General features: G+C 42.1%; 1 protein-coding gene across 2 annotated transcripts; it reads left to right on the top strand.

Annotated features, from left to right (window-relative positions):
- The first annotated feature begins 35,478 nt into the window (after positions 1-35,478).
- LAPTM4B (lysosomal protein transmembrane 4 beta) lies at positions 35,479-110,232 on the top strand. Of its 2 annotated transcripts, none has more exons than XM_061171310.1 (7): positions 35,479-35,822; positions 61,669-61,780; positions 73,987-74,060; positions 74,424-74,546; positions 79,056-79,154; positions 91,500-91,595; positions 94,351-94,698. In XM_061171310.1, exons 1-7 carry the CDS (start codon positions 35,724-35,726, stop codon positions 94,450-94,452), a joined length of 705 nt encoding a protein of 234 aa, XP_061027293.1. In that variant the 5' UTR covers positions 35,479-35,723; the 3' UTR covers positions 94,453-94,698. The 2 variants fall into 2 exon arrangements, with proteins under 2 accessions (XP_061027293.1, XP_061027294.1); XM_061171311.1 differs by lacking the exon at positions 94,351-94,698 and adding an exon at positions 109,757-110,232 and having other exon boundaries at positions 35,482-35,822.
- Positions 110,233-115,976: the final 5,744 nt, after the last annotated feature.

Here is a 115,976-nt window from a genome sequence, read left to right on the forward strand (position 1 = left end):
TGCTCAAAAAATTTAATTGAACTCTCTCAACTCTACCTCACCATTTCTTTATCTTAGAATTGTGTTGGCTATGTCGAATGTCGGACTTTATTTCTCCAGCTTAGTATCTCTCATTCAACCACCAACACCAGGTGTTAGAAACACCATCTTTTGAGGGGAGATTCGGTGAGGAGACGGAGAAGTGCACTGCTAAATTGGGGTGGATCCAGGATGGAGATACCTGTCCCTTCTCTCTGGCTCAAGAACTAGGGCATGGATTTTTATGTTTTAAGAGATGGCAGCTATGAGTGATAAAATTAATAAGTTCATTCTCTTACACATGCATGAGATGCAAACTCTTGCACAAAGTATCATTGTTCATCGCTCTTGTTCCATAAAGTTGTTTATGTGACACGAAAGCAGTTTGTGGCGTCTGAACAGAGGAACTGTTTTCCAACATAAACTCAGGAGGCAATAAAATCAAGGTAGTGATTCAGGGGAGAGAGGAGAGAGGGGAGCCTGTTGTCCTTTGGAGGCTTGGATTAGATGCTCCCCAAACCACTAGTAGGGAGATAAGTGATCCCTTCAGGCTTTGTCAGGCCTGGAGGGGACCCTTGTTCTGATCAGCAAAGAAAGCCTCCTAGAGAAACTACTGAAAACTCTCCCTCATCCTGACCTGTCTCCCCATACTTAACTGAATGAAAATCCTTCCCTGTTCTGGAGCAAGGAGCAGTGGGTTAGGACTTCCCCAGACTGGAATCCTACCTCTCTGTATCCTGAATTGAGCAAAACAGTAGTTGAGAGAGTCCAAAAAACAAGTATTGAAATAAAATGTCATTAATGTAATTGACCGTGTTTACTTTGTGCATGCATTTTATTAGGCGGGCAGTGGGAATGACTCCTCTGAATCTAATGGTATTATTTCATAGGCTAATCCAGTTTGTACTTGGGTTAAAGATATTGAAGGGCAATATTTAACTACAGAGTTTAGTTTTTCTTAATTACAAACAGTCCTCTATTAATAGAGTGTGAAATATCTTTCAAAATTTAGAATTTAAGATGTCTAACAGATGTCTTAAGACTTTCCTATAAACTCATTGCACAAACTGGAATTACTTTCCGAAAGACTTAGGGAATGCAAATATGTTATTTGTAAAATGCATTGAGTATTGTAAATAAAACAAACCATTTTTGATTTAAGTTGCTCCTTACGGTTCTCTTATGGGAGGGCACTTCGCATCCTAAGCTAGTCTAAAGGCAGTGACTTTTTGATGTTCTTGATGTTTCTAAACTATAGGTTCTAAATGTTTCAAATGTTCTTGATGCTCTGAAACCGTAGGTGTACTTGCAGGCTTTACCACCGGCAAGTCAAGTATTTGGAGTGAAGCATCTCGTGAAATGTCCCTGTTCGTGACACACTGTTCTCTATGGGAAACAGCTTCCATCTTATAGCAGTAGATGTAACTGCCACCAGCTGTAGTGTATCACTTGTATCAACCTTTGAAATTAAGGAAATTAAACTCAAATTTGGCATTAGGTATTAGTATGGCTGTGTCGTAAACAATAGTGACTTAATATAGAAGTTTATTTCTCTTGCATGTAAAAAAAAAAAAAGAGAGAAAGCAGGCCAGGGCTACTCTGACACTCTGCAGGGCCAGGCATCCAAGGTCCTTCTGTGTTGCCCTTCCACATTCTCAACCTGTGGCTTTCATGTCACGGCTGCAGACAGCTGCACCAGCTAGAAACCTCCTCTGAGCATTTCTGCTCCCTTCCTTTAAGAACACTTCTTACAAGTTATTCACACCACACAGGCTTATCCACCCAAACTCAATCACTTGATCCTACTAGCTACAGAGGGGGATGGGAAGTAATAGTGTTTATCCTGGGCTGTCATTGGCCAAATTAACATTTCAGGATTCATTACTGAGGAAGCAGCAGAGAAGTGGATATCAGGAACAGCTAGCAGTCTTCTGTCACAGGGTTGACTACGTTGTGTATATCCTGCAGCCAAGTGTCACTTTTAAGGTCAGGTTTTAGCTTTTCCAATTGAGCAGAAATTTTAAAATCTCTTGGATGCTGCTCAGAGTAGCAGCTGATAGTGTTTCAACTTATATGTAATAGATTGTGGAAGAAATTTCTGCCACTCAGTGACTGCTTGAAATTCTAGAGACCTAGAGGCTTAAAAAAACTTAGCAGCCTGCTCTCACACCTACACTGCAAGTATAGATTATAACAATTTTCAGTAGAAGTTACCCTGGTGTGTAATGTAATCTTTAAAAAATTAAAAGGCACTGTTACTATTCTAAATACCTTAACAGAATGATTTCTAATCCTAGCATCAAGAAAGGTATATGAGGTGCATTGTAAGAAGTTTGCTACCTACCTAATTAACAATACTGAGGTTCATGAATAGGCTAATCTGAAGAAAATTTTAAGCAGATTCAAGGTCATCCCCGTGATAATGGCATTCTTTTTTGTATGTGTGCTTTCCTTTTTTATTTATTGTATCAAAGCATTCAAAATGAATATATGTAACATGTACATAAATTATAAAGCATAATAAAATGAACACCTCTGAAACCACCATTCTGCTTAAGAAATAGAACATTACCAGTAGGGGGATCCTGGGGGTGAGCTTGCTGTTTGTTGTTGCCAGGTAACAGGACCAAGGCGGGGTGTAGGGGCGGGCTGAGGAGGCATGGATGAAACTAGCTGCTCTCAGGCGCCCAGCTGGGCACAGCTCCTTTTCGGGGCCACAACTGAGTAGGGGTCCCAGGTAACACATAGCCTGGTCTTGGAAGGGTGTCATGACAGCCTCGCTGCTACTGCTTCCTCGAGTCACTCCACTGACATCTGTTGGGAAATTGTTGTAATAAATATGCATACGCACAGTGAATCTGAACATGAATAGTGCCCTCGGAGTTGCGTAGTGCATGCTTTACATGGCAGCCTTTCCCCAGGGAAAGAGGGTAGCGAGGCTCTTTTCTAGACAGGAGCTTCCCCCAGGGTTCAGAAGAGTAGCGTGTGTCCTTAGGGCAAGGGTTCCTTGCAAAGTTGGCTGAGGGGGCTGCAGACATTCTGAAAAACACCACAAGGGTGTTTATTGGCAGGATAACCAGAGCTGTTAGCTACTTAAGACCCTGGAATTATGAATGATTTCTTTCTCATCTAAACTGTCTTCAATAATTTAAAAAATATATTGCCGGGAAAATTTGGAGCTATTTCCCATTTCTTATCAAAACTGAAATGACCACAATAATGAACAATGGAAGAAAACCTTCCTTAGCACTGGAACTAGGAAAGGCGCATCCAAATGCCAGAAACCGGGGGGCATTTCTGTTATTAGCAATCAAAATCCAGAAATTTATGGAAAGAATAAAACAGGTATAATATCAAGAAATCTAACATTTCATTTAATCGCAAGATTAAAGCAGAAAAAGTACATGATCATGACACTAAGCTGAAGTATTATAATCCAACAGCTATTCCAATTAAGATTTTAAAAACTTGAAGTAGGTGAAATACTAAAGTCATATCCATTAAAGTCAGAGCAAGGCAGGGTTACTTGCTAGTCAACATTGTCTTAGGTATGAACAGTTAAAAAAATGCTTGAATTGGGACTTTCCTGGTGGTCCAGTGGTTAAGACTCCATGCTCCCAATGCAGGAGGCACGGGTTCAATCCCTGGTCAGGGAACTAGATCCTGCAGGCCGCAACAAAAGATCCCGCGTGCTTCAACCGAGACCCTGCGCAGCCAAATAAATAAATATTAAAAAAAAAAAAAAACATAGAGACCATCTGTGTTTTTTTTAAATGTTTAAATTGGTACAACATCAAAGAAGAGAGAAATCACTTTTTCCTGTTTTCATACCTAGAAAACCCAAGAGATTCTAATAAAAAGCTTATGAGTGCTAGGAAGAGAATACACTAAAGTGGCAGATATACGAAACCAATAGAATTTTATGTACTAGAATAAGCACCTAGAAAAGGAAATGGGAAAAAAAAATCCAATTACATCACAACTAAAACTATGATTTTTTCTTTTTGCCTGCGCCTCACGGCTTGTGGGATATTAGTTCCCTGACCAGGGATCAAACCCAGGGCACCGGCAGTGAAAGTGCCGAGCCCTAACCACTGGACCACCAGGGAATTTCCATAACTACCATATCTAGAAATAAATGTTTCAAGAAAGATACAAGACCAAATGAAAACTGTAGTCTTTTTGAAGGACAGAATAACGATCTAACAAATGAAATACTATCATTCTTTATTTGGAAAACAAAAATATCAATATTTCCCAAATATATAAATTCAGTTCAATTCCAGTTAGACTGAAACAGATTTTTCAAGTACCTCAAAGACTCTGGAAACAAATAATTTGAAAAAAATGAAGTAAGAAAAAGCAAGCAGCTGCAAGAGAGGGCAGGGGGACCCACCTCATGAATACCAGTTATGAGAATAAAATTTAAAATGACTTGTATCCATCAGGGTTCTTAGTGGTAAAACCCAGAATCCCTGTCTTCCTCAGCCGGCTCCTTTGCATTCTTTGAGACCTTCTCTGTCCATCATCTTTCTGTGCCTCCACCGTGCCATGCTCACAGTGAAAATGGGAGAGCCATTCGTTGGATAGACACTTTTCAAGTGTGACCAGAATAACTGTTAATGTCTAAACACAGAAATTTGCTCATGTGCAAATCTGCAGTTTGAACCTGCATCAGTAGAGAGCCCAATTCTGAGCTCAAAGAATAACAAAGGTGATTAAAATCTCATTTTTAGAATTTATTGAGAATTTATCTAGGTTACTCTCATTTTATGCTGCTCTTATCCTCGCATTGACTTCCAGAGGATACTGACACCAAATTGCTTTCTCAATAACACAAGTGATTTATAACTTTCCTGAGGCCTACAGTTCTATTTTGCAATGTGTGCCGTTCCTCAGTAGAAACCGATAAGAACTTTCTTTGCTCTGTAATAGTCTTTCGAATGAAAGAATTGCTTGCTCGGCAATATATTATTCAACTTTATAAGCAAAGCCTTTTATTTAATTAAACGTTTTTTATTTTGAGATAATTGTAGATTCATATGCAATTGTAAGAAATAATACAGACCCCTTCACCAGTTTCCCTCAAAGGCAATATCTTGCAAAACTCCACCACAACGTGGCAAGCAGGAAATTGACATTGGTATGACTCAACATCTGATTCAGATTTCCTCAGTTTTAGATGCCCTTCCGTGTGTGTATTTAACACTATGCAATCTAATCACACGTAGATTTGTGTAATCAGCACCAGTTAAGCTACACAACAGCCCCATCTCACAATGTTCCCCTTCTACAATCACACACACTTTCCCAGCCCCACCCCTGTCCATAACCCATGGCAACACATACTCTGTTCTTTATCTGTATAATTTTTTCATCTCAAGAATGTTATATAAATGAAATCATACAGTGTGTATCTTTGGGGATTGGCTTTTTCACTAAGCATAATTCCCTTCAGATCCATCCAAACTATTGTACTAATAGTTTATTCCTGTTGTTGTTTTTGTTGTGTGGCACCCCATGGCATATTTGTATACAACTTATTTAATCATCCATCCATTGAGGACATTTGGATTATTTCCAGATTTGCACTGTTATGAAGAAAGCTGCAGTGAACATTCATGTACATGTTTTTAGTTTTCATTAATCTGTGATAAATGCTCAGGAGTGAAATGACTGCATTGTATGGTGATTGCTTGTTACATTTTGTAAGAAACTGCTAAACTATTTTCCAGAGTGGCTATATACCATTCCCCAAAAGCAAAGCTTTTATTTATTTATTTATTTATTTTATTTATTTATTTTTGGCTGCGTTGGGTCTTCACTGCCACGCGTGGGCTTTCTCTAGTTGCGGCCAGCGGGGCTACTCTTCGTTGCAGTGTGCGGGCTTCTCATTGCGGTGGCTTCTCTTGTTGCAGAGCACGGGCTCTAGGAGCATGGGCTTCAGTAGCTGTGGCTTGCGGGCTCAGTAGATGCGGCTCACAGGCTCTAAAGCGCAGGCTCAGTACTTGTGGCGCACGGGCATAGTTGCTCCGCGGCATGTGGGATCTTCCTGGACCAGGGATCAAACCCGTGTCCCCTGCATTGGCAGGCGGATTCTTAACCACTGCGCCACCAGGGAAGTCCCAAAGCTTTTAAAATAAGGGCCAATTTGGAAATAAGTTCAAATTCTGTTGAAAACCAGGTGTTTTATTAAAATAAATTTGCTTTAACCCAGGTAAGCTCTGGTCTCCCCATTAGATCCTGCTGCTGCATACTAGACCAGAAAATGCACTTGAGGACGGTTGATTTGGTTTGTTATCACCTAGAGCTTGATCCTGTTAGAAATAACTGAAGTGAACGTAAAGTTCTGAATAGTCATCTCCTCTGCACCCTATGGGTAGCTGATAAAAAATGTGGTAAGGCTGGTGAGTTCTGAGTTGAGAGTGGTCATTAGGGATATTAGAAAAAGTAACAAAGATTTTTTTCCTTGTGAAATGTTAAGCACAGTTGAATCAAAAAAAAAAAATTTATAAACTTGTCACAGAAGGACAAATACTGCATGATTCCACTCACATGAGAAATCTAAACTAGTCAAACTCAGAGAAACAGAGAGCAGAATGGTGGGTGCCAGGGGCTGAGAGAGGGGGAGATGGGGAGTTGCTGCTCAATGGGTATAAAGTTTCAGTTTTGCAAGACGAGTAAATTCCAGAGACGTGCTGTACAACACTGTGCCTATGGTCAGCAAAACTCTATAGTGCACTTAAAATTTTGTTAAGAGGGTAAATGTCAGGACTTCCCTGGTGGTGCAGTGGTTAAGAATCCGACTGCCAATGCAGGGGACACGGGTTTGAGCCTTGGCCGGGAAAGATCCCACATGTCGCAGAGCACCTAAGCCCATGCACCACAACTACTGCCCTCTAGAGCCCATGTGCCACAACTACTGAAGCCAGTGCACCTAGAGCCCATGCTCCGCAACAAGAGAAGCCACTGCAATGAGAAGCCTGCGCACCACAACAGAAGGTAGCCCCTGCTCACCGCAACTAGAGAAAGCCCGGGCGCAGCAACGACGACCCAATGCAGCCAAAAAACAAATAATAGATTAATCAATTTAAAACAAAAGTAGAGGGTAGATTTCATGTTGTGTTAATTTTTTTGTGGGGGGGCCACACCACATGGCATGTGGGATTTTAGTTCCCCCATCAGGGACAGAACCCCTGCCCCCTGCAGTGGAAGCACAGAGTCTCAACCACTGGACGGCCAGGGAAGTCCTCATGTTGTGTTCTTATCACAGAAATTAATAAGTAAATAAATAATAAAGCTCTTTCTTTGACAGAGCCTTGAAAATCAAGAACACAAGAACTTCCCTGGCGGTCCAGTGGTTAAGACTCCGAGCTTCCACTGCAGGGGGCACGGGTTCGATCCCTGATCCAGGAAATTCCGCATGCTGCACGGTGCGGGGATGGGTGACCTATAAAAAATCAAGAAAACACACTTCTAACAGCAACATCCTTGAGAGACTGAGAATCTCTGAGGCCTGATGTTAGGTGTGCAAAGAGAAAGCACCGACACCCTACCCTTCTATTATTCACGTGAGGACAAAGGGCTGGAGAATATTACAAGTCAGAGAGCTTGAAGTCATCAACAATATAAACAGTGGTCAGTTCCAGGTAAACGACCTTCTTGGAAAGTGTATACACACTCTCTCTATTATCATCATAAATTTAAATAGTTTATTGGCCAGAAGCTCTCTGAGAATTTGAACTCTGATGAATAAGTATTGTATAGCTTTCAACATCAATGCTGTGTAAGGCAGTAAACAACTGGCCATAATGTAGGGATGGAGCCCAAAATATTTCATCACGTAAACCACATAAAATCTAAGGTGTTTTTGCAAAATAATGAAAAACACTATTTTTTTCAGCCAATCTATACTGTCTCATAAGGCATAAAAGTAAAGATAAAGGGACTTTATCACATCTGGCCAAACCCTGGTCTGAGTAGGTGTTGAATGATCATCACAAGGCAGTTTCTTTTCAACCTCCCCCAGAAGAAGGAAACAATTCCCCTTCACTATTCCCCTCTTGCCAAATGAGAATGGGGCCTGGGCAGAGGAGGGAAGCAATCTAACTAGATTTCAGTCCCTCTTATCTCAGGGCTTGTCAGGTCTGGGCTTTCCTTGTTTGTTTGTTCTAGGAAATTGTGTTTACTCATTGCATGTTTGTAATAGGAAATTGAGTTTTCTACTATTTAACTCACTCTCTGTGCCTTCACCAATCTCTCTTTTTTTTAAATTAATTAATTTATTTATTTAGTTATTTTTGGCTGTGTTGTGTCTTCGTTGCTGCACGCGGGCCCTCTCCAGCTGCGGAGAGTGGGGGGCCACTCTTCACCCCGGTGCACGGACCTCTCACTGGGGTGGCCTCTCTCCTAGCAAAGCACGGGCTCCAGGCACACAGGCTTCAGCAGTTGTGGCATGCGGGCTCAGTAGTTGTGGCTTGAGGGTTCTAGGAGCAAGCACAGGCTCAGTAGTTGTGGCATACGAGCTCAGCTGCTTCATGGCACGTGGGATCCTCCCGGACCAGGGCCCGAACCCACATCCCCTGCATTGGCAGGTGAACTCTTAACCACTGCGCCAACAGGGAAGTCCTGCCTTCACCAATCTCTTTAAAGTCGATTTGGCCAGTAGAAAAGCTATTCAGATCTTCTTGGAGTTAGGGAAATTGCACCAGATTTCATCCACATACCAATTTTGAAACATGGAAAGATAAAGAGTGATTATAATTTTATTATTTATTTATTTATTTGGGTGTGCCGGGTCTTAGTTGCAGCATGTGGGCTCCTTAGTTGTGGCTCACTGGCTCCTTAGTTGTGGCATGCGAACTCTTAGTTGCGGCATGCATGTGGGATCTAGTTCCCTGACCAGGGATTGAACCCTGGCCCCCTGCCTTGGGAGTATGGAGTCTTAACCAATGCACCACCAGGGAAGTCCCAGTAAAGAATGATTATAGCAGAAAGGTTTTTAAAACACAGTTTAGAATTTGGACTTAAAAGCACATCACACATTTGATTGTTCTTACCACAAAAACACCATCAGTAAAATATACTTACTGATGGTAGGATGGAGTATGAGTTGATTCCAAGTCCACAAATCTCAGATCTTACTCTTAGTCATAGCTGTCATGTATGCAACATCTATTTCATAGCAGGGGCTTTATGTTTGCTATCTCAGATGCTCACAAAAGCTAACTTAAGGAACTTTAAGTAATAGTCTCAAATCTCAGAGAGTCTGTGCAGCTGTGAGGGCTCAAAGAATCGAACCGGCATCTCAGGCATCTTGCTAACTCAGTATTTTTCAAGCCAGTGTTGTGTGACCACTGTATGGGAGTTACTAGCTGGATCTCAAAATTGTGTTCCAGAGTCAAAGTTTAGGAATTCCAGTATACTGTATTCTCCCTTTGTAGTCTGCCATTCATATCAGCATATTAGAGTTTCAGAGAAACGTTGCATTTAAAAAAAGTGTTTAAAACTCTGTTTCACTTAGTTGTCCCCAAATATGTTTGGACTTGGAACTCTTTTTTTTTTTTTTTTTTCAAGGAATTCCTGGTCACATCCTGGAAACTTACTGTAATTGCTGTTGAGTTGACTTCTACTGAGGAATCGACTACTGAGGCCTCCAGCTGAGGACCAAAGGGCATTAAGTACCACGCGTTCTAAAGGGAATGGCCATCACCAGGGCACTGTTCTGGTCCCTGCCCTCCCATCAAGTCAATCCCCAAAGCCCACCCAAGAAGACTGGGGAGGGGAGTTGGGAAGAGCCACAAGAGAAGAAGGCTGTTGGCTCAGAGCAGGCTTTCCCTGCCCTCTTTGTGAGGTGGATGGTGGAGGTCCTTTACCACCACCCCAGCCAAACGAAGAGGGGCTCCCAGAGAAATTCTTCTGAAGATTTGGGTGTCTGTACTGCACCAGGAGGCCATTGACACAAGTCAGTGATGGCAGAGAAAGCAGAGAAAACCCCTTGTCAGGGTTCTCTAGAGAAACAGAACCAGCAGAGTATGTGTGTGTGTAATTGTGTGGGAGGGCCTCATCCAATCGGTTGACGGCCTTAAGGGAAAATATATATATGAGCCTTCTAAAATAATTTTTTAAATTAAGACTTCATGTTTTAGGGACTCCCCTGGTGGTCCAGTGGGTAAGAGTCCGAGCTCCCAATGCAGGGGTCCCCGGTTCGATCCCTGGTTGGGCAACTAGATCCCCCATGCATGCTGCAACCAAGAGAGTCCATGTGCTGCAACTAAGACCTGGCCCAGCCAAAATAAATAATACATAAATAAATAAATACTTTTTTAAAAAGACTTCATTTTTTAGAGACATTTTAAGTTTACGGCAAAATTGAGCAGAAAGTACAGAGATTTCCCATATACACCCTGCCCCCCATATACTCCCTGCCCCCCTATTATCAACATATTATATATTTCCCATATACTCCCTGCCCCCTATTATCAACATCTCCCACCAGAGTGGCACATTTACTCGGGGAGGACAAGGGATATTTAATTATCACCCAAAGTCCACAGTTTCCCTTTAGGTTCACTCTGGTGTTATACATTATACAGGTTTGGAGACACATATGACATTTCTCCACCATGACAGCATCATACAGAGTATTCTCACTGCCCTAAAAATCCTCTGTGCTCTGCCTAGTCATCCCCCACCCCCAAACCCTGGCAACTACTGATCTTTTTACTGTCCCCATAGTTTTGCCTTTTCCAGATATCATAGAGTTAGAATCATACAGTAGGTAGCCTTTTCTGATTGGTTTCTTTCAATTAGGAATATACATTTAAGTTCCTCCGTATCTCTTCATGGCTTGATAGCTCATTTCTGAGAGAGAGAGAAATTTATTTTAAGGAATTGGCTCATGCAGTTGTGGGAGGTGGCAAGTCTGAAATTGGCAGTGCATGCTGGCAGGCTGGAAATCCTGCAGAAGTCAGTTTGCAGTCTTGAGTCCAAAGGCAGTCGCGAAGCAGAATCCTTCCTCTTGAGAGGACCTCAGTCTTTGCTCTTAAGACCTTCAAATGATTGGATGAAGCCCATCCACATTATGGAGGGTAATCTGCTTTACTCAAAGTACACTGATTTAAATGTTAATCACAACTAAAAGTTGCCTTCACAGCAACATCTATACTTGTGTTTGACCAAATAACTGGCACCATAGCCTAGCCGAGGTGACACATAAAATTAACCATCACAACCCCCAGGAGAGGATCAGCAGTCAGAAAAAGACTCAGAACCTGTCTCTCTCGCAGCTGGCTACCCTCACATATTGTGGAAATTGGAGTAGGGAAGGGCGCGGAATCCCCAAGGTAGATCGCAAGCCCCCTCCTCCACTCCAGGTGGGAGAGGAAAGAAGTGAAAGCACAGAGCAAGCTCCATCCACCTCCACACCCGCAAGCCATAAGCCTGGTGGGTGCTTGGGGGTGGGGAGAGGAAGTGGAGGGAACAAGGGATAAAGTCTATCATCATCATCATCATTATCTTCATCATTATTATTGCCATGCCTCGCGGCATGCGGGATCTTAGTTCCCTGACCAGGGATTGAACCCAGGCCCTCTTCAGTGAAAGGGCGGAGTCCTAACCACTGGACCACCAGGGAATTCCCAAGTAAAGTTTAAACAGGAGCTATAAATGAGACTGGACTTTTATTTCTGAAAGTGAGTGTGAAATGATGGAACCTTCCAGGGACGTCTCTAAAGGACAGGAAAGGAAGAGTCAACAGAAAATGGATGAAGGAAGTCATGGATGGAGCAAAAGAAACCATTCTGTGTCTAGACCCCACTGCTCTGACACTAATCCATAAAAATGACGGTATCATGTTTGAGAGACTCAATTTCATGTTTTTTGTTTGTTTGTTTCTTGGTCGCACAGTGCGGCACACGGGAAACTTAGTTTCCCAACCAGGGATCGAACCCGTGACCCCTTCGGTGGAAGCTCGGAGCCCTAACCACTGGACCGCCAGGGAAGTCCTTCAATTCCATGTTTATACTCTATTTGCATTGACACCATTAAACTGGTAATATATTGTCTGAGAGACCCCCAAGTTAGGACACACTGCTTTAATTCACTTCTGTCACCATTACCATAAGAAAGGCAGGTGAGGGCTTCTCTGGTGGTGCAGTGGTTAAGAATCTGCCTGCTAATGCAGGAGACACGGGTTCGAGCCCTGGTCCGGGAAGATCCCACATGCCGTGGAGCAGCGAAGACCGAGCTCCACAACTACTGAGCCTGCACTCTAGAGCCCGAGAGCCACAACTACTGAAGCCGGTGCGCCTAGAGCCCATGCTCCGCAACAAAGAGAAGCCACCACAATGAGACGCCCACACACCACAACAAAGAGTAGCCCCCCCTTGCCGCAACTAGAGAAAGCCCACGCACAGCAAAGAAGACCCAATGCAGCCAAAAATTAATTAATTAATTAATTAATTTAAAAAAAAGAATTTATATCCAGCCCTTATTATCCAATTGTTCATTTCCTTAGGGCTGTAAAACTTAAAAGGGAAGCATGACCAAGTAACATTTTAAAGAGGAAACTGGGATGATAATGAGGACATTTAAAATCTCCCACTTTATCCTTCTCGTTTCAACCAGCGGCTCGATTGAGATTTATTGAATACTTACTGTAAAAGGCATAGAATTAAACTCTGAAGGAAAGAGGAAGGTGAGCCCAGCAAGGCTCAGATCTGCTGCCAGGAATTTATTCTAAACATAGTACTGAATAAACAGCCATGTCTGTTTAGCTCAGTGCTGTATCTCTGGCACCTAGAACTAGTAATTAGCCTAATTCAGGTGCTCAAAATATTTTTTTTCAGTGACTACATATATAAAGGGATCCATGTCACATGTGTTGCCCATGTTATAAAGAAGGTATGCTTAAGCTAACGATGCAGACCTGTGTCGCCTCTGTTCCTAACTTAACAGTCAACAGCTCCACTTTCCTTCTGCAGTGCTGAGCACCTCCAATGTTCAAGGTGCTATGTTAGGTGCAGGGATACAGCAGGCAACAAGGTACCATCACAAATCAATCCCTCATCTTACCATCACAGAAGTAAGCAGGTAATGGTGGGACAAGAAGATAAATGTGAGCTCAGGCCAGGAGAGCACACGTCACCATGACAGAGCCTGATTTCTTTGGGACAGCACTGCGCCCTCCCAGCCTCCTCTGGAGCTAGTTGTGGGGAGCAGACTAGTTAGTACCCTGCAGTGGTATGTAGGCCAGGGAAGGCTGCTGGAAGGGATCTGACTTACTTTGTGATTTGTGTCTGGGTCTTAGTTTATAAAGGATACTGAGTGATGACGTGGAGAGGCTAATGCCATTGGAAGAAGAACTTACTACTCACAACTCCCAAGAGGCGGGGGCACAACGTGCCACCAGGGCCATGTGGAGAAGTACCAGGATCAGTCAGGATGCAGAAGCAGGAGCAAGGGGAAAGCACAGGCCACAGCCTTTGTTGTGTTTTCCGAGGGAAAGGCAAGCTTAATGTTGGCTCCTTGAATAATTCCAGTGGGCTTTGGGGCATAAGGGCTGTCCTTAGTTGTCTGGCACCTGGCCCCGGGTTGATTAGGGCAGGGGAAATGTTGGCTTGGTGTGTGAGAGTGAGATAAAGGAAATGGTTCAGAGTGGATCACAGGGGCGATGCAAACAACCTCGGCCGTTAGTTTTGTCTTGTGATTAATGGATGCCAGTTAGACAAATACAAAATCTAAAATGCTTCACCTGCAATGTGGACACGATGGCTGGCGCAGTCAGCCTGGACCATGAGGTGATCCATGCTAGCACAGGGGGTACAGAAAGGAGCCTGGGTCCCCAGTGACTGCAAAGCTGCCAAACCGCCCTGGACCATCTATCTCCACATTCGTGTCACATGAGAGAGAAATCGAACTTCTACCCTGTTAAGCCACAGTAGTCAGGCCTCTGTAATGAGTAGCCACAAATCATCCTAAGGATAAAGGCGCCTAACTCAAATAGGGTAAATCAGAGAAGACTTGCCTGAGGAGGTAACATCAAAGGCAAGACACTGGCAGACAAGTCAGAGAGGTGGGGAAGAGTGTTGGTTAGGGGGACCAGCGAGAGTAAAGAAGGCCCGGGGAGGGAAGGTGTGCCTCATGCAGGGGCGAAGGAAGCGTGTGCGGCTGAGCGGACAGTGCAGCTCACTGGAGCCCAGAGGGCAGGGCGGGGATGCGAGCAGCGAAGAGCGAGGAAGCCAGGGAGAGAGCAGGGCAGAATCATAAAGAAGACCTCAGATGCCGGGTTAAAGGGCCGAGCTTTAATGATGCTAGGAGGCCATCAAAGGCTTTCCAGCATGGGAGTGACATGACCAGATTTGCTGATCTTTCTGGCTGTTCCGTGGAAAACAGATCAGAGAGGGGAGCTAGCTGAATGCAAGGAGAGGTAGGTAGGAGGCTGCTCAGGGGAACCCACTCATCCTGGTTTGCCAAGGACTTTCCCAATTTTAGCACTGGGAGTTCTGTATTCCAGGAACCTCTCTCTCCACCCGCTATCCCGGGCCAACAGGGACAGCTGGTCACCCTAAGGCTGCTGCATGAGCCCAGGTGAGATCTACGGCGGTAGGGACGAGGATGCAGGGAAGGTTCCAGGTTACTGCACAGTGAAACGAACGCCACCTATCTGCTCTCGCTCAGACAGAGCTCCCGCACTCAAAAATCACATCTTATTTCAGACATAAAAAAGCACGAAATAATGCCATTTGCAGCAACCTGGATGGATTTAGAGATGATCATACTAAGTGAAGTAAGTAGCACAGAGAAAGACAAATACCATAGGATATCACTTATACGTGGAATCTAAAAAATGATACAAATGGACTTATTTACAAAACAGAAACAGACTCACAGACATAGAAAACAAACTTATGGTTACTAAAGGGGAAGGGGGGAGATAAATTAGTTTGGGATTAACAGACACATACAAGTGTATATAAAATGGATAAACAACAAGGTCCTACTGTATAGCCAGGGAACTATAGTCAATATCTTGTAATAACCTATAATGGAAAAGAATCTGAAAAAGAATAGACATATGTATAAATGAATCACCTTGCTGTGTACCTGAAACTAATACAACATGGTAAACCCACTATACTTCAATTAAAAAAAAAAAAAAGAAAGAAATCACACTAGGGAACGCTTTGTGAGCAGAAGTCTGGGTAGACCAGAACTACAAGGCCACCAAACTCCAGGAGGAGGACAAATCATGATGGTCAATGTCTAAAGCAATTCCTTTTGATTGACAAAAAAAGACCAAAAAATAACATTTTGCTCTGGATGCAAACAATCTTATTCTACGTCTCTTAATCTTGCCTTCTCGTTACAATTATCTTCATCTGATGGTTGACATCATTCGACCTGTTCACGGCCAGGACACTGAGAACTGAATATAGCACAGAGGGATTCTGACCTTCTGTCCTAACACCACAGTGATGGACCATCTTTTAAATAAGATCGATGTGGATACATAGCCTTCCAAACACTTAGGAATTCTGTCTGACTTCAGCTGCTGTCTGTCCAGCTCTCATCTCATATTTATTTTATAACCCTTCCCTTGAAATGTGCGGACTTCTTGAAGAAAGCTGTATCAAGATGAACAGTGTTTATTATTTTTATTACAAGCTTTATACATTCCCTGAAATCCAAAAGAAAAGTAACTGCAATAACTGATCTGAGAATTACAGCATCAGGGAAAAAAATGGCATAAGGTCACAGAATCTAGAAGGTTTTGCTATGTAGCAAAATGTTTTATGGGGATAACAATGCTTTGCTGTCCAGTAACCAAGTATATTACTCGTAACACGGAAGAAATGTTTGAAATAAGATTGGACTAAGACTTCAATATAAACTGTTTTAGAATTGTGTTTATAAAAATGGAATAAATAATGGAAGGAGTAGTTGACTTAATAGGAGACAGATGATATTTAGGTATTTGTTGGGAAAATTAATAAAGTAGTCTTGTGCAAGCTTCAGAGGCAGACGCAGGCCTCTGCCCGACCTGTGACCCTGCCTGGACCGCGTGCCTGCTTGCACACCTAACAATTGCCGCTAGCAACTCAAACAGCGCTTATGGTAAAAAGGGGGATGGGTCTTGGAATTTCTTGAGCCCTGGGGACCTGGCCAGTCCCCCGGGTCTAGAAAATCTTGTGACTCACATGGTGAAAGCAACAGCATTGTTAAAGTGAATCCAGAGCTGCATTTTTGCACGCAAACTGATGATATCAGTTTGCGGCCTGGAATTATAAACGAAAGCCCCCAGAACTGTAAACTGAAGTCTCACCCATGGGGTGGACGCACTGCCCGGGACCCTTCCCAACTGGAGCTCCAGATTGCTGTCCCTTGGGACTACCCAGCTGCTGTTTGGATCTGGAAGTAAGTGTCGGCCCAATTCGGTGATGTATACCCTGTTATGTTTCCCTAATAATCTTATTCTTTTCCTTCTAATGATTGTATATTAGAATTCAGTTAAATCACCTTTCATTAAAGAATTCATTAAAGTTGTTTCTTCGTGTGAGACAAGTGCTTATTTTGCCAGCGAATCCAACGAACCTTAAAACCAAAAGCAGGATTTCGGCAAAACGGTATTTTATTTCAATCATCACTCAGTTAGCCAAACAAACTCTAAAAATGTGTTTGGAGGGAATTCAGTATAAAAAGTGCTAAATCAGTTTTAATTGTCTCAGCAACACCTAACCAACAGATCTCTTCCAAGTGCTAGCGTTGGAAATCACAGAGTTAAGTGCATGAACCACCAAGTATTTGTCTAAAATCTGCTATTTATGTGTAAAACAGATAGCTAGTGGGAACGTGCTGTATAGAACAGGGAGCTCAGCTGGGTGCTCTGGGACGTCCTAGATGGGTGGGATGGGGGGTGGTGGGAGGGAGGTCCAAGAGGGAGGGGATATATGTAAACATATAGCTGATTCACTTCATTGTACGGCAGAAACTAACACAACGTTGTAAAGCAATTTTACTCCAATTAAAAAAAAAATCTAGGGCTTCCCTGGTGGCGCAGTGGTTGAGAATCTGCCTGCCAATGCAGAGGACACGGGTTCGAGCCCTGGTCTGGGAAGATCCCACATGCCGCGGAGCAACTAGGCCTGTGAGCCACAACTGCTGAGCCTGCGCGTCTGGAGCCTGTGCTCCGCAACAAGAGAGGCCGCGATAGTGAGAGGCCCGCGCACCGCGATGAAGAGTGGCCCCCGCTTGCCACAACTGGAGAAAGCCCTCGCACAGAAACGAAGACCCAACACAGCCATAAATAAATAAATAAATAAATAAAATTAAAAATCTTTTAAAAAAAAAAAAAAACAATCCCACGGTATGTAAAATAAAATTTGTTCACCCTCTCACAGAGAGATGGCCCTAACACAAAGCTAACAACTGTAGAAACCATATCAGGGATTCACAAATACTGTTAAAAAAAAAAAACCTAATATGCTCCACTAGCAGGAATTTCTAACTTAAAATTTGGCGGGGGGATGGTTCAGAGAAGAGAGAACGTGGAGGCTTATATGAGGGCTGTTTAAGGGTGGGGCCTGAAAGAAGCATACATCACTTCCACCCATATTTCATGGCCCAAATTCAAGCATAAGGCTTCACTCAACTGCAAGGAAACCTGGGAAATACGGTCTACACATGTGTGCAGAGGGGAGGGACTGGGTTTGGTGAATTCCTATTCATCTACGTCCAGTAGAGTACCTGGCACGTGCTACACACTCAATAACTGTTGAATGTGTGTTTGGTCTGAGGTTTCAGAACCAAGGGCTACAGCTGGAATTTCAGTTTCCTCCCCACAGGCCATGCTGTCGGCTGCCCCATCAACCTGCACATATACTGCTCAAGTGTTTAAAGAATTAGAGGAAGGGGCTCAATGGCAAACTTTTACATCAGCAAAACCAATTAGACAACACTACAGGCTATATAGTTAGTGCTAATCCTGTAATGAAGGCAAGATGCAGAAGGTAGAGCAGGCTGCAATCTGAGCCCTACAGGGGGGCTGTGTAAGGAGGAGAGGGGAACGTAAGGTAGGAAGGAGGCAAAGGGCCAAGTGAGCAAAGCTGGAGGATGAGAGAAACACAGTCAACTGAGGCCTTCTCTGTCTTGAAAGAAATAAAGTTTAGTTTTGGATTCCCATCTGCATTTTTAAACTAGAGTTGATTTAAATTGGGATCAACATTTGTCAATCTGGAGGATAGAAAACAAGTTTTGTGAGCTGTTTCTGGAGGAAAGCAGACCTTATGTGTTAGTATCATGGGTAGGGGGGCAAACTCTGGAGTCAAGACAGTTGGGGGTTGATTCCTACCTACTTGAGCTGGAGCAAGTAACCCGATCTCTGTGCCTTGGTTTCCCCAATGTGAAATTGAGCTAATGATTGTAACTACCTCAGAAGGTTGTTGTGAGGATTAACTGAGCTTCTATATAAAGTAGTTAGCACAGTGCCTGGAATACAGTAAGCTGTGGACATGTTGGCCATTATTATTATTTTTATTATTATTATTATTATTATTATTATTATTAACCAGAAGAATCTAGTGTCACAGGGCCAGAAGGCAGGGGCGTTCTCCTCCCTTCTTTCTGGTACTCCGCCCTATTTCTCCTCTGCCTTCTCGTAAAAAGCCCCCCATTCTTTGAGGTCCGTGCCATCCCACTATGCCTCTGACCCTGCCTCATCGTGGTCATCTACCCAGGGCTGCACTAGGGTGCCTTCCCTCTGGCTAAACACAGCCCCATGCCAGGGCGCCTGGCCCTTCCAGTGGAGTGTGGGCTGGGTTTCAGCCCCAGGTTGCCCAGGTGGGCAGAGCACACCCACCCAGGTACAAGGCATCCTGCATCTACCAAGTTCCAGGTCTCTCTCCATGTGGAATTGAAGGCTCCAGTCCCTGGCTCAGTTTCCCCCTTTAACCCGTTTGCCATCACTGTAGATGACCACCCATCCATGTGGACAGCTCATACAAGTCCCTGCCTCTCAGTCCCTTGGCTCCCCTTGGGACCTTCTGCCCCATGCCTCTGTGCCCACGTTCAACGCTGCTTCTACGCGAGCAATCTCTCACCCATCTCCCCACCTGCAGCTGCCCGCAGACCCTCGGACCTTCCATCTTCCCTCAGTCTCTCAGTCATCCTCCTGGACGATGCTTCTTTCAGGCTGATGACTGAAGCACTCCCTTGAGCCTCTGTTCTTCCACAGCCTCTCTGGCCCAGTGCCACCCTCTATGTATCAAGTCCACCATCCACGTGGGCTACTGAGCAGACTGGCCACCCACAGAGACCCGACAGGCCATCTCAGGAGGCCCCTCAGTCCCACCTGAGAGAAGACGCCACACCTACACACCGATGCTTGTGCTTCTGGAGATCTCTGGGTTTTTCCTGGAGCAGTCGTCTCTAGAGGATGAGGGAGTTGTTCTTCTGAGATACTAGTGATCCACTAGCCAAGGAAGCTCTCCTGCTGGGGCCCAAGACCACAGGGCAGCCCAGTTAAGAGGGAACAGCTCCCCCAGCTCTGGACAGAGTCCAGCCTTGCTCTGTTCCCTCCAGACAAATGGGGTTTGGAAGCAACGGCAGCACCGCCCTGGGACTAGATGTAAGTGAGGCTCCTCTGAGCTGCTTTGTAACCAGTGAGCATCATGGGAGCAAGAGGAAGGGTGTGGGAATGGGAGGGATGCGAGAAGCCTGAAGCTGACAGGCTAGTTGTCAGCAAGGAGAGGCTCCTCCTTCCTTCAGGTTGATGGGTGGGGCCTTGAAAGAGGGAGGAGGTCCCCATAGAAGCGAGGGCAGAAGCTTGGGACTAGTGCTACCGATGTGACTCAGGGCCTGGTGACTTTGGGTCTCGCAGTGAGAGCAGCCTTGGATATGACTTTCCCTGACTGGTTCCCACACTCAGGGAAAGGGGAGCACCTGTGTCTTAATCAACTTGGGTCCCAGGGATGTGGTGCAAAGTAGTTACCAATAAATGCTGTGGAAATGGACTGAAAGACCTCCACCGGCTGATCCAAAGGGCGCCCTCGCCATTCACACGAGGAAGTCCTACCGGCCCAATCTCAGCCCAACCCAAGCACCATACTGGAGTTTTTAACGCTAGAGTTGAGGGTTTTTTCCCATGTTTCAGTGAGCCCATCTCCTGATCTCTGGCAGAGTACTAGGGAGCTCTCCTCCTGCTCTGCTCACCCCTGTCTCTAAACCTGAAAGAAACACGAAATGGTCTCAGCTGCTTATCCAAATAGCAACGTGACTGCTACTGGCTGCTTAAAAGTGGACGTGTTTTTCTTCTCAAACACTACAAAACAAATATTTATTGAATTCTCAATTTCTGAAATAGTTCATGATAACCTCCAATCTTGCACATGAAGTGTCAAATCTTGAGAGATCACAATGAAGAATGTATTGATGTTACATTTTTTTTAAAAAGAGGGGAGTGGCAAGGGAACTGTTACCAAAAAACAATTCCTAGAAAACTGTAAAGGTGAGTGAACTGTAAAATAAAAGCTGTCACACAATGAGCATTTTTATTAGAATAATAAAGGCTTTTTAAAAAAATATTTATTTATTTGGTTGCACCAGGTCTAAGTTGTGGCAGGTGGGCTCCTTAGTTGCAGCTCGCCGGCTCCTTAGTTGTGGCATGCGTGTGGGATTTAGTTCCCTGAGCAGGGATCAAACCCAGGCCCCCTGCATTGGGAGCTCAGAGTCTTAACCACTGCACCACCAGGGAAGTCCCCATTGGAATAATAAGGCTTAATGAAAAGGCAGCAAAGAGCTGAGTTAAATGAGAAAGATATTTGAAGTTGAAAATGGCATATTTCTTTGCTTTAAGTCCTTTAGCCAATAAAAAAATATTTATATAAATTTACCAGGGATTTAAAGGGGGCATTTGCAGCATGATAAGCAAAAGACACTTTGAGGAGTATCATGGATTCATTACATTTATTAAAATGTGTATTTATCATATTTTCATCCACTCACAAAACATCCTTTTCTCTCTGTAAAGACGATGATGCTAAATTACTTGGCGTAGGTGATGCTAAAGTAAATTGAGTTCTTCAAATGTTTTGTTTTAATGATTACCTGAGTATTTAAAAAAATTTCTCTGATATTGTTTTAAAATAATTCCCTCTCTCACTACAGCACAGTTCACTTTTTTATTTTTGTTTTTAATGAACTTTATTTTTTAGAACAGTTTAGATGTACAGAAGGATTATGAATATAATACAGAGGGCTCCTACATACCCCACACTCAGTGTCCCCTATTAGTAACACCTTACAGTAGTCTGGTACGTTTGTCACAATTAGAGAACCAATACTGATACACTATTGTTAACTAAAGTACACACTTTACTCAGATATTCTTAGTTTTTCCCTAATGTCCTTTTGCTGTTCCAAGATCCCATCCAGGTACCACATCATATTTACTTTAATCTCCTTAGGCTCCTCTTAGCTGTGACAGTTTCTCATTTTCCTTGTTTTTGATGACCTTGACAGTTGTGAGGGGTACTGGTTAGATATTTTGTAGAATGAATCTCATTTGGGATTTGTTGACGCTTTTCTCATAATGAGACTGGGGTCATGGGTTTGGGGGGATGGCAAGCACAGAGGTAAAGTGCCCTTCTCATTACATCATTCAAGGGTAGGTACAGGCCATCAATAAGACTTATCACTATTGGGGGCTTCCCTTCCCTGGTGGCGCAGTGGTTGAGAATCCGCCTGCAAATGCAGGGGACACGGGTTCGAGCCCTGGTCTGGGAAGATCCCACATGCCGCGGAGCAACTAGACCCATGAGCCACAATTGCTGAGCCTGCGCGTCTGGAGCCTGTGCTCTGCAACAAGAGAGGCCGCGATAATGAGAGGCCCGCGCACCGCGATGAAGAGTGGCCCCCACTTGCTGCAACTAGAGAAAGCCCTCGCACAGAAACGAAGACCCAACACAGCCATAAATAAATAAATAAATAAATAAATAAAAATTAAAAAAAAAAAAAAAGACTTAGCACTGTTGATGTTGACCTTGACCACCTGGCTGGGGTAGTGTTTGTCAGGTTTCTCCAGGTCACACTCTTCCCCCACTTTCTATGCTGTGCTCTTTTCTATGCTGTCACTCTGCACAGCCCACACTTAACGGAGTGAGAGCTATGCTCCATTTCCCTGTGGGCGAAACATCCACATAAATTATTTGGAATTTTCTGCACCAGGGGATTTATCTCTTCTCCCTCATTTATTTATTTATTCAATCATTTATTTACATCAGTATGGACTCATGGATATTAGCGCAGTTCATTTTTTAAAGTGCAAATTTTTTCCCCATGGGGAAAACAGGAGACGCTGCCAAACATTTCCATAAACAAAGTGCCCTCAGACTTTTCTCAAGCACATCTCGGGAATGTGTTAAATCCTCTGTGTAGCCAGGGACTTGGCATAGATAAGGAGGGATTGCTTGATGTGATCAAAATGGTTGACTCACTAAATGAAAACACCCTCGTGAAAACTTCCCTAGTATTTGCTTAATCTAAATCCCTCATTTCAAGAAAATGAAATTTAAATGCATTCTTTGTTTCTAAGTATTATTTAAACCACAGCAAAATATAAACAAATCAATGTTAAAAAAAAAAAAGACAGAAAATCTCCCTCAGACTATAAAAGCAAAACTAAAACACACCTATGAAGATGAAAGTGTGTGCTAAAATTCCTAAATAAATAAATAAATTAAATTAAATTAAATACCACCACCAACAATGCCCAGGGATGATTTGGTCAGAGAGACAGGGAGGAGAAGCAGCGACCTCCCTGTCCCACAGCTTTCCTGGGGCCCTCAGAATCCCGAGGCCCTAAGAACTCATTTTCACAGTAAGTCTTTCCAAGTCCTAAGACCACCCAGCCTTCCGGTGAAGCTCCTGATTGTCAGAGTGACGCCAGCAGGCAACACTGCCTTCCGACAACCACAGGCTGTGGGTCTGGGGCACACGCACTGGGCCTCTCCTGATTTCCGATGGCCTCTGGGCCCCCGGAAGACCGGCTCTTTCCACGTGGCGGCCCCTCCCTCCCTTTTCACTGCGCTGCCTCCAGAACCTCAGGATTCCTCTTCTCACACCTCCTAAAGCCCCCCTGTACCCTGCACCGACTGAGAGCTGGCCCTCCCCTCCCAGTCTCCCTTCCTCACCAGTTTTGGAAGGTAATGCTATGCAGAGACAAAGTTCTAGCTCTGACACAGATTATCTGTGTGACCCTGGGCAAGTTGCTTCACCTCTCTGGGCCAATTTCTCAAGTGTAACATGAAGACACTGGTTTCAAGTCAGCTCCAAACGCTTTCACTCTGAAATGTCATGATCCTGTTAAATCCTTAAAGGCCAGGATAATACTGTTTCCCAGTTGTGTGGACAACTAGATAAACAGCAATGTAGTCATTAAATATTGTCTTATCTTTCCCTCAGTTCCCTCTTCTGGCCGGGGCATTTTTAATGATTATCTGGTATTTATACCCAGATATAATAAATTGTGTTTCATTGTTTTTATTTATTTATTTATTTATTTTTAATTATTATTTATTTATTTATTTGGCTGTGTTGGGTCTTCGTTTCTGTGCGAGGGCTTCCTCTAGTTGCAGCAAGCGGGGGCCACTCTTCATCGCGGTGCGCGGGCCTCTCACTATCGCGGCCTCTCTTGTTGTGGAGCACAGGCTCCAGACGCGCAGTCTCAGTAATTGTGGCTCACGGGCCCAGTTGCTCCGCGGCATGTGGGATCCTCCCAGACCAGGGCTCGAACCCGCGTCCCCTGCATTAGCAGGCAGATTCTCAACCACTGCGCCACCAGGGAAGCCCTCATTGTTTTTAGATGTATGCTTCTCAATTTTGCCATCAAAAAGGTGTATTTGGGACTTCCCTGGTGGCGCAGTGGTTAAGAATCCGCCTGCCAATGCAGGGGACATGGGTTTGAGCCCTGGTCCGGGAAGATCCCACATGCTGTGGAGCAACTAAGCCCGTGCGCCACAACTACTGAGCCTGCACTCTAGAGCCCGCGAGCCACAACTACTGAGCCCGAGTACCACAACTACTGAAGCCTGCGCGCCTAGAGCCCGTGCTCTGCAACAAGAGAAGCTACCGCAATGAGAAGGCTGCTCGCCACAACTAGAGAAAGCCCATGTGCAGCAATGAAGACCCAACGCAGCCAAAAATAAACAAATAAATTTTTAAGTGTATTTTTTTCTAAGTGGGATTTTTATTTTGATGGTTTCTAGCTTTTTAAGATGACTAATTTACTGAGTTGTAGGCTTTTTTTTTTTAAAGCTTTTTATTGAAATCATTTTCAGCTTGTTAGGAGGAGACAGCTTAGTTTCAGACAGAAGCGGTCCACACAATTGCAATCTTTTACCTTAAACTCTTTCAGACAGGAACTTTTTAATTTATTTAATTTATTTATTTTTGGCTGCTTTGGGTCTTCGTTGCTGGGCTTGAACCCGTGTCCCCTGCATTGGCAGGTGGATTCTTAACCACTGCAGCACCAGGGAAGTCCCAAGTTGTAGGCTTTTTAAAGGAGAAAAATAGGATCAGGTAGGTGTATGCAGGAAGCTTGAATCTGTATCTGTAATACTTCATTTTATTTAAAAAAATTTTTTTATTAATTTTTTTTAATGGAGTATAGTTGATTTACAATGTTGTGTTAGTTTCTGCTGTACAGCAAAGTGAATCAGCCATAAATATACATATATCTACTCTCTTCTAGACTCCATTGCCATATAGGTCATTACAGAGCACTGAATAGAGTTCTCTGTGCTGTAATATTTTATTTCTTTAGAAAAAACAAGAAGCACAGACGGCAAAATCTTAGAATGTGATGAAATCTGAGTGACAGATACAAAAATTGTTATATGATTGTGAATATTTCTCACTTTCCTCGAATCACTCGACTCATTTTCTTAAGAGTAAAAACTTCTCATATCCTTCTTTTTCCTTTCGTTGGCCTTTTGATTATCTGCTATTTGAAAACGCATAGCCAGTCAATTAAAATAGGACAGAGAAGAGGTGAAGCACCCCCTTGTCTAAGTTCTCCTTTCCCTTTACAGCTCATATTAGGTCCCACCTCCTCTACAAAGCCTTTCAGTTTGCCTCAGTCTCCTACGGAAACTTTCAGCCCATTGCCTGGTGCCTTTGTTGTAAGGTGCCACTTCTGGGCACTTAATCCACTACTTTTTAATACTCTGCTTGTGCAACAACCCACATTTTCATCTGTGGTACACTGATACCCTGTATTATCAGGATGGGCAAGGTCACTGTGCTAACAACACTGCAAGTCATTTCTTGCCCACACAACATGTCCACGGTGGATTGACTGTGGGTCTGATCCATGTCATCTTCACTCTGGGACTGCTGATGCATCAGTCTTAACCTGTCACATTGCCTGTTTCCAGGTAGAAGAAGAATAACCTTGTAACCATCATCTAACTCTGAAAACTTCCACCCACCTGGCTTCTAACCATATTTTATTGGCCAAAGCAAGTCACGTGGGGACTCCTGAGTTTAAGAGGGCAGGGATGGCTAATCTTCCTGGTGGGAGGGGCACCACGGAGAGGGAATCAGGCTGTTGGGTGAACAGGTCAGTAACACAATCTACCATTCCCTTAGGAAACATTTCTTCTGCTGAATTTGAACTTTCAACTCTCAGCTGACAAACAACCTTTCTGTGATCTCACCTGCTGATGCGGCCAATTTCAGCAGTGTTGCCCTCTTAAGGAACTCTTTGTACAAGAATTTAAATATTTTATTGCATTTTAGCCCTTATTAATTTATAACCATGGATGGAAAATGGAAAATTAAAGTGCCGATATGAGTCATAAGGAGCACAGGTCTCATAATTTAAAACACTGGAGAGGATCCTCAGGCATGCCAGAGCTGTGAATGTCTCAGTCAGAGGTTCCCCGGACAATCTAAGCTAATTGACTCTGCTCATTTGTGAAGGAAACAAATTAATAAACTTGTAAAGAGCTAGAGCAATATCAACAAAACTTGTGTTTAAAAGCTGTGATTCAAGACTTCCCTGGTGGTGCAGTGGTTAAGAATCTGCCTGCCAATGCAGGGGACATGGGTTCGAGCCCTGGTCCAGGAAGATACCACATGCCATGGAGCAGCTAAGCCTGTGTGCCCCAACTACTGAGCCTGCGCTCTAGAGCCCGTGAGCCACAACTACTGAGCCCACGAGCTACAACTACTGAAGCCCACGCGCCTAGAGCCCGTGCTGCACAACAAGAGAAGCCACCGCAGTGAGAAGCCCACGCACCGCAACCAAGAGTAGCCCCCGCTCGCCGCAACTAGAGAAAGCCTGCGCGCAGCAATGAAGACCCAACACAGCAAAAAATAAATTAATTAATTAAAAAAAAAAAGTTGTGATTCAAAAGATTTTTAACTCTCCGGGAACAGAAACTATTGCATCAACTTTTGGACATTCTAGTTTCATATGTATATTTTCAGGAACATATTACGTAGGGGCTCCCTGTGTTGGCTGATGTTTTTATTTAGTGCTTTGTACATGTGCTCTGTTTCCTCAGATTATAAATCCCTGAGGATAGTATCTAAGGGGCACCACGGAGAGCATAGTGCGCTCAAGTTCTGCAGTGAGACCATCCTGGATCCAACCGCCTGGCAGCAAGACACTGGGCAAGTGACTTAAAGCCTTGGGCCCTCCGTTTTCTCATCTGAAAAAAAGGGGATTTTAATACTTAGCTCATGGTTTGTTGTGAGCTTTACCTAATACATGTGAAACACTAGCAGGTGCTACATAATGTTAATTTTGTCTAATCTACCGTTTAGTACGCTTACTGTGTGCCAGGCTTGTAACATGCTTTATTCTGTAACAACCTCCTAACAACCATAAAAGTAGGATTATCATTCACATTTTGTAAAGATCAGAGAGATTAAGTGACTCTTCCAAAGACACAGCCATTGGCAAATCATGTCTTGAACTCATGCCCTTTTATTACAAAATTCTACAAACTGAAAAACAGATTAACTGGTCTTCCTACTTCAAGACCTAAGGCATTGCAAGATTCTGCCTTTCTAGATCGTGGAAGAAGATAAATTATACTTAAAAACATTTCAGGGTTAGATGTCGCATTGCTCTCAATCCATTCCATTCCCCTTCCCTGCTCTTTTGCGTGTGTGGTAAAATATACATAACATAAAATTTAGCCTTTTAACCCTTTTTAGTGTACAATTCAGTGGGATTAAATACATTCACAATGTTGTATAACTGTTATGACTGTTTGTTTGCAGAACTTTTTCATCATCCCAAACAGAAAGTCTGTACCCATTAAACACTAGCTCCCCATCTCCCTGTAACCTCTGGTAACCTCTATTCTACTCTCCATCTCTAAGAATTTGCCTACTCTTAATACCTCACTTAAGTGGAATCATACAACATTTGTCCTTTTAAGACAGGTTTATTTCACTTAGCCTAACATTTTCCAGGTTCATCCATGCTGTGGCAGGTATCAGAATTTCATTCCTTGAAAAAATGTTTTTTATTATGGGCAAAAACACGTTAACACAAAATCTACTATCTTAACCATTGTTAAGTGTATAGTACAGCAGTGTTAAGTCTATTCACATTATTGTGAAACGGATCTCCCGAACTTTTTCATCTTGCAAATCTGAAATTCTCTACCCGTGAAAAACATCTCCCCATTTCCTTCTCCCCCCAGCCACCATTTTACATCTGTTTCTATGAGTTTGACAGTGTTTGCCTTTTTTTGTGACTGGCCTATTTTGCTTAGCATAAGGTCTTCAAGTTTCACCCGTGTTGTAGCACATAACATGATTTCCTTCCTTTTTTTTTTTTTTTTAAAGGTTTATTTATTATTTATTTTATTTATTTTTGGCTGCATCGGGTCTTGGTTGCAGCACAGTCTCTTCGTTGCAGCACGCAGGCTTCTCTCTAGTTGTGGCGTGCGGGTTTTCTCTCTCTAGTTGTGGTGCGCCAGCTCCAGGGCGCGTGGGCTCTGTAGTTTGTGGCAGGCAGGCTCTCTAGTTGAGGCGCGCGAGCTCAGTAGTTGTGGCGCGCGGGCTTAGCTGCCCCACAGCATGCGGGATCTAGTTCCCTGACCAGGGATGGAACCCGGGCCCCCTGCATTGTAAAGCGGATTCTTTACCACTGGACCACCAGGGAAGTCCCTTCCTTCCTTTTTAAGGCTGAATAATATTCCATTATACATATGTAATGGAATATATATGTATATATATATATCTCCCATTCTGTTTATCCATTCATCTCAATGGACACCACTTGGGTTGCTTCCCCCTTTTGTGAATAATGCTGCTGTGAACACGGAGTACACCCTGCTGTTTTCATAAGCAGGAAAGTATGTCTCCCAGACTCCTTGTCAGCTGGTTTCCGGGAGTTCAGCCAATGGAAAGCTCTGGCAGAAGCCTGGAGGATGGCAGGAGGGGAGAAGCCAAGGCAGTCCTCTTCTCTCTCTGCTTTGGGAGGCATTTCCACCAGCAGCAGCCCGGCTAAAGGCATCTGTGCCACCTGTGTCACTCCACCCTTCCCACCATGGGCACAGCTCTAGCCAGGAGGTGATGGCAGCTTCCTTCCTATTTTTGCCAATATCTGTGTTGCCTCACTGTCTTTTGTCTGCCTTCTCATCTGTGTGCAACTGTGATATAAGATGTAAGGTTTCTTTCACTGGTGGGACATAACACAATGACCCTCAGAGAGATGATAGGCAGAATTCTGTTTCATAAAGCTCCAGAGGAGAGAAGCCATCCAGGCGGGACCACCTGGGGACAGGGTAGCAGCAAGCTGAGCTGTAGGAGGTGGCTTATGTATGGCAGGCAGGGTGAGGTTAGCAAGGTTTCGAGGGCTTCCTGGGGATTGGGTATTTTGAATAACTCTGTGGACCTAAGGAAGAAAGCACCACCCTGGGTGTTAGGTATCTGGGGCCTCTGGCCTTGGGTAAGTGCGTATTGTAACACAGGCATGTTAGAGCCTGATAAGGCAAGTAGTTTGGGTGGGGGCTTAGCAATTGAGAGAAGATGAATTGAGAGTTTTCAGCCATGTCTTCAAAACTGGGTCAAGATGGCACTTGTGAAATATATTATTACGGCAACCAATTCCCTGACTACTTTCCCTCTGTGTAAAATGTCTAGAATGGCTTCTGTTTTCCTGACTGAGCTCTGATGGATACAGATGCATTCGATTGCACTCCAAATCTTTAAACATTGATAAACTGTATGACGTGCCATGTTAATATCACTATTGATCAGAATACTGTGCTCTGTTGTTAGCCATACTACCCACTGCTAATGTATCCCTCTGTCCGCCTTGTCTCTCTCATTACTTTATGAGTTTCTTGGAGGCAAGGATTGTGTCTTAGTCTCTCTTTCTCCCAACCCCCAGTCCAGAAGCTGATCAAACCCCAAATGTGTGCTTTAATAAATGTATGATTCATTACATGGATCTCAGAGCATGTCAATCACGATTTTTGACTTCCACCTTGGCTACAGTTCAGGGCTGGAGCCAGCTTCACATTCTGACCTTCAGAGTCCTGACCCCTGACTGGGACAAGATCCAGATTCTTTAATGAATCATCTGGCATCCACATTTGCTTCCATACACTCCTATAAAATTGGCATCGATCACAGCCTCCATGAAGCACTTCTTTGTCATTTGACAGAAACAAGAGACAGCTCTCACCGTTTTTTTTTTGCTGTTGTTTAGTTTGGTTTTTAATTTCTGAGAGAAATATGGGACCTAGCTCTAGGGCCAGCTTCATGGGTGCGTGACCTGGGCAGTAGCACAGGATCCCACACTTTAAAGGGCCCACACTTGGTTTAAGGTTCCACTGTTGCCATCTTGAAATTCTTAATACCTTTTAAACAAGAGGCACCACATTTTCAGTTTGCACTGGACCCACAAGTTAGGTAGAGGGTCCTGTCTATCTCATTTGTATGTACCTTAAGCTCGTGACATCAATTTTTCAAGTCATATGGGTTTAGTATTTATGAAACCCTCAGTGGTTCAGAAGTTCCCTAAGGAAATATACTCCAAACCTCAGTGGAACACGGCATGAAAAGCTTTTCATCTTCTGTTACCTCCCCTACCTAAATTGACACCCCTAAAACTTCCTTAGCCCCATCTCTCTTCTTCCTCCTTTCCCTCCAAATGCTAAGCCCCAGCTATTGTACTAATTGCTGCTTCTAAACTTGGGAGCTCGCCAGCCACTAGGCGCTTGCATATCCTGCTCCCATCCTGCCCAGGGTGGTCCTCTGTCTCTCTCCCTGGCTAACTCCAACTTATCTTATAATTCTGAATTTAGCTGTCACTACCTCTGGGAAGTCCTCCCTGACCTTCCCAAAGCTGAGATCTGGGGTTCTCATAGCGCTCCGTGCTACACATATCTTAGCACTTATCTTGCTATTACGTTTTTCTATTTATTTCTCTGTCTCCCTCATTAAACTGTGAGCTCCTTATAGACAGAGACTATTTCATTTTCTGAGGTGGCAGCCACGCTTAGCTCCAAGAAGGTACTCGATAAGTTCCCTCTCATGAAATGAGTGAATGAATGAATGAATGAATGGGTCCCTGGTTTATGTGGAGAGTGCACGAGGAGACCTATGAGGTTTTCTTTGGTCTCACCTAGGAGAGCAGTACTTTCATTATTATTATTATTATTTTTTTTTTTTTAGTCATTTTATCTTTATTTATTTATTTATTTATTTTGGCTGTGTTGGGTCTTCGTTTCTGTGCGAGGGCTTTCTCCAGTTGTGGCAAGCGGGGGCCACTCTTCATCGCGGAGAGCTGGCCTCTCACTATCGCGGCCTCTCTTGTTGCGGAGCACAGGCTCCAGACGCGCAGGCTCAGTAATTGCGGCTCACGGGCCCAGTTGCTCCGCGGCATGTGCGATCGTCCCAGACCAGGGCTCGAACCCGTGTCCCCTGCATTGGCAGGCAGATTCTCAACCACTGTGCCACCAGGGAAGCCCAGTACTTTCATTATTGAAGAAGACATTCCACAGCTCCCTCTGGCATAGGCATGTGGATTCCCCTTCCAACGCGTTGAGGGAAGGTGTCGAGCCCCCTTTTTCCTTTCCAGGAGAGTTAAATAGTAGCTCTTTGAAGTTCTCAGCTTTAAGAGGGGTACTGAGGTCTCTCCTGAGACAGCTGCTTGCTGAGGTCATGGAGGTAGTTCAAGTGAGACCTTCCCTCCCCCAAAGGACTGTCTGGCTCTATACAACTTCCAGATCAAGTGTCTCTTGCAAACTATCATATGTAGAATGGATAAACAACAAGGCCCTACTGTATAGCACAGGGAACTATATTCAATATCCTGTGATGAACCATAATGGAAAAGAATATGAAAAAGAATGTATATATAAGTATCACTGACTCACTTTGCTGTACAGCAGACATTAACACAACATCGTAAATCAACTATACTTCAATAAAATAATTTTTTTTAAAAAGTATCTCTTCCTTCACCTTTCCTGGTCTACGTTCTATTCACCCTTTACAAGGCCCAATCGAAACGCTAACTCCCCACAGTTTTAATGTAATCAATCCCTCCGTTTTCCCATTGTATTTTGTTTGTACCTGTAAGGATACTTGGCATGCTTCTGACTAACATCACAGTGACTTGTGCAATAAGCTAGACAATAGCTCTGGGAGAGGGAGCAGAATTTTCTAATGTTTGTAGCCTTTATGTCTGTATGTCTTACAAACACTCACCACTCAAAGGAACATTGGGGGGCTTCCCTGGTGGCGCAGTGGTTAAGAATCCGCCTGCCAAGGCAGAGGACACGGGTTCGAGACCTGGGCCGGGAAGATCCCACATGCCGCGGAGCAATGAAGCCCATGCGCCACAGCTACTGAGCCTGCGCTCTAGAGCCCGCGAGCCACAACTACTGAGCCCACGTGCCACAACTACTGAAGCCCGCGTGCCTAGAGTCTGTGCTCCGCATAAGAGAAGCCACCGCATGAGAAGCCCGTGCACCGCAACGAAGAGTAGCCCCCGCTCGCTGCAACCAGAGGAAAGCCCACGTGCAGCAACGAAGACCCAATGCAGCCAAAAATAAAATAAATAAAAATTAAAAAAAAAAAAGTAACATTGGGTAATTTGGATCTCTAACAGATGGATTGAAATACAATTTGTCCTAGAAAAGAAGAGATCTGAGAAGCCCTCAAGTTAAGATTATTATAGAGTAATTGTCAAAGTTTCATTTCAGATTTGGAGCAAGAGAAAAACTGGTTGGATCTAAATTTCTTAAAGACAGGTTATATAGGAAGGAAGAGGAATGTGAGAGCCTGCTTAAGTGCAAGACTGGTTAGCTTTACAAGCCTGTAAAGCTGTAACATTCTTATTGTGTAGCTTAAACATGGATCTCAAGGGACCCCAGAGTCGTCCCCAGAGATGTCAGGCATGGGCCCTTAATCAGAAATAATAATGAACACCGAAACTGAGTAGGACCCTGTGAGGCCCTCCCGTGTACAAAAACCCCTCCGTGTCCCTCGTTTCTTGAAAGGTTTTAGTCTCCTAGGCCTTCCCTGAGTTCCAAAGAGCAGGCATAAGCACTTACCAATTAGGGAAGTGAGGGAATGCAGAAACAAGGGAAAAGTAGTTCAGCAAGAAAAGTAATAATAGTTCAGTGATAAAACAGAATCCCAGTTCCCCCTCAAGGGATATCCATAACAATCTGACACATATCTTTGAGTTGTTATGCAGAAACTAAGACACACCTCCCCACCCCAGGTGGAGGATGGTGATTAAGTAGACCCCAGATGATTAATATTCCTGAAACATCACCCTCTTACCTCACCGCCAACCAATCAGAAGAAGGTCATGCTCCCTCCACCCTTCATCCCAAATGTTGCCTTTAAAAACCCTTCCCTGAAAGCCATTGGGGAGTTTGGGACTTTTGAACATGAGCTGCCTATACTCTTTGCTTGGTGCCTGCAATAAATGCTGTACTTTCCTTCACCACCATCCAGTGTCGGTACATTGGCTTTGCTGTGCAGCAGGTAAGCTGACCCAAAATTCAGTCCAGTAACAACATCATTGTGGGAGTTAATCAGAAATACCAAACAAGAAAATCTCACGGTTTTTTTTGTTTTGTTTTGTCTTCTCACTACAACGTTCTGTTTTCTTCCACATTAGAGATAATTTTCTGTTTGGGATCTTCCATTTAATCTTTAATCATGCTCATAGCCACTTCGAACCAGCTCTAAGACAAGCATTAGTGCTTGAGAAGGAATGGAAATAGAGAATCAGGACGGGGAGTACTACATTCCAAGTTCCAACTCCCAGCAAGTTCCCATAGTTACCTCCCACTTCGCCTTCCCCACCGGAATTGCAGATTCATTAGGCAAATGACTCAATGATTCAAGGGAATCTTGTATTTCAGAGAGCTTACGGGGGCTTCCCTGGTGGCACAGTGGCTAAGAATCTGCCTGCCAATGCAGGGGACATGGGTTCGAGCCCTGGTCTGGGAAGATCCCACATGCCATGGAGCAACTAAGCCTGTGCGCCACAACTACTGAGCCTGTGCTCTAGAGCCCACGAGACACAACTACTGAGCCCACGAGACACAACTACTGAGCCCACGTGCCACAACTACTGAAGCCTGCGTGCCTAGAGCCCGTGCTCTGCAACAAGAGAAGCCACCACAATGAGAAGCCCGCACACTGCAACGAAGAGTAGCCCCCGCTTGCCGCAACCAGAGAAAAGCCCGCGCACAGCAACAAAGACCCAAGGCAGCCCAAATAAATAAATAAATAAAATAATTTATTTAAAAAAAATCTTGAGTGCTTAACTGAGGTGCTTGGCTTACACAGTGATTACTAGAGGCTAACCTAGGACAAGGGCTCTTCCAGACCAAACACTAAATGGGAGGAAATAACCCCAAACTGGAGTCCTATCTCTCAGTATCTCTTAACACTCTGTGTTGGGTCTTGCAGATGTTACCCAAAAAACTGGGTTTGCCTCTTGGTGGGTGTGGAGCCAAAAGACACAACCAAAACAAAGATCAGGAAAAGGAAGGATTTATTATTTGCAGCAAGTAAGGAGAGCACTGGGGAATCTTCCCCAAAGTAGTATCTCCCCAATAGCAAAATTGGGGAAATTTTAAGCTAAGGGTATATGCATAGTCATGAAGTGGCTTGGCGGTCACAGAGTCCAAGCTTTAGTTGATTGAAGTCCTGAAGGTCAGAAAAGGTCGACATCATCATCCCTTATAGGGTGGTTGAGTGCTCGAGGGGGGTTTTAAATTCTGTGAAACAGCTGAAGAAAGTGCTTCAGGTTAATCTTTACCATTGAAACAGAACTGGGAGTCTTTACAACTGATTTATCTTCTTTTTGTTAGAAATTTATTTTTATTATTTATTTATTTGTTTATTTATTTATTTTTGGCTGTGTTGGGTCTTTGTTGCTGCGCGCAGGCTTTCTCTAGTTGCCGCAAGCGGGGCCTAGTCTTCGTTGCGGTGTGCAGGCTTCTCATTGTGGTGGCTTCTCTTGTGGAGCACCGGCTCTAGGCGCGTGGGCTTCAGTAGTTGCGGCACGTGGGTTCAGTAGTTGTGGCTCACGGGCTCTAGAGCGCAGGCTCAGTAGTTGTGGTGCACGGGCTTAGTTGCTCCGTGGCATGTGGGATCTTCCCAAACCCGTGTTCCCTGCATTGGCAGGCAGATTCTTAACCACTGTGCCACCAGGGAAGTCCTACAACTGATTTATCTTTGCTATTGTTACTGCTCTTGCCTGATAACAATTTGTTCGTGTGTTCCCTTAAGATCATTATTGCTGAGGCCTGTTCAAGGACAAGCACTGTGGTCAGTCTTAGATCACAAAATGTCTTAGGCCAAAAATGGCTTCTCTTATGTCAAGAAAGCCACTCCTGGTTCTCTTTTTCCCGGGACTCCTTACCTTATTCACTTACACAGAGACCGTGTGGCAGTAATTGGCTTGATGATTGTTTAGAGCTGTAGTTATGATTAAAAATGCTACTTGAAGCACAGCAAGGATGTCCTTGACACGCAGCCTATTTTCTGGGAAAAGATTACTACCACAGTAATTGAGCTGGGAAGCAGAGACAAATTGCTCTTGGCAGCTTCAGCAGTGTTTCAAAGCACTGCAGTTGACTGGAATCACCCCTACCGTTTTCCCCCCCTCCATCCAGTCTACAAGGTAACAGTGATGGCTCCTACAGATTATCTGCAAGATACAAGTGGAAGGAGAAAAAAAACCCCACAACCAACTAGACTGTAAAAGAATCTCGAATCCATGACAGAGTTACACAGATGACCAAATGAAAGAGGAACTCCACTGGGGGCCGACTCCGGGACTGGCCGAGAGTGCAAGATGATTTATCTATTTACAATGGGCCGGCGGCGCCAGCAGCTGGCCGGAGCCTGCGGTGACATCACGGGGCCCGGGCGCCCATCACGTGGTCCGCGAGCCGCTCCGCCCCCTCCTGCTCCTCCTCCTTCTCCCGCAGCCTTCCGAGCGCGGGGTCCGGCCGACGCAGCCGCTCCGAACTCTCGGGGGAGGCGCGGAGCGAGGGCCCGCGGGCGGCGAGCGGGGTTGGAAGCGCGAGCGGGAGTGGCAGAGGAGCCGGCAGTAGCCGCGCGGCGGGCCCGGACCAACGCGGCCGAAGCTCCTGCAAAGTTGGGCGCGCGCTCGCGCCACTGCGCCGGCGGTCCGAGCGATGAAGATGGTGGCCCCCTGGACGCGGTTCTACTCCAACAGCTGCTGCCTGTGCTGCCATGTCCGCACCGGCACCATCCTGCTCGGCGTCTGGTACCTGGTGAGCGCGGCGGGCCTTGGCGAGCCCCGGGGCGCACCTGCCAGGGAGGAGGGCGGGCGCCCCGCACCTCGCCGGGACCCCGGCCCGGGCCCCCGCCTCGCTTTTCACGCCCTCTGGTTGGTTCCTGGTGCGGCTTCGGGGTTGGGTGATGCCAGCGCTAATCCGCCTAAAGTTATATTATTAGAAACTTAATTCTCCGGGCGAGCGGGTCAGCGATGCCCCGGGCTCAGCCAAACTGTGGCGAGAGGTGCAATCAGGGCCGGGAGTTCGGGGCGTTTCGGGGGTGCGGGAAGGCAGGGGGCGCCGGAAAGACAGCTGGGAGCCGGCTCGGCCGCGGGGAGCTCCGCGGTTTCCGGTGAAAGTGCACTCGGTGGTCAGAGAACTCCGATCCGGTCTGCGGAGCACGTGCTTTCCTTTCCTTTCTTCTTAGCAGCACCCGCTGGGCTTTGTGTTTCGATGGGTCCCGACAAACGTCGAGGCGGTGACCGGGCACCTCGTGCTACCCCCAGTTGTCGGCCCGGGTTGCGGGCCCGCGTGCCTATTCTCCCTGCCCGCATCTGGCCTCGGGTTTGCTGTCCAGTCTTCTGCGCACCTTCACATCCCGAGTGGAAATGGCTGGGGGCTCTTGACCCACACGTTTGTTGTAAAGCCCTTACTCTAGGAAGGGACTTGCTTGTGATTTATTGCGTTTCAGTCTGCCCGGGGCAGCCATTTTACACCCACTTGCTTTCCTGCCCCTTTACAGATGATCCCTGTACCTTCTTAGCCGACACCGGAGGAGGCAAATCTGGTTTGTCTTTAGGTTGGAGCTTTTAAGATCTTATTTGTATGGGGCGCAGTGATTATCAGGGGCAGTGAGGACACCTGATGGAGTCTTGCCCTGTGCCAGCTCCAGGTTGGTTGTTGGTCCCCAGAAGACTGCACTAACACTGCGTCGGATTCCACTGCATTTCAGTTTTGGTCACATTATGATGGAGAGTTAGACCCGAGCCTTTTTGCAGTGAATATCTCTGCATCATGAGGAAACACCTTAAAAGTGGTAGTAAGATGGCATATAGAACTTTTTGGTGGGAATAAATTCTTTTCTTCTTAGTCATCATAGTTTTTTGGTCGGTTCATAATTCAGTTTTTTGATATATATGGACATTATGTCGAATTGTGAACTCGTTTGTTGTGTCGTTTTAAGCAAAACATCCCCCCGTCCCACATGGTGTTCTCTGTGCTATTTATAGTTTCAAGTTTCCTTTAGTCTGTGCCTATGGCAAGCCACACAATAGAAATATTTGGCCTTGAAAGCTTTCAAACAGATATTTGGTATGTGTGGGTTCTTACTGTGCGGTGTGAATGCAGATAGAACATCTGCGTATTGGCTCAACCCTGATTTTGCCAAAAGCAAAGAAATCTTTACAGAAATTTAAAATTACAGCGGAAGGATAGTGGGTGGCCTCGAAATAGTGCTTTTATTGATGATCAAGACAGACAATTTTATACACATGTCTTGTGTCCTCCTTGAAAATGTTTAAATCTGCAGACTTGCAAGTACATCAGTGAATGTAATTTGTAAAATCTAGGGCACTGCATTAGGCAAATGGACTACATGATCTACAGGAAAGATAAATCTACTGTGAGCCCTGCTGTTGGCTGTAAACCAACTAAACAGTATTGGTGTGATAAAAGGAGAGTAGTATTCACATGCTCTGTTTATGGCTTGGGCATGCTCTTTGGGGAAAGTAGTTATTGGTATGCATGTTTTAGCATTTGGAAATATATGGCTTTTTGAAAGATAGGTAGAAAGCTTTCCAGCAAATGTGAATAAGAATGCCACTTTAGGTAAACCTAATATATGGGAAACCTGCTGCTGGTCATCTTTATAAGTCTTTTGCATTTCACAAAACAATTTAAACTTTTTTAAAAAAAATAGAGAGTTTCCCTCATACCTTTAAATATAATTTGGTTATCCAAAACATTGATTAACATGAACGTTTTTAAGATGAAGGAGCCAAAGAATGAGGCATCTCTTCCTCCTTACCTTACCCCCTCACCCCACCAGCCATCTGGATGGGATGGGGTTACTTAACAGAAAGGGGGAGAGTTTTCAGGAAAAAAAAAAGGGGTAGGAGTATAGGTAGATATTCAAAAAAGAGTCCACTCGAAAGGATAGGTAAAGTGGATCTGTTTTTACGCATTTTCTAATTGTTTCCTACCATGACCATTTACTAAGGTCCTGTGTTCCAGGGACTATACTAGATATATATATATATATATATATATATATATATATTTTTTTTTTTTTTTTTTTTGGCTGCATCCCACGGCTTGTGGGATCTTAGTTCCCCGGCCAGGGGTCAAACCTGCACCCTCGGCAGTGAAAGCGCAGAGTCCTAACCACTGGACTGCCAGGGAATTCCCTAGATATCTTGACTTGAAAAAAACCAAAACGAACAACGTAAGAGCTGTGAGTTGAGTTTATTCAGTGTCTTACTGTGTAAGATAACCCGGAAGACAGCCTCTCAGCTCTGAGAAACTGTTCTGAAGAGGTAAGGGAGGAGCCAGGATATATGAATTTTTTACTGTGAAAAAACCTGTAGTCGAAATCAAAAGGTGACTTTTAATCACAAAGAACAGGCATCTCAGGTTGATGATTTTAGTGCTTTTCTATGTATGGGAAGATGCAAGAATCTGGGGTCATTGAAATTTTTCCTTAGATATGTATCTTCACTATCTTGGGGCAGGCATCCAAAGCACAGACTGCTTCCTGTTTGTCTCCATCCTGAATTCCCCTCAGGCCCACAGTCAGTGGGTGACTGCAGCGGCTAATGGCTTGATCCTTGTAGAACTGGAATAGCAGGCAACATTTTTCTCTACAATGCTTTTTTTTAATTTTGTTTTTAAAAACTTTTTAAAATTTTTGGCCGCGTGGCGCCGCATGTGGGATCTTGGTTCCCCGACCAGGGATCAAACCCACGCCCCCTGCAGTGGAAGTGCAGACGGAGTCTTAACCATTGGACTGCCAGGAAGTCCCCTCTCTGCAGTGCTTTGCATAAGCTTAATTTTTATGTCTTGATGAGGTAGATTTTTTTATTCCCGTTTCATAGATGAAAACTGAGGCTAAGAGAGCTTAGGTGATTTACTTAAGATTGGCTTGTGGTTTGAGTGATGTTTTGGTCTGTGCTGTTTCCACAGTTTAACCTCTTAAAAGTTGAGTGTGTGTTTTGTTTTTGCCTTGGAATTATAAAGGTTTCCTTCAGTCCAGGAAAAAAAAAAAAGCATATTGATTTCAGGTATTTGTATTAGAGATCTGTTTGTTTTGCTTTGTTTTAATTTTTCCTTTTTTAAATTGAGGCATAATTTACATATGGTGAAAATCACAGATATTAGGTGTACAGTTCATTGACATGACCAATGCATGCACCTTTGTAACCCACACCCTTAGAGAACATTTCCAAAACCCCAGAAAGTTCCCTTGTGCCTCTTCCAGTATACCCCTCCACTGACACCCCGACCCCATAGGTGAGTTTTGCCTATTCATATAAATGGAATTATACTGTATGTATTCTTTTGTATTGGGTTTTTTTAACTTAGCATAATGTCTTTTAGATTCATTCGTGGTTTTGGGGTGTATCAACAGATTGTACCTTTTTATTGCTGAGTATTTTTTTGTTGTATGAATATACCACAGTCTGTTTATTCATTTGCCAGATGATGGACGTTTGGGTTATTTCCATTTTGGGGCTATTATGGATAAATCTGCTCTGAACATTCTCGCAAAAAAGACTTTGTGGACATCTGTTTTTATTTCTCTTGAATAAATACCTAGCAGTGGAATTCCTGGTCGTTGTGTGTTTTAACTTTGGAAGAAACTGCCAAGGGGTTTTCCAAGTTGCCATTTTACACTCCAGCCATCAGTGTATGAAGTTCAGTGGGCGTGTAGTGGTAGCTCCTGGTGGCTTTAGTTTGAGTTTCCCTCATGACTAATGAGGTGGAACACTTTATCTTTGCTTCTTGACTAATTGTGTATCTTCCTTTGTGAAGTGCTATTGATTGCCCATTTTTTTTATTGGGTTTTGTCTTTTTTTTCCTACTGATTTGTAAGAACTCTCTATACTTTGGATACCAGTCCTTTGTTAAACATATACCTTGTGAATATTTTCTCTCAGTGTGTGGCTTGCCCACTCATTTTCTTAACGGTATATTTTGATGAACTGGAGTTTTTAATTTCAGTTAAGTTCAACTTGTCATTTTTTTCTTTTATGGTCAGTACTTTCTGCGTTCTAAGAATCTTTGCCTACCCTGAAGTTGTAAAGATATTCTCTTATATTTTCTTCAGAAGCCTTATGGCTTTAGCTTTTATATTTATATCTGTGGTCTATCTCTAAGTTTTGTGTTACGATGTGAGGTAGAGGTTTGTGTTTATTTTAAAAGGCAGTTTAATCATTAAACCTAAAAAAAAAGTTGATTTATCACATAACCTTTAATAGCTACAAATGTTTTTAGAAAGACAAGTAAGATGCTTATCCATCTTCACAGAGAATGAGGACTGACTTGTCCTGGTTTCCAGAGGGATCATGATATGAAAGAAATACTTAAAGCAGAATGATTGCTATGCAGGCTTCTGGAGTTTCCTTTCTTCAACAAAACTTAATATTCGAAGCCTGAATCCATTAACTTTCTCCCCAGATTTGCACATACTCGAGTCTCTCTTGTCATGGTCCAAACGCGGGTTGGAAAAGAATTTCCAGACACAAGGCAGAATGTAAAGAAGATAGAATTTATTAGAGGGAAGGGTCGCTGCCAGAAGAGCGGGCCGACTTCCTAATAGTCTGGGAGAGTCAAGCCCGAACATGTGCTGTTGATCAGTTTTTATAGCCAGAAAGCAAAGGAATGGTCCGAGGTGAAAATTTTGTTTACTGATTGGTCAAGTAACATATACCTTCCTTCTGTAGGGTGGGAGTGGGACAGGGCATATACCTTTCCTTATTTGGGACAGGTCCCATTGCCCAGGTGGGCTCAGGAATTTCATAACCATCGCAACGTGGTGGCGAGGGAGATTAAGAGTCCGGTAGGGGGTGTAACGCTAGGGGGTGTAACGCTGAAACTTTTTCAGGCAGGGTGGTCCTTTGTCCTTGGAGCACCATTGTCCTTAGAGCATCACATCTCTTTCACCCTCTATCTAGATTTCCCAGTTTAGCTGCCTCTGTTCCCTTTGCCATCTGAATCTCTTCCTTTATTCCATCTCCATGTCCTATTGATTTTTGCTCAACCTCCTGATTACCTTATTCTGTCCTGTTCTTATTCTTGCTACCATTTCCCTTGTTTAGGCTCTCATTAGCACTCACTTGGCTATTATAATAGAATCATAACTGGTCTCCCTGCTTCTAGCCTTGCCATCAATAATCCATTTTTTTCAGTCCATTACAAATGCAGTTTCCAGAGGTATTTTTCTCAAACACAAATATGAGCTTGTTATCTTACTCCTAAAAAATGTTGGCTTGGGCTTCCCTGGTGGCACAGTAGTTAAGAACCCGCCTGCCAATGCAGGGGACACGGGTTCAAGCCCTGGTCCGGGAAGATCCCACATGCGTGGAGCAACTAAGCCCGTGCGCCACAACTACTGAGCCCACGTGCCACAACTACTGAAGCCTGCACACCTAGAGCCCGTGCTCTGCAACAAGAGAAGTCACGGCAATGAGAAGCCCACGCACCACAACGAAGAGTAGCCCCCGCTCGCGGCAACTAGAGAAAGCCCGCGCGCAGCAAGGAAGACCAAACATAGCCAATAAATTAATGAATAAATTTTTTAAAAAATGTTGGCTTACAATCAGGGAGATGTGTGTATTTCATGACCTGTGTGTTTCAAGTCAACTTAAATTGGCTTACACAATTAACAAGTGCAGTGGTTTCCACCACACCCCTTTCCCCCTTTCTCCCATCCCTTCCCCTTTCAGGTTATCTTCCTTTAGGATACAAATGGCCAGCCAGTACTTATTAAGCCCTGGGTCCTGAGATTCATTCAGATTTGATAAACGTAAGTTATCTGTCCACCCCTGAGCCAAATAGGCCAGGGTTATGTGACTAGAGTATACTGAATTTAGGTCTGGGATATGCTTCCCTTGAACTATTTATTGACTAGGAGAGATGTGAGCCAGAGGTAGGGTTAACTTAAAACACCAGCTTGAGAGTGGAGGGATGAGGCATCAGATGCTGTTACTGGGAGGAGGAGGAAAGAATGTTTGGAGAATAATACAATAAAAAATCCCTGCTATACTCTTTATGCTAAAGACGGCATTTCTTGTGGAATATGTTTTGCCATCAGGACCTGAGTTTCTCCCTACACAACCAAGCATGCTTTTTCCTTTGTAGTTTCTTTCATCATTTTATCAGGTAATTTTCTTATTGTGTTTTTAAAAGTGGTCCTGGTAGTTGGAAAAATCTGTCATTGACACCTGGGATAGGTCCCCCTTTGTGCATATCATCCTTTTTATTATAATCCAGGTGTGTTTTAGGAGGTTAGTTATTCAGCAAATACATACTGAATGCTTCTTTGTGCCGGGCATTATTCATAATGGAGTTGGCCATATATCAGATTATAAAGGATGAAAGAGCTCAGGGTCTCATTGGCTGGTCTCATTGGCTGTTCTCATTGGCTTTATGACCTGGCCTGTCAAATAATCAACTAGTTCACTTTGAAAGTCACAGCTTGCTTGTGTACCCAAGCCTGGTGGGTTCTTTTTGTATCCTTAGAAGTCCTGGTGCAACAACTATTGATTTTTGTCTGTATAGTAATACTGGATAGTAAAACTGACATCTTGCACTTGTAGAGTGATTGATAGTTTTCAGTGGACTTCACAATTGTTCTTATTTAGACCTCAAAGCAGCCCTGAGGTCAGGCACGATAGGTGGTGATACACTCCTTTAAGATTAATAGTTTCTTTCCAGCTGTCAGATTCTTTAACTTGGTCTGTAAGTCCAGGGCAAAACAGGGGCTAATTCATAATATTTGTGTAATCCTGATTACCTAATGTTTTCCCTACTATATTAGATTGTAAAAGACTGAAATCATAAGCTAAAGAGTATGGATTTTATTCTGTAGGCAGTGGGGAGGCACCGAAGAATTATGAACAGGTGTGATAGGGTGAAAGCAGTTTTTAAGGAAGATTGGAAGGACAGGCTCTTTTATAGATGGCTGGGAAGCCAGGCAGGGTGTGGTACAGCCTTCCAGATAGGAGATGTAGCAATGTCAGTTCTTCCCAGCACAGGTCTCTCATTTGCTAATGATGCAAATAATATGGATGGGAACTTTGATCAGTTAGTCAGTGATACCATTGCCATCCAGATTTTCTACGTCTGAATTCAGGAATCGAACAGATTTGGACAGAGAGGGATACTGGATTTTTGAGAGATGTCTAATGAGCCCCTTTTTAAAAGTATAGGCCTCCCTACCCCCAAATGTAAAGGATCAAGGGAAGTTCTATGAAATATTGTCTGGTGAAGATTTCAGTGGTATTTAATACCTTTTTTAACTTTTATCTCATGTTATCAGATGTTCATCAGAACCATTTACTTTTTTTTTTTGGCCATGCCGCGCGGCTTGGGAGATCTTAGTTACTCAACCAGAGATCGAACCCAGGCCCTCGGCAGTGAGAGTGCCGAGTCCTAACCAGTGGACTGCCAGGGAATTCCCTCATCAGAACATTTTAAAGACCAAGAAATAAAGATTGCCATCATAGTGTTTATTAATATCAATCTCTCTGGGTCCCACTTTAGATACGTCTAACGAACTAACAAAGCATCAAGTGTTAAAGTGGTTAACATGAGTTTTTCACCGTGATGTGTATATTAACTAAATGTGTGATCTATTTGTTTTGTCAACTTACGTTGAATCTTTGTCATGAAGGAAGAGGTCTCATTTTTCCCTTCCCACTGTACCCCCTTTGTGGCAGATATATTGTTGTTCATAAAGGGATGCTAGTGGAAATAATGGGTGAGCCCTAGCAGCATAACTCACTGCTTTCTCCACTTCCTCCCGGCTCCCTTGGCTCTTTTAATAGAGCTTCTGGAGCCTTGATGAGAGTTCTTAAACAGCTGTAAACTGGTTTTTTACTTGAAGCAAAATAAAAATTAAGCAAAGATCACACTTCTTCATTTGGTCCTAACAAACTCCCCCCCACCGCCCCCCACCACCAGGGATTTCAACCTGTGCCCCCTGCAGTGGAGGTGCAGAGTCCTAACCGTTGGACCACTAGGGAGTTCCCAGTTCTAACAAACTTTTAAAGGTTTAGAGTTGCCTCTTTGCAGCTGCAGCTTCCAAGGGAAAATGATTTCTCAGGGACATATGTAGGGGCCAAAAATTGCTTGAGGAAATATAATTTCAAATTATTATTAAAAGTAAGCTTGAGTGTTTTTATTAACCTTTGAGCTGCTAAAATTACATAGCTAGTTGATTCCATGGTGAGGGATGGTGAAGCAATAACGCTTGGTACAAGTAGCTGCTGACGTCTTTGTTGACTAACAGTAGAGGGCTTAGGGCTGCTGAAGTGGAGGTGTTATTGGTTGGAAGAAACGAATCACTTAGGGGGTTACCTGGGTAAGGCCAGATGGGACACATCAGAGTTTGGCCTTTCTTCAACCTTGTTGGACCAGAGATTGGATCTTGTCAATGCCCTAAAGTTGAATGGCTGATTCACACTGACTAAACTTATAGTAGACTGACACATAGAATGCCAATTTATTAATATTTGATGGGGAAATATAATCCTCATGGAAATGAATACTGCTATCCTTAGGCCTATGTATTCTTTTCCTGCAGAGGACACTAAATTATGATTGTCAGTGATTTGAGTACTTAATAGCTTTTCTTAAAGACAGCCTGGTGAGGCCAGCTTCACAAAAGAGATAGCATTCAGGACTGAAAGGAACAAGTCTCCAGGCCGCGACAGTGTGTCTTCTTCCAGCTGTGCTGAAAGAGGGGTCTGCTTCTTGGATAGTACTTTTTGTTGTCTCAATTTTGATCTAGCATGAGTGTCCCCCTTGCCCCCCTTTTAAGGTGGCATAGGATTCTCTGATAATCTGGTCTTTTCTCTTTTGTGTTAATATTTAACCTCTGTATTTGCTATGGTATAGATAAAGTGTTGTGAACAGAGGTGCAAAAATGCAGTTTATTTCTCGCTTGCGTTAACAGTTAGGGAGGATTGGCAAGCTTTGTTCCGTGAGGCCATCCAGAGACGACCCAGGCTGGTGGGGCAGTTGTGCCATCCTAAATGTGCTGACTCCTCTGGATCTAGGGGGCTGCTTCCTTTATCCTTGTCTGCATGGTTGGAGACATCTCATCAGCACCATGTTTGTGTTCTGGCCTGCTAGAAAGGAGAAAAGGCACCTGGAGGACAAGCAGCTTCATTTTTTTAAGGATGTGAAGTGGAAATTGTACGCATTGCTGTCACTCATATCCCAGTAGCCAGAAACAAGACATACGACCTAGCTGCAAGGGAAGCTAGGAGATATTATCTTTAGCTGGGCATTGATATATCCAGATAAGCCTATTACTGTGAAAGAAGGGGAGAACGGATTCCAGGGGCATCTACTAATCTGACGTGACACCTAACGGCAGCCTTATTGCTGAGATCCTGTTGCCCAGTGGGCACCCAGTACTAATTATAGGAGGCTTTAATTCCAGTCTACAAAACAGTACTTGTTGGTTCTCAGTACTTCAGTTTTCCTAAATTGGAGTTAATAATTCTAACAATAAACAATTGCAAATAATTATTAAAAAGTATCACAAAACAATTTAAGCAAGTCATAAAATAGTTGCAAATATGGATAAAACTAAGTAGTATTCAAACACAAATGCATTTCTCCCAAGGTGTGCTGCATTAGTGGAGTTTTTGATTGTTAAAAATTATTTTAAAGATAAAATGAGGGTACATGGATAGCATTTTCAGTATGGAAACACATAGTCATCTATGTAAGAAATCAAATGCAGCTAGCTTATGGATCAGAAACTATAACTGTGCTTATGGATAAGGACTTCCCATCTCAAAGGAAAATCATTGTAGAACATTTATGCCTAGAAGGAATGGCAATGTGTATCCAGTTTCTTTCTTCCCTCCTTCCTTATTTCCTCCTCTTTTAACAGATTTGAGAACTTCCTGGGTGTTAGGAACTGTGTGAGGTGCTGGCAATGCAATGGTGATTCAAAATAGACTCAATCCTTGCCAACATGGAATCTATGGTCTAGTAAGAAGAAATTACCAGTAATTAATATATATTAATTAGTAATCACACAAATAAATATTGGAACGTAATTGTGGTAAGTGCTGTGAAGGAGAATGTAAGGCATGTGAGAGAGTTTGGGGATGAGTGGCCTTGTTGGGGAGCCTGGCAATCTTTGTCTTTAACTGGAGAAATTAGCCCATTTATGTTAATAGTGGTTAATATATTAGGACTTATATTACTCCTTGTTTCTGTTTTTCTATCTGTTGTTGCCATCTTTCATATTACCTGAATTTTTTCTTACCCATTTTTTTGCCTATCTGCTATTTTTTATTTCTATTATTTAGTGGTTCACTCAAGAAATTTTAACATATGTACTTATCAGAGTCTAGACTTAATAATATCTTTGCCTTTCTTTTGAAGAAGTCCTTTAACTCTGGTCATTTCTTGTATGTTAGTGTCTTTTTTTTTAAACTCCCCCAAGACACTGATCTATACAATCAATGTTTGCTTAGAGTTACCCACATATTTACACCTCTGTCCATCATCTTCTCTTTTTTTGCAATCACTCTAATTTTTATTTTAAAAATGGATATTTTAATACCCTAAATGTGGAAAGTACGTGATCCATCATTTTCTTTTGCACCTCAGACCTGCTGTCTAGGATCACTATCCTTCTGTCTGATGTACATATTAAAAATTTTCCTTTAGTGAAATCTGTTGGTGGCAAACTCTGACAGTTGTTCTTTGAAAATATCTTTATTTGACTCGAGTTTTTGAAAGATATTTCAATCCTTGGTTGAGAGTTATTGTCTCAACACATTGAAGCTCCTTCCACGTCTCTTGACTTCTGCTTTGCTGCTGAGAGGTCAGTTGTCAGTCTTGCTGACATTTACTTCTGATTCATTAGGTCTGGAGTTGGTCTTGTGGGTCTGCATTAGTAACACACTGGGGATGATGCTGAAGCTGCAGGTCTACCACACTTTTGGTAGCAACGGTTTGTGGACTCATACATTTCGGATGCTAATTTCCTTTTCCTAGAATCTTGCCTATGTAGTTAAAACGTTGACTATTTTTATTCTTTCAAAAGGTATTGAACAAAACAAGTAACTGAAGGCTTGGTGATAAGAGTCAAAGTATAGTTACAAGGAACAAACTTAATTAAAAAAAATTTTTTTTATTTTACATTGGAGTATAGTTGATTAACAATGTTGTGATAGTCTCAGGTGTACAGCAGTGTGATTCAGTTATACATATACATGTATCTATTCTTTTTCAAGTTCTTTTCCCATTTAGGTTGTTACATATAATACTGAGCAGAGTTCCCTGTGCTATATAGTAGGTCCTTGTTGGTTATCCATTTAAAATATAGCAGTGTGTACATGTCAATCCCAAACTCCCTAACTATCCCTTCCCCTCACCCTTCCCCCCCCCCACCCCGTTAACCATAAGTTCGTTCTCTAAGTCTGTGAGTCTGTTTCTGTTTTGTAAATAAGTTCATTTGTATCATTTCGTTTTACATTCCACATATAAGTGATATACTTCTCTTTCTCTGTCTGACTTACTTCACTCAGTATGACAATCTCTAGGTTCATGAATGATGCTGCAAATGGCATTACTTCATTCTTTTTAATGGATGAGTAACATTCCATTGTATATATGTACCACATCTTCTTTATCCATTCCTCTGTTGATGGACATTTAGGTTGCTTCCATGTCTTGGCTATTGTAAACAGTGCTGCAGTGAACACTGGGGTGCATGTATCCTTTTGGACCATGTTTTTATCCGGATATATGCCCAGGAGTGGGCTTGCAGGATCATATGGTAGCTCTATTTTTAGTTTTTTTAAGGAACCTCAATACTGTTCTCCATAGTGGCTGTACCAATTTACATTCCCACCAACAGTGTAAGAGAGGTAGGAGCGGTGCCTTCTCTCCACACCCTCTCCAGCATTTATTGTTTATGGATTTTTTTTTAATTTTACATTTTATTTTTATTTATTTATTTATTTATTTTTGGCTGCTTTGGGTCTTCGTTGCTGCGTGCGGGCTTTTTCTAGTTGCTGCGAGCAGGGGCTACTCTTCCTTGTGGTGCACGGGCTTCTCATTGTGGTGGCTTTTCTTGTTGCGGAGCACGGGCTCTAGGCGCACAGGCTTCAGTAGTTGTGGCATGCAGGCTCAGTAATTGCGGCTCACGGGCTCAGTAGTTGTGGTGCACAGGCTTAGTTGCTCCGCGGCATGTGGGATCTTACCGGCCCAGGGATTGAACCCATGTCACCTGCATTGGCAGATGGATTCTTAACCACTGTGCCACCAGGGAAGTCCCTGTTTATGGATATTTTGATGATAACCATTTTGACTGGTCTGAGGTGATATCTTGTAGTTTTGATTTGCATTTCTCTAATAATTAGTGATGTTGAACATCTTTTCATGTGCCTCTTGGCCATCTGTATGTCTTCTTTGGAGAAATGTCTATTTAGGTCTTCTGCCCGTGTTTTGATTGGGTTGTTTGTTTTGATGATATTAAGCCACATGAGCTGTTTGTACATTTTGGAGACTAATCCCTTGTTGGTCACATCATTTGCAAAATTTTCTCTCAATCTGAGGGTTGTCTTTTTGTTTTGTTTATGGTTTCCTTTGCTGTGCAAAAGCTTTTGAGTTTATTTAGGTCCCATTTGTTTGTTTTTATTTCCATTACTCTGGGAGACGGATTGAAAAAGATAATTGCTGTGATTTTTGTCAGAGAGTGTTCTGCCTATATTTTTCTCTAAGAATTTTATAGTGTCCGGTCTCACATTTAGGTCTTTAATACAGTTTGAGCTTATTTTTGTGTATGGTGTTAAAGAATGTTCTAATTTTATTTTTTTACATGTAGTTGTCCAGTTTTCCCAGGACCATTTATTGAAGAGACTGTCTTTCCTCTATTGTACAGTCTTGCCTCCTTTGTTGTAGATTAATTGACCGTAGGTGTGTGTTTATATCTGGGCTTTCTATCCTGTTCCATTGATCTATTTCTGTTTTTGTGCCAGTACCATACTGTTTTGATGACTGTAGCTTTGTAGTATAGTGTGAAGTCAGGCAGCCTGATTTCTCCAGCTCCATTTTTCTTTCTCTAGATTACTTTGACTATTTGGGGTCTTTTGTGTCTCCATACAAATTTTAAGATTTTTTTATTCTAGTTCTATGAAAAATGCCATTGGTAATTTGATAGGGATTGCATTGAATCTACAGCTCTGTAGATTGCCTTGGGTAGTATAGTCATTTTGACAATATGGATTCTTCCAGTTCAGGAACATGGTATATCTTCCCATCTGATTGTGTCATCTTCAGTTTCTTTCATCAGCATCTTATAGTTTTCAGAGTACAGGTCTTTTGTCTTCTTAGGTAGGTTTATTCCTAGGTATTTTCTTTTTGATGCAATGGTAAATGGGATTGTTTCTTGAATTTCTCTGTATGATCTTTCGTTGTTAGTGTGTAGAAATGCAACAGATTTCTGTGTTTTAATTTTGTAACCTGCAACTTTACCAAATTCATTGATGAGCTCTAGAAGTTTTCTGGTAGCATCTTTAGGGTTTTCTATGTATACTATTATGTCATCTGCCAACAGTGACAGTTTAACTTCTTCTTTTCCAATTTGGAATCCTTTTATTTCTTTTTCTTCTCTGATTGCCGTAGCTAGGACTTACAAAACTATGTTGGATAAAAGTGGCAAGAGTGAATATTCTTGTCTTGAGGAACAAACTTTAAATTAATAACAGAAACACCAGAGAGCTTTTGTGAAAATGTTTAAAAAATTAAGTTAGTAAAATTTCAAAAGGTGCTTTCTTTGATTCTTTCGTTATTTACCTGAGAATATTTCTTTGCCTAGTTTTTTTCCCCCTACCAGCTGTTTAGAAACTAAATGAAAGTTTCTCAGATAATCTTTTTTTTTTTTTTTTAATATTTATTTATTTACTTTTGGCTGCGTTGGGTCTTCATTGTTGCATGTGGGCTTTCTCTAGTTGGGGCAAGTGGGGGCTACTCTTCGTTGCGGTACGCAGGCTTCTCATTGCCGTGGCTTCTCTTGTTGCGGAGCACGGGCTCTAGGTGTGTGGGCTTCAGTAGTTGTAGCACACAGGCTCAGTAGTTGCAGCTCGCAGGCTCTAGAGCGCAGGCTCAGTAGTTGTGGCGCACAGGCTTAGTTGCTCTACAGCATGTGGGATCTTCCTGGACCAGGGCTTGAACCCGTGTCCCCTGCATTGGCAGGCAGATTCTTAACCACTGTGCCATCAGGGAAGTCCCTCTCAGGTAATCTTAATATTTGTTCTAAAGAAAGTATGCAAACAGGAATAGAATCTTAAAGATATTTTTGTATTTACATTAGCGACAGTTAATAATTTACTAGATAATCTTTTCATTAGTTTACTTTGAGAATAGCTTAAGAACAATGATCTTCAGAGGCTGTTTACTTTTGAAGTAATCTAATACTGTTTTCTTTAGCTAAAAGTAACAATATCAGACATTAATGTCACCTTCAAGAATGTTCCATTACCTAGATTCATAGTAATGAATATTTATGGCATACACTTTATGTGTGGAAAGGAGAAATCATTAACAATTCAGCATTATGATTACAAAACATTCGTCTAAGAGTACTTAGATTATATCATTGCATTTTATTTTACTTTGACAAGATTTTTTTAAAACTTAGCTATCAAGTTATACTTTAGCTCCTTTTTATTCTAAACTGCAAGCCATGTGTGCAAACTTAAAGTGTATGTTTTTTGTCTTAATTTCAAAAGTTGTTGTTTTGGGGTGTATTGAATGTATTGCTATTTCATAAGAAAAAATGTAACTCTAAAGTACAATATAGCAACACTGTTCCTGAATAGAATGCAAAATTTATATTCTAATGGTTAAGTCTGTTACTGCCTCTTCACTTTCATTAGTAAAGACATTCTGTTTTATGAGTTTCAATTTTGTCTTTGGTGAACAGCTATAGGAATAAAGTATTCTTTTATGTATTGAAGCTAAACAGGGAATGTTTTAAACAGTCTTCCAAAGCATATTCTTAATGATTATCCAAGTTGTTGGAATAGGATGGTTACAAATAGGGACTAATAGACCTAATGAATAGAGCATATCAGAACACAAAGAGCACCATGTTTGTTGCACTAAAAAATTAATTTAGCCATTTTGCAGTTTATATTTTCTTCTCTTTTTTGGATGCTGGCCTTCTAACCCGCTAGTGCTTGATTCTTCCTTATGTACAGAGTTTAGGTCCCCATAGCCCATTCTAAATTAGGCTCTGGGCTAGGCCTGTCTCTTTATATTCAGAGATCCAGAATGTTCTTTAGGGCATAAAAGGGAACACAGTTGTTCTCCCTGTCCACCCCCCACCCCCCACCAAGTCTCCTAGTGGCTCTTTGAATGGCCTTCTTTCTGGCCTCTGCTAGAGGACCATCCTTTGCCTTCTGTTCACTGACCAGACATCTTTCTCATCATTCTGAGAGAATACATATAGTGGTGTCTCAGCCTGAGAGTGAACATCAGAGCCTGACCAAGTCCATTCAGGGAAATTGAGGATGCTTCTGCTGGGGTCGCAAGCCGGTTTCACTCTGCTTGCCAGCCTCCTGTTGCCTTGAGAGTGGCTGTCTGGAACACTCCCTTGAAAAGAATTCTGAGCCTGCTGCCAGGGGACTGGTGAGCAGAGTCGCCAGGGCTTGTGAACTGGGTGTGGTGGCTTTTTGGGCGGAACCTGGGTTACTGGAAAGAGCACGTGTGGCATTTGTAATCAAAGGACCCATGATTGAGCATCAGCTGAAAATGTCATGACCTTGTGCAGGTTTCCCCAAAGTCTGAGAGTCCTCATCTGTAGAGTGGCGTAACAATAATCACACCACATAGGGCAGGCAAAACGGCTTCAGTGATATAAGACAGAATGTGTAGTGGTGGTGGTTTCTTGATTTAATCTATCACCCATGAGGAAGACATGCCAAAAGGATGGCACTGTGGCCTGCAAGGTGAATCAGAAGGACCTCATTGAATTTGGGGGGGGGGGGGAATCTTTATAATACATTTAAAAAATCTGCCTACTGAAATGGGGCTCTAAGGAAGGATACAACTTCATTTTGCTGCTTAAACTTTCTCCTGCACACTGTATAACTTAGAGGATTTATAGCTTCTATTATTGGAAACAGTGGCTGTAATTATAATCCAAGTCAAAGGACTGTCAAGGGTCGCTCATTCTAATATTTTTGTTTCCTTGAACTTTCTCTTAATAGTTAATTCTTAGTCACTTAGTCTGAGTCCCTAAAAATTATTTGTGCTGTAATCTTTGTCCCTCAAGATTTCCAAAAGTGTCTTACTTTCTGGTGTTAAGAAAGTCCTCTTCCTGTGGAGGCTTTCAACTGCCACCCCCTTCTCCCCAGCCACTAGTATAGCAGAATTCCTTTTCATCTAAATGGAACAGCTAATTTGACTGTCTTCCCCATTAGACAATAGACTACCTCGTGGGGGGGAGGAATAATGTATATTGATGTTAGCATAGTGCCTGGCATATATTTGTTGCCTAATAGATAATTTTTGAACAATTCAGTGGATGAATTAATGAATGTTATAACGTTTATTCTACATTTTACTTGGTTGCTGATGTTTGTTTACCCCCTGGACTACTAATTCTTGAGGGCAGGGACCATGCCTTATTCATCTTTGTATAATCCAGCTTTAAGCAGAGTGTCAGGCACATAGTAGATGAGCTAATTTAGTCAATTTCTTAAGCAGGTAGGGTTTTTTTTTTTTAACATCTTTATTGGAGTATAATTGCTTTACAATGGTGTGTTAGTTTCTGCTTTATAACAAAGTGAATCAGTTATACATATACATATGTTCCCATATCTCTTCCCTCTTGCATCTCCCTCCCTCCCACCCTCCCTATCCCACCCCTCTAGGTGGTCACAAAGCACCGAGCTGATCTCCCTGTGCTATGCGGCTGCTTCCCACTAGCTATCTGTTTTACGTTTGGTAGTGTATATATGTCCATGCCACTCTCTCACTTTGTCACAGCTTACCCTTAGCAGGTAGGATTTTATGGTAAATCTAATTTTCCCCAGAATATATTTACCACAATTGTTTGAAATGAAATAGCAAGTGTCGGAAATTTATTTTAATATCAGAACCAGGACCATGTAGACAGGGGCTTATTTGAATAAAAAGCACATTTGGATCAGAATTCTAAAATTTGATTTAAATAAATTTTAATTAAAAAGTCCAAGCTTAATTTCATTTTGATTTGCCCATTGAAATTGTACCCAAGTGAAAGGCACATCTGCCATTAATAGTTTTTAGAAAATATTTCCAAATATCGGAGTATAAAAATTAGCCAGCTATCTGAAAAGATTATATTAGTTTAAAATTTATACTTATTTTTAAATTTTTAGCCATTTTACTGTGAATATTGCATACATACAGAAAGTACGCAAGATATAAACACCTCAGTTATCACTAAGCAAACACTTGGTGTATCTGCCACCCAACTGTGACTTCTCTAAAAGGTTACCCTAGAGATTACAACGTATATTGTTGACTTTTAAAAATCTCATATTAAGTGGTACTTTAATTCTCTTCCTGGACAATGCAAGGACCTATGATCAGTTCAGTTCCAATTATCCTCTCTTGAGCTATATGCCATTATTGTGTATTTATATTCTATTTGTATTTTGTATTAATAATTTGTTATTTGTTATCAATATTCACAATTAACATAATTATCATTTTTGTTGTTCTTAACTTCTTTGTCCATCTTCAGCCTTCCATCTGGTATCATTTTTCTTTTGGCCAAAGAGCATCCTTTAATGCTTTCTTTACTGCTTAGCTGCTAGTGACCAATTCCCTTGTTTTTTTCTGAAAGTATCTTTGTTTCATTTTCATCCTTGAAGGATTGGTTTTGTTTTTGTTTTTTTTCTTGTAAACTTGTAGGTGGTCCTTTCCTCCCTAGCATTTTGGAGATGTACCTCCATTGTCTTCTGACTGCTTTTGTTTTTATTAAAGCCAGCTGTCTGAATATTTTCTTCTGTCTTATCCAACTCAGTTTTCTTATAACTCTGTCTTAGTGGGTTAAACCCATCCACTAAGTTCTTGATTTGGCTACTGTATATTCTATTCTTTAAAAAATCTCTCATATCCCTTTTTTTTTGTGATTTAAGTTCCCTGGCAAAATACTCATTTTTTAAAAATCTCTTTGACTATTGCAAGTGTAGTCACTTTAAAGGGGGAGCCCATTAACTTCAGTATCTAGAGCAGCGCCTGTGGTCTATTTCTGCTGTCTATTGTTTCTGCTGGTCCTTGTTCTTAGCATCCTGTCTTCTCCTGTTTCTTGTATTCTGGACATTGTATTTGAAAAACTGAAGAAATAATTTGAAGCGTGGGATGGTATCTTTTCTCCACTAAGGATTTTGATAGCTTCTTACAGGGACCTAGCAACTGGCAATTCCCTCAGTTCAGTTTCAGGATTCAGATGATGCAAAGCTGGGCCCTGTCACTCTAAAGACTTGTCTTTGCTGGTTCACCTTACTCCAATGGTGAAGCCCCTTCAGGGTCTTATGGCAAAACCCTGGGGATTTCTGCCCTCCATCCCCACCCAGCACGTCCTGTACTCCCGCTCTTAACTCTGGCTCAGCAAGGCTGTCAAGGTGCTCTCAAGCTTTTAGCTCTCATCGTCCTTTCTGGAATCAGCAATTGCCCTCAGCGGTATTTCTGTCTTCTCCTGGATCTTGGCCCCATAATTCCTCACTGCCTTGCTAGCTAATACCTTCTCACAATGTTGTTTTTATTTTGTCCAAAATTTCTAGTTGTCCTCAGTGAGAAGATTGGTTTGTATAACCTAGTTCACCATTACTGGAAGTGGCAGATCTCTTAATTGTTATTATTTTACAGTAAGTCCCCTACATATGAACGAGTTCCCTTCCGAGAGCGCATTTGCAAGTCCAATTTGTTCGTAAGTCCACCAGAGTTAGCCTAGGTACCCAACTAACACAATCGGCTATATAGTATTGTACTGTAATAGGTTTATAATACTTTTCACACAAATAATACATAAAAAACAAAAAAAACACAAAAAATAAAACATTTTAAATCTTCAGTACAGTACCTTGAAAAGTACAGTAGTACAAATACAACAGCTGGCATACAGGGGCTGGCAACAAGTGAACAGGCAAGAAGAGTTACTGACTGGAGGAGGGAGAGGAGGTGGGAGATGGTAGAGCTGAAGGATCCTCAGCAATGGGAGACGGAGGGCAAGCTGCAATTTCAGTCACACCTGATGTTGATGGAACACATGTTTGCATTGTTGAAAGTTCGTAATTTGAAGGTTTGTATGTAGGGGACTTACTATATTTTACTGTGACTTTTTTCTCCTCTGATATACCTATTTCCAGGGTTTTTTTTGTTTTGTTTCGGTTTTGTTTTTTTTGTTTGTTTTTTTTATGTGCTGCGTGGCTTGCAAGATCTTAGTTCTCTGACCAGGGATCGAACCCAGGCCCCCAGCAGTGAAAGCCCAGAATCCGAACCACAGGACCGCCAGGGAATTCCCTATTTCCAAGTTTTAACTTGAATGCCTGGCCATCTTCTTACTAGTAATTTTTTCTCTTTAGAGAATGAGGTGTAATAATAATATTCTATAACATATTTCATATTAAGAATATTTTTGAAGCTTGAAATAATTTTTCCTGACTATAAAAGCAACTATGCTCATGTTAGACACTCTGGAAAATACAAAAAAAGGTACAATGATAATGAAAGGTACAAGGCACCTCCAGACCCACCACATGGTTTATAACATTGTATGTTTTGGTGTTTTTAGTCTGTGATATATGCATGTGAACATAATAATAAATTGGAATCAAAAATTTTTATACTACAGTTATCAATTAACATTATAATGTGAACATTTTCTTGTCATTAATATTTTTTAATATGATTTTTAATGCTTATGTAGCATTCTCTTATTTGGTTGTAATTTAGTCATTCTACTTCTGTTTCAAATTTTCATTACTACAAATAAGTCTGCAGTGATCATTTTTGGACACAACTTTCTGTGTAAAATTCTGATGGTTGTGTAATTATTATCTCAGTGGGTTTGAGTGTTCTTAAGTTTCATTTATTGAGGCTTTTAAAAAGAGCTGATAATTACATTTTACATTTTCAGTTGTTTAGATTCAAGCTGCAAGTCTCACTGTTCATTTAGGGTCTGAAATATGATTTAAGGGTGAAGAGCACCTTAGATCCCCAGAGAATATACAGGGACCTGGCACCACTTAAGTAACGGGACAGACGTTGAATTTATTTACGTGTGGAAGTAATCATTGTCAGGAACAAGGAAAAAATATGCAACACCACAGGAACACTTCATAAATAGAACAGGAACGGTTGTACATGACCTACCAAAACAGACAAAGCCCAAATGTTATTGAGCATTAACTGAACAAGAACATAAATATGCCCTGTCTTTCCTTTACATTTAGATGAGCTGTGGTCATTACATAATCTGCTCCTGGCAAGTCTTAACTGTCTTCTTGGTTCTCATTTGTGGTGACATTTCATTCTTGGTCAGAATTGATGATTGGGTGATTTCCATTTTCTCTTTTTCGGGAAGTACTTCTTACCCACTGTTGTTGGGGGCTCTCACTTGTATTTGACCTTTTCCATCCAACCATGTTTAATGTCTACCATGGCTAGTTCACCGCCCACCCTCCACCCCTTTGCACAGACCTAGGTCTTCATGGGTCACCCTGTCACCCTACTGTATCCACATCCTCCGTGGAGTGCCACATTCCCATCCAACAATTGAGGTTTCATAGGATAACACAGTAAATATGTGTCAACACGCAGACCTTCTATTATGAAGATTTCACTCTGTGATTAAAAGAGCACAGTGGTGAGTCATTTGTGATGGGTCATGACCTTGCCGTCACATCTTTGCATTATCTGTCTCGTTCCTCTGGACTCTCGAAGAACAAGGGCAAGTGGAAGGGAACTTGGCCCCAGGACTGTGGTCTCTGCTTGTGGGCACAGAGAGAAGGGCCACAGGGCCAGAGGGACAGGGGAGAGGATGACAGTGACCGGAGCAACTAGAGCACAGCCCAGCGTAGGACCCAGGACCCGCTGTGGAGCGAGAACACACGGAACCAGGAGCCAGAACTCTGACTTTGGCAACGATGTGACACGTTCAGAGACTGAGCAGGAGAGAGCGCGAAAGCACACGGGACTAGGCATGAGGCCGTCAGAAGTGGGATAGGCAAACACACACGGAGGGCAGGCCTGAGCACCAAAGGCTGAATAAAAAAAGGAGGCCGAGAGGCCAGACGGACAAGCCAACACGTGATTATTCGGATAGCCTGCAAGTACTTTTCCTACCTAAAATCAACCTTGTCATGGTCCTCATTTCTGATAATGACAAGATTTTGTCACCCAGGCTTGAAATTTCAGAGTCTCCTTTGCTTCTTTTTTATCCTTGCAGCTCGTCACTTCCTGTGTGTCTAATAATTCCATCTCCACCTGGAAAGGCCTTGAGATTCAAACCTTGGCTCTTCCACACGTAGGACCTAAGTAACCTCTCAAACTAATGCCTAAGATGACAATCTGACAGGGTTGTCATGAGAATTAGAGATGAAGTGGACCCCAGACCCTCATTACTGCTCAGCCAGACTATTGCAGTACTTTCCAGAATGCTTTCCTGCCTCCGTTTTAGCCTCCCAGCCTTTTCTAGCTTGATCTTCCTAACGACGGCTCTGATCACGTCATATCCTGCCTCAAAAACCTTCATTAACTTTTTGGATAAAGCCCCAAATTCCTCGCCTGGCTTTGAGGACTCGCTGCCATCTGGCCCCAGCCTGCATTTCTGGTCTCATCCCCTAGCACTTTCCTTTGTCTACTGTGTTTTAACCAAATCGAACTGCTTGCTGTTTTCAGCGCAGGCCCCTGTCCCAGTGGCTTTACTCATACTTGAAATTGTTCTTCTCTCTTATTTATTTGTTTGTTTGTTTTGGGGGCGGGGGGCACGCCGTGTGGCTTGCAGGATCTTAGTTTCCCAACCAGGGATTGAACCCAGGCCCCAGCAGTGAAAGCGCCAAGTCCTAACCACTGAACCGCCAGGGAATCCCGAAATTGTTCTTTTCTACACCTCTTGGGTTCCAAAACCTTCTCACCTTTCCAGCCCCTGTCCAAACGCTCCCATGTCCACTGCACCTCCCTGCGAACCCCGGTCTCGGCGTCAGGCTTCAGTAGTATCTTTCTCTGACTCTCCATTATTCTTTCTTTGAAGTCTTGTTGTGCTTATGGCTTCATGCTTTGTGATACTTGGGTGCATGATTTATTTAACCTATCGTGAATCCTGGGAGGCTCTTTCCTAAGCACTTAACAAAGCACCTACTCTAGGAGGCAGCTAGTGGAAGTGTTATGATAAGTAAAGCAGGCAAGGGGGTAATAACAAGTTGACCCAAGACTTGACAGGCCCACTGGAACTGAAAAGACAGGAAAGCAGCTGCATAGCACCGTCTCGGGAGATCTGGGACCAGGTAACTTTCTGATGCCAGCCAAGAGCTTTTATATGGTTCTTGTTAAGGTTTGAAGAGGTAAGGCAACTAATTTGAGTCACTATTATACGCCAGCTACCCTTCTAGGTGTTTTATGTAATTTACTCATGTGAACCCCAAACAGATCACATTCTTTCCTTCCGTAATATTCTCCATTGGCTTCTTGTTGCACTTAGAATAAAACCCAAACTCTAACTAGCCCTAAAGGATCCCTAAGTCTGGCTTGTATTTCCTAACTGGGTTCACTGCCCTGCCTCACCTAGCCATTTTTCTCTCTTACCCTCTGTACCCCACCCCTTCCTTCATTAAAGCTTCACCCATGAATCCCAAATTGATGTGTTGGTTTTTTTTGTTTGTTTGTTTGTTTTCAAACCTTAAAAAACCAACCCCATTATGATAACATCAGTAAACACATTGCCCTTGTCTGGTGCTTAACTTTTCAAAACACATTCTTAGGTTATTTTATCTGATCTTATTTCAGTCCATAATCTTTGGTCTGCCTTTTCGAAAGATAAGAATATAGAGGGAATAAAATGCGAAGAAAACTTGATGATTTGTCAAAGAACATCTTTGCTAAGTCGTCCGCCCGTTGTGGAACTAACTCATACTTTCCTTTAAGCTTCAGATATATTCTGAAAGATTTTCTTCAACTCCAGTTTTGCTAATCATACTCTCTTTAAAATGTGCTGGGAAGTTTCTTGGCTTTTTGGAGAGAAACAAGAAACTGGCAGTTCTAGTAGCCACTGTGAGGAGGGTGACGGTCAGATAGGAATAGGAGAGAGACTCAGTTTTCACTATATACCTTTCTGAACGTAAAAAAAGTTTTAGGGCTTCCCTGGTGGCGCAGTGGTTGAGAGTCCGCCTGCCAATGCAGGGGACACGGGTTCGAGCCCTGGTCTGGGAGGATCCCACATGCCGCGGAGCAGCTGGGCCCATGAGCCACAACTACTGAGCCTGTGCGTCTGGAGCCTGTGCACCGCAACAGGAGAGGCCGCGGCAGTGAGAGGCCCGCGCACCGCGATGAAGAGTGGCCCCCGCTTGCCGCAACTGGTGAAAGCCCTTGCACAGAAACGAAGACCCAACACAGCCAAAAATAAATAAATTAATTAATCAAAAAAAAGTTTTAACCACAAGCTTGTGGTATGTATTTAAATTAGTAATATATGTGTATGCTCTGGAAAATTGCCATTCTCATTATTATAACTTCAAAAAGCAATCAGACCATATTAGACAGTTTGGAAAATAGAGGAAGAAAAAAAGGTCATTCCAAATTCTACCACAATCAAAAAAAAACCACCACTTGGGATTGCCATTTCAAAATGGATTCTAGAGTGGGTATTTTGTAAAAGGAATAACCTGACTCCCCATTTGAACCTCTTCTGTAAGTAAGGTATTTCCGAATATGATTTTTATAGTAGGAAATGCCTTTAGTTACTGTTGTTAGTAAAAGAATTTTCTCTATATAAAAGATGAAGGTTATTCATCTTTCTCTCAGTTTTGACAAGAGTGAAACATAGAGCTCTATCACAAGTTTCTCAGCTTAGAACAAAGGAGAAATAACAATGCAGTCTCAGCCGAGCCTCACCAAACTCTAGAAAACCTGCCCCCCACACCTCTAGCCCCGTCACAGTTGGTCCATGTGTCTATAAGCAGCACGGGCAGTTAGGAAGAGTAAAGGAAATAGAAATGCAGCAGTGGAATTGTCAGAATCTCGCACTTGGTTGGATGTAAGGGAAAAGGAAGATGGGAAGCCCGAAGATAATCAGGTTTTGAGGAAGAACAGGAGACTTTAAGAGATTAGGTTTTGGAATTGATATTCCTGGATCCCAATCCCGTTTCTACAGTTTGTTATTTGCCTGATCTTGGGCCGCATTCTTAACCCCTGAGCCTCAGTTTTCTCATTTACAAAACAGGGATAATTTTGCACCTACTTCATTAGGTAATTGGAGAGCTTAAGAGAGAAATTCCACATAAAGCACTTAGGCAGTGCCTGCGTGTTTTCCACTTTTAATTATTAATGGTGATGCTGTTTTGTAAGATAGAGAACAGGAAAGGAGGAGCAGAGGTGGGAGGTGTTAAGGAAGATGGTTTCCGCTTTGACGGGCTGAGTTTGAAGTTCCCGAGAGAAATATATTCAGCCGCTTCTAGGAGACAGAAATGGGGGCCTGGGATAGGAAGCGGCTCGCCTGTGCTCCTGCAGAAGTAAGGGTCTGCCACTAAGTAGCTTTGCACTCATTCTCTGACACTGCTTCCTGGATGGGCTCAAAGTTCTTATTGTTTGAACCTGTGAAAAATGTTTGGTCGCCTGAACAAACTCGTTCGCATGTGCGTGGCTAGCTGGGGAGTTTTTCCAACCACTGGCGTCAGCGCTGCTGCATGTTTGTTCACTGCTCTAGGGTGCCCGGCCCAGGGGACAGTGAGGTGAAAGCCAACTGCACACCAAGCCATGTGCCCTTGGCTGCATGAATGGGCTGGCAGTGTCTCTGCCTCAGAAACGTTTGCCTGGGGCTTCCCTGGTGGCGCAGTGGTTAAGAATCCGCCTGCCAACGCAGGGGACACGGGTTCGAGCCCTGGTCCGGGAAGATCCCACATGCTGCGGAGCAACTAAGCCCGTGCACCACAACTACTGAGCCTGTGCTCTAGAGCCTGTGAGCCACAACTACTGAGCCCGTGTGCCACAACTACTGAGCCTGCGCTCTAGAGCCCATGAGCCACAACCACTGAGCCCACGAGCCACAACTACTGAGCCCACGCTCCTAGAGCTCATACTCCACAACAAGAGAAGCCACCGCAATGAGAAGCCCGCGCACCGCAACGAAGAGTAGCCCCCGCTCACCGCAGCTAGAGAAAGCCTGTGCGCAGCAACGAAGACCCAAAGCAGCCATAAATAAATAAATAAATAAATAAATAAATTTCTTTTTAAAAAAGGAAATGTTTGCCTGCTCCCTCAGTGGGTGTGGCTTCGTGTTGAAAGGCCACCAGCTGTTGAAGTTAAACTCCATGTGGTCAATGTAACGTTCTATTATATGGACCATATACTGGGGTTACTTAGATTTTTTTCTTTCTTGCAGATCATCAATGCCGTGGTACTGCTGATTCTGTTGAGTGCCCTGGCTGATCCAGATCAGTATCACTTTTCAAGTTCTGAACTCGGAGGTGACTTTGAGTTCATGGATGATGCCAGTAAGTACATCAGACAACTGTTGTAGATATTTTGGTATTTTCAAGGGCAGGGAATCCAGCTGCCAGTTCTTCCTATTAAATTACAAATATTGATTCATGGGCCCATTTGAACTGATACTTAACTCTCTTCCCATCATTACAAGTCAGAACAACAAATATTTATGTGCTACATGTATTCTGCCTCTGTTCTAAGTGTAAGAGTCTCATTAAAATTTCTTTTGTCTTTCTTTTTTTCATCTTAATGTTAACTTAGCCATTTTTTAAAATTGTTTCTTTGTCATAATCTTTTTACGCTGGGCCTTTTGGCCTTTTTGGGAAGAGAGGGAGTCAACGGCAGGAAGGAAGGGTCAAACGATATTACATATCTTATTGTGTCTTCTATTATGTTTCAGTATTTACCATTCTTCTAGGAGGTGATCATTCTCCATTCTAGAAATCCTTTTGATGATTATTTTGTTGCTTTTTCCAGATAAATAGAAATATACACAGGGATGTGGATGTGGGGTATGCAGAAAGGAGGCTAGGCCCCCAGCTCTAAGATCATGGAAACCTAAACATCATATAACTGAAGTCAGGCTGTGTCCATGCTAACTGAAAGGGGCAGTGCTGTGCACAATCCCAAACAAAAGGTCATGCAAATTTATTTTACATTGGCTTCGTAGAACTTTCAGAGCATTTAAAAAAAAAAAAAAGTGTCTGGAGCAAAGTGAGTAAGGTAGAGAGGGGCTGAAGATGCAGTTTTAGGGAATGACTAGGAGCATTCAACAGACATGGTGAGACTTGTGAAATTTATTCTCAGAGTGAGAAAACCATTCAGTGGTTTTTAGTAATTCCGTGGTTATGAACTGATATGTGTTTTCAGAAGATCCCTTTTGTTGCTGAGTAGAGGATGCATTTAGGGGACTGGGTGTGTGAGTACAAAGGCCTGGAGACTGGTTTGGGGGGTGTTTCTCTGCGATCCAGGCTACACTGGGGATGGGGAAGAGGGTGGGTTTGAAGGTGGGATTGACAGAACTTCCTGGTATGGGCAGTGAGGGAAAGGGAGGAATCAAAGATGACTCCTACTTTTCAACTTGAGTATATATGGTCTGCATCCTTACTGGGGTGTGCGACGGTCCAGCCACCGCAGGGGGTCTTCCAGGTCCCGACGGAGATGGGTAAGGGACTGAATAGCACCGCCAGTATGGGGTCAGAAGGACCAAGACACCTGATGGTTGCAAGGCGCTTTATTTAGAATTTACTGAATCTTATATAGACAGAAGAGGAAGTCATTATTAGACAATAATCCCATGGAATTGCTTATCCTCTCAGTTCAGTCACCACCATGGACGTCAGCAAGTTTACAACGACCATCCTTGAACATTATCTTCCCTTAACCAGGGACACACAGCCCCCAGCCATAAGGAACAACCAGGACACTTCAGTTCCCTGAGGTCTCCTGGCTTGAGATAGCTTTGCTAATCTCTTTTACATTCCTCAGGCCTGGAACAAAGAGTGCATTCCAAGTCAAGGGTAAAGGCTTTGCTTTCTGTGAGAGACATACTGTCTCCTCCAGGAGTTACCTCCGGCTAAGACTGCATGCCTCCCACAGGGTGAGAGAGTCTAGGGTCAGGAGATGGGAACACACCTTGGAGAAAACTCGACTGATTTAAGTGGCTTAGCATAGTTGTTAGGAGTGTGGCTCTGAAGCCGGAGACCGTAGTTTGAAACCTGACCCTGCCATGTGTGAAATGTGATAACATTGGGCTAGTTACTGATGTTTGTGTGGCTTAGTTTCCCCCTCTGAATATAGGGGTGATCGTAGTATCTACCTCGTGGGATTGTTGTGATTAAATATGTTAGTGTATGAAAAATGTTTCGAATGGGGTGTGGCCCATAATAAGGGCTCAATGTATTTCACTGTTTTACTAACTGTTCTTACTTAGATATATTAAAGTGGAGAGATTAAAAAGGTAGTTTGATATGTGAACCAGACATCTGGGCCGAGGTAAATTTGAGGACATAAGCTTCAAAATGGTATTTACGTTAGGGAGATAGTAAAGAGACTTTTCCTGAAGGAGCCCTGACATTAGAGGTCAGGAGGAGGAGCCTGAGAAAAGCTGGAAGTGAAGTAAATGCAAAGCCAGGAGATGCTTTATGTCCATCATCTCCTACCACCATTGCTTCTAGTAGATACCAAGGCATTATATCATCCTGGGGTTTGGGACCTTGTCAGACTGAGACGTGACTTCTGCTGTAACATTGCTTGTTCTCTCTGTTCTGAATAACCCTGTTACCCTGATGGATTCCTCCAGAAAGATAATGAATTCCATTAATATTAAATTAATATCTCTCTGCCTGCCTTCCCCTGAGTTAAAAGACTATATAATCTATAAATACAATGTTTGATTGACATTTAAAAATAAGTTATCTTTCACTGTTTCCAGTAGCAGGATTCCCTTTCTAAGTAATTGAGGTTAGCAAAGAAGTTTTAAATGATTCAGATACAGTTGTATCTGAATCAAATAGTCACACTGCCTGCCTTTTTCTAATTGCCGGAGATTAAGCTGGGTGGTGACCTGTCTGACAGTATAGGCTTAATTTACCTGACTTCAAAGGCTTGCTGGTACTCAAGACTTTACAATAGTAATTGTTTTGTAATGACCTGGATATTAATTCCAGTGCATTTGCAGTTTCTCTGATATTTCATATATTTGAAAGAAGTGAATGAATAGTTTGTAATTACTTTTAGGACTATCTATTGATCATTTAAATTGCATGGTTAAAAAGATACAGAAGGATGAATATTCATTCACGTGAGTGAATCTTTTTTTAACTTTCCTCTTACATTTTCCTTTCGTATGTTTTGATCTCTTTTTAAAAAGAACTTTGTAGGTCAAAGATCATCATGGCTGACAAACCTTTCTATATTTAACATACATGAGGATACAACTAAATAGTCCTTGAAATGGGTACAGTCAATTGCTGTGAATTGTGCTTGAAAATTATGGTATATAACAATTTTTTTGTTTTGTTTTGTTTTTTGCGGCTTGCGGGATTTTAGTTCCCTGACCAGGGATAGAACCCGCGCCCTCGGCAGTGAAAGCACAGAGCCCTAACCATTGGACCTCCAGGGAATTCCCGGTATATAGAAGTTTTAAGTTGATATCTTTTTGGAATGGTGGTAGTCATCTCAAGATTTTATCCAGAAGGACAGAGCAGGAGTGTATCTCACTTTTCCATGTGATCTTTTCCTAAAATGATCTGGTAGAAGAAAGTCAGATCCCTATGATTTATACTAAAATGGGGCATATAGGAGAATCCACTGGGATAAAGAAAAAAATATAAAGAGTTCTCTTTAAAAACACCTATCTCTTCAACATTTGTATTTGTACATATTTTATATACAAAAATTTGTAATATATATTTATAATTTACAAATAAACATATTTATGTAATCAAAAATTGACTATGCTAGGAAAGACTGGGAACTGTCATAGATTGGAGGAAACAAAGGAGATACAACTACATGCAGTACAAGACCCTGGATTAGATTCTGGAACGGAAAAAGGATGTGAGGGGGCAAAGAGAAACAGGTAAAATTCAAATAAGTAGACTTCATGAAATTTTATTTGTGAAATTTTAATGGGCTGGCAAGGAACTGTCACAGGAAGTGTCAGAGCCAAACATAATGCCAAACAGATCATCCAAATTAATTTCTGATTCATTTTGCAGCAAAATTGTCTTTCAAGCCAAACTTACTTTATTCACCTGCCCTGGGGAGGAAATGGCCATAAAAATAATGAAGAATTTGTTTACTGTATATAGGAACCTGGTTTAGGATAAAAACACTAATACATTTATTGGAGAAAGGATGGTCTTTATAGTCATTGGTTCTGGGTGAAATCAAGAAGAGAAAAACAGATACTTCATCAAAGAAGGTATCCATATGACCAATAAGCACATGAAAGTATTCTCCACATTATTAGTTGTAAAAGAAATGCAAATTACAAGCACAGCAGTGAATCACTCCACCCCTTCAAAATGGCAACATGAACAGAACTGACAATGCCACCTGTTGATATGGCTTTGGAACCACTGGATTTCTCAAGCTACAGCTGGGAGTGTAAATCGTTCAACCACTTTGGGAAAACTAAAGCTATATATACATCCACCCTATGACCCGGCAGTTTCACTCCTAGGTGTGTACCCTACAGTAATGAATGCTTGTGTCCATCATTAGCCATGTATAAAAATGGCCACGGTCGCTTTATTCATAATAGCCAAAAACTGGAAACAATCCAGATTTCCACCAGTGGTAGAATGGACAGAAGTGAAGAGATGAAACAATCCAAACAAAATGGGTGCTGGAGATTCATTATACTTCTGTGTATGTTTGAAAGTTTTGGTAATACAAACTAAGAAATAGAAGGGAAAAGAAGATCGGCTGAGGCTTTCCACATGGCTCTTGGCACCACATTGGGAAAGGCCCAGGCTGCCTACCTGCTGTCTGTTCACATACCCTCAAACCAGCAGGGCACTTGGTCTGCAGAGCTTGTCTACTTGTGCGTGACATGCCAGCGTCTTGAGGAAATAGACATACATATGCGACAGCCGGGAGAGCGGAGCCACAGGACCATCCTGGCCCTTTATTTTCATCCCTCTACCCTCCCATCCGTCCATCCTGTCATCTCTTTAGCTTTTTTCCTTTTTTCTTTTTTCAAAAAATATTTATTTATTTATTTATTTGGCTGCGCCAGGTCTTTGTCATGGCATGTGGGCTCTTTTAGTTGCGGCAGGCGGGATCTAGTTCCCTGACTAGGGATCGAACCCGGGCCCCCTGCATTGGGAGCACAGAGTCTTAATCACTGGACCACCAGGGAAGTCCCATCTCTTTATCTTTTAAGTCACATGGCTCAAAAGGTTACATATTCTACACCTTGACTACATCTTATTTTTTTACAAGGATAATTCAATGAATATTTATTGTCAAGATCTTTTTACAAAGATGTAGGTGTAAGAAGACCACTAGGGATGGTGAAGTAATTTGCTTAATCAGGACCAGCTGTTACCATCCCTAGATCTGAAGGAGAGATGGGAGGCAGTGGTTACTAGAGCTGGGAATGAGAGTCATACAGAGTTGAACTCCTTATAAGGAGCAATGCTACCTTTTTGGTGCAGGGCCACCCCGAGGCAGCCTCACAGCAGGGGGCAGCCTCTTCCTCTCTCTGTCCCTTGTCTGGACTCCTCATTGAGTGAACTCAACTAACGCCACAGGGTAAGGGAGCCCTGTTGATGGCCCATACCGGTGTGCCTGCTAGGGCAGATAACTGGATGGTGAGAGTGGGTTTGGAAAGACAAACGGAAGACATCTGGTAGAATCATTCACCTCCTTATCCGGATGTTCCACTTAACCAAACTTGGTGGACATTTCCCCGCTTTGCCTATAAGAAAACCGTTTAAAAAAAAAACACTCTACTAAATGTCTTTTTTAAAATTAGATACGTGTTAAGCCTGTAGAATTCCTTATTTGTTTGAGTTTGCCAACGACTGAGCAGGAACTAAACTAGCACAGGTGTCCAGTGCTGCTTCTCTGATGATGCATTTTGTTGTTGTTTGCATTTCAGTGGTTTTGAAATTAGGATGTGATTTACAATTTAACATAGATTTAGTATTAGGATCATTTTTTTTTTTTTACTTCAAATCTTTATTTTGAAAAAATTCAAACCTTTCAGAAAAGTTTCCTATACAGTGAACACCTATCTTGCTTTTTTCATTAACAATAATTTGGAGTTCCTCATTCTTTATAGGGTTACCTCTTATTAAATATTGAATAAGTGTAAAACAGTGTTTATAAAATAAGCTGAGTAATTGTACTGTAAGTACTTGTGCAGCCACAACTTGATTTGAGGAATTGAATTTTACCATAACTTTCGAAAGAGCCCCTCTGATCTTGGAGATAGCTGCCACTCTTCTGAACTGTTTATCATTCCTTTGCTTTTCTGTGTAAACTTACCACGTATATTTGTATCACTGAGTGATCTATCGTTTAAGTTTCACGTGCTTGAACTTTATATTGTGGATTCACACAGTACGCCTTCTTCTGAGACTGGCTTTTTCAACTTTACTGTGTTAATGAAAAAATTATTGCTTGATAAAGATGGTAAGGAAGACTTTATTCAAGATTGGCTACTGTAGTGGGGGCCTTGCAGTAGGGGAGAAAAATCGAGCTCAATTCCCCCTCCAAAAAGGACAAGTGGGGATTATAGCCAAGGAGCAGGGTGGAGGTCAGCGAATGGAAAATCACTAAGAGGAAACATCAAGGCTAGGGGGGTTCTTGCTAGATAACTCAACAGGATTCTTGCTAAAGGCAGACCAGGGTGATATGCTATTGAGGGTGAAAAATAAGGAATTTGACCAGATATCAGAGTGATTGGATACCAAGAGTGAGGTATACTAACTCCGTAGGATTCTTGCCAAAACTTGACTTAAATGGGCCAAGGATAGAGCCTAAGGTGTTTGGTGAGAAGAGAGAGTCTTTGTTATGTGTCTGCGTCTAATTGGGAAAACCTGTATGCATCCAGCACCCAGTTGCAAGGGAATCTGGGAAATTTAGATTTTAGCTTTCTAGCCTCTGCAGAATAGGAAGGCACATTAGAAGGTGGGAATGAAAGCTTGGTGCCAATTCACCACCTCTCCTGCCAATATGTGTAGTATATGGTAGGGCTAACCCTACCTTCTTTGTCAGAAATCTTCTAATTATTCTTGCTTATTTTTTTCTTCTGTGCTTGAGCACCACATGTCCAGTGGTCAGGAAATACTGCTGTATATCTCTGACTGTTAAATTTGTTGATTAGCTTAGGGAGAAGCAACATCTTTACATGTTGTATTTTGTACATCTTTTTTTTTTTTAAACGACTTTATTGCGCTATACTTTGTATGCTGTAAAACTTACCCATTTTAAATGTACAACTTCATGATTTTTAGTAAGTTTATAGAGGTGTGAAATCTTTAAAAAGTCTAATTAAAACTTACGCCTTTCCAGTTGTGCAAGTCTTCTTTAGTGTCCATCAGTAATGTTTCCAAAATTGTTCCAAATAGATCATGCATTTTTTTAATTAAATTTATTTTATTTCCTTCTCTTAAGGTCTAGTCACACATCTTGGTTCCCCAGTGACCATAATTACAAAAAATGTAAATGCTCCTTATTGGTTTTCCTATTTTTAAAAAAAAATTATTTATTTATTTATTTATGTACGTATGTATGTATGTTTGGCTGCGTTGGGTCTTCGTTGCTGCACGCGGGCTTTCTCTAGCTGCGGCGAGCGGGGGCTACTCTTCGTTGCGGTGCGCGGGCTTCTCATTGCAGTGTCTTCTCTCGTTGCAGAGCACGGGCTCTAGGTGCGTGGGCTTCAGTAGATTTGGCACGCGGGCTCAGTTGTGGCTTCAGTTGTGGCTCGCGGGTTCTAGAGCACAGGCTCAGAAGTTGTGGCGCACGGGCTTAGTTGCTCCGTGGCATGTGGGATCTTCCCGGACCAGGGCTTGAACACGTGTCCCCTGCATTGGCAGGTGGATTCTTAACCACTGCGCCACCAGGGAAGTCCAGGTTTCTCTGTTTTTATATAAGCAACCTTTATGAGACTTAATTATGTCAGTATAAATTTCTCAATATGAGAATAGCTGGCAGGAGCTAATTTCCTTATCTTAGAAAGTGAGGAGTTAACAGAGAGTCTCTGAACTTGACATTTTCCGTATATTACTTAACTAACTAATGCTTTGTAACTTATAGTTTAAATCTTAACACCTGACAACATGTATGAACCTTGAAAATGTTATTCTAAATGAGATAAGCCACACACAGAAGGCCGCATATTGTGTGATTCCATTTATATGAAATGTACAGGATAGGCAAATCTAAAGAGATGGAAAGTACGTTAATGGTTGCCAGGGGCTGGAGGGCGGGGGGAGGTGTGGGGGAGTGACTTCTAAGGATATAGAGGGGGTTATTTTGTGAGAAAGAAAATATTCTGGAATTAGTGGTGATGGCTGTGCAACTTTGTGACTAAAAAACCCACTGAATTATATATATGCTTTTTTAAAGGGTGCATTTTATAGAATGTGAATTATATCTTAATACAAAAAATTTATGAGGGGAAAAAAAGACCCAGCCCAAATAACCACATCCTCCCATAAATTCTTTTTTGTTCCTCTTGGCTGAAAATATTGTCCCCTCTGAACTCCCCTAGCTTGTCATCTGTTGTCTGCTATTGAATTCTTCCATCCCTTCCTAGTAGATGCTAAGCATCTGAGAGCAAAGATTATGTCCTCTTAATCTCTACAGCCTTACATTTTTATCCCATGTTACACACCTATTTAGTATTCATGAAATAAATTTTGGGTTTAAGAATAAAGTTGTAAATTAGCAAGTTACAAGAAACCCCTCTTCTATCTGAATTTACTTCAATAAAAAGTTATAAACAATTGCCACACAAATAACAGAAAGTATATTAGAGCTTTGCTTCTGTTTTAGGGGAATAAAATTAGTGCCTTATGCTTATTCTTCCCCAAGCTTTCAACCTCAGAACGTGAGGCCCCATAGGAGGGACTTACCTGGGTTTTGTGTTTACCCCCGCAGGGGTTGAGGGCTTTTGTATTTTGCTCTCAGTAGCTCATATTGTTGCTGTGAATTCATCTGAAAATAGTTCTCTTCTAGACTTAATGGTGAAACTATACCCCAAATACTGTTGGCTTCATGAGCCAAAAATATGGCCGAAAATTGAGCCATAAGAATGACTTATGACTAGGCAAGTATGATGTGGGAACACAAACCAGGTGCTAGTTATCTATCTAGCTACCAGTTTTATGGGAAGGACACAAACCCAAGAAATGTTAAGGAAGAGTAGAATTAGAAATAGATTATTTTAACAAAGGCATTTCAGGGAACTCCTTTATATGCCTATTCTGTTTCAATGATTAATTGACTAAGTATCAGGAAATACTTTCTAATTATGCCTTTGTGGCCTGTGGTATAGCTTTTCTTTGGAACCTTTTCAAATTAGAACTGAGTCATTAAGCCAGGAATTTAATTTAGGAAACAACTTGCCGGCTGTGTGCTCTGACTTTGGTTGGAGCTACGGTGCAAAGAATAAGTAAAGGATATTCCTGTCACTGACCAGTACTTTACTGATTGTAAAAATCCCTATATTGTTAGTAGGACCAGTTACTCATTTGCCTGTTGACATAATTATAAAAGAAATGAATTTTAATTCCTTAGAGTAACTCTCATGTTCACCATGGTACGCTACACACTACTTCAGAGGAGCTGACTTGTGCTCTAGACTGCTAGGAGGTACAAGGTTCATTGACCTGTTTTATCTTTTCTGCTCTGTGTTTTTATTTGATTTACGCTTTGATCCTACCTAAGCTATTTGACATGCTTGTGATATATTCAGTCTGTTCAGTGTGGTTGGTGTAGTCATTTATAGGAATAGAATTTTGAAAATTTCCTCATCAAATTAACAGTTTTTCTGTGGTATCTCATTGTGAGTGGTGATAAGATACTTTATGACTTTCATTTTACTTGTGCCTTTTAAATTTCTCGTGAGTTTTATATTCTTTGAAAAAGATGGAAATTTTAAAAATTTTAATGATTATGTGAGATTTAGTTCTGGAGTGGTTTTCTTTTTTTTCCAGAATAGGACATAAAATTATTCAAGATTTTAGTTTTTTTCTGTATTAATATTTTATATTAATAAAGGTTTTATTGATGTGCCTAATATTAATATAAAAGATAATTTATATAAATTTTATTATAACATAAATATTAATATAACCATTGTATTTTTATTTTTAAATAAAGCCTTGGCTTTGTTTATTTGCTTGTTTATCTATCTGTCTGTCTCTCTATTTCTCTTAAGATCTATGAGGGAGTCAAAGAGTATCCTGTAATGGGCTAGCTCTTATAAAACTAATTTTTTCTCATTATGAAATAGACTTGTACAGAATTTGGAAACCGTCAAAGTAAGACAAAGAAGAAAATAATAAACTTCTGCCTGAGTTCAAGTTTTAGAGATTACTACAAGTTCTGATAGGCTTTGCACATAATAAAGGATGTCCAGCTCCTTTTAGGGAGGCTCTCTGGTTTCCCAGGACTTTGAGCTCCACTACTGCATTTGCTTTACCTCCTTCACAGCTGGGTAGCATGGTGGCTAAGAACATTGCCTCTGGAGTTAGACTTCTGGGGTAGAATAGCTCATCCACCACCTGCTAGCTGGGCAACCTTGGGCAGGTTACTTGCCTGGCAAAAATACTATGAGGCATACATGAAATGTCCTTGTTGGTACCTCTTCCCTCATAATAAGGGAAGGTGAGTTCATTTAGCATTAAAATTATAAAGTAAACTATAAAATATATATGTATCCTGAGAGAAATCATGCTCTTTTAAGTGCTGACTAGTATTAATTATCTCTTGATTCTCTTCTAACCTTCTTTTTTTTTGAGAATCAAATTTTTACTCCTTTAGTAAAAGTCATCAGCTTTATTATAAATGTACTGCATTAAATCTAGAGACCATTTTAAGGAAGCTTCATTTTTTTTAAGGTGGCAGATGGTCTTTATTGATATATATACATCTGACACAGAAAGTACTTTGACCTTATGATTCTGTTTGTAAACCTGCTTAAAATATCCTCTCATCTCTGAAGCTGAGGATATAATGCTTTCCTTTGGAGAAATACCTGTAGCAAGTGGCAGCCTCGGTTGGTTCATTTGGTCAGTATTTAAAGCTTAAGTAGAAGCAGCATAGTATAGTAGAGAGAGCCAAAGATTTGAGTCATAAGAGCTGGATTAGTCATAGTTTAGCCTTTTGATGCAGATGCTATCTCAGCAAGTTACATAACCTCTGAGCCCTGGTTTCATAATCCATTCACCGGGCACAGTAACATCTACCTCAGAGTAATGAAGACTCAATGAGGTATCTATGAAAATGCCTTGGAAACTGTCAGCACTATACAGATACTTCACTGCAAGGGTTTTTGTACTCTCTTAGCCTGATTATAACCCTACACGTTACCTTCAGAAACCCAGATATACTGTACTTCTAATCAGAATCTCCTAAAGATATGGTAACATGACCTCTTGAATAAGTCTTCAGTTTGTACCTACTGTGAAACAGGCTTTGTACTAGAGCTGCTCTGTTCAACAAAGATATGATGCAACCACACAAGTAATTTTAAATTTCTTAGTAGCCTCATTTAAAAAGGTAACAACAAACAGGTGATTAACTTTAATAATGTATTTAACTCAGTATATCCCAAATATTATTTCAGCTTCTAATCAGTATAAAAATCATTAATGGGATTTTTTTTTTTTTTGATACTAAGTCCTTGAAATGTGGAGTACATTTCAGTCTTACGGCACATCTCAATGCAGATTGACCACAGTACAAGTGCTCAGCGCCCACTTGTGGCATCTGTCACCTTCTCAGTGTTGAGGTTGCAGTTGTGAACGAGACACAACAGCTCCTTTTCCTCAGGAAGGTTCCTCTAGCAGAGACAGACAGTACCCGAATAAGCAAGATAATAGTGAAACATGCTGTAAAGAAAATACAGCAGTCACGTGGGCATGACCGGGAGGGTCACATTAGCTAGGATGGCCAGGGAAGATCTTGGAGGTGTTGAGCTGAATGATTAAAAAGGCGGAGCCAATCATGTGAAAATATGAGCGACATTACTTCTGTTCAGTGGGAACTGCAAATGTGAGGCCCTGGCATGGGATGATTTGGCTGTGTTTAGTGAACTAAATGGTATGGCTGGATTACAGTGAGTAAGAAAGTGTGGGATGAGATGAGAGGAGATTGGAGAGGTTGGCAGGCTCTAGACTAAACAAGAGACATAAAGGTCCTGATAAGAAAAAGAATACCTCATTTGTTATATATATAATTCAGTGGACCAGAAGACCAAACTTTTAAATACATATACATAGATATATTTATAGATATATTTAGTATAGACCTATGTGTGATTTAGGGAGAAAATCTTTTAGGCACTTTGCGTCCATTAACAATCATCGACTCAGACTCCAAAGGAACTCTGGTGGTTAACTTAGTATAAAGTTCTTGTCTATAATTGGTTTATAAACAAAATGCCTTTGAGGAGCGACTTTAGAAAATGTTAAAACAGTGGAGCTACTACTGATTTTCTTTCTTTTTTTAAAAAACTATTTTGCAGACATGTGCATTGCTATCGCAATTTCTCTTCTCATGATCCTGATCTGTGCAATGGCTACTTATGGAGCATACAAGGTAAGCAGCTTAGAAATAAGGTCCTGGGCCTTTTCCTTGGTCCCTTACACTTGTAATCTGTGCAGCTATCTGTAAGAAGTAAGGAATGATTGTTCTCAGTTTCCTGTAAGAATCTTTAAAAGTTTAAATCTCTTGCTAATGTTACGTGGAAAACCAATGTTACAGTCTCAGAAGTGTTCACTGAGGCTTGTTGGTTGACTGCTTTTGTTTGGTTTAGCAAGTGGCCATCATGACCTGCTTTAATGAATTTCTACTCCTCCGTTTCCCTTCAGATTAAGAAAAGATTTCTCTGAATTCAAAAACATAATGTTTTGTAATAGTGAACATATTAAATATTAACATCCTGTCCTGTCTTATGTTTAGCAACACGCGGCCTGGATCATCCCATTCTTCTGTTACCAGATCTTTGATTTTGCCCTGAACACCTTGGTTGCAGTCACTGTGCTTGTTTATCCAAACTCCATCCAGGAATACATACGACAGCTGGTACGTGACCTTTATAATTACTATGTCTCGGGACTTCCTTGGTGGCACAGTGGTTAAGAGTCTGCCTGCCAATGCAGGGGACACGGGTTCGAGCCCTGGTCTGGGAAGATCCTACATGCTGCGGAGCAACTAGGCCCGTGAGCCACAAGTACTGAGCCTGTGCTCTAGAGTTGTGAGCCACAGCTGCTGAGACCGCGTGCCATGGCTGCTGAGACCGCGTGCCACGGCTGCTGAAGCCCACGCGCCTGGAGCCCATGCTCCGCAACAAGAGAGGCCACCGCGATGAGAGGCCCGCGCACCGCAGCGAAGAGTAGCCCCCGCTCACAACGAAAGAAAAGCCCGTGCACAGCAATGGAGACCCAATGCAGCCAAAAAATAAAATAAATAAATTTATAAAAAAAAAAAATAATGATAATTACTATGTCTCTTCGTGAGGGAGACCTGGTTAAGATAGAAATATAAAAGATGTAGAGATAAACATACACATATTTGTGGTGTTTTAACTTGCATCTGAGTTACTGATTAGAGATTTTTGAATACAGATAAGATTTTTTATCTCTTAGAATGCTTTTTGGGAAAACATAACCCCCTGAGGTAGATAAGTTGGTGATGATGGTATTAGAGGTGCCTACCTAATTTACAAGCTACTTAACTAATTGTTATTTTTGTAAAATGCAATTTGCTCAATTATCAGCAGAGGATAGCCTTTTGCCTCTGCTGTGTATGGGAAAAGTGGAACTCTACTATGTACTGTTTCCCAAACTTATTTGATCATAGAACCCCTTTCTTCAAACTTCTTTTTTTAAAAAATTAATTTATTTATTTATTTATTTTTGGCTGAGTTGGGTCTTTGTTGCTGCATGCGGGCTTTCTCTTGTTGCATCGAGCGGGGGCTACTCTTCGTTGCGGTGCACGGGCTTCTCATTGCGGTGGCTTCTCTTGTTGTGGAGCACGGGCTCTAAGCATGTGGGCTTCAGTAGTTGTGGCTCGCGTGCTCTAGAGCGCAGGCTCAGTAGTTGTGGCGCACGGGCTTAGTTGCTCCGCGGCATGTGGGATCTTCTCAGACCAGGGCTCGAACCTGTGTCCCCTGCATTAGCAGGCGGATTCTTAACCACTGCGCCACCAGGGAAGCCCCAAACTTCTTTCTGGGGCTGGTTTTCTACAATATTAAATGTCCTTTGTGACCATATGAGTGAATATTGGTGGCTGGCTATTAAGAAGCTCATGGAGGGTGTGAGATGAGAATACTTCTGTGCCTTCACATTTTTTAATCTTTGTGTTTTAAATTATGTACCTTAAAATGTAATTTCTTCAAAATCTTAGAATGCTTTAAATGGAGAGAATAGAATGTTCAGTCTTTGGTTTTCATAGTAGTTTCTGAGGACTTCCCTGGTGGCGCAGTGGTTAAGAATCCGCCTGCCAATGCAGGAGACACGGGTTCGAGCCCTGGTCCGGGACGAGTCCACATGCCGCGGGGCAACTAAGCCCGTGCGCCACAACTACTGAAGCTGGTGCGCCTAGAACCCGTGCTCCGCAACAAATGAAACCACCACAATAAGAAGCCCACGTACCGCAACAAAGAGTAGCCCCCGCTCACCACAACTAGAGAAAGCCCCCGCGCAGCAACGAAGACCCAATGCAGTCAAAAATAAATAAATAAATTAATTAATTAAAAAACCATTTCCTTTAAAAAAAAATAGTAGTTTCTGAGCATGGGGGAAGGAACAGGGTTTTTCTGGGATGGAGATACAGACTGGGGGTTTGATGTGATAATGGAGGTCAAGAAGTTCAGTGGAAAAGAGGGATGGAGGGGATGGAGGGGATGGAGCCGAAAAGAGGTATGGAGGGATTGGAGCCAGGTAGGAAGTGTGGCCACAGGAGTTTGTGATCTTTTGGCAGTCTGCCCAGGTCACGTGACTAGTACTCAACAGACCTAGTATGAAAAGCCTCCAGTGTGTTGCTCCTCAAAAGTATTAGGTTGTCATTGTTGTAAGAAATAGCTTCTTTTTGTTTTAGAAACAGATATCTGTTTTCGTAGAGTGTAGTGTCAAGAAAATTTTGGTGTTATTTCCCATGTGCTAATTTTATGTATTATCTCTTGTGATAACAGCTAAGTGTTTCTGCATGAGGGGGTTTATATGTGATGAACAGGTTGTAGAATTACCTCTGTCTTTAAGGACTTGAATTTTACTCTGTAATAATGATCTGGCACTGAGCTCCTAAAATCATCCAGGAATTGTGGAGGAAACATGATCTCGACAGAGCCCGTCACGTGAGGGGGCTGGGAGAGGGTGGTATGGAGTAAGGGGACACCAAGGCAAGTCACATGACAGTCCTGACTACTTGAAGAGTATATTGTGTGCTGCATCCCATGTATTTGGAGACTGATAAGGAAGAGAAAAGCTTATGTGCAGGCCAGCGTTTAGTACACTCAGGATACTATACCAAGACTTCCTGTTCCACCCGCATTGTTCAGTCACTCTGTACCCAGTTGTAAAGTCATAATATTGGTGGTGCTCACAATAATCCTCATATCAGTTTAAAAACTCACTATCTACTTTTATTTATAATTATAAACCACATAATACAAGTAGGCATCTTCTGCATGTTCGACTTGAAGATCAGTCTGGGCTGGAAGAGCGAGGCCTGCGGGTTATCACAGCGCCTAAGAGATGGCACTGAAAGGGGACATTAAATTTCCACTGATACTGCCCCTCCTGTTGACAAGTTGAGATACACAGTGAATCTGGGGAGGCTTGTCTGAGAAGGCTGCTAGAGAGCGCCACTTAATCCTAGTGCCATTTCTTTTTATGTGGAGTCTTGTAAAACACAGTTAAAATAAGTTACGTGTGTGTTTTTATAGGTCTTAACTGGATGTAGAAACCACGTTCACTTTTCTGGGGGAAAGAGTGTAAAGATCTTTGTGGAAAGGCTCATATATTTCCACTGTAATAGTGGTTTTTTTTTTTTTCCATATTCCTGGAAACAATATGATTTTGTGTTGGTCTTGTAAATAACATCAGTTTGTTTTATTTTTGCCCTTTGAGATCAGTACTACAGACAGCCTTTTTAGGCTCCAGGGGCAGGGGCCAGTTTGATGTGCTGATCACAAAAAGTGACTTAGATTTTATTACTTAGGTATTTTGCCAGAGTGAAAGGAGACTCTGAAAACCACTAGGTGAGGCTCAACCTGGGGAGGCGGAGCCAAGCACACGAGTCATGAGTTTTCTCCTTTGTTATGTCTGGGAACACTGCTCATGTGGGATCCAAACACATAGTAGTGGATGATGAGGAGAGGTGAAGGGTGACCGCACACGGGGCTGCCTTCTATGCACACTGTGGAAGCCGTTTACAATGAGAGCTTCGATCATTGCTGAGCACGAGATTCACGGTGACATCCTGTCATTCCCGTGAACCATAGTAGCAGATTTCAGTCCTCCTAAAAGGGTTTCTTTTGACCCGGTAGTTAATCATTATGGTCAGATGGTAGGACTTGTGTTTTTTGGTTTTTGTTTTTTTTTTTTAATTCAAGTACAGTTGATTTACAATGTTGTGTTCATTTCTGCTGTACAGCAAAGTGTTTGGTATACATGTATATACATATTCTTTTTCATACTCTTTTTCGATTATTATCACAGGATATTGAATATAGTTCCCTGTGCTATACAGTAGGACCTTGTTTATCCATTCTGTATAATAGTTTTGATTTTTTAAAAATGCTGTAAATACCTACTAATATAAAGGTTCTGCTCTTTGAGGAGAAGTCGCATCAGAAAAAATGCTCTATATTAAGAAGGCACTATTTTAATAGGGTTCTCCCCCTTGCCCTACACAAGCCCATTAGAATGGTCCAGAATTTGCAGAAAATCCAAATTTTGAGGTGTTGTAAAGACCATTGACTTCTAACTTTCTATGTGGTTGGAGGGCAGAATTAGGTCTTTACGTCTCATGAATCTTGCACTGAATTTTCTTTTTTTTTTTTTTTTTAATTATTATTTATTTATTTATTTATTTTTGGCTGTGTTGGGTCTTCGTTTCTGTGCGAGGGCTTTCTCCAGTTGCGGCAAGCGGGGGCCACTCTTCATCGCGGTGCGCGGGCCTCTCACTATCGCGGCCTCTCTTGTTGCAGCACAGGCTCCAGACGCGCAGGCTCAGTCGTTGTGGCTCACGGGCCTAGTTGCTCCGCGGCATGTGGGATCTTCCCAGACCAGGGCTCGAACCCGTGTCCCCTGCATCGGCAGGCAGATTCTCAACCACTGCGCCACCAGGGAAGCCCTGAATTTTCTTTTTTAGAGTTATTGCCTGAATTAAGAACAGGCTAGCCTCTCCCCATCACACTGTGTATAGCTTTTTCATTAGTAGAGGTAGACTAGAAATGTTGTAGTGTCCTTAAATAATAACTATCTGCTTTAAATAATTGCTTTCTGTTAAGCACATCTGGTTACTGCTTATGGAATAGAATCCTGGATCATCAATGAGATTTGCTAATGAGGTACTTTTCTTTTGTAGCCTCCTGATTTTCCTTACAAAGATGATATCATGTCAGTGAATCCTACCTGTTTGGTCCTTATTATTCTTCTGTTTATCAGCATTATCTTGACTTTTAAGGTAAGCATGAAGATTTTACTTATGGTCTAAATATTATTAAATGTATTCATGAATGCTAAAGAAGTAAGCAAACTTTCGTTAGTTTGTTATCTTGTTTTAGATTTCTGAACTGCTTTTTGAATTCCTCACAATTCTGTTCCTTCTCTTATCTATATGAGAGAGATAAACACTAACCAAACTTCCACAGGCCAACCCAGGGTTCTTCTAAAATCTATTTGGATGGAAATAAATTAATATAATGGTGTACATTTATGTGGTGTGTATTAAGTACCATAGCATCCATTACAAGTCTCTGTATACATTCTTTTGTAATTTGTGGGGGTTTTTCCTAAATGTTTATTTATTTATTTATTATATTTGGTTGCAACAGGCAGGCTCCTTAGTTGCGGCTCACCTGGCTCCTTAGTTGCAACAGGCAGGCTCCTTAGTTGTGGCTCGCCTGGCTCCTTAGTTGTGGCATGCGAACTCTTAGTTGCGGCATGCATGTGGGATCTAGTGTCCTGACCAGGGATCAAACCCGGGCCCCCTGCATTGGGAGCGTGGAGTCTTAACCACTGGACCACCAGGGAAGTCCCTGTAATTTGTTTTTAAAAATGTAATAGATTTTGAACATTATTCTGTAACAGTCTATTATGAATTTATCATTTTTATAAATTAGTTATTGTTGGACATTGAGATAGTTCCTACCTTTTCACTTATAAATAGTACGGCAATGCATATATTAAATTAAATACATCTTTTGTATACTTATACATTTATTTCCTCAAGATCTATTTCTTGAAATTAGAGGGTATGCATATTTGAAGGTTTTTCATAGTTTGTCAAATTGATCTCCCCTAAAGTTGAATGCCTTAACACTCCCATCCGCCACGTTTCCCTCACCCTCATCCGTCAAGTGCTATTTTTCATCTTTGTAAACCTAATAATAAAAACATCATTATAATTTGTGCTTGTGTGCTAGTAATAAGTAGAAAATTCTCAAGTTAGACCTTGAACTTTTAATTCTTAACATCTTTCATTGTCTTTATTTTGGCATAAAATTACCGAATTCTTTAAAAACCAAGCCTTGGTGAGTTTTGAAGAAGCTGCATTTAGGGAGAAAAGTCATTTTAAATGGTAATGTGTTGAAGAGGAGTAGAAAGAAAATGATTCATTGAAAGTCACTGAGGTCTGCATTGCCCTCCATACAACATACTCTGCATGGCTTGTTACTGCATGTGTGGCTTAGTGGTCAAGGATTTGGGTGAATTTTATACACGGATGTTGAGGCTTCCTGCCCCTGCAGCTCCCACCTCAACACCCCAACTTCCTGGCTTCTCAGTCAGACCGCCAGCTGTGTGGAGAGTGGGCAGAGCCACTGGCAAAAGGCTTCAGACCCTCAAATCCCACTCACCGCAGTTTGCCACTCAAGGGTAGACTCCCCTTTAGCTTCTGCCTGTTTTGGGCCCTTCAGCCCTGCCTTCAAATAGAGTCTGTGTGTCTGTGTGTGTCTATTCCAGATTTTATCATTTTTACCCGGAAAGAAGGTTAGTCTGACCAAGCTACCCTGTGCCATTACCCAGAAGCTGGAACCTGCCACTGCTCTCAAAAAAGGCATTTTAACTGTGTAGGCATTTACATCTTTATTGGAAATGCGTACTTGAGATTTTGAGTCAGAGGACCTAGATCTACCTTGTGTCACTGCCGTATAGCTATGTGACCAGAGCCTTGGTTTCTTCATTTACTAAATAGCAGTAATAGCTAAGAAAACATTGTGTAGGGTGACTGTGAGGTTAATTGAGCTAATGGATGGGAAGATGCATCATTCATTTATTTATTCAGTAAATATTTACTGATGGTCTCCTGTGTGCCGGGCCGTGTTGTAGCTGCTAGGGTTTGGTGGTGAATAAGAAAAATCCCTGCCCTGTCTGTGGTGCTTTTATCAACTGCAAACTATATTATTTATCATAATGATCTAATAAAAGGCATCATGTAGATTGTTCACAGCACTGTCTCCAACCTGTGCGTAATGTGTTAATATTTCATTATTTATGTATCTGTCTCTACTAACCAGATTGCATTTCCTTGAGAACATAGACCCTGCCTTCATTTTTCTATCCCTTGTGGAGACTCAGTAATTATTAGTTTAAACAAATATGAACACATACATGTGTTGCAGTTTCACATACCAGTTTACCTGATTAGTAGCTCTCACAACCTAAATTCACTGTTACTCTTTAATAAGTTTTATCACTAGTGGTTCCCCGGGAACCCAGATCACAACATGTGCCAGTTTTGCTCTGTCCTTAGTTGGTAAAGGGAACAACGCTTACCACCTAGCTCTTCAAGTAGATGACGGATGTACTCTTGTCAGTGCAAGTCTATTTGGGAAATATACCAAATATTTAATTTATTCAAGATTACAGAAATGTCAAATAGGAAATAAGGTCATTGAAATAAGTTATTGGTCATTGAAATAAGTTTAGAGACAACAGGCCAGGTTTTTCTCCCATCAGAGTGTTTAGTGAGTGAACGCTCCTGGCGTTGCAGGGGGCATTCAAGAATGCTGACTGGGCGTACGGGGCCCCAGACACTGGGTATTTCCCCTCCGCAGTTTAACCTTCAGTTATAGATTTGTCATTTTGGAGGCCTCACATCGGAAAGAGTTCTTGTCTTAAAAGAACCTTCTGTTCACTGCTAAAATAATGGATGACTAGTTAGTCTTCTTACATAGTACACAACGAATATGTCCAAGCATTCCTTTTTTATTTGTATTAAAATTCTCAATGAGTCCAGCGTTTTTTTTGTTTGTTTTTTTTAATAGAGAAGCAAGAGCGTTGTTGAGTAAACTGAAGATTTGAGTAAATTCAACATATTGCTCAAGAAAAATGCCCTTTCCATCTCTTTCTCATTGTTGATCTCTGGTTTCAGATTATTGCCATTCAGAAAACAGTTTACTAAAATAGCATTATGCGTTTTCGTATTAACATTATCACAGAAGGTCTCACTGTAGGAAATAATCACCAAGTATGAATGCAGCTAAAGACAGCATTCTGAGTACACAACAGAGCATTTACCTCACTCTTCTGAAAAGTGTTGACAAGCACTCCTTTTGTTGTTAAATGTCTTCTTTTTTTATAAAACAACTTTGAGATATAATTCGCATATCATAAAGTTCTCCCATTTAAGTGTACAATCTAGTGGTTTTTAGTATATTCATGGAGTTGTATAAACACAGCTCTGTGGTTAAACAATGTAATTTTAGAACACTTTTACCATATGACATTTGCCCTTACCCCCATCCCCTGGTAACCACTAATCTATTTTCTGTCTCTATGGATTTGCCCCTTCTGGACATTTCATATAAATGGAATCATATAATATGTGGTCCTTTGTGACTGGTTTCTTTGACATTTCCAAGGTTCATCCATGCCGTAGCATGTTATCAGAACTTCCTTTTTATTGCTGAATTATATTCCATTGTATGAATATACCATACAATGGAATATTTTGTTTGTCTATCCAGTCCTAAGTTGACAGACATTTGGATTGTTTTTACTCTTTTGCTATTACAAATAATGTTGCTGTGAACATTTGTGCACAAGTTTTTGTGTGGACATATGTTTTCATTTCTCTTGGGTATATACCTTGGAGTGGAGTCACCGGGTCACATTTTACTGTTTATTTATTTGTTTGTTTGCTTATTTATGGCTGCGTTGGGTCTTCATTTGTGGTGCAGTGGCTTCTCTTGTTGCGGAGCACGGGCTCTAGGCGCATGGGCTCTAGAGCGCAGGCTCAGTAGTTGTGGCGCACGGGCTTAGTTGCTCCGCAGCATGTGGGATCTTCCTGGACCAGGGATCAAACCCGTGTCCCCTGCATTGGCAGGCGAATTCTTAGCCACTGCGCCACCAAGGAAGTCCCCACATTTAACTGTTTAACCTTTTGAGGGACTTCCAGACTGTTTTGTAAAGCAACACCGTTTTACATTCCCACCAGCAATGTAGGAGGGCTCCGTTTTTTCCACATCTTTAACCTTTTAATCAAAGAATTTCAAAGCTAGAAAGGGGATTTTTAGCGAGGGAGGGGCAAGATGGCGGAAGAGTAAGACGCGGAGATCACCTTCCTCCCCACAGATACATGAGAAATACATCTACACGTGGAACTGCTCCTACAGAACACCCACTGAACGCTGGCAGAAGACGTCAGACCTCCCAAAAGGCAAGAAAATCCCCACGTACTTGGGTAGGGCAAAAGAAAAAAGAAATAACAGAGACAAAAGAATAGGGACGGGACCTGCACCAGTGGGAGGGAGCTGTGAAGGAGGAAAGGTTTCCACACACTAGGAAGCCCCTTCGTGGGCAGAGACTGCGGGTAGCAGAGGGGGGAAGCTTCGGAGCCACGGAGGAGAGCGCAGCCACATTGGTGCGGAGGGCAAAGCGGAGATTCCCGCACAGAGGAGCGGTGCCGACCAGCACTCACCAGCCCGAGAGGCTTGTCTGCTCAGCCGCCGGGGCGGGCGGGGCCTGGGAGCTGGGGCTCGGGCTTCGGTGCTAGCCGGGAGGGAGTCCGGGAAAAAGACTGCAGCTGCCAAAGAGGCAAGAGAATTTTTCTTGCCTCTTTGTTTCGCGGCGCGCAAGGAGAGGGGATTCAGAGCGCCGCCTAAACGAGCTCCAGAGACGGGCGCGAGCCGCGGCTATCAGCGCGGATCCCACAGCAACAGGGACGCAGAAGGAAAAACGGAGAGATTCCCGCACAGAGGCTCGGCGCCGAGCAGCACTCACCAGCCCGAGAGGCTTGTCTGCTCACCCGCCGGGGCGGGCGGGGGCTGGGAGCTGAGGCGCGGGCTTCGGTCGGATCCCAGGGAGAGGACTGGGGTTGGCTGCGTGAACACAGCCTGAAGGGTCTAGCGCACCACAACTAGCTGGGAGGGTGCACGAGAAAAAGTCTGCAGCTGCCGAAGAGGCAGGAGACTTTTTCTTGCCTCTTTGTTTCGCGGCGTGCAAGGAGAGGGGATTCAGAGCGCCACTTAAACGAACTCCAGAGACGGGCGCGAGCCGCGGCTATCAGCGCGGACCCCAGAGACGGGCATGAGACGCTGAGGCTGCTGCTGCCGCCACCAAACAGCCTGTGGGCGAGCACAGGTCATTCTCCACACCGCCCCTCCCGGGAGCCTGTGCAGCCCGCCACGGCCAGGCTCCCGTAATCCGGGGACAACTTCCCCGGGAGAGCGCACGGCGCGCCTCAGGCTGCTGCAACGTCACGCCGGCTTCTGCCGCCGCAGGCTCGCCCCGCCTCCTCCGTACCGCTCCCTCCCCCCGGCCTGACTGAGCCAGAGCCCCCGAATCAGCTGCTCCTTTAACCCCGTTCTGTCTGGGCGGGGAACAGACGCCCTCAGGGGACCTACATGCAGAGGCGGGTCCAAATCCAAAGCTGAACCCCGGGAGCTGTACGAACAAAGAAGAGAAAGGGAAATCTCTCCCAGCAGCCTCAGAAGCAGCGGATTAAAGCTCCACAAACAACTTGATGTGCCTGCATCTGTTGAATACCTGAATAGACAACGAATCATCCCAAATTTAGGAGATGGACTTTGGGAGCAGGATATATTAACTTTTCCCCTTTTCCTTTTTTTTTGTGAGCGTAGATGTGTATGCTTCTGGGTGAGATTTTGTCTGTATAGCTTTGCTCTCACCGTTAGTCCTAGGGTTAGGTCCGTCCGTTTTTTTTTTTTTTTTTTTTTTTTTCCCCTAATAAATGTTTTCTTAATAATTTTTTCCTTATTTTCTATTTTTAAAAAAATTTTTAATAAGTTTTTTCATATTTTTTATTTTAAAAAATTAAAAAATTTTTTTCTTAATAAATTTTTTCTAAATAATTTTTTTCTTATTTTTAGTATAAAAAATTAATAAATCTATTTTTAAAAATTAAAAAAATTTTTTTTCTTAATAAATTTACTCTTAATAATTTTTTTTTCTTATTTTTTATTATAATTGCTTTATTTTATTTTATTTTATCCTCTTTTTTTCTTTCTTTCCATTTTTTCTCCCTTTTATTCTGAGCCGTGTGGATGAAAGGCTCTTGGTGCTCCAGCCAGGCATCAGGGCTGTGCCTCTGAGGTGGGAGAGCCAACTTCAGGACACTGGTCCACAAGAGACCTCCCAGCTCCACGTAATACCAAACGGCGAAAATCTCTCACAGATCTCCATCTCAACATCAAGACCCAGCTTCACTCAACGACCAGCAAGCTACAGTGCTGGACACCCTATGCCAAACAACTAGCAAGACAGGAACACAGCCCCATCCATTAACAGAGAGGCTGCCTAAAATCATAATAAGGCCACAGACACCCCAAAACACACCACCAGACGTGGACGAACCCACCAGAAAGACAACATCCAGCCTCATCCACCAGAACACAGGCACTAGTTCCCTCCACCAGGAAACCTACACAACCCACTGAACCAACCTTAGCCACTGGGGACAGATACCAAAAACAACGGGAACTACGAACCTGCAGCCTGTGAAAAGGAGACCCCAAACACAGTAAGATAAGCAAAGTGAGAAGACAGAAAAACACACAGCAGATGAAGGAGCAGGGTCAAAACACACCAGACCTAACAAATGAAGAGGAAATAGGTAGTCTACCTGAAAAAGAATTCAGAATAATGATAGTAAGGATGATCCAAAGTCTTGGAAATAGAATAGACAAAATGCAAGAAACATTTAACAAGGACGTAGAAGAACTAAAGAGGAACCAAGAAACGATGACAAGCACAATAAATGAAATTAAAAATACTCTAGATGGGATCAATAGCAGAATAACTGAGGCAGAAGAACGGATAAGTGACCTGGAAGATAAAATGGTGGAAATAACTACTGCAGACCAGAATAAAGAAAAAAGAATGAAAAGAACTGAGGACAGTCTCAGAGACCTCTGGGACAACATTAAACGCACCAACATTCGAATTATAGGGGTCCCAGAAGAAGAAGAGAAAAAGAAAGGGACTGAGAAAATATTTGAAGAGATTATAGTTGAAAACTTCCCTAATATGGGAAAGGAAATAGTTAATCAAGTCCTGGAAGCACAGAGAGTCCCATACAGGATAAATCCAAGGAGAAACACACCAAGACACATATTAATCAAACTATCAAAAATTAAATATAAAGAAAACATATTAAAAGCAGCAAGGGAAAAACAACAGATAACACACAAGGGCATCCCCATAAGGTTAACAGCTGATCTTTCAGCAGAAACGCTGCAAGCCAGAAGGGAGTGGCAGGATATACTTAAAGTGATGAAGGAGAAAAACCTACAACCAAGATTACTCTACCCAGCAAGGATCTCATTCAGATTTGATGGAGAAATTGAAACCTTTACAGACAAGCAAAAGCTGAGAGAGTTCAGCACCACCAAACCAGCTTTACAACAAATGCTAAAGGAACTTCTCTAGGCAAGAAACACAAGAGAAGGAAAACACCTACAATAACAAACCCAAAACATTTAAGAAAATGGGAATAGGAACATACATATCGATAATTACCTTAAATGTAAATGGATTAAATGCTCCCACCAAAAGACACAGACTGGCTGAATGGATACAAAAACAAGACCCATATATATGCTGTCTACAAGAGACCCACTTCAGACCTAGAGACACATACAGACTGAAAGTGAGGGGATGGAAAAAGATATTCCATGCAAATGGAAATCAAAAGAAAGCTGGAGTAGCAATTCTCATATCAGACAAAATAGACCTTAAAATAAAGACAATTACAAGAGACAAAGACGGACACTATATAATGATCAAGGGATCGATCCAAGAGGAAGGTATAACAATTGTAAATATTTATGCACCCAACATAGGAGCACCTCAATACATAAGGCAAATACTAACAGCCATAAAAGGGGAAATCGACAGTAACACAATCATAGTAGGGGACTTTAACACCCCACTTTCACCAATGGACAGATCATCCAAAATGAAAATAAATAAGGAAACACAAGCTTTAAATGATACATTAAACAAGATGGACTTAATTGATATTTATAGGACATTCCACCCAAAAACAACAGAATACACATTTTTCTCAAGTGCTCATGGAACATTCTCCAGGATAGATCATATCTTGGGTCACAAATCAAGCCTTGGTAAATTTAAAAAAATTGAAATCGTATCAAGTATCTTTTCCGACCACAACGCTATGAGACTGGATATCAATTACAGGAAAAGATCTGTAAAAAATACAAACACATGGAGGCTACACAATACACTACTTAATAACGAAGTGATCACTGAAGAAATCAAAGGGGAAATCAAAAAATACCTAGAAACAAATGACAATGGAGACACGACGATCCAAAACCTATGGGATGCAGCAAAAGCAGTTCTAAGAGGGAAGTTTATAGCAATACAAGCCTACATCAAGAAACAGGAAACATCTCGAATAAACAACCTAACCTTGCACCTAAAGCAATTAGAGAAAGAAGAACAAAAAAACCCCAAAGCTAGCAGAAGGAAAGAAATCATAAAGATCAGATCAGAAATAAATGAAAAAGAAATGAAGGAAACAATAGCAAAAATCAATGAAACTAAAAGCTGGTTCTTTGAGAAGATAAACAAAATTGATAAACCATTAGCCAGACTCATCAAGAGAAAAAAGGAGAAGACTCAAATTAATAGAATTAGAAATGAAAAAGGAGAAGTAACCACTGACACTGCAGAAATACAAACGATCATAAGAGATTACTACAAGCAACTCTATGCTAATAATATGGACAACCTGGAAGAAATGGACAGATTCTTAGAAATGCACAACCTGCCGAGACTGAACCAGGAAGAAATAGAAAATATGAACAGACCAATCACAAGCACTGAAATTGAAACTGTGATTAAAAATCTTCCAACACACAAAAGCCCAGGACCAGATGGCTTCACAGGCGAATTCTATCAAACATTTAGAGAAGAGCTAACACCTATCCTTCTCAAACTCTTCCAAAATATTGCAGAGGGAGGAACACTCCCCAACTCATTCTACAAGGCCACCATCACCCTGATACCAAAACCAGGCAAAGACGTCACAAAGAAAGAAAACTACAGGCCAATATCACTGATGAACATAGATGCAAAAATCCTCAACAAAATACTAGCAAACAGAATCCAACAGCACATTAAAAGGATCATACACCATGATCAAGTGGGGTTTATTCCAGGAATGCAAGGATTCTTCAATATACGCAAATCAATCAACGTGATACATCATATTAACAAATTGAAGGAGAAAAACCATATGATCATCTCAATAGATGCAGAGAAAGCTTTCGACAAAATTCAACACCCATTTATGATAAAAGTCCTGCAGAAAGTAGGCATAGAGGGAACTTTCCTCAACATAATAAAGGCCGTATATGACAAACCCACAGCCAACATTGTCCTCAATGGTGAAAAACTGAAACCATTTCCACTAAGATCAGGAACAAGACAAGGTTGCCCACTCTCACCACTATTATTCAACATAGTTTTGGAAGTGTTAGCCACAGCAATCAGAGACGAAAAAGAAATAAAAGGAATCCAAATCGGAAAAGAAGAAGTAAAGCTGTCACTGTTTGCAGATGACATGATACTATACATAGAGAATCCAAAAGATGCTACCAGAAAACTACTAGAGCTAATCAATGAATTTGGTAAAGTAGCAGGATACAAAATTAATGCACAGAAATCTCTTGCATTCCTGTATACTAATGATGAAAAATCTGAAAGTGAAATTAAGAAAACACTCCCGTTTACCATTGCAACAAAAAGAATAAAATACCTAGGAATAAACCTACCTAAGGAGACAAAAGACCTGTATGCAGAAAATTATAGGACACTGATGAAAGAAATTAAAGATGATACAAATAGATGGAGAGATATACCATGTTCTTGGATTGGAAGAATAAACATTGTGAAAATGACTCTGCTACCCAAAGCAATCTACAGATTCAATGCAATCCCTATCAAACTACCACTGGCATTTTTCACAGAACTAGAACAAAAAATTTCACAATTTGTATGGAAACACAAAAGACCCCGAATAGCCAAAGCAATCTTGAGAACGAAAAATGGAGCTGGAGGAATCAGGCTCCCTGACTTCAGACTATATTACAAAGCTACAGTAATCAAGACAGTTTGGTACTGGCACAAAAACAGAAATATAGATCAATGGAACAGGATAGAAAGCCCAAGATAAGCCCACGCACATATGGTCACCTTATCTTTGATAAAGGAGGCAAGCATATACAGTGGAGAAAAGACAGCCTCTTCAATAAGTGGTGCTGGGAAAATTGGACAGGTACATGTAAAAGTATGAAATTAGAACACTCCCTAACACCATACACAAAAATAAACTCAAAATGGATTAAAGACCTAAGTGTAAGGCCAGACACTATCAAACTCTTAGAGGAAAACATAGGCAGAACACTGTATGACATAAGTCACAGCAAGATCCTTTTTGACGCAGGTCCTAGAGAAATGGAAATAAAAACACAAATAAACAAATGGGACCTAATGAAACTTAAAAGCTTTTGCACAGCAAAGGAAACCATAAACAAGACCAAAATACAACCCTCAGAATGGGAGAAAATATTTGCAAATGAAGCAACGGACAAAGGATTAATCTCCAAGATTTACAAGCAGCTCATGCAGCTCAATAACAAAAAAACAAACAACCCAATCCAAAAATGGGCAGAAGACCTAAATAGACATTTCTCCAAAGAAGAGATACAGATTGCCAACAGACACATGAAAGAATGCTCAACATCATTAATCATTAGAGAAATGCAAATCAAAACTACAATGAGGTATCATCTCACACCGGTCAGAATGGCCATCATCAAAAAATCTAGAAACAATAAATGCTGGAGAGGGTGTGGAGAAAAGGGAACACTCTTGCACTGTTGGTGGGAATGTAAATTGATACAGCCACTATGGAGAACAGTATGGAGGTTCCTTAAAAAACTAAAAATAGAACTACCATATGACCCAGCAATCCCACTGCTGGGCATATTCCCTGAGAAAACCATAATTCAGAAAGAGTCATGTACCAAAATATTCATTGCAGCTCTGTTTACAATAGCCAGGACATGGAAGCAACCTAGGTGTCCATCATCGGATGAATGGATAAAGAAGATGTGGCACATATATACAATGGAATATTACTCAGCCATAAAAAGAAATGAAATGGAGGTGTTTGTAATGAGGTGGATGGAGTTAGAGTCTGTCATACAGAGTGAAGTAAGTCAGAAAGAGAAAAACAAATACAGTATGCTAACACATATATATGGAATCTAAGGGAAAAAAAAAAAAAAAAAGAGGTCATGAAGAACCTAGTGGCAAGATGGGAATAAAGACACAGACCTACTAGAGAATGGACTTGAGGATATGGGGAGGGGGAGGGGTGAGATGTGACAGGGTGAGAGAGTGTCATGGACATATATACACTACCAAATGTAAAATAGATAACTAGTGGGAAGCAGCCGCATAGCACAGGGAGATCAGCTCGGTGCTTTGTGACCACCTAGAGGGGTGGGATAGGGAGGGTGGGAGGGAGGGAGATGCAAGAGGGAAGAGATATGGCAACATATGTATATGTGTAACTGATTCACTTTGTTGTAAAGCAGAAGCTAGCACACCATTGTAAAGCAATTATACTTCAATAAAGATGTTTAAAAAAAAAAAAAAAAGCTAGAAAGGGGCTTTGAAATCATTTTGTTTTAATCTGATTACACATGATTGGAGTGAAAGTACAAAGACTTCGTATTTTAAACATCTCCCATGAGCTCATGCTTTATTTCCAGCATGTCTTTAGTCTGGACCTTAATTTTAATTATCTTCTGTGGATATTTCATTGTGAAAATGGAAATGTTTTAGTGAATTGTACTGATCACAGAGCAAATTAATGTGCTGTGAACCTTTTTTTAAAAAAAAAGTTGACTTGTATTATAAAATCATATATAATGATATAGAATAACGATCTGAAAGATCCAGAGTTAAAGTGTGATGAGAATCGGCTAACGAATTGATTGTTCTTTGGGGGCAGTAAATGTTTGCGGTGATTGCTCCTTTCAACTTCCTTTTCTTGGAAATTCTCTTTCTCCTTTCAGCCCCACCCTTCCCCATCACCTTCTGCGTAGTAAGGCTACAGTATCACCCTTGGCCAGAAAGCTACTATATCCAACATTTGTAATTTTAAAGGCTTTTTGGTTTAGTAGAGTTAATGTGTGTTTAAAATTTGTATAAATGAACATTTTGCAATATGGCTTTATCCATGATGATATTGTAAATTGTTTGAACTTTGAAAATTAAATCTCTAACAATCACTACTTACTTACAGGGTTACTTGATTAGCTGTGTTTGGAACTGCTACCGATACATCAATGGCAGGAACTCCTCCGACGTCCTGGTTTATGTTACCAGCAATGACACTACGGTAAGTGTGATGTCACTTCACGTGGAGATCTCCACACATCCACTATATGATGGCTTCTAAATACTTCTAGTGTTTGCTGCTTTTTCACTGTTGTTGAAACATATTCATGAGCTGCTGAGTCATCAAAGGATTCATAGTTGAATGAAATGTTTTGTTTTCCTTACAGGACATTAAAATCTAGTTGGCTCAACTCTGGTTCATTTAAAAAAATATTACAAATAGATAATATATGTGCCTCTCCACATTTATGTATCTTTTTTTTTTGGCTGAGTGGCATGTGGGATCTTAGTTCCCCGACCAGGGATTGAACCCATGCCCCCTGCATTGGAAGCACGGAGTCTTAACCACTGGACCACCAGGGAAGCCCCAACATTTACGTATCTTAAACCTGCATTATTAAAAAAACCATGGTAGGGCCTCCCTGGTGGCGCAGTGGTTAAGAATCCGCCTGCCAATGTAGGGGACACGGCTTTGAGCCCTGGTCCGGGAAGATCCCACATGCCGTGGAACAGCTAAGCCCGTGCGCCACAACTACTGAGCCTATGCTCTAGAGCCCGCGAGCCGCAACTACTGAAGCCCGCGTGCCTAGAGCCTATGGTCCGCAACAAGAGAAGCCACCACAATGAGAAGACCGTGTACTACAAAGAAGCGTAGCCCCTGCTTACCACAACTAGAGAAAGCCCGCACTCAGCAACGAAGACCCAGTGCAGCCAAAAATAAATAAATAAATTTATTTTTTTAAAAAAAACATGGTAGGTAATTCGAGGTATCAATTCTGCATAGTTTGACTATACTATCTCACTTGACATGTGAAATTAAACTTAAAAATATGATTTTATAGGTAGAGAGATAAGAATGGCAGAGATTACTGTATCTTTAAAACTTGTCCCGCATATGAAAACCTTAGTAAAAGAATTTAGATGATCTGTGTTCTGCCACTAGTTGTTCATACTTAAATTTTTTAAACCTATCAATCAAATATGATTTTGAGAAACATGCCTTCACTGGAAGAGTCCTCAAAATCATTTGTCCTTTATGTAATTATCTTGCCTGGCTCGTGGTAAAAGTACAAGTCCTCTAGGTACTCACCTCCCTGTGTCTCCATCACCATGTGTGACGCTCAGTACAAGTAAGTGCTCGAGGAGTGGTTAATGGAAAGGATGGGTGACATGAGCCTGTGGGATGGGTCCAGGTGGATAGGATTGGAGGGGACAGAATGGACAGGGCAGATGAAAGGATAAATATAAATGGTGTGTCTATTCTAAACGAGGATGGAGTTTTATATTTGGTTTTGTTTTTTAAATTGTGCTGACTTGCTTACTCTGTGGCCTTACTGAAATAATTTAGTCTGCCCCTGACTTGACTTCCCTGTGTATAAAATGGGGATAAAACAACTTCAGACTTTATACTAAATACACAGGTGCAAGCTGATATCACTGAGATCTCTGTGGGATTTCTGAGAGAAAGCGTGTTATACGTGAACAGTTTTCCTAAGTCCTCAGCAAGGAATCATTGGTTTGAATCAGCAGTGGTTTAAGAGGAGGCTCTGCCACGATCAGATGCACAAACCCAGCGTGCCCAGATGCTGAGGGGGCCCTTTGGAGGACCTGCAGAATCCTTTGCACTGATCACAGTAGACACATCCTGCCTACTAACCCTTTAGAGAATTCCTCTTGGGTCAGTACATCTCTTTAAAGAAATAACTGTTCACAATTACTATAATTTTGATAAAATTACTGGCGTAAAGAATTTTTTCCTTCTCTCTGAGTTTCTGAGTATTAGTTATCTATCAGTATCTTTCTGTTTTTTCTTTAAAAAGACATCTCAGAGTACTTTTATTGTCCTGCTGAACTAATGAAAAGTCTAAAAAGTTTGAGATTCTTAGTTTTGAGGAACGGTAAAACTGCTAAACAAGCAAGGTATGTTAGAGCCCCATCCTAAATATTATGAATGTGTGGGACTTACAAAACTACCATCTTTGAAAAGTATCTCAGAGAAGATAATGCCCATATTGCACGTGTTTGTTTGGATATACTTCGGGTGGTTGTTTTTTCATTGCTTTCTGAAGGGTTATGTGTATTTTTAGTAGAAGCAAGGTGGAAGGGCTGGGTACACGTTGTATAAATACACCTGAAATCAAAGGATATCCTGAAATTGTAGAAATTGGGGTGCTTAGAGAATTTAAGAATCATGAGTGAGTCCCTAAAATGCATCCAACTAGCCTTTTAGAGGAAGTTTTATTTTCCGCCCTTTGAAAGATTCAAAATTAGGTATGGATAGCAGGTAAGCTGTATTTAGGCTAACTTACACTCAAAAATAGTTGTACTTTCCAGCTGGACATCCTAGCTCGTCTAATAATAGACCTTTCTTCAGAAAGGCTTCCAGCTTGGCAGTAGTTTGAAGTAACTAGGGTTTGGGACCCTGGACTAGTGCCAACTGTGATTGTTTCCTTGTGTGTTGACAGAAGGTCCTGGGGAATTGCTTGATGATCATTATTATTGGTCATTATCTTCTCAGTCATTCTGTATCAACTTGCCATTTTTAAGATAAGGAAACTGATGATACGTTTCTACTTTCTAAAAGTTCACAGTGAACCTTTTTTTCCTTTTTAAAACAAAGAATGGTATTCCTGGCGAAGGGAGTTTTATCATTTCTCATAGCTTGCACGGATAGTCCACTTCAAAATAGGGATAGATCACCACCTGAAGTCTCTGCTTTCTGGCAGCATTTTTAAAGATTGTTTTTTTAAAAATAGGGCTTCCCCGGTGGCGCAGTGGTTAAGAATCCGCCTGCCAATGCAGGGGACACGGGTTCGATCCCTGGTCCAGGAAGATCCCACATGCCACGGAGCAACTAAGCCCATGCGCCACAACTACTGAGCCTGCGCTCTAGAGCCTGTGAGCCCTGGCTGCTGAGCCCACGCGCCACCACTACTGAAGCCTGAGCGCGAGTCGGTGCTCCACAACAAGAGAAGCCACCGCAATGAGAAGCCTGCGCACCACAATGAAGAGTAGCCCCCACCTGACACAACTAGAGAAAACCCGCACGCAACACCGAAGACCCAACGCGGCCAAAAATAAATAAATAAATATTTAAAAAATAATGGTATTGTGGATATTTTCCTAAAGAGTACTTACTATATCTAAAATAATAATTCCTTAATATAAAACATCCAATGAGTGTTTAGATTTTCAGTTGACTCATGTTAATTTTCCTAGCAGTTTATTTGAAACAGGATCTGTGGGTCAGTATGCATTTTAAGACTTTGTAATTTTTTTAAAGAAACAACTTGCCCACAAACTAGATTTTACTGATAGCATACCTATAATATAGATCTCTGTATTTCCAGTAAATTAGTAGTTGGATCTAAACGCTTCCTATATTTATATTCCCATTTTCCTTTTTTTGTAAGATTGCTTTATAGTTGATAATTTTTCTTCCATCAGGAGGCAGGTGATGTCTGGTTGATTCTGTCTTTCTGGGATGTCAGCAACCATTGATATCATCAATTCATTAGGAATTGCAATATGATGACATGCTATCATTTTTCATTTATTAGCTGGAATATTTCTATAAAGAGAAACCTTCCCTCGTGTAGTATTTAGTTACCCAGTGGTACTTGGGACAATGATAAATATATATGCTTTTGTTCTCTTTATCAGTTTTCAAAATGACAAGTTGGTCCATCATTCTCTAGTGATGACCAGTGAGCGTTTTTGTTTGTTTGTTTGTTTAAGTAATAAATGAACTAATGAAAAGAGGCCTATTATTAGAAGAGCTGGGGATGTTCCGTTGAAAAGTACAGCTTTTTTTTTTTTTTTTAATTTTTAAAATTTATTTATTTATATATTTTTGGCTGTGTTGGGTCTTCGTTTCTGTGCGAGGGCTTTCTCTAGTTGCGGCGAGCGGGGGCCACTCTTCATCGCGGTGCACGGGCCTCTCACTGTTGCGGCCTCTCTTGTTGCGGAGCACAGGCTCCAGACGCGCAGGCTCAGCAGCTGCGGCTCACGGGCCTAGTTGCTCCGCGGCATGTGGGATCTTCCCAGACCAGGGCTCGAACCCGTGTCCCCTGCATTGGCAGGTGGATTCTCAACCACTGCGCCACCAGGGAAACCCAGTACAGCTATTTTGATTAATTTTATCAGTAAGCCTAAATAAAATTTACCTACTATTCCATGCCTATTTTAAGACTTTCTAAGGGGAAAAACAAAATCTTCCTCTAAACAGCTACAACATAGCTAACATCCTTATGAGTGTCCTAATTATGCCGTCTTTGCCCAGTTGGAGCCTCTTCAAGTTGGCGTCTGCGTCTTTTTACACAACTCTGGTAGTGTGATTGCTTCCTTGCTGTTCTGGGCTCATCTTGTTCATATCCTGTTCCACACCTGGAATCAGCTATTTCTCCAAGGACCCCTGCTTCCTTTCAGTAGAGACCATAATCTGTATTTCTAGGGTTGGAGAACAGATTTTTTTTTAAAGAAGGCTCTGCATATTTAAAGGTTGTTTTGACTAGTACTAAAGGAGTTCAAGAACTAAAGGAGTTCTAATTAAAAAAAAAAAAAAAATACTGGAGCCTCACTCTGAGATCCTAAGTGGGGGCTGGAATGATCTAGTTCTGTCATTTTCCCTGGTCTCCGTAGCTATATTAAGATCCTCATAGTGTGTCATCATGTATGTTTCTCTTTTGTCCATGTCTTTATTGGGAATCCACACGGACACGTTGTGTCTTTCACTTCCTATCAAGTATTAAGCCAGATGACTTTTCTCCCAGGCTGAAGAGCCTCAGGGTGACCTCTGTGGAAAGATACTGGGGCTCTTGTTGGTAGAAAATAAATGTGCTGCTTTTTTCTTCTGTAAAACAGTACACATATTATTAGCCAGGTATCTACTTTTCCAAATGCTACTCAGGGAGAATAGATAGCGTTATTATATATTGGAGATCATTCTATGGATTAATTGCTCCAGTTTCCTAACTAAACCAAAGCAAAAACCTTTGAAAGAAATGCCTTAAGACAGAGAGGTCACAAACTCTGTTAGTTCATAATGCCTCTTAGGGTCTTGGTATTTTTTTCATGATGCCCTTAGGCCAGAAGACATACCTAAGCTGTTCATTTCATTAAGTAGTCAGGTCCAGACAACTTAAGAGCAGTAGTACCTAACAGGCTTTGTAGTGTTTTCCTTGAAAATTTAAAATATCCCAAGGTGTCCCTTTGAGTCACTGCCATACACGGTTAGGTACCCTAGAGAGATGCAACCTTCCCTTTAGAACATTGTATTCAATAGAAATCACATTCTGGATATATATTACATAATACCACATTCTCTCCCCTACCTTCATCAAAATCTGGCCTTAAGAGGAAAAATGTATTAAAATACTAACTAGTAGAAACAGATTTCTTTCACCTTAAAATTTACGCAAATCGAGATTTAAAAAGCCCTTTTAATCTGCTCACACCAGTGTAGACTTGAGTCATGGCAGTACCCAGTGTTGGGTTAAATCCATGAGGAGGGAATCAATTGGGGCACTTTAAAAGCAGTGAGGTGAATGTTTATCCAAAATAGTGTCCGAAATCCTGATTTCCGATAAGAGGATCATCGTCTTGGGCAATGTAGGAAAATGGCTATTAAGGGATAAACAGGAAAATTTTAAACTTCATGGAGTCCGTTATGCCATATCATATTGCAGGTGCTAATCTTGGTGAACACTACGTACAGGTTTATCGTTCTGACTTCAAAAAGTGTTTTGCCGGGAGTTCCCTGGCGGTCCAGTGGGTAGGACTTTAACTGCCTGAGACCGGGTTCAGCCCCTGGTCGGGGAACTAAGGTCCCACAAGCCATGTGGCATGGCAAAAAAAAAAAAAAAAAAAAAAGTGTTTTGTCGTGTGGGGCTGCCTTTTGAGCCTGACTGCTTGAAAAACACAGTTAAGAAAAAAGTCAGTGACCTGGTGAAGGCCAGATTATCTCCCCAGCAGTCATTTCCCTGTAGATATCCCTGAGAGGCTGAGATTAATTAAGGCTGACCTTGGGCTGTCAGAAAGCCACAAAACACTCTCAGTTGACTGAGAAGGGTTGGAGGTGGGGTGGATTTATTTAGTAGTCGTCTCAATGACTTTCAAAAATTGTGCATAAAAAATTCCATTGTTTTTTTTCCCTCCTGTTGCTTTTAAAAATTAGTTTGTTCATTACTTCCTAGGCATAGATTACATGTGATTAGAAACAAGTTCTTGACTAGGTGACATGAGTTGTGTTTATTCTTTTCCCACATCCCACCCCCAGAGACAGAAGGGGAGGGAATGAACTAAATTGATAGCAGGAGAGATTTTTTAGACTTCAGAAGTTCCTTCGTACCTGAGAAACTAGACTGTTACCAAGATGAATGTATAGTCATCATCTTGCAGATTCTTCAGAAAAGTCATTACTGATTTTCGGAAACTGTGTGAGGAAGGCTTCGTTTAAAGGCTGGTAACGAGGCTGGCTGTGAAGATCTCCTTCAGTCCTGGGCATTTCAGATTCATGTACCTTAAACATACGTCAAAAACAGACCTTTCACCACTGTCACCTGCCTGTATGAACCAGGGGGTCCAGGAGGCAGAGGGGAGGGGGCCGGGGGAAGAAGGCTCTCCAGTTACAGGACTTGTAGAGGATTTGAAACTCCAGCATGTGAGTTATTGGCTCTGAAGCTTCTGGCCTAGTAAGTACTGGAATACAAGAGAGACATCTTATTCGTAATACCTCAATTTTAGATATCTCTTTTCACTTGTAATTTAGTAGTTTGTATGATCTAAGCTTTTGCTTTTGCTTTTTTTTTTTTTTTTAATTTAAAAAATGTAAGAGGTTTTGATATAGGCTGGGTAACATCCCAAATAAGCAGAGAGAGCAACCAGGAGACCATTTCCGTAGTCCAGATCACTACAGTGGTGAAGATGATGCAGTTCTGATGCAGAGGGCCTGAGGAAGACGGGGAGAATTTGAGAGGGCTGTCGGAGGTAGCAGTGATAGCTGATAAGGAGGGGCCACGGAGTGAGCATGAAGCCCTAGGACGTGTCTGGTCTGTGACTGTGACTTGAAACGTTAAATCACTTACTGAATGGTGGGACCAGACCTTGAAAGTTAACTGACCCTCTTCCATCTCCTTAGCGGTGTTCCCACAAGTGTCATCCAGCCGAGCGCTGAAGAACTCCGGTGAGGTTCTGCTCTTCTCTGCATCTGTCCTGTCTCCCGCTCTGTAGCCTTTTGTACTGTGGGTTTCTCCCCAGACAGTTAGGTAGTGGTTGCCATCTGCCAGGCTCTGTGCCGCGGGCTTTATGTATATGAACTCAGTCTCACAAGAGTCCTTGAAGTAGATCCCTGGGTACAAAAGAGGAAATTACCAAGTGGGTACCTTCCCACGGTCACACAGCTGGTGCGTGCCCGGGGAGCGGAGGGGGGATCACAGCCTTCGCAGCCTGGCTCCAGTCTTTCTTTACCCGCCACCCTCCTCCTTAGACTGTCGTCTGTGCAGACTGCCACCAGGGCTGGGTGTTCTGCCCTGTTGCTGCTGGCGGGGCGTTGACCAGGACAAGGGGAAGTGAAGCAGGAAAGTAATTCATTTTGATGATTCTTCTCAAGTCAAGTCACAAACTTTCAAAACAGCAGGACTTTTTGTTTTGTTTGCTTATTTTTGCTCTCTAGCACAGGGGAAGGAATGGGAGGGTGGATTAAAGAAAGAGGTAGAAGAAAAGTTAGAAGTAAACTTGGTGACACCAAGGCAGCTGCCTTATTTATTTATTTATTCATCCATACATACATACATATGCATATATCTTTCTTTTCAAGTTCTTTTCCTATTTAGGTTGTTACATAATATTGAGCAATACAGTAGGTCCTTGTAGTTCCCTTGTTGTGTTAGATAGCCCTCCCTTCTGTAACTCAGCCCCACACATTTTCCTAATAACTTCATATGTGCACGTGGCTTCAGACAGACTTGTCTGTTGGTTCTAATAGAAAAGCATCGTGGATAAGATTGGACTGGATGCCCGCTGAGATTTCCTCTGGAAAGCGTTTCCCCTGCTTTAACGTATTCCATGCTGCAAGCTGACAGTGTGCGATGTTAACTCAGCTCGTGTTTCTTTCCCTCCTTCAGTAAAATACAGCTTTTGAAAAAAATATACTAATCTGATGGAAATTATCTCTGACCCATGTAAGTTTCCAGTTACAACTGGAGCAGTCAAATCAACACATAGATAATTGACACCTAAAAGTTCTGGAAGAACAGTTCAAATAAACCCAGTTTTCACGGTGAACATGAATAAAGGATATTAATCAATTGCTCAATTGTAATCTTCCTATAATAGCAAGTAAGAAAAATTTAGAGTAGCTTTGCAGTGAATCAATTATAAAATCACCCTCTATTTTCATTGTGTTTTACTTTAAAACACACTCAGAACTTGACCTACTTTATCCCACATGTCCAAAATAGAATCCATGTTGATTTTACTCTAGGGACAAAGGAGACATTGAATTTTATTTTATTTTTCAACATTCTAAGAAAGTTTCTGGGAATATATCTTAAGGAAGTAGTAAAAAAAAAACGTGTATAAGATATTCATGCGGCATTTTTTTTTAACGCAAAAGTAGCCAATTTCATTGTCTAGTAGTTGGGAACCAGTTTGATTAAATCGGGGTATGCCCACTTGATAAAATGTCCTTATTGCCATAAAAATTATGAGCAGTGTAACAGCAGAAGAAAGGCTTATGATGTTTTTAAAAGGCTTATGATGTTTTAAAAGAATATAGAAGTTTGTGTTACAGTTACAGCTATGAAAAAGCAAAGCTTGTAGACAACAGATTAGATTGTAATAGGAAATCACGCGATTAATTTCTTGAATAATAGAAAACAAAGCAGAAGATATTTTCCCTTTCCGTTAATTTGAGGGAGGGAAGTGTATGGGGAAGGAGAACAGGTAAAATGGGAGTCTGAGATCTGAGGTTCCGAGCAGTCCTTCCAGCCAAAGTACCCTGGCAGCCACTGAGCACAGTCAGCTGAGCACGGCCTGGTTGGCAGCCCGTGCAACACACAGGGTAGAACCCCATCCCAAAAGAGATGTGCACAGTAGGTGGCGTAGCACATTCAGGCTTGGGGGAGAGGAAGCAGCTGAGATGCCTGTGATAGGGCATTCCCTCTACTTCCTCAGTAGTTATATATTTTTATTTTAGATAAAAATGTAGTTCTTAAGATACTGATTTTGATAAAGTTATGTATTTTTAAATATAGTTACTTCAGATATATTTATTTGAACATTAGATATTTTAGTGCATCTTAGCTTTCAATTTGGGCTACGGTATTATTTTGGTGTTTCCTGCCCAAATATCTCACCAGCGAGGATTTTTGACCCCATTCGAAAGATTTGAAGTATGAATTCTATATTGTAAGTATAATCTGTGAGAGAATTTGAGTAGCTTCTCTGCTGAGAATTAAGGGAAATAATGACTTCCTCCTATAAAATCAGGTGAGGACAGTTTATACTGGTTCTTCAGTGAATTGAGGATACAATTACTTTCCACCTTATTTGTCTTTGGAAATTATTCCTTCTGTAGGTGGGGGAAGGTTTCACTAGGATCTTCCAAATTTGTTTATGTTCTTCCCGACTCCTGGTGTGTTGAATTGAGTACAAGATGCCATTGGTTGTAAATTGCACCATTATCTTAGGTGCTTCTTATCGTTAGATGCTGTCCGTTACAAGGCACAGCCTAAATTCAGGCGTTAAAATGTGCAAAAATGTGTACCTTAGAATCAAAAATAAATGGTTATGTGCATGTGTGCGTTTACTGGTGTATATTATAGGTGGAGTTATTTTAAAAGTTTGGAAACAGTTATTCTAAATGCCTTAAAGATAAGCCCAAACTTCCTGTTCGCGATGATCCTATCGCAAATGCCCAGATGGCTATTTCAGTTAATCTTGGAGATTCATGGTTCGCCTATCTCCCCTTTCCTGTTTGGCCTGAGTAAAGGAAGCTCACATCTAAGTAGGCAAATGTGATGTTAACGTAAATGCTGCCTGTTTTAAACAAGGTACATTGTAGACTATTAGGGGTGTAACAAATGGTAAAGGAAAAAAATATTTTGGCTACTTGGGATTAATTTAAATGGACCATTGGAATATTCAGGTGCCTCTAAATGACACGATTGTTTTGGGGCTTTGTACTTTCACATTGATACTTTCACATCTTCCAAGGTCAGAATTCAGGGTAATGCTTTTCCTTCTTGCAGGTGGAGGCGAACTTTTTTCTGTAAAAGCCAGATAGTAAATATTTTAGGCTTTGTGGGCCATATGGTCTCTGTCATAGCTATTCAACCCTGCTGTTGTAGTGTGAAAGCAACTTTTTATATAATTTTCACACATCACGAAATGTTTTTCTTTTAAAAAATGTAAAAACCATTCTGAGCCCTCAGGCCATACAAAAAACAGGCAGCGGGCCAGATTTAGCCCATATCGTTCACAGACCCCTGCCTTCGTGGCAGTTTAAGCTGAGTTTTCTAGGTGTTTGTAGGACAACTATTTGAACCATCCCAAGGAATTTAATAACCCTACTTAGGGCCTGCATAGAGCTTTCCCCTCCTGCAAGTGGGATGGCAAATAGCAGCACCTGATCTTTTGGTCCTTTTTATAAGGATATTTTTTTCCTGAGAAAGTTTTCATTGTCCCATATTTATTATTTTGCCAGTAGTTCTAAATCCAGCTTATATTTAACAAACTATAGTGGAAATCAATAAGAGAATAAGTCACTTGCAAAATAGTTGCTAACGTGTTGAAAAACCGCAGCTAAAGCTCTTATGCAGAGATAAGAAACTATCTTTTATACAAAGATCCATTCTATAAAGTCCTGTTTTAGTTTACTGCCAGAAAAAAAGTAACACACACCCCCCCTCCTCCTTACTTACCTCTTTCCCTCTCTCTCTCTATACTTATTTGTCAAAATATGTATATATGTATCCATCCATCCATATATAGAAATAAAAACTTGATAACCCAAAAAGTTTCTATTTTGCCTTATTTCTGGGTCATTTTAACATTCATTTGTCTTATTTTGTATCGTGATCAATACAGCAAGCCATCTCATCCTTTCACAAATGTCTGGAATAAAATTCAGATTTGTTGAGCCTTAGTGCATGCCATGTACTGTGCTAATAATAGGCACATTACTTGGGCTTATTCATTTCATTAACCTTGTGAGACAGACTGGTATCGTCCCCATTTACAGATGAGGAAGCTGAGGCTTGAAGAAGTGACTGGCCCAAGGCCTCCGAGTTGGGAAATTTGTCGGCCCACACGGTTGACTCCACAGTCCATGCTCTTGGCTACTACCCCAGGGTACCCCAGTCTTCTCAACATGGTGGCAAACAGAAAATTGCAACATTTGTATGGCACACTGTTGTGAATGGACACCGGTTGAGAAGCACTGCACTTCGCCATGGAAGACAAACTCTGTTTATCAGACTCCTCCACTAGCACATAAGCTGTCTGCTGGCTCAGACCTTACAAGCGTCAGTTGGTGTGGTATCCTCAGTGCCTGGTACATAGTACGACCGGCATTTGTTGATGAAATGAATGAACAGTATTTAACAAATCATTTGTCTTGCTCTCTTTTTTTTTTTTTACTGAGTTGAAGGAAGTAGCTTAGATTTTGTGACCCAGATCAGCTCCGTGCCCATGTCCCCAGTCATCCTGTGGTCATCTCCAGAGAGAGATCACCCTGCAGAGCTCACTCCATTTCTTCCGTATCTGCTTCTTTTCTTAGATTCTAGTGGATGGTAGCAATGTCCACTTAATCACCCAAGCCTGTAACTGAGGGGTCATCTTTAAACTTGTTAGAGTTAGGCTTTTAGCCTCTAGCCTTGAACTCTACTTTCTCTTCAGTTTTTTCTCTCTGTTGCTGTCAGATGGATCTAAAACATAAATCTGGTTTTGTCATCCCTGGATTTAAAAGTCTTCAGGGGCTCTGCTGTTTATAACTGTAGCATTTCTCAACTGTGATGTCACTCCACTTTGCTCTGTGACAGTCATTTGTGACTTGCGGGGTAGTATTTAAAATCTAAGTTTGCCAGTGGTTTGCTTTTTTTTGTCCTTTGAATAAACAAGGACAGCTTTAGGATTATCCCTATAACAACATCAGTCTCAGCTATGCAGTCTTGCGTTTTAATATTTTCTTGAGGCCAGAGAAGGGAGTGGAGTGATAACTTCATCCTGCCAAGTTCATCTTAATTGTGAAGCAGCTTTGAGGAACTGTTACTGATGTGTTATCAACAGTCGTGGGTCTCGTGAGCTATTGTGCTCTCATGAATACTGTGCCCCTTGCTTCCTACCCACTGCCCCACAAAGGAGCCAAAAAAACAAAAGGAAAAAGACGTCTCCATTTATAGTGGGTTTTTTTTTTTTTTTAATAAATTTATTTATTTATTTTTGGCTGCATTGGGTCTTCGTTGCTGTGCGCAGCCTTTCTCTAGTTGCGGTGAGCAGGGGCTACTCTTCGTTGCGGTGCGCGGGCTTCTCATTGCAGTGGCTTCTCTTGTTGCGGAGCACAGGCTCTAGGTGTGCGGGCTTCAGTAGCTGTGGCATGTGGGCTCAGTAGTTGTGGCTTGTGGGCTCTAGAGCGCAGGCTCAGTAGTTGTGGCACACAGGCTTAGTTGCTCCGCGGCATGTGGGATCTTCCCCGGCCAGGGCTCGAACCTGTATCCCCTGCATTGGCAGGCGGATTCTTAACCACTGCGCCACCAGGGAAGCCCTATAGTGGTATTTTATTTGTCCATGCTTTAGAGGGAGAGAAGGGCAATTGGTTTTGTAAAAACACACCTGTGTATGCCCACGGGAGGCTCTGACACATGAACATCACCAAAGCTCCCATCCCCCTCGCGGTGGGGAGGACGGCTGGTTGTTAGAGAAGAAATTTTCACTTCCTGGCATTGCTTGCAAGCCTGGCTGGGATCTCTTCTGTTGTTCCAGGCTCATCCCTTGTAATCTCGACTCACGCACCCAGGTCTCTAACTAAAGCAAACCACCTACACCTTTGCAGGTGTTTCTCGGTCTTTTGGGACAGTTCATGTGCGCTCTCCCCCACTCCTGGGATGGGCATCCTCCAGCCTTCCATCTCCGCCTCCCCGGCAGCTGGCACAACAGCTGCCCTCTGGGGGCTGCTCGGGTGTCCTGGGGTGAGGAGTGAATGGACGGACATGGTGTTTCAACCACGCTCACTTTGGCTTTTTAGAACTATAACTATGTGAGAGGCGCCCACAGCTCCGCAGACCTGCGGTAGAAATGGTGTCCACTTTGTCTCCTTTCTCATCATTCAGTTACTTTTGTTAAGGAAGAGTTAGGTTCAGAGCAGCTTAAATGTTAGCCTCTCACACTTCCTGCAGCCACCTGAGAGGGAAAAGGAACTCCTTTGCTGACCGACATGAATCAATTTGTGAGTAGTGTTTACTGGGGTCACTTTCTTAAGGAAGGTGTGTAGTTGAACTAGTTGGACAATAATACCGCGTTGGTTATCTTGCTGCAGTTGGAGAATTGCTGCCATTTATTGAGCGCCCAAGTGCTCAGCCTGTACTTGGTGCGTTAGGTATGTCGCCTCCCTTACATCCTTACGACAGTCTTTTGAGGAGTATCCATCATGCTCTCCATTTTATAAGTGTGGAAGCTGAAGTTCAGGTAGATTTACTAACTTGCTCAGGATCCCAGGGTTGCTGAGTCACAGAGCTGGAATTTGAACCCATGTCTCATTTCAGTTTGACTCCCCCCACCCATATTCCCTCTAGAATTTGACCATGGCCATAGAGTTGAAATGATAGAACTCAAATTTGGACACACCTCTGTCTGAAAACCAGTGCTAAGAAAGGACTATGGAAGTGTAAGACTCTTGCCTTTTAGAAACTTTTTGGAGAGGAGAAAGGTAAATGTTTACAAGACAGTTAATAATAGTACAAGATAGCATATAATTTAATTGATAAGCCAGTTATGTAAGTGCTTTAAGAGAGTGGTTTTGTGTCTGAGTTCAGAGTGCTGTACTGTAGTTACTGCCATTTCTAGTGTTATGACTTCATATTATCTATAAAGAATATGGAAATATCTAACTGGTGTTTTTATTTAAAAAATTAATTTGTTGGGCTTCCCTGGTGGCGCAGTGGTTGAGAATCAGCCTGCCAATGCAGGGAACATGGGTTCGAGCCCTGGTCTGGGAAGATCCCACATGACGCGGAGCAACTAGGCCCGTGAGCCACAACTACTGAGCCTGCACGTCTGGAGCCTGTGCTCCGCAACGAGAGAGGCCGCAATGGTGAGAGGCCCGCGCACCGCGATGAAGAGTGGCCCCCACTTGCCGCAGCTAGAGAGAGCCCTCGCACAGAAACGAAGACCCAACACAGCCATAAATAAATAAATAAAACCCAAAAAGTTTAAAAAAAAAAAAAACTGCAAATTGCTACAGTCACTATAGAGGACAATTGGCAATATTTTAAAAAAAATTTAATTTGTTATACTACAGTTGCACAGCATAACTCAGAGGAGAAGAGAGTAATCGAGGCTAGACTATTTCAGATCTCCATGTTGGAAGTGATTTTAACTTGAGCTTGGGGTTGTTTGGGCTTTGTATGGAGTGACATACAAAGAAAGAAAAACATTTGAGGAGAGAAAAATCATAGGGAAAAGGAGTCTGATTGGTAATGAACTTGCCGTGCTAGGGAGTCATGGAAATAAATTAGACGGGAGAGAGCCAGACACTGGGCTGCTGTTGGCCTGGGCGTGAGTGGCGTGAAGAGCACGTAGTAAATGAGGGAGTGGTTTGTTTCCCAGTGCTCATCACATCTGTCTCCTGGGGGCCCCTCGTGGCATCATAGTTCTCTAGTTTCCACTGGTATTGGGGGCACCCGAGATCGGGTTGGGTCTCACAGGTCTGGAGGAGAGTCTCAAGCAGACAAGGGGCCAGGTCCTGACCAGCTGCTCCGTGAAAACACATTTTACCTCCTAGGCAGGGACCTCCAACAGCGAGGTACTCCCTGGCTGCTTTGTTAGCATCTGAACTGCACGAGTCCAGTCCCCACCACCCTTCCCGGCATAGAGAGGGGCATCTTGGGCAAGTTAGGCGCGTTTTCCAGGCCCCTGCAGAGGCTCATGGCGAATACACATGTCACCCACCAGCCAAGAAGCAAGAGGAACGAGGTGGCTCTGAGCCTGCCCACCGTCTTCAGGTTGAAAGTTGCCCCTTGATGACTGACTTCTTCTTTCCTTCAAGACTGCCATGATTATTCTTTTATTTTTTAAGTATTACTTTTATTTTTAGCACAGTATTACATGTACATAGCTAAAAATCGTGCTAGTGAAAGATTTATTTTTCTCTCTCTTTTTTTCCTCGCGGCTTGCAGGATCTTAGTTCTCTGACCAGGGATTGAACCCGGGCCCTCAGCAGTGCAAGCGCCGAGTCCTAACTGCTGAACTGCCAGGGAATTCCCAGGATTTATCTCTCAATGGTCCTCTGCCATTCTCTTGCCTATCCTCCACTTTTCACCACAGCCGTAAACACTGTCAACTCTTAACTTGTTTCTTGTGTTTACCTCCATTACCTACATATTTTAAAATAATATGTCTGTGTTACCAATTTTTCGATGATCAATTTGAGATACCTTTTGACTTCTTGGTGTTGAATAGAATTTAACTTTTACCCTCCTCCCTATATTCTCCACTGCTTTCATCCATCTAATACAGTCACATCAAATTTTTTGGTTACATCACCAGTTAACGTTTACCTTGATTATGTGACTATTGTTCAGTGCACAGCTCTGTCATGTACATTCCCTTTCTTGTACAATTTTTGTTTTCCTCGAGCAAACATTTGCCTTGTTTTTTCAGCTGCCAAGTTTTGAACCTTTTACCTCACCCCGATCTATCAGATCTGTCAATTACCTATTAATATTTTCCAAATGTTCGACTCTGTGAGATAACTGGTCAGTCCTTTTTCTTTGCTGGAGCTTCTCCTCCTGCTCCAGGGTGGATGAGGTGCCACACAGCTGTCATCCTGGGCCTCGATTTCATTTTAACTTACCTCAACCTTATTAGGATGCGGGGCCAGCGGACAGACTTCTGGTGCAATTTACCTTGTGCCTTGTACTGCCCTTCCCCCCCCAGTCCTGGACCCCAGAATCTGTGGATGGTTCTTTGAGAATCTAATGAGAGCTCTGAACACTCTCCCCTGGAAAATAAATGCACACACATAAAATTTGGCACAAAGTTTTGTGAATGTCTAAAGACATTTATGTAACTTATATGTTATAGTCCTAGCAAACTGTACAGTTCCAAATAAGCCTTTAGTGCCTTAACTCTGATATTACAGTAAAACTCTAACCATAGTATGCAAACATTTCTTATTTTTCCCAATAAGTAGTTCTTTCCTCTTGAGCGTTTTATTATTTCTTACTATTTGATGGAATTAGTTTTCCAAATTTTAATGACTTGCAGATTTATGGCCAGTTGGAATCACTTCTGTTCCAAGGTATTACATTTTGCAACCTTTGATGTTAATTTATTTCTCCCTCCAACTGTTCTGTATGTTGATGTAGCTGGGAATGAAGAGTCCCTCGAATATTTGTTGAGTTGAATTGAAATGAATGCTGAGCTTCTCTCCCACCAGCACATGTCACCTAGCATAAGAGCTCCTAAGAGACACTATATATAGATGGATGCTAATCTTCCTAATGAACAGATGCCCTTCTGGGGTCATTGACAAGAGGGATTTTCCATCTGTGTGGAAGAGTTCCACCATCAGTCACTCTGTGGTTGAGATCCTATTAAGACAAACTCCAAGGGTCTGTACTTCAATTAGAGTTTTGGTTGTATTGAATATTGCTTGAAGTAAAGTGGTGTGTGGCTGAGATATATAATGCATTTGTGTTTATCTACTCATTGAGTAGCTGCTGTTTACCAGACAGCGAAGTAGAACATGACCTATAATTTTAGTCCTCAGAGATTATTTTTTGGTCATTCATTGTTTTATTTTATTTTTTATTTTTTTGGCTGCGTTGGGTCTTCGTTGCTGTGCATGGGCTTTCTCTAGTTGTGGCGAGTAGGGGGGCTACTCTTCGTTGCGGTGCACGGGCTTCTCATTGCAGTGGCTTCTCTTGTTGCGGAGCACAGGCTCTAGGCACGCAGGCTCAGTAGTTGTGGCGCGTGGGCTTAGCTGCTCCGCAGCATGTGGGATCTTCCCGGACCAGGGCTCGAACCTGTGTCCCTTGCACTGGCAGGTGGATTCTTAACCACTGCGCCACCAGGGAAGCCCGGGCTGAGTAAGGTTTTAACTCATCTCATCTCTGATTTCCTAAGGGCAGGAACTGTCACATAGTAGGTGTATAATAAATGTTAGTTGACTGAATAAAGGCTAATCATATCGAGTTGATATTCTCTGTTTTGTAACTACTCAAGGAAGCCAAAGTCAGCCAACGTTTTTTTATGTTGACAGTTCATAAACAATTACATGCAATTGTTTTTATACTTGAAATGTGAACAGAAACGTTATTAATCAACTTAATGCTGATACTTATTCGTTCCTCTCTAGCCGTTTACAGATAACATCTGCCATGTCAGGTGTGTATCACACAGTATGTTAGGTATTTTTTAGACCTCTAATTCTCAGCTATCCTGATTGTGCAGGCATAGATACTGAGGTTAGCTAACCTACCCATGGTGTTGCTGATCAGATGTGGCTGAGCCCTGCTCTGAGTCCAGGTTGGTACCAAAGCCCTTGTGTTTCCCACTCCACTGCTCAGGTGTCACCATGAGGGGCCCCTTGGTCAATCAGGCGCCTGCCCTATTTGTGTGTACACACATATGCGTCACCCTGGAGCCTTTTTTCCTCTTCAGAGCCACCACCGCCTCCTTCCTTGTCCTAGAGACACAGCCCTTTGGACCCCCCAGGCACTGTGACATCCAGGTACAAGTGGACAGGGTTTGGAAAACTCAGAAAGGTGCAAAAGTCTCTTCCCTCTGCTTCTTTAAGGATTCAAAAACTCTCTCATCAAAGTCTAGCCACTCGCTGGAAAATTGATATTGGTACAGGTTATGGGAAAAGTTCAATTAAAATTAAAGCTCAGGGGTTTGTGTGTGCACCTTTAAACACTAACCTGTGTCTTTTCTTCTTCCCAGGTGCTCTTACCCCCGTACGATGATGCCACTGTGAATGGCGCCACCAAGGAGCCGCCACCACCTTATGTGTCTGCCTAAGCCTGGAAGTGGGGCGTAGCTGAGAGCGACAGCTTGACTTCCGTACATCAGAGCAATAGTTTTTCAATTTTACTTCTGAGACGAGCTCTCTGAGCTTATGTGTTGCTGAAATGCTACAATTTAAAATTTTAGATGTTAAGTTTAGACTCTCTGTAGTTTGAAACGTACGCTTTAGCTAGAGCACTGTGATAGAGCAACCGTAGAATTCTTTCTGTGCGGGTGCGGTGGGCTCCCCTAGTCTTTCCTCGGCATTGAAACTACCCAACAATCCGGATGAACCTTCTGTCCGAGGAGTCCGCTGTACGTGCTGAGCCCCAGAGTTGAAGAATTTGTGTCACTGTTCTCTCCGTTCCCTCCTTTCTCTTCTGAAAGCGTAAAATAAAATCAGAATTACACAATGCTTCTCTTAGGCCATTCCAGTGTATAGAACAAACCCTTAGGAGAAGAGGAATCGTGTAAGGAGTCCACATATACACATAAATAAAACAAGAATTTCCTTAGATCCTTTATGATTTAAATTTAGTGACAATTTGAGTTCGCTGGTCAAGGATTTTGTCCACGGGCTAAATTGAGACCCTTTGTCAATTCCCGGCAACGAGGACGGTCAGTCGCTACCCCGGTGGCTGCCCTTGTGCACCCACGTCTGGGGTCACGGCGTGGCGTGTTAGAGGGGAACGGGTTGGTACTGTGTGGTATCAGGAGCTCCCTTTCTCGCAGTTTCCTTCCCATCCCCGCTCAGAGCCCCCTTTCACTAAGTGTTCTGCCCTAGCCTGACTCAGGGAGGACATCCATCAGCCTTTGTCAAGTGCAATTGCTGATAGGTATTTACCCAACAATCTGAAAAAAGGTTTTCTTCTCTCCCTGCAAGGCACATCCTACTACTTTGAACTTCTGAGTATGCCTTATCATCTTTTAAAATGAGAGTAAAACAGTCTTCGGAAAGACGGGAGGTGGCAGGGGTGCTTTCCTTGTGAAATGCCCTTATCTTGACTACCTGAATTTCAAGGGATGTTTCTATATTCATATGTTCAAAAGTCACAGCTCTCCTGTTTGTTCATTATTGAATGTGCTGTAAATGAAGCCATTTGCAATTAAAGTGAGATTTGCCCACATCCAAGAAAACCACCTTTTGACTCTGGTGATTGTGCCTGGGAACCCTTCTTGCCCACGTGGGGCTGCATTAGACACACGCGGTTTGGCCTAAGGAGGAGGTTTTATGGCTTGTCTCACACATACGTGCTTTTTAATATTTCAATGCTGGTAAAAATCAGAGCATCTTAGGCCAAGAGAAATGGAGAGGAGCGGACGTGAGCTTCCAGCATTCCTAACCCCGTCTCTGCCAAAGCTCTGCCAGCTCAGCTGCTTCGAATAGGATTGCTTTCTGTCCACAGTGCAGTTTTAATAAGCTGTTCAGAGTTTACTGTGTTCCAAGGGAGATTAAGATAAGAGTGGTTTTGGCTTGTTCCTGAACAGGTATTTCAGATAATTTGGAAATGTAAAATAAGAGACGAGGGGGATGACTTTTATCCCTGAGAATCAGCCTCAGTCATTTCTTTTGGTGTATCACATTAGTATTCTTTATAAACTCAACCTCGGAAATTCTGTTCCTTGAAGTTTTATACCCAGAAGATTAACACATGAAGGGTTGTTAGGTATGGGGAAGGCCTATCAGGTAGTTTCACTGATCCCTGTGGAAGGCACGTAGGAAATCACAGTTATTTGCATGTTACTCCCCATGATTTTCCAGTGCTTTGCCTAATAATTTTTTTACAATATGAAAAATGGCACATGGTCAAGTGGAGAAGAGTGCTGGTTTTGAGACTCTACGTAGGGTCCTCAGAGAGGATCTTGTTCACGTGACACTCAATAGCACCACAGACACCAGGATGTCACGATGCTGCTGGGCTTTCCTGACATAACAACCCAGGCTGAGCTCCAAAGCTGCCCGCGTACCTACCTCTACACAGTGAGGAATTGTCTTCCTGTCTCCACTATGGAGAGGTGGTGATGCTCGGATTAAAATGACCCTCCAGAGCACACTCAGCAATTCGCTGTGTCCTTGTCATCGCTAATCCAGATATATACCTCTCTTTTAAATGTTTTAAACCCCACTTTAATATCCTGCTCCTTTCTTCTATTTTGTTGTCTACAGAGAAAACAGTCATTACCTCAGTTGCCCTCGTGCCTGTATACTTTCTGGTCACTTGACTGAGGGTTCCTCGGAGTTTTTCATCTTGACCCCCCAAAACCGTATTTTAAGGTCATGGACATTCAGTCCAGCACCACCAGGTGTGCAAGTGGGCCCACTGGTAAGCAGCCCCGTGGGAGGGTTTGAAGTCTGTTTGCAGGACAGAGAGAAGAGGAAAACACACCTTTTGGCTTAATGGGGTCTGCCCACCCTAGAAACCAAGCTTCCGTTGCACAAGCCAGTCAGGTTTCCAGAATGCCACATCACGTGGAAGTTTTCAGACCAACAGACTAGTCACGCCCCTTCCTACACCTTCTTCCTACATAAACACATGTTCATCTCCCCTGAGTCTGATGTCCTTATCCCTGCCCCACCCTATCCTATTGTCCCGCAGAATGCCTGACACTTTCCCCCTCCCTTTCTTCCATTTTTTTTTTTTTAAAAACTCTTCTGGCCCAAAACATTGGTTTAGTTTGACTGCTTAACTGAACCACACCTCATTGCATTTGTCTTTCCACCCTTAGTTCGTTAATCAACAGTACTTCTCAGTAATGTTCTCAATAGACCATCTTTAGAGACTGTAACCATTAAAGTTTTCTCCATAGAGGGGATGTATTGTATTTGAATTGGTCACCATTGGAGAAAAAATCCTGCTGTGCAAATGGAGCTTTTGTGATAGAGGAAAACCGATGAGACTATAAAAACACTATTTCCATTTAAAAAGAAAAGATATGTCAGCTTTTGCAGCCAGTCTGGAAACGGACCTAAATGTTGCTAAGTAACATTGCTGCTGGTCACGTAGGCAGACTCCTATGTTCTGGAGGGGAGAGGGCAGATGTAACTCATGCCAAAGGACTGCCTGCGTAAATTGAGCCATTTCAATACCAGAAGTAGTGCCTGCTGCTGTGTAAAATGAGTTTTGGCCAGCTCGCGTGTATGTCCTAAAAGGGAAGGAAAAAGGCATTTGAAGGATGTCTCCACACCCATGGAATTCACTTAAAGTGTTTTTGCACGCTGGCCAGGTTTTCTGCCAGATGACTCTGGTGTATGGAAGCCAGCCAGATCTGCGACCTTCTGCCCAGAAGCCCATGCATTCCTACCGCTGACTTGTGGAGACAGCAGGAGAGAGAAACTGTCACCTGGCCAACCCAGAAGAAGTTACGTCAAAGCAAAACTCTTAGCTTTCTACACCCATCAATATGACCCTAGTTAGCCAAACAGCTGCTGCTTCAGAATGAAGAGTTTGACTCAAAACGGCACGATGGACTAAGGTTTTATTTATTTTATCCCATCTAAAACTTAACACGTACTTTTTAAAAAGCCATTAGCAGTACAAACAAAACAAGTTTTTACTTAAGTAAACTTATTAAGATGGGAACCTCTTCAACTCAGCAAATATATATATTCCTTGGGGTGTGTCAAGATGTCCAGGGTATATTGTTGCAATAAAGAGAGTTTGGAGAGGAACTGTGTGACCTGGGTAGATTGGGCATAATTAGCCAGCATCAAGGGACTGAGCCAAATTTCTCAGGAAAGCCTAGGAGGGAACGTGCCCTCAGGTTTTCTGCTAGTCACAGCTCAGTGCTGTGGCATATCAGCTCCCCCTATGAAAAGCCATATGCAACAACAGCTCCTAGATTCCCGGGACCCTAAATTTGGGGCATCCAATCTAGACCTTTTGAAGAGCTGATGGGACTCCCATCTGTGGTCTCTCCACCTAAGGAAACCCTAGCTCTGGGGAAACGAAGGAACATTGGGTCTCCTCTCTGTGCGACGCACACAGCACAAAGGACACTGTCTTGTGTGGTGGCCTTTGTGTGATGTCACTTTTCCCCCAGTATTCATTTTAGCTAAAAAATTGTATCTTTATTTCACTATTGTACTTTTGCAAGATCTTCCTTCAGTTCTTTCAACGTTAGGTCTTTTTTTTTTTTTTTTTTTTTTATGGCTGTGTTGGGTCTTCGTTTCTGTGCAAGGGCTTTCTCTAGTTGTGGCGAGCGGGGACCACTCTTCATCGCGGTGCGCGGGCCTCTCACTATCGTGGCCTCTTTTGTTACGGAGCACAGGCTCCAGACGTGCAGGCTCAGTAATTGTGGCTCACGGGCCCAGCTGCTCCGCGGCATGTGGGATCTTCCCAGACCAGGGCTCGAACCCGTGTCCCCTGCATTGGCAGGCGGATTCTCAACCACTGCGCCACCAGGGAAGCCCAACGTTAGGTCTTTTTAATTAAATCTTTCTTTCCTGCATATAGTCCCCTTCAATAAATAATAATGGACACTCTAACCCCTGCTTTTATCAGTACTCCCAGTCAGATCATAGGGCCTCTTTGCCTGCCCTTTTCTCTCCCCATATCTAATCAGTCCCCAGACCTGTGGCTTCTACCTTTTTATCTGGCAGAATGACATCGACTATTCACTGAGCCCTTCCTGTGTGCCAGCCATGCTGCTAAGCGCTTTACACGTATTAACTCTTTATCTCCATTTTACAGATGAAGAAACAGACTTTTAAAGGGAAATAACTGATCCAAGTTTCCACAGTAAGTGGCAGAGCCAAGATTTAGATGCCAATTGAGTCCATTTAAGCGGGTATTTCATATCTTTGAGACAACTAGAATCTCAGAATTCTGTACCTAACCTCTCAGTTCTTACTAACAAGGTTGATTTCTACTAACTGGAATGAACATATCCCAAGAAGGAAAGCCAGTCATGTAAAGCTGTGTGAACTTTGTAAACTTAGGGTGGATTTTTTTACTTGAGGTTTGTATCACAAGTAAAGCTGTCAATTTTCTGTTTGATTAGGCTGAATCGTGTTCTGTGAATATCAGCTTTTAATTCTTACCGTAAAGAATTTATTCAGCTGTCGTGACCTAAATGGGAAGGAAATCCAAAAAAGAGGGGATATATGTATACGTATTGCTGATTCACTTTGCTGTACAGTAGAAACTAACACAATATTGTAAAGCAACTATACTCCAATAAAAATTTTTTTAAAAAAGAATTTATTCAGGTAGGAAGAAAGATCAACTGAGGTGGGCCTTTTAGAGTGGTTAATTGTTTTAAGTGAGCAGTTTTCTTCTGAGGAAATTAGGCACCATTTTAAACTGCACTGATTTATCTTTAAGAAGAATATGTACAGTAAGTTTTCAAGCATCATAAGGGAGTAGAACAGTGATGTAATGTGTTTGCATTATCTTGGAGGAATAGTTGGGGCCATGAGACCCAACTCCCTTCATTGTCCCCACCCCAGAAAGCCTATCTCACGGTGTCTGTTTTCACACCTCTCAAGTAGAGGCAGACTAGAGCAGCCCTCTCCCGTGCGCCTGTAGGCTTTCTTCCACCCTGTGAGGTTAATGCACTAAATCATCTGTGTCCCTGAGAGCCAACTTCCTTAGACATCTTAGTAGTGAACCCAGGTCTGACTCGGGTATCAGGAAACATTATAAATTTGTGGGTTTTTTAAAAATTACATAAGGGAATTCCCTGGCAGTCCAGTGGTTAGTACTTAGCGCTTTCACTGTGGTGGCCCGGGTTCAATCCCTGGTCAGGGAACTAAGATCCTGCAAGCTGCATGGTGCAGCCAAAAAAATTAATAAATTTAAAAGATAAAAATTAAAAAGGACATAAGTAATGTATTGCAAGAAAAAATAGAAAATAAAGCCAGTAAGTCATCCTTTGGGTCTCATCTTGAAAGTCACTTCCTTCTGGAAGCCTTCTATGACCCACTAGTCTGGAAGAGATTCATTTTATGTTGTCCCATAGCAGAGCATACCATAGCATCCCAATCAAGGCTCATTTTACACTCTGGTTCCTGTGGCTTTTCTCTTCTATAATCTCCCAATAGATAAGAAACTCAGACAGAAGCTGTGTCTGTGTTCCTTCCCCAGCACCTGGCACTTGTTTGGCAAATAGAACGAACTCAAAAATAGTTACTAGAATAAGAATAAAATAAGCATGA

The sequence above is a fragment of the Eubalaena glacialis genome, chromosome 17, assembly GCF_028564815.1.
Source record: "Eubalaena glacialis isolate mEubGla1 chromosome 17, mEubGla1.1.hap2.+ XY, whole genome shotgun sequence".
NCBI lineage: Eukaryota > Metazoa > Chordata > Mammalia > Artiodactyla > Balaenidae > Eubalaena > Eubalaena glacialis.

Excerpts from the sequence above, each read along its gene's own strand:
- LAPTM4B (XM_061171310.1), top strand. The coding sequence starts at position 35,724 with ATGAAGATGGTGGCCCCCTGGACGCGGTTCTACTCCAACAGCTGCTGC. Across the intron at positions 79,155-91,499 it reads GCATTATCTTGACTTTTAAG|GGTTACTTGATTAGCTGTGT; the intron begins GTAAGCATGAAG and ends ACTTACTTACAG. Across the intron at positions 91,596-94,350 it reads TTACCAGCAATGACACTACG|GGCTTCCCCGGTGGCGCAGT; the intron begins GTAAGTGTGATG and ends TTTTAAAAATAG.